Here is a 116,398-nt window from a genome sequence, read left to right on the forward strand (position 1 = left end):
AACCATTTTGAAAAGAAGGTCGACGACATCCGATCCTCGTTTGCTAAGTCAAACGACACCGCTGGTTCTGCTCACACTGCCCTACCCTGTGCTCTGACCTCTTTCTCCCCTCTCTCTCCAGATGAAATCTTGCGTCTTGTGACGGCCGGCCGCCCAACTCGATCCCTCCGATGTCAACAATTACAGACCAGTATCCCTTCTTTCTTTTCTCTCCAAAACTCTTGAACGTGCCGTCCTTGGCCAGCTCTCCCGCTATCTCTCTCTGAATGACCTTCTTGATCCAAATCAGTCAGGTTTCAAGACTAGTCATTCAACTGAGACTACTCTCCTCTGTATCACGGAGGCGCTCCGCACCGCTAAAGCTAACTCTCTCTCCTCTGCTCTCATCCTTCTAGATCTATCGGCTGCCTTCGATACTGTGAACCATCAGATCCTCCTCTCCACCCTCTCCGAGTTGGGCATCTCCGGCGCGGCCCACGCTTGGATTGCGTCCTACCTGACAGGTCGCTCCTACCAGGTGGCGTGGCGAGAATCTGTCTCCTCACCACGCGCTCTCACCACTGGTGTCCCCCAGGGCTCTGTTCTAGGCCCTCTCCTATTCTCGCTATACACCAAGTCACTTGGCACTGTCATAACCTCACATGGTCTCTCCTATCATTGCTATGCAGACGACACACAACTAATCTTCTCCTTTCCCCCTTCTGATGACCAGGTGGCGAATCGCATCTCTGCATGTCTGGCAGACATATCAGTGTGGATGACGGATCACCACCTCAAGCTGAACCTCGGCAAGACGGAGCTGCTCTTCCTCCCGGGAAGGACTGCCCGTTCCATGATCTCGCCATCACGGTTGACAACTCCATTGTGTCCTCCTCCCAGAGCGCTAAGAACCTTGGTGTGATCATGGACAACACCCTGTCGTTCTCAACCAACATCAAGGCGGTGACCCGTTCCTGTAGGTTCATGCTCTACAACATCCGCAGAGTACGACCCTGCCTCACACAGGAAGCGGCGCAGGTCCTAATCCAGGCACTTGTCATCTCCCGTCTGGACTACTGCAACTCGCTGTTGGCTGGGCTCCCTGCCTGTGACATTAAACCCCTTCAACTCATCCAGAACGCCGCAGCCCGTCTGGTGTTCAACCTTCCCAAGTTCTCTCACGTCACCCCGCTCCTCCGCTCTCTCCACTGGCTTCCAGTTGAAGCTCGCATCCGCTACAAGACCATGGTGCTTGCCTACGGAGCTGTGAGGGGAACGGCACCTCAGTACCTCCAGGCTCTGATCAGGCCCTACACCCAAACAAGGGCACTGCGTTCATCCACCTCTGGCCTGCTCGCCTCCCTACCACTGATGAAGTACAGCTCCCGCTCAGCCCAGTCAAAACTGTTCGCTGCTCTGGCCCCCCAATGGTGGAACAAACTCCCTCACGACGCCAGGACAGCGGAGTCAATCACCACCTTCCGGAGACACCTGAAACCCCACCTCTTTAAGGAATACCTAGGATAGGATAAGTATTCCCTCTCACCCCCCTTTAAGATTTAGATGCACTATTGTAAAGTGACTGTTCCACTGGATGTCATAAGGTGAATGCACCAATTTGTAAGTCGCTCTGGATAAGAGCGTCTGCTAAATGACTTAAATGTAAATGTAATGTACTGCTGCCACATGTCCAAATCCTTGGCACTTAGAGCATCGTAGTGGGTTCGGAACAAACACCATCACCGAATAGCTAATATACCCTAGCCTGACCTTATCAGGTAGAAAGTCCATATCAACGCTTAAAAAGACAGACTGCGTATTCTCTGTCTCACTATTTTCACCGGGTCTGTGTCTCACCAAACTACAAGCATCACAAACACCAGGAATATTATTTCTCATCTTACCACCTTTACACTCAATGCCACCCCACTGATCACTCCTTTGAGCGGTGCCCTGCTCCCTGAGATGCATGACGCGGAACACCTGCTGCCTCTGGCCGGAGGATGCAACAAAACATTTATACAAAAACTTTCACAGATGTAACCGTTCCCAGTTTGTCCTTTACCCAGTTTGAAACAATGTATGGGTCGGCCAAAAAGCAGGAATCCACATTTAAAAAAAAAATGTCACTCCTACCAGTCCAAATTCATCTCAGGCTCCTCAGGAAAAATATTGGAAGTCTCTACTTCACCCTGGTCAAGCTCACTTCAAAACTCCAACCCACTGGGCATAGATGTCAATTCAGAGTCTATTCCACATTGGTTCAATGTAATTTCCTAAAAATGATGTGGAAACAACGTTGATTCAAACAGTGTGTGCCCAGTGGGATGTCACTCTCTCCATGGTCACCTGTAACAGGAGACAGGAACTCACACTCAGTAGTTGTTTTGTACTCTTTAACACCATTAGGTATTTATTCAGAAGACAGGCTTGAGCCTGGAGCCTTTCTTCTGCCTCTGGTTTATGACTCGCACTCTCATTCACACCCTCAGCAATCTCTTCCCCGACGCAGACTTACTTACGTATTGCTGCCTTTTACAGGTCGGAGTGTGAATTGAATTTTTTTGTCCAAAACAAAATGGAAAAGGAGAAGAAAAGAAACGCCTACACATTACAGGAGGCTGCTGAGTGGAGGATGGCTCATAATAATGTCTGGCATGGAGTAAATGGAATGGTATCAAACACATGGAAACCATGTGTTTGTGTTCAATACTATTTCAGTAATTCCGTTCCAGCCATTACTAAGAGCCCATCCTCCCCAATTAAGGTACCATCGGCAGCCTGTGCTACACATATTCAGTACACCCCCCAAAAAAATATCCTACTCCAGGCCTGGAAGGATGGAACCACTCATCTCAAAACCCCCTGTAGATCTTCTGCACTAAAATCTCTTACACCCAATCAGTGCAGTACAGTTGGTAATCATAGCAATAAGCACAAGAAATCTAAAACTCATCCTATCTGGATTTCTCTCTTCGGGCCTACTCACTGAGGAACTCCCAGTCTAATAGCCTTGAAGGGTCAGTGTTTCTCAATTTCCTCTCTTAACCTGTGAGTATGTCACTTCACTTGATACAGATCTTTATCAGCTATCAGTTCCATTATTTCCTGTAGTATTCATGGTCTCTGAACTTGTGGCCTTTATTTGTCTTGCTGTAGCATAAATACTACAAGCAGAGAGCAGACTGTGACTCAAAGCGAACCAATTGGTTTTTCATCCAGAAGCTTACTCCAAGGCCACTGAGGACAACAACAGTGACTTGACCTACTTCCCAGCCTCCCATCTACAGAGTGCATCTTGGAAGATGGTGTAAATTGTCACCAGTGATTCTCAGAGTTGGAGCAAACCCTGCAGACTCCCCTGAGGGAGAGGGATCACCAGCATGGATGGCACTTGTCGACCTGATGATGTGGGTGGCGATATCTGTTCTGAAGGACCTTGATGGTACTCCAACCTGGACTCACGGGTAGACGAAACATAGTAAATGTAAATCCGGTCGGTATACCCAAATTAGTATGATATGTTAAGATTCGTATGCTATGTAGTTATTTTGTGGATGTCCATCATCCATTTTGTATGTTACAAATTCCAATTTGTAAGATATGTTACGAATTGCAAATCATACAATATGTTACAAATTTTAAAAATGATATTGTGGCTAACATTAGTTAGGTGGCTAATGCTAATGTTAGCTAGGTGGCTAACATTGGCTAGGCTATTGGTTAGGGTTATGAGTTAGGTTGAAGGGTTAAGGTTAGAGTTAGTTAACATGAAAAGTAGCTAAAAATTAGTAAGTAGTAGCAAAGTTACTAATTAGCTAAAATGCAACCTTCGGGTTGCTAGATGTTTGCGTTATACGCCCACCCCGACCAATCACTCAACTTTAGTTATGGCCCACTAATTTAAGTGTCCCGGATTCTATGTAACCATACCAAACTTAACATATCATACTAATATAAGTGTCCCAGATGTATGTTTACTATGTCATGTATAGTCTATGAGACCAGGGCTGGGTTTCCCAAAAGCATCGTAGCATTAAGGTAGTCTTAATTCCAATTAAATGGATATAAGATGATCTTAGTGCTAAGATGCTTTTGGGAAACCCAACCCAGGCTGGGTACTCTGCACAACACAGATGTTTTAAATGATACAAAGCAGATGCAGGTCCTATTCTTCAGGCCTGTGGGGTCAGGAATGTGCACAACATACTTGATTACCTGCTGAGTGGCTGCCCTGAAAAAAGCCCTGGCTGCCAGATATGGTGAGGCTTCTGGGACTGTTATGACAGCGGTCACTCGAAGTGTCCGTCAGCCGATCACATTTGACTGCAAGACTGGACCCTCCTCCAGTATAAACTTCTGCTTCTCTTGTCCATGGAGAACTTCTTGGGATTGGTTTTCCAACCATATACACCTTTGTGACCAAACTTCTGAACCTAATCTAATGTGGTGCACCAGAGGATTCCACACTCGTCCTTACTGGATGATCTGGAGAAGCACCTGTCTGACATCCTTGGAATGTCAGTGGCCAGTGGAGAAGAGGTCAACTTATACTTGAAACCAGAAGTTGAAAGAGATATCACCTGTCTGATTGTGAGAGCAATGATGAAGCACCATCCCAGTGGTTACTCTGGAAGATACCCTGTGAGACCTGGTGACTGTGGAGAGCACTGCAGAGAAGATGAGCAAAAAACTGGAACATAACTACTGGACCATAATGTGGAGCAGCGATCTAAGGCACTGCATATCAGTGCTAGAGGCATCACTACAGACCCTGGTTCGATTCCAGGCTATCACAACTGGCTGTGATTGGGAGTCCCATAGGGTTGCACACAATTGGTCCAGCATCGTCCGTGTTAGAGTTTGGCCGTCATTGTAAATAAGAATTTGTTCTTAACTGACTTGCCTAGTTAAAGGTTAATGATGACCTCTTTCTACACATTATTGACACACTTGTGTACATCTTTCCAATTGACCCTGCCATGCCAGTGCTGGGTGAAGATGTGTGGAAGCACTTCTGCTTGGCACAGCAGCTTTGTGTTGTTATCTAAGATGTGTTAGTCAAACCTCCAAAAAGCTAGTGATCATAAATCACCCAAGGAGAGAGATTTCCTCTGCCGTGTTTGGAGGGCAGTGAAGCGGGTTAACCTATGGCTGCTGTAGACGCATCAGGAGCTAGGACTGAAATACACAGTCATTGTTGGCCCAGTCTTACATTATTTGAAGCAGCCAAATCAAATATTTGTTATACTTTAATCTATATTTTGTCATTTAAAGCATTGTTTACATTAATACAATTTATAACAGTGTTAGAAAATATTATGCTAAGTGGAAAACCCCCATACAGTCAGCTACAGAAATGGGACAACATTTTTGCACGAGCAGTTTAATTCAAACACAGAAAAGTTTATTAAAGGGATAGGTATACATCAACCAACAGAAAGCAGAAACAGAAATAACAGCATCGGAGAGCATTCAAGTAAATCAATTTGAATTGAGACTCAGCCAGACTACACCAAATAATACACAGAAAATACATAGTACTGTATAATCTAACATTATGATTTCATTTGCAAAGCTCAAATAATCAGCTAAAACGTTAGTTTTGTCTAAACCAGAGATACATAAGCGATTCTCGCATCATGTACGTCTCAGTGATCCTTGCTTCAAATAATAAAGGGTCAACATTTCAGCTCCTCACGCATCACTTGGTTTTGAATACTGTTGTCAATAAGTGAAACTTGTCACTTGGTATATGGTATTTGAGATGAAATTATTAAAAATGGTTACAAATCAATCACATAAGCATAATAATTATATGTCACTAGAGTTCTTCACTATTTACGTCGGTTGAAGTGAAATTGCAGAGCACTGTTGCATACAACAGCCAAATGACCTTGGACTTGAGAGCTGGTGAGATAAGAACTCTCTCCTGTTAGACAATGTTTCATAAACTGACTATATTTGTCAGTTATTAGGACATCTGGCTAGTCCTTATCGTTATGACAGTATGAATGAATACAAAATATGGAAGATTCATTTAATTAAAACTGAACTTGATAGAGGCATTGTAATCAATGCAGTGCATGTAAAGGAATTCTGGGCGATCGAGTCTTTACTTTATGGCATGCTTTCGGTAGTGCTATACATACCATACCCAAGGGAAGAAATGGAAAAATTTACTGTACTTTCAAAAACAATGGTATGTACAAAACAAGTGAATTCAAACTACTTTGTTAACTCACAATGGAAGTAACTTTAAAATATTGACACATCAAGCAGTTTTGGTACCCCCCCCAATAAGTACAAATCTTTATAAGAGACCACTAGATTTGTGCACAGCGATTATATTGCAGAATCAGAACACTGTTGGACAGCTTCCAAAGAAGAAGAGAGCAGATGGACATAATCCTACAAGTGATGAATATGTACAGTAGCAGATGAGTCACAAGGCACTGTCACTTGACCAGTAACCAACGTTACGACGCCAATGTCCCGCCAACAATGTTCTTCTCACGCATAAGTCCTTGATTGTAATGCCCAACAGCTTTAAGTAGTGCAAAGATGAAAGTGCTTTATCTCACAGTTGCATCAGCGAACGTATACACAAACAAAACAGTATCTGTTTCACACAGCTAAAATATAAGGACAGAAAAGCCTGGAAACGTCAGCAAAAACTAAAATTGTATGCACAGATGTGGTCTGTATTCAATGGACTCGGTGTCCCATGTTAACAGACCAGGGTGACAGTGGTCTGTTAAATGCACAGGTAATACATACATATTATTTACCCTCTGTAATACTATCCGCGGGTGAAACAAAAAAAAACACCATAAAACATGCAGTTTGCAGTCTGATGATCATCATTACTCCACTGAAAAGCAACTCTCCCTTATGGAGAGTTGGTTGGCTGTGTAAGGTTATTCTTTCTGCTAAAAACTGACAATAGTGACCATGTGATGGTGACATGAAAACACGCAGGTATGGATGTAGAGAACAGAGAAGGACAACATGGTGATTAGGAACATTAAGAAAAAACAGGATTCACGACACAAAAAATGATACCAGTAACAAACTATCAGCCATCTACAATATTTCAAAAATATTTTCAATAAACGCATTTCCACATAATTAGGACCAGAGATGGAGAAATGTCAACTCCACTATTGTCATTTGAGTCTGATAAGAGTCCTTTAATGCAAAACATTTCAGTGTTATTACCCTATAACCATGTGAGAACCAATCAAAACCAGTGCCACATTGGATAATCGCTCTTCTGGTTACACATACCTTTCTGCATCTACATGTTGGTGAAGATAACTACATTTCTGTACTGTACATGCATGCATACATGTATGCCTTAGGAGATTCAGTCAGTAAAAGTAATCATATTTTCAATTCAATCACATTTCAGCTCTGTTTCAAAGGGAGAGAGGATAGAGCAGTAAAATTAACAGCTGGTAATAAACATCTATGTGGGTATCATGTTTCCAGTAGGAAACATGACAATGTGTTTAAGGCCCAGTGCAGTCAAACACTTAATTTCCTTTGTTTTATATATATATATTTCTAGACTGAGGTTGGAATAAGGCTGTGGAATTGTTAAAATTACAATAATGCCCTTTTAGAGTAAGAGCTGTTTGAAAGACTGCCTGAAGTTTCAGCCTGTTTTGGTGTGATGGAGTTTGGCCTGCCTGATGACATCACCAGACGGTAAATTAGTCAATAGACTAATAAGAGAGTTCCAAACCTTTCTGACAATAACAGCTAGTTTTCAGTTTTCCCCAACCCACGCAGACCACTCCCTGACAGTCCTAGCAAAATTCTTGCTTGAGAAATTGCTCTTTGCTAAGAAGCTGTTTTCAATTAAAATAGTTTAAAAAAAAGAAACAATCGCAGTAAGGTACTTAATTGTGACCCAGAAATGATTAGATATTAAGATACAAACGGCTGCATTGGACCTTTAAATGTGATTAGGACTTTCTAGTGTAGAGGCCATTTCTCCATGTTCCCCTGGCTGGAATGTAATTATTTGAGAAGCGTGTAGCGACATCAATGCAGAAAACAAATAAAATGTCAATCACAACGATCCCCTTCCCTACACAATCATTTGGCACAATAATATAAACATAAAACAAACTACTGATAAACCACCAAAACAAATGTCTATTCTAGTGGAGAGTGGGTATGAAATCAGACTTCTGTAGAAAAAAATACATCTCTAGCAGAGAGCAGAGTTTAAGTGCTGTACTTTCAATTAATTAGTCATTCATAGCCAGTGGGATCCTGCGTGCTGGTTTCTTAGAGGTGGTGTGTATTTACAGAACTGATGGTGAAACTAAACACACAAAACAGCAAATGAAACAGGGTAACATTTACTTATGATGACGGAATAGAGCTTGATTTGAAAACAGAAACAGTGTCTTTAAAAAATAAAATATAGAGTTCATTATCTTCTGGTCATCCAGGCCTTGTCCAAGTCAAGGAGTGCAGAGTTGTGGTCCAGTCATGCAAGCTAATACCTGTGAAACCCAAAAATTAACATAAACCTAGCAGTCAAATGTTTGTACTGTACAACATACAAACATTTACTTTACCTTAACTCGATTGGACCAATGAGAACATGTATGTTGTGGCTGTGGGGATCCATTGCAGATAAATCATACATACATCTGATATTTGGGTGTCATTTAAAGGGATCTTAGATGGATGATTGTACCTGTAGTAGTTGGGTTTGAATGGGCCATTCTTGTTGAGACCCAGGTACTTGGCCTGCTCATCTGAAAGCTCAGTCAGGTGGGCATCAAAGGTGGGCAGGTGCAGGCTGGCAACATACTCATCTGAGACAATCACAACACACATAGAATTATAGAAATGATAAACAATGTTTTATTTTATTCAATGTAACAATTTGTGTCAATGTAACGGAATGCCACATTCATGTCATCAGAGGAAATAAGTGGGGCCTCAGAAACCAGTGGACGTGGTTTGAACAGCTCTCGATTGTGTATCTGTGAAAGTTTGAGTGTTTTTGGTGACAAGACAATTTTCTTCAGCCTCCTGAGGTAGAAGAGGTGCTGCTGCGCCGCCTTCACCACGCTGTCTGTGTGGGTGGACCATTTCAGATTGTCTGTGATGTGTACCTCAAGGAACTTAAAACATTCCACCTTCTCCACTACAGTCTCGTCAATGTGGATAGGGGGCTGCTCCCTCTGCTGTTTCCTGAAGTCCACGATCATCTCCTTTGTTTTGTTGACATGGAGTGTGAGGTTGTTTTCCTGACACCACACTCCGAGGGCCCTCACCTCCTCCCTGTAGGCTGTCTCATCGTTGTTGGTAGTCTACCACTGTGTCTACCACTGTGGTGTCGCCTGCAAACTTGATGATTGAGCTGGAGGCGTGCATGGCCACGAAGTCATGGGTGAACAGGGAGTACGGGAGGGCTGAGAACGCACCTTTATGGGGCCCCAGTGTTGAGGATCAGCGGGGTGGAGAGGTTTCCTACCCTCACCACCTGGGGGCGGCCAGTCAAAGTCCAGGACCCAGTTGCACAGGGCGGGGTCGAGACCCAGGGTCTCAAGCTTAATGATGAGTTGAGGGTACTATGGTGTTAAATGCTGAGCTGTCGTCGATGAACAGCATTCTTACATCGGTATTCCTCTTGTCCAGGTGGGTTAGGGCAGTGTGATCACGATTGCGTTGTCTGTGGACCTATTGGGGCGGTAAGCAAATTGTAGTGGGTCTAGGGTGTCAGGTAGGGTGGAGGTGATATGATCCTTGACTTGTCTCTCAAAGCACTTCACGATGAAGGAAGTGAGTGCTACGGGGCAATGTTTAGCTCAGTTACCTTAGCTTTCTTGGAAACTGGAACAATGGTGGCCCTCTAGAAACATGTGGGAACAGCAGACTGGGATAAGGATTGATTGAATATGTCTGTAAACACACCAACCAGGTGGTCTGCGCATGCTCTGAGGACACGGCTAGGGTTGTCGTCTGGGTCGGCAGCCTTGCGAGGGTTAACACGTTTAAATGTTTTACGTTGGCTGCGGTGAAGGAGAGTCCGCAGGTTTTGGTAGCGGGCCATGTCGGTGGCACGGGCGGTTTTATTTTTGTAGTCCGTGATTGACTGTAGACCCTGCCACATACCTCTCGTGTCTGAGCCGCTATGACTCTACATGATCTCTATACTGATGCTTAGCTTGTTTGATTGCCTTGGAGGGAATAGCTACACTGTTTGTATTCGGTCATGTTTCCGGTTGCCTTGCCCTGATTAAAAGCAGTGGTTCGAGCTTTCAGTTTTGCGTGAATGCTGCCATCAATCCACGGTTTCTGGTTGGGGAAGGTTTTAACAGTCACTATGTGTACATCACCACCGATGCACTTGCTAATAAACTCGCTCACCGAATCAGCGTATACATCAATGTTGTTGTTCGACGCCATCCGAAACATATCCCAGTCCATGTGATCGAAGAAATTTTGAAGCGTGGAATTGAGTAGCTAGCTAGACCATAACATAATAATTATAACTACCACTACAACCACTATTTCTCTGTATTCTCATGTAACGCTCCAAACACATGAGGATATAATAAGGACTCACCCATCTTCTTGGGCAGCAAGTAGACATCCTGTTTGTAGCGGCCCTCTGGAGCATTGTACAGCTCAATAAGGGCCAGAGCCTGTTGGAGAAATTAAGCACCATACACAATCATCTGTCTACACACACAATCTCAGAAATAGACATATCAATAATCACATTATACAATGTACTCGTGTGAACACACAGAGCCCCGTTACTTTTAGTTCACCTTTATTTAACCAGGTAGGCTAGTTGAGAACAAGTTCTCATTTGCAACTGGGACCTGGCCAAGATAAAGCATAGCAATTCGACTTACATTCAAACACTTTATAAATACCCACACCGTTCCTGGAACCGTCGAATAACCCCTGAACCCTTTTAGAAATGCCATGACAGCAGTCTAAATATACAGCTGTGCATGTAAATATACTTTTCTTAATGTGCCAAATGAAAGGTGTTATTCGATGCACAAATTGTCACTGAATGAAATATGCACTAGGGGAGATGGCTACACTATGCCATTGCTTCCCCTGTCCTAGCTCTATCTAATCTACATGAGACATGCTCAGTTCAGATAAGCCCTCCTTAGCCATTCCCGGTATGTTTATTATTAGAGATGACACTGAGGTCAAGGCACACTCTTATCATCTACCACGGTGGCCTAATTATGGGAGGGAAATAGACCACATAATAACCCACAGACTCCTATCTGGTAGCCAGTGTTGGGTTGAAAGAGGCAGTGAGGTCTGTATTACCTGCTGCTATCTGCAGCACTACTTTTTTTAACCTTTATATAACCAGGAAGGGCTCATTGTTTCGCTCTGGATAAGAGCGTCTGCTAAATGACTTAAATGTAAATGTAAATGTAAAATCTGTTTTTCAAGAGCGTCCTGGCCAAGATAGGCAGCACCAAGTCATTACAAAAATTAGACAAACATGAAAAACTACAAGAAAAAAACCCATCATAGAATTCACAAGAGTATAATCAAAAATCAAAAACAGCAAATTAAAAACATTGATAGGTCAGGCAATCAGTCTCAAAATCATTCATCAGTGATTTAAAAATACCAATCTGGACAAGTTCTTCCAGTTTAAAAGTATTTTGTAAGACGTTCCAAGACGATGGTGCAGAGTACATAAAAGCCCTTTTACCAAATTCAGTTCGGACATTTGGAACAGTTAGCAGGATAAAGTCCAGCGAACAAAGAGTACCCACCACATTTCTGAACAATAAAAATGCCCAAATAAAAAGGAAGTAAATCCAAAATGGCTTTGTAAATAAAAGTATACCAGTGCCTGAGCCTACGAGTGACTAGAGAAGGCCAGCCAACCCTGGTATAAAGTGAAGTGGTGCGTAAGGGATTTGCAGTTTAAAATAAATCTCAAAGTGCCATGGTAAAGGGTGTAAATTATTCTCAAACACTAAGTGGAAGCATTCATATATAAAATATCCCCATAGTCTAGTAAAGGAATAAATGTAGCTGATACTAGCCTCCTTCTGGCTTCAAAAGAAAAACTGGCCTTATTCCTAAAATAAAATTCAAATTTCAGCTTTAATTTTTTTGTAAGTTGTTGAATATGCAATTTAAAAGAGAGGCCGTCATCAATTAAAATTCCAAGATATTTATATGAGGTTACAACCTCAATCTCCTTGCCCTGACAGGTAGTAAGGTGAAAGGTTCAGAGGTCTATTTCTTGCATTAGAAAACACCATTATTTTAGTTTTGTCAGTATTGAGGATAAGCTTCAATTGACACAAGGTATGTTGAACAGTATAAAAAGCGGTTTGCAAGTTCTGGAACGCTTTTGTAAGAGACGAGGCACAACAGTAAATAACAGTATTATCAGCATAAAAATGAAGTTGCGCATTTGACATTTTTGTCTAAATCATTTATATAAATAGTGAATAAGAGAGGACCAAGAGCCATTAAAGACAAGACAATTTGACATAAGCCCATCAAATTGAGTGCACTGAGTTCTATCAGACAGTTAGCAAACCATGCAACTGCATGCTCTGAAAGACCTACACTTGACAATCTCTGCCTTATTATAGCATGATCAACTGTATCAAAAGCCTTCGAGAGATCAATAAAAAGTGAGACAGTGCTGTTTTTTGTCAGGGCTTCAGTGATATCATTTAAAATCTTCATGGCTGCTGTAATTGTGCTATGCTGCTTCCTGAAACCCGATTGGTACATTGATAAAATAGAGTTAGTAAATAAAAACTATTTTAGCTGTTCACTCAAGGGTTTCAAGTATTTTCACCAGGGGTGACAGCTTTGAGATTGGCCTATAATTATTTAAAAGAGTTGGATCCCCCCCTTTTAAAAGTGGTAGGACAAATGCTGATTTCCAGATTTTCAGAATTTCATTACATTCCAGGGTTAGATTGAACAGAGGTGTAAGTGGTTCAGCTATGAAATCAGCTGCCAGATTTAAAAAGCAGGGATCCAAAAGATCAGGACCTGCAGCATTTCTTTTTTTTATCTAAGGATTTCAGGGCTTTATGTACCTCCTGCACTGAGAATGGCAAAAAGCTAAAGGTTTGACCAGCTCTCACTGGTTCATCCACACAGGGTTGTACAAAGACAGAGGACACTGAATCAAACAGCCTACCAGATGATACAAAGTGCTCATTGAAACAATTCAGCATTTCAGTTTTGTCATATACAGCAACAGAGTCCTTCAAAACACATGACGGTAATTCATTAACATTACATTAACATTACTGTTACCAGACATAGACTTAATAGCCTTCCAAAACTTTAGGGTCATTCAGGTTATCAGTGGTAACAGACATAACATATTCAGACTTGGCCTTCCTGAGAAGAAAAGAACACTTGTTTCGTAACTGCCTAAAAATAAGCCAATCAGCATCAGAACGTGATTTCCTTGCTTTAGCCCAGGCTAGATTACAGTTGTGAATAAAACAAGACGGCTCAGAAGAAAACCATGGATTATCCCGCCCTTTAACCCCGATCCTGCGGAATGGGGCATGTTTGTTTACTATTTGGAAAAAAACATAATGAAAGAATTTCCAGGCAGTTTCCACATCAGGGATAGGATCAATCTTACTCCAGTCAAAATAAAACAAATCATGAAAGAAAGAAAGCCTGCTCATTAAAACAATTCAAATTTCTCTTACGAATAAAACGTCGGGTTTGATACGAAAGCTTCTTTTAGTAAGAATACTTGTTTACGTTACATTTAACAACAATTGTTTTGGTACAGAGCAATGCAGGTAAGATGCTGTCGGAAAATCAGCTACAATTACTAGCACCTGCACATAATTGGCGCGTTATCACGCATTCCTCTCGCAAGGCATTCTGGGACTTGCAGTCAAAAAGCGTAATTCAACACAACCTAATACAATTACATATGCAAATAAATCTAAAGAAATATCTTTAGATACAGCTCAAAGAATAAACTTAAACATTAACTCAAACACATTAAAGTTACAAAATCCCCCCCCCCCCCCCCCGATGAATAATTGTGTTCATATAGATCTCTAGGCAGTATATCAGCTGAATAGGTCTCCTCCACAAAATCCCTGAAGCAGTACGAACTGAACACGATCTAACTAAGCCATCTCGGCCTGGAAACAGTTCTTCAATCACCTTCAGTGGGGTGGGCTGTGGTGTGTCACAGCGGTGTGCTGACTTTAGATCCAGCAAGTAGTCTCTTCGCCAACTGTTCCATAAACTGGTCACAAGTCTCTGCCTGTACTTCCATCTGCGTGTCATTTCCCGCTTGTGTAACGTTGGGTGCTGAGTGTCACTTGCTCCAGAATGCATCACCTTCTCATGGTGGTACTGTATCAGCATTTCTGAGTATCTGGACTTATTGGACAGAACCCATGGGTGCTGCTCTCTGAATGTGAAGTTGGACTGTTGCAGTCTTCCTCCTACACTGAGTAGTTCGTGTTTGTCCAGGAAAGGTTTCAGTTCTCTGATTTTACAGTCATTGTTTAGGCTTTTTCCTGCCTTCAGTAATTTTATCTCCTGTCCGAAACTCTGTTGTTGTGTTACCTTAATCCAGTACCTTTCTGCATCGAACAGTTCGTCAGCAGTCAGTTCACCTTGCATCTTTATGGTTGTACGAGCATTGGCAATCTCTTTATCCAGGCGGTGACTCTGAACACTCTTTTCAGTTTGCTGTACCTTTCAAGCTCCAACACAGGTTCAGTGCTGTCTGTGCTGTGAGTTGTATAGTAACCTGGCAACTGGACTTGAGTTCTATATTCACCTCATCCGGAACCTTGTTATCATCAGTCTCTTTGGACTGATTGGGTGATGTCAGAATTCTCGGTCCATTCCACCATAGCTCGCTCTGTGTCAAGTTTTGAACAGTTTGTCCTCTGGTAGGGAGGTCAGCTGGATTAGTTTTCCCTTAGATATGTGAACATGACTCTGGATTGGTCAAGGACTGGATCTCCGTCACTCTGTTCGCAACAAACTGTTTCAATTTCTGAGCTGAGCTGCAAATCCAATGCAGCACGATCATCGAGTCTGTCCACATTTTGATCTTGTTTTCTTCCATTTTCAGTGTGGTCATCAAGTTGTTTGCTAGTCTCGCTCCAATCACAGCTCCCATGAGCTCCAGGCGTGGCAGCGTCATTTTCTTAAGTGGGGCTACCCTGGACTTGGATGCGACTAGACTTGTTGTTTCCCTGTCTTGTGACTCACCTTGCAAGTAAGCTACTGCACTGTAAGCCCTCTCACTTGCATCACAGAACACGTGTAGTTTCAGGGTGTGGTTATTCTGTGGCTGCATGTCTGTTCTGTACCACCTTGGTATGGTGAGCTGGTGTAACTGGGGTAGTTCTGAACACCACTGTTGCCATTCTCGTGTCAGATCAGGTGGTAATTCTTCGTCCCAGCTAAGTCCCCTCTCCCACATTTCCTGGAACATGCACTTGATCCTGATGGTAAAAGGGAGTTAAGAAACCAAGAGGGTCAAAGATACGTGCAGACGACTGCAGAACACTTCTTTTTGTGTTTTCCTTTTGCCTTAGAATGCTCAGTAACGGCCTGAGGTTAAACACAAAGACATCCGTTTCCAGCCTCCATACTAAACCTAAAACCTTCAGCACTAATCCTTGTGTTTGTAACGTCTCATATGGGTGGTCAGTTGTCGTACTCTCCTCCCATTTTGTTTTCAATTCAGGAGAATTGGTCATCCATTTGCAGAGGTCCATGCCTGCAATCGACAGCATTCGCTTTGCAGTTGTTGTCACAAGGTAAGCCTCTTCAACATTGCGTGAACTTGCAATGAAGTCACCTACGTAGAGTGACTCTCTCAGTATTTCTCCAACTTCTGGTTGTTCTGTTTCATATTGTTTCAGGTGCTTCCTGATTGTAGCTGCCAGCAAAAATGGACTTGGGGAAGCTCCAAATACCACTCTTTTCATCCTCAGCACACGCAGCTCCTCTTCATTTTCTCCCCTTGGTGGGCCAGTGAGCCATAGAAATCTCACGGCGTCTCTGTATCTCTCTGCTAGGGATATCTGCAGGAAAGCTTTCTTAATGTCTGCTATGAATGCGATCTCATGTAGTCGGAACTTTATCAGAACACTGAGCAGATCCGGATTCAGGTTCGGTCCTGTGAGTAGACAGTCATTGAGAGATGGACAGCCATCTTCATGGGAAGAGGCATCAAACACCACTCCCAGTTTAGTTGTCACCTTATCTTCTCGTAGTACTGCATGGTGAGGCAAGTAGTATTTTACGTTGTCTGCACTTGATGCGTTGTCCTTGGGCACATCCTCTGCCATATCTTGTTGTAAGTAGTCTTCTACTACTTCATTGTATCTGCTGTACAACGTCACATCCTTCTTCAGTCTTTTCTTCAGACCTTCAAACTGTTTCTTGGCGATTCTATAGTTGTTTTGGAGTTCTGGCATTTCTCGTTTCCATGGCAACTCCACATGGTATCGCCCATCTTTGAAGGTGGCTGTTTCCTCAAACCTTTGTAGAGCCTCGTTTTCCTCTGAGTTATGCGTTTTCTCGCTTAGAATACCCAGAGACTCAAGCTCCCAGAATGCATGCAGTTGCTTGGAGACTAGTGTGTCTTCAAGTGGGATGAACATGCAGGTTGCCTCTGCGACACTTGACATGGACAGGGGTCCCTGCACCGACCATCCAAAGGTGCTCTCTAAAGCAACTAGCGTCTCCGTCAGTCGCTCCACTCTGCCTGATACTATCTGTCAGTAGTAGTCTGCTCCTATCAGGACAGAGAGTTCAGGATCATTGTCATCTCCTGGAAAGTCTGCGAGCTGCAGTCCCCTTTTACTGAGCTCATGCTGAATCCGTTCACCAGGAACCTTCATCACATCTGTGCACACTTGTGGGGTTTCAATTACCTCTATTCTCTGCTGTTTGTCCCAGACATTCTCCAAGATGACTTTCACTGTGTTGCGTTGGGACGTTGCTGGGGCAGAGGAGCCAAACGTGTGAAGAGTGAGTGCCTCTTGTCTGATTACTGGTAGCTTCAAGCCCTTCACAAGGTTTTCATGTATGAAGCTTCTCTGACTGCCTCCATCTAGTAAGCAACGAGCTATCTTCCTGCCCGATGGGCCTTCTACCCATGCCTTTGCCGTTTGTAGCAACACAGTGTTCTGTCCATCTGGTTTCATCTTCACTGAATGGGGAATAACTGAGGAAACAACAGCATCTACAGAAACAGTAGGGGGTTGCACCTCACTCCTCTTACTGGTACACACCGCAATGTGATGTCTGCTTCCACATGTTGCACATGACACATCTTTGACTTTACAGAATTTTGCTATGTGTCTCTGTCCTAAACATACAAAGCATCTTCCCATGTTCTTTAGTTTCTCTTTGCGTGTAGCAATATTGTAGTCAGGGCAGTTTTCTGATTTGTGGTCTGCACTGTCACAAAATAGACACGTTTGCTGTTCCTTCTGGCTGGCTGTATGCAGTGTTGCAGCAGAGGGCATGTTGGGTCTTTTTGGTTTCATTTCATTGGAGAAGCATGACTTGTTCCATGGTTTGCTCTCTTTCTGTTGGTTGTATGATCTTGTCATTTGTAGCGCTCTCTCCCTGCTCTGAACCTCTTTCTGTAAGAAACTGATAATCTCAGACACTTTCCATTCATCATCTACTCCCCTCTGACGACTATAGTCAAGAGCCATGCCCTCTGGAATCATCTGCAGTAAGATTGGGAATAGTAGGCTTCCATAGGATTCTGACACTACACCCAGTGATTCCAAGCTCCTAATCTGAATTTCACATTCATCATATAGCTGCCTCAATGCATTTAGATCAGAGGATTTCTTCACAGGTGTGAGATTCAGCAGCTTTGACATATGAGCACTAATCACAAGGTCTTTCCTTCCAAATCTGCTCTTGAGTATAGAGTGATTGCATTATCATAGTTACTGTCTGTTAACATCAGTCCTGCTACTGCCTTTGCAGCTGGTCCAGTGAGATATGTTTTCAGATAGATAAACCTCTCTTTTTTTACACAGTGAATCATTGTTGTGAATAGCAGTCTCATACTGGCTCCAAAACTCTAATCAACTTCGGTAGCCTTACTGAGTTAGCGTCACTCACCCGCGTTGGTAGTGGATTGACGTCCTGTTTCTTCGTTATCACTCTTTGTGCACGACTCTTCAGCATGATAATGCGTTCTTTATAATCCTCTGTGCATGCAATCTCTGCCTCCAATCCGTCCAATGGCGTTAATGCCCTCCTATGTTGAGACGTCATTTCCGGTCACAACTTGCAGGCTTGTTTTCAAATTGCTGTGCGTTTTGTTGCCAACCTATTTTGCTACCTGACAACTTTACGGGTTTCACTTTTTAATTACCGTTCATATATTTATTTTTTTCCTCGACTTTTTCACTCCGGACGCTTTATCTGGACACGATTCGTCAGGACCTCCAACAGCCGAAGCTAAGTAGTAACATTAACATGATGCCTTCTAATTGCAGCCGCTGTGCTCGCCTTACGGCGAGGATAGCTGTACTGCAAGCCCAGCTTCAGACGCAATCGTTAGGCAAGGGTAATTTCAGTGTAGGAAAGGATGAAACAGCGTCTGTGCCACCAGTAAGTACAGATAGTAGTATAAATCCCCTGGCACAGTCCCCGCAGCCGGACAACTTTCTCACGGTTTCTGGAAGGAAATGCTGTAGGAACGCTCAACCGGTGTCGCTCATTCAGCAGACAGAAACTTTCAACCGGTTCTCCCCATTAAGCAGCGGGTCGGTGTCAGAGGCCGAGTCTTCTCTGGTCTCTACTCCTCCCGTTACGGGGTCTGAGACGCCGAAGCTTCCCACCATTAGCTCTGACAAATTGAAAACTCTAGTCATTGGCGACTCCATTACCCGCAGTATTAGACTTAAAGCGAATCATCCAGCGATCATACACTGTTTACCCGGGGCAGGGCTACCGACGTTAAGGCTAATCTGAAGATGGTGCTGGCTAAAGCTAAAACTGGCGAGTGTAGAGAGTATAGAGATATTGTTATCCACGTCGGCACCAACGATGTTAGGATGAAACAGTCAGAGATCACCAAGCGCAACATAGCTTCTGCGTGCATATCAGCTAAAAAGATGTGTCGGCATCGAGTAATTGTCTCTGGCCCCCTCCCAGTTAGGGGGAGTGATGAGCTCTACAGCAGAGTCTCACAACTCAATCGCTGGTTGAAAACTGTTTTCTGCCCCTCCCAAAAGATAGAATTTGTAGATAATTGGCCCTCTTTCTGGGACTCGCCCACAAACAGGACCAAGCCTGACCTGCTGAGGAGTGACGGACTCCATCCTAGCTGGAGGGGTGCTCTCATCTTATCTGCCAACATAGACAGGGCTCTAACTCCTCTAGCTCCACAATGAAATAGGGTGCAGGCCAGGCAGCAGGCTATTAGCCAGCCTGCCAGCATAGTGGAGTCTGCCACTAGCATAGTTAGTGTAGTCAGCTCAGCTATCACCATTGAGACCGTGTCTGTGCCTCGACCTGGGTTGGGCAAAACTAAACATGGCGGTGTTCGCCTTAGCAATCTCACTAGGATAAAGACCACCTCCATTCCTGTCATTACTGAAAGAGATCATGATACCTCACATCTCAAAATAGGGCTACTTAATGTTAGATCCCTTACTTCAAAGGCAATTATAGTCAATGAACTAATCACTGATCATAATCTTGATGTGATTGGCCTGACTGAAACATGGCTTAAGCCTGATGAATTTACTGTGTTAAATGAGGCCTCACCTCCTGGCTACACTAGTGACCATATCCCCGTGCATCCCGCAAAGGCGGAGGTGTTGCTAACATTTACGATAGCAAATTTCAATTTACAAAAAAAAAATGACGTTTTCGTCTTTTGAGCTTCTAGTCATGAAATCTATGCAGCCTACTCAATCACTTTTTATAGCTACTGTTTACAGGCCTCCTGGGCCATATACAGCGTTTCTCACTGAGTTCCCTGAATTCCTATCAGACCTTGTAGTCATTGCAGATAATATTCTAATCTTTGGTGACTTTAATATTCACATGGAAAAGTCCACAGACCCACTCCAAAAGGCTTTTGGAGCCATCATCGACTCAGTGGGTTTTGTCCAACATGTCTCTGGACCCACTCACTCTCACAGTCATACGCTGGACCTAGTTTTGTCCCATGGAATAAATGTTGTGGATCTTAATGTTTTTCCTCATAATCCTGGACTATCAGACCACCATTTTATTACGTTTGCAATTGCAACAAATAATCTGCTCAGACCCCAACCAAGGAACATCAAAAGTCGTGCTATAAATTCACAGACAACACAAAGATTCCTTGATGCCCTTCCAGACTCCCTCTGCCTACCCAAGGACGCCAGAGGACAAAAATCCGTTAACCACCTAACTGAGGATCTCAATTTAACCTTGCGCAATACCCTAGATGCAGTTGCACCCCTAAAAACTAAAAAAATGTCTCATAAGAAACTAGCTCCATGGTACACAGAAAATACCCGAGCTCTGAAGCAAGCTTCCAGAAAATTGGAACGGAAATGGCGCCACACCAAACTGGAAGTCTTCCGACTAGCTTGGAAGGATGGTACCGTGCAGTACCGAAGAGCCCTTACTGCTGCTCGATCGTCCTATTTTTCTAACTTAATTGAGGAAAATAAGAACAATCCGAAATTCCTTTTTGATACTGTGGCAAAGCTAACTAAAAAGCAGCATTCCCCAAGAGAGGATGACTTGCACTTTAGCAGTGATAAATTCATGAACTTCTTTGAGGAAAAGATTATGATTATTAGAAAGCAAATTACGGACTCCTCTTTAAACCTGCGTATTCCTCCAAACCTCAGTTGTCCTGAGTCTGCACAACTCTGCCAGGACCTAGGATCAAGAGAGACGCTCAAGTGTTTTAGTACTATATCTCTTGACACAATGATGAAAATAATCATGGCCTCTAAACCTTCAAGCTGTATACTGGACCCTATTCCAACTAAACTACTGAAAGAGCTGCTTCCTGTGCTTGGCCCTCCTATGTTGAACATAATAAACGGCTCTCTATCCACTGGATGTGTACCAAACTCACTAAAAGTGGCAGTAATAAAGCCTCTCTTGAAAAAGCCAAACCTTGACCCAGAAAATATAAAAAACTATCGGCCTATATCGAATCTTCCATTCCTCTCAAAGATTTTAGAGAAGGCTGTTGCGCAGCAACTCACTGCCTTCCTGAAGACAAACAATGTATACGAAATGCTTCAGTCTGGTTTTAGACCCCATCATAGCACTGAGACGGCACTTGTGAAGGTGGTAAATGACATTTTGATGGCATCGGACCGAGGCTCTGCATCTGTCCTCGTGCTCCTAGACCTTAGTGCTGCTTTTGATACCATCGATCACCACATTCTTTTGGAGAGATTGGAAACCCAAATTGGTCTACACGGACATGTTCTGGCCTGGTTTAGGTCTTATCTGTCGGAAAGATATCAGTTTGTCTCTGTGAATGGTTTGTCCTCTGACAAATCAACTGTACATTTCGGTGTTCCTCAAGGTTCTGTTTTAGGACCACTATTGTTTTCACTATATATTTTACCTCTTGGGGATGTTATTCGAAAACATAATGTAAACTTTCACTGCTATGCGGATGACACACAGCTGTACATTTCAATGAAACATGGTGAAGCACCAAAATTGCCCTCGCTAGAAGCATGTGTTTCAGACATAAGGAAGTGGATGGCTGCAAACTTTCTACTATTAAACTCGGACAAAACAGAGATGCTTGTTCTAGGTCCCAAGAAACAAAGAGATCTTCTGTTGAATCTGACAATTAATCTTAATGGTTGTACAGTCGTCTCAAATAAAACTGTGAAGGACCTCGGCGTTACTCTGGACCCTGATCTCTCTTTTGAAGAACATATCAAGACCATTTCGAGGACAGCTTTTTTCCATCTACGTAACATTGCAAAAATCAGAAACTTTCTGTCCAAAAATGATGCAGAAAAATTAATCCATGCTTTTGTCACTTCTAGGTTAGACTACTGCAATGCTCTATTTTCCGGCTACCCGGATAAAGCACTAAATAAACTTCAGTTAGTGCTAAATACGGCTGCTAGAATCCTGACTAGAACCAAAAAATTTGATCATATTACTCCAGTGCTAGCCTCTCTACACTGGCTTCCTGTCAAAGCAAGGGCTGATTTCAAGGTTTTACTGCTAACCTACAAAGCATTACATGGGCTTGCTCCTACCTACCTCTCTGATTTGGTCCTGCCGTACATACCTATACGTACGCTACGGTCACAAGACGCAGGCCTCCTAATTGTCCCTAGAATTTCTAAGCAAACAGCTGGAGGCAGGGCTTTCTCCTATAGAGCTCCATTTTTATGGAACGGTCTGCCTACCCATGTCAGAGACGCAAACTCGGTCTCAACCTTTAAGTCTTTACTGAAGACTCATCTCTTCAGTGGGTCATATGATTGAGTGTAGTCTGGCCCAGGAGTGGGAAGGTGAACGGAAAGGCTCTGGAGCAACGAACCGCCCTTGCTGTCTCTGCCTGGCCGGTTCCCCTTTTTCCACTGGGATTCTCTGCCTCTAACCCTGTTACGGGGCTGAGTCACTGGCTTGCTGGGGCTCTCTCGTGCCGTCCCTGGGGGGATGCGTCACCTGGGTGGGTTGATTCACTGTTGTGGTCGGCCTGTCTGGGTTCCCCCCACCCCTTGGGTTGTACCGTGTCGGAGATCTTTGTGGGCTATACTCGGCCTTGTCTCAGGATGGTAAGTTGGTGGTTGAAGATTTCCCTCTAGTGGTGTGGGGGCTGTGCTTTGGCAAAGTGGGTGGGGTTATATCCTTCCTGTTTGGCCCTGTCCGGGGTGTCCTCGGATGGGGCCACAGTGTCTCCTGACCCCTCCTGTCTCAGCCTCCAGTATTTATGCTGCAGTAGTTTATGTGTCGGGGGGCTAGGGTCAGTTTGTTTATCTGGAGTACTTCTCCTGTCCTATTCGGTGTCCTGTGTAAATCTAAGTGTGCGTTCTCTAATTCTCTCCTTCTCTCTTTCTTTCTCTCTCTCGGAGGACCTGAGCCCTAGAACCATGCCCCAGGACTACCTGACATGATGACTCCTTGCTGTCCCCAGTCCACCTGGCCATGCTGCTGCTCCAGTTTCAACTGGCCTGGGCCCTAGGACCATGTCCCAGGACTACCTGACATGAGGACTCCTTGCTGTCCCCAGTCCACCTGGCCATGCTCCTGCTCCAGTTTCAACTGTTCTGCCTTACTATTATTCAACCATGCTGGTCATTTATGAACATTTGAACATCTTGGCCACGTTCTGTTATAATCTCCACCTGGCACAGCCAGAAGAGGACTGGCCACCCCACATATGCTCTCTCTAATTCTCTCTTTCTTTCTCTCTCTCGGAGGACCTGAGCCCTAGGACCGTGCCCCAGGACTACCTGACATGATGGCTCCTTGCTGTCCCCAGTCCATCTGACTGTGCTGCTGCTCCAGTTTCAACTGTTCTGCCTTATTATTATTTGACCATGCTGGTCATTTATGAACATTTGAACATCTTGGTCATGTTCTGTTATAATCTCTACCCGGCACAGCCAGAAGAGGACTGGCCACCCCACATAGCCCGGTTCCTCTCTAGGTTTCTTCCTAGGTTTTGGCCTTTCTAGGGAGTTTTTCCTAGCCACCGTGCTTTTACACCTGCATTGTTTGCTGTTTGGGGTTTTAGGCTGGGTTTCTGTACAGCACTTTGAGATATCAGCTGATGTACGAAGGGCTATATAAATAAATTTGATTTGATTTGATTTGATTTAACTGTTCAATTCCACGATTGAGTTCAAACAAACTGTCCTCCTTAGCTGATAACAATTCCAACAATGTACTCAAGTGATCTGTATCCGGATTTGACTGGGATATTTCCATATTTACACCTGATTCAAAATCTGCGTTGTTGCGCCTCGAATGGTACCCCGCTTTCGTCTCATTCTTTCTGCTTCATGCCGACGTTCCTCCTCAGCCATTTCAGCCACTTCTTTGTCGTAGCTCATAGCCCGGGTTTCGGCACCAAATTTTAGATTAACTAACTTCAATTAACGACTCGGGACGTCGGGTTTGATACGAAAGCTTCATTTAGTAAGAATACTTGTTTACGTTACATTTAACAACAATTGTTTTGGTACAGAGCAATGCAGGTAAGATGCTGTCGGAAAATCAGCTATCACCTGCACATAATTGGCGCGTTATCACTCATTCCTCTCGCAAGGCATTCTGGGACTTGCAGTCAAAAAGCGTAATTCAACACAACCTAATACAATTACATATGCAAATAAATCTAAATAAATATCTTTAGATACAGCTCAAAGAATAAACTTAAACATAAACTCAAACACATTATAGTTACAAAAACAGACTTGCTGAGCCAGGTTTCAGAAAACACAATTACATCAGCATCAGTTGATTTAGCCCAAATCCAGGCTGCGTACATTTAAATGAAAAATACCAAAACCAGATCTTGATTTAAAATCAAGACTACTCTGTCTGGTTGTTAGCTACTGTGGGGAGTGTCTTTTACCTGGGTCGTGGCTGTGATTGACAGGACGAAGGTGGGAACTGTGGAGCAGCTGAGGTTCAGAAGACGACCCTGAGGGAGACACACAAACGTGTAATTTGCTATGTGGGAGTATATGTGCATGTGTGTGTGTGTGTGTGTAACTTCCCACCTCGGCCAGCAGGATGACCCTCTTGCCGTCAGGCCAGATAACGTGGTCCACCTGAGAGCGCACTCTCTCCCAGGTCAGTTCTGGGGTCCGCAGGCTTGCCTGGTTAGCAGGTCACACACACAAGGGTCATGAAAATACACTACGCACTCTCACTCACACTCTAAAAGTCTAAATATGCAAATCATTTGAAATCATCATCATGAACTTCATATTCCTAGGAAAACTTCAAATATTCCCTCCCTTGATTTTTACGTTTTACTGTAGCAACAAATTGGTTTATCAAAGTTCCTCACCACGTCAATCTCAGTGTTGGAGTGTCCCATGTTGCACACGATGGAGCCGTTCTTCATGCGGTCCAGCTGGTCCCTAGTCACCACGTTCTTATTCCCTAGGAGACCAGAGAAAACCCCCAGTCTAAAACTTATCTCCGTATAGGGCTTAACACAAACCCTCAGGGTGATTAGGTGATGCAAAGGGACATGAAGAGTGTGTATATAAAAATAAAATAAATAAAAAAATGATATATATATAAACATAAATAAATAAAATATAAATAAATTGTCTACTTATTTATTTATTTTATTTGTGTATATATATATATATATATATATATATATATTTATTTTATTTATTGATATATTTATTTTCTACATTATATATTATATATATATATATATAAATATATAAAATATTTCAATACATAAAATATATATAAATAAATAAAATATAAATAAATCTTATTTATATATTTTATTTGTGTGCGCGCGCGTGTGTGTGTGCGTGCGTGCGCGCGCGTGTGCGCGTGTGTGTGTGTGTGCGCGTGCGTGTGTATTTATATATATAATAATAAAATATATAAAATAACAAAATACACATTTTTATTTTTTACAAATCATATATAATTGTCCAAAATAATATCACTATTGATTACATAAACACAGTAGTTTGATGTTGTTTACCAGTGCATGTGATGATGACGTCCACCTGGCGGATGACCTCGTTCAGCTTGACCACCCTGAAGCCGTCCATGCTGTTAAGACACACATGGGGAAAGAGCGGTTAATCAGAACCAAGGGGGAGAGACAAGTGCTCTGTTTCCTACTTGCTGTCCCTCACCAGGCCTGCAGGGCGCAGATGGGATCAATCTCTGTGACGTAGACGATAGATCCCATGGCTTTCAGTGCAGCAGTGCAACCTTTCCCAACCTGCAGGGACAGCACATTGCATTAGCATTACATAATATGACCACACCACATTGACCTTGATAAACAGAAAAGGCTACAAATTACCCCCTCCAGAACATGCATACTGGTAAACCTTGACGTCCACAGACTCTTTAGAGGCGGATTACATTAGACTAAATACACAATGACTTAGCATGAGATGACATTGAACTCTTCAGTATATTGATGTACTAACATGTACTGTACATGTGATAATCATTACACTGAGTGCACATATTCTCATTATAGCAGGTTTAGCACAGCCGGAACAGACTGACTATTTAAACAGAACTACATGTACAGTATGAAACCGCCTTACCTCTCCATAACCACATACAACAACCTGCTTTCCTCCAAACATCACATCTGTGGTCCTCTTCAGGCTGCAGACAGAAACAAGGGAAACAATAGGATTCAGGAAGTCAGCCTTTCTGTGGTGTGTTAAAACCACAGGTTGAGTTAAATGGGCAGTAGTCGTCTATAAAAGCAATTTCCCAGGCCACACAGGCCATGTTGTTAGCCTGATTTATTGGCTTACACAGGCCCGAGATGCTTTGGCTGGGACACAGAAAATGCATCATATTTTGCCTTGGAGAAAAATTCAGCAGAACAGGACAGAACAGCAGAATACAACAGGTATCAGTGATTTATTGCTACTTGTCAAAACAGCATTTTTGGTGCTGGTGCAGTTTATAAGGTGCTTGTTTTAAACCTCATCGTGAAATGCTTACTTTACAAGCCCTTAACCAACAATAGATCAAGAAATAGAGTTAAGAAAATATTACTAAATCCAACATTTACTAAAGTAAAAAAACATAATAAAAAGTAACAATACAATTACATAATAACGAGGCTATATACAAGGGGTACCGGTACAGAGTCAATGTGTGGGGGTACAGGTTAGTCAAGGTAATTTGTACATGTATGTAATGGTAAAGTGACTATGCATAGATAATAAACTGCAAGTAGCAGCAGTGTAGAAACCCCAAAAAAGGGGGGGGGGGGGTCGTCAATGTAAATTGTCCGGGTGGCCATTTCAGCAGTCTTATAGCTTGGGCGTAGAAGCTGTTATGGAGTCTTTTGGACCTAGGCTTGATGCTCCGGTACCACTTGCCAGGCGGTAGCAGAGAAAACAGTCTATGACTAGGGTGGCTAGAATCTTTGACAATTGATGGGGGCTTCCTCTGACACCGCCTAGTATATAGGTCCTGGATTGAAGGAAGCTTGGCCTCTGATGTATTGGGGCGTACGCACTACCCTTTGTAGCGCCCTATGGTCGGATGCCGAGCAGTTGCCATACCAGGCGGTGATGCAACCGGTCAGGATGCTCTCAATGGTGCAGCTGTAGAACATTGAGGAAAAGGTGTTGTCGTGCCCTCGTCACAACTGTCTTGGTGTGTTTTGACCATGATGGTCCCCACATTACCAATGAACTAAGGTACATGAAACTCGACCCGCTCCACCGCAACCCCGTTGATGTTAAATGTTCGGCCCTCCTTTTTCTGTAGTCCACAATCATCTCCTTTGTCTTGCTCATACCTCCTCTCTGTAGGCCGTCTCATTGTTGTCGGTGATCAGGCCTACCACTGTTGTGTCATCAGCAAACTTAATGATGGTGTTGGAGTCGTGCTTGGCCACGCAGTCGTGGGTGAACAGGGAGTACCGGAGGGGACTAAGCACGAACCCATGAGGGGCCCCTTACAGCCTGGAGGCGGCCCATCAGGAAGTCCAGGATCCAATTACAGAGAGATGTATTTAGTCCCAGAGTCCTTAGCTTAGTGATGAGCTTTGTGGGCACTATGGTGTTGAACGCTGAGCTGTAATCAATGAACAGCATTCTCACATTGGTGTTCCTTTTTTCCAGGTGGGTGAAGGCAATGTGGAGTGTGATTGAGATTGCGTCATCTGAGGATTTGTTTATGCGAATTGCGAGTGGGTCTAGGGTTTCCGGGAGGATGGTGTTGATGTGAGCCATGACCTGCCTTTCAAAGCACTTCATGGCTACTGACACGAGTAGTAGTGGTAGTCATTTAAGCAGGTTACCTTTGCATTCTTGGGCACAAGGGACTATTGTTGTCTGTTTGAAACATGTAGGTATTACAGACTTGGAAAGGGAGAGGATGAAAATGTCAGTGAAGACACTTGCCAGTTGGTCTGCACATGCGCCGAGTACATGCCCTGGTAATCAGTCTGGCCCGCGACATTGTGAATGTTGACCTTTTTAAAGGTCTTGCTCACATCGGCTATGGAGCGTGTGATCACAAAGTCCTTCCAGAGTGCTCTCATGCAAGCTTCAGTGTTGCTTGCCTCAAAGCGAGCATAAAAAAGGCATGTTGCTCGTCTGGTAGGCTCGAGTCATTGGACAGCTCGCGGCTAGGTTTTCCTTTGTAGTCCGTAATAGTTTGCCAGCCCTGCCACATCTGACAAGCGTCAGAGCCCGTGTATTAGGATTCAAACTTAGTCCTGTATTGACGCATTGCCTGTTTGATGGTTCGTCTGAGGGCACTGCGAGATTTCCTCCGGATTAGTGTCCCGCTCCTTGAAAGCAGCAGCTTTAGCCTTTAGCTCGATGCGGATGTTGCCTGTAATCCATGGCTTCTGGTTGGGATATGTATGTACGGTCACTGTGGGGACGACGTCGTCGATGCACTTACTGATGAAGCCGGTGACTGAGGTGGTATACTTCTCAATGCCATTAGATGAATCACAGAATATATTCCAGTCTATGCTAGCAAAACAGTCCTGTAGCGTAGCATCCGTGTTATCTTACCACTTCAGTATTGAGCGAGTCACTGGTACTTCCTGCTTAAGTTTTTGCTTGTAAACAGCAATCAGGAGGATAGAATTATGGTCAGATTTGCCAAATGGAGAGTGAGGGAGTTCTGTGTATGCGTTTCTGTGTGTGGAGTAAAGGTGGTCTAGAATTTTTTCTCCTTTGGTTGCAGATGTGACATGCTGGTAGAAATGAGGTAAAACTGATTTAATTTTGCCAGCATTAAAGTCCCCGGCCACTAGGGGTGTCGCTTCTGGATGAGCATTTTCTTGGTTGCTTATGGCCTTATACAGCTCGTTGAGTGTGTTTTTAGTGCCTATGGCCTTATACAGCTCGTTGAGTGTGTTTTTAGTGCCAGCATCGATTTGTGGTGGTAAATTGATGGCTACGAATAATATAGATAACTCTCTTGGTAGATAGTTTGGTCTACAGCAATACCTCGAGACGACTTTAAGATTAGACATCGCGCACCAGGTGTTACTGAAAAACAGACACACCACCGCCCCTCGTCTTATCAGACGTAACTTTTCTGTCCTGCCAATGAATGGAAAACCCAGCCAGCTCATTATTATCCGTGTCGTCGTTCAGCCACGACTCAGTGAAACATAAAATATTATCGATTTTGATGTCCCGTTGGTAGGGTAGTCGACCGTAGATCATCAAGTTTGTTTTCCAGTGATTACAAGTTGGCCAATAGAACTGATGGTAGTGACGATTTACTCACTCGTCTCTGAATCCACACAAGGCACCCCGACATTCTCCATCTGTATCTCCGCCTTCTCTTTAGGTGAATGACGGGGATATGGGCCTGCTCTCCAGAAAGCTGTATATCCTTCGCAACAGACTCAATAAACTTCTAGTCGGACTCATGAACCTCGTCCAGTTCGTGAGAAATCGCTGTTCTGATGTCCAGAAGCTCTTTTCGGTCATAAGCCATCCCCTCCGGCGCTATTATATTGTCTAGTGTATATGATTTTATGTATGTACAGTATATCAAATTAATTTGATTTGTCACATACACATGGTTAGCAGATGTTAATGCGAGTGTAGCGAAATGCTTGTGCTTCTAGTTCCGACCACGCAGTAATATCTAACAATATCTAACAGTGTAAAGGAATTAATAAGAATATGTAACTAAAAATATGAATAAGCGATGGCCGAACAGCATAGGCAAGATGCAGTAGATGGTATAGAGTACAGTATATACATATATGAAGAGTAATGTAGGGTTTGTAAACATTATATAAAGTGGCATTGTTTAAAGTGGCTAGTGATATACATTTATTACATACATTTTTTATTATTAAATTGGGATAGAAGCTGTTTTTCAGGTCTCTCGGTCCCCACTTTGATGCATCTGTACTGACCTCGCCTTCTGGATGATAGCGGGGTGAACAGGCAGTGGCTCGGGTGGTTGTTGTCCTTGATGATCTTTTTGGCCTTCCTGTGACATCGGGTGGTGTAGGTGTCTTGGAGGGCAGGTAGTTTGCCCCCGATGATGCGTTGTGCAGACCTCACTACCCTCTGGAGAGTCTTGCGGTTGTGGGCGGAGCAGTTGCCGTACCAGCCCGACAGGATGCTCTCGATTGTGCATCTGTGAAAGTTTGCGAGTGTTTTGGTGACAAGACACATATCTTCAGCCTCCTGAGGCCCTCTTCACCACGCTGTCTGTGAAGGTGGACCATTTCAGTTTGTCCGTGATGTGTACGCCAAGGAACTTACAACTTTTCACCTTCTCCACTACTGTCTCGTCGATAGGGGGCTGCTCCCTCTGCTGTTTCCTGAAGTCCACGATCATCTCCTTTGTTTTGTTGACGTTGAGTGAGAGTTTATTTTCCTGACATCACACTCCGAGGGCCCTCACCTCCTCCCTGTAGGCAGTCTCGTCGTTGTTGGTAATCAAGCCTACCACTGTAGTGTCATCTACAAACTTGATGATTGAGTTGGAGGCGTGCATGGCCACACAGTCATGGGTGAACAGGGAGTAAAGGAGAGGGCTGAGAACGCACCCTTGTGGGGCCCCAGTGTTGAGAATCAGCGGGGTGGAGATGCTTCCTACCCTCACCACCTGGGGGTGGCCCATCAGGAAGTCCAGGACCCAGTTGCACAGGGCGGGGTCGAGACCCAGGATCTCAAGCTTAATGACGGCAGCCTTGCGAAGGTTAACATGTTTAAATGTTGTACTCCCGTTGGCTGCAGTGAAGGAGAGCCTGCAGGTTTTGGTAGCGGGCCATGTCCGTGGCACTGTGTTGTCCTCAAAGCGAGCAAAGAAGTTGTTTCGTTTGTCTGGGAGCAAGACATCGTGGTCCGCGACGGGGCTGGTTAACTTTTTGTAGTTCGTGATTGAATTTAGACCCTGCCACATACCTCTTGTGTCTGAGCTGTTGAATTGCGACTCTACTTTATCTCTATACTGACGCTTAGCTTGTTTGATTGCCTTGCGGAGGGAATAGCTACACTGTTTGGTCATGTTTCCGGTCACCCGCCTTGTGCCTTGCCCTGATTATGTACAGTATATCTACAGTATGTACAGTATCTACAAAATAAATCGAATCATTGTTATGTAGTGCAAAGAACACTGTTGTAGTGAAGCTTAGCTTAACTTCTTAAGGTATAGGGGACAGCATTTTCACTTTTGGATAAATAGCGTGCCCAATTTCAACTTCCTGCTACTCATGCCAAGAATATAAGATATGCATATTATTAGTAGATTTGGATAGAAAACACTGTTTGAATCATGTCTGAGTATAACAGAACTTACGTAGCAGGCAAAACCCAGAAGACTAACTGTTCAGAATTGTTATTTTTTGAAGTCTCTGTCTGTTCAGTGACATCTCATTGGGAAACGATATTTCTTAGGAACTTGTTTTCAGTTCCTACCGCTTCCACTGGATGTCACCAGTCTTTGGAATTTGGTTGAGGTTATTCCTTTGTGCAATGAAGAAATCTGGCCATCTAGGAACTGCGTAACACTGTTGAGAGTTGCACAAGACTTGAAAGGTAGCTTGGTTTGTTGTCTTGTATTGAACACAGATAGACCAGTCTTCAATTTGATCGATTATTAACGTTTAAAAATACCAAAAGTTGTATTACAAAAGTAGTTTGAAATGTTTCTGTAAAGTTTACAGGCAACTTTTGAAATATTTTGTAGTGACGTTGCGCAATTTGGAAGCTGTTTTTTCCTGGATCAAATGCGCCAAATAAATTGACATTTCGGATATATATGGACGGAATTAATCGAACAAAAGGACCAATTGTGATGTTTATGGTACATATTGGAGTGCCAACAAAAGAAGCTCGTCAAACGTAAGGCATGTTTTATATTTTATTTCTGCGTTTTGTGTAGCGCCCGCAGGGTTGAAATATGCTACCCTATTTGTTTACTGTTGTGCTATCATCAGATGATAGCTTCTTATGCTTTTGCCGAAAAGCCTTTTAAAAATCTGACATTTTGGCTGGATTCATAACGAGTATAGCTTTAATTTAGTAACTTACATGTGTGATTTAATGAAAGTTTGATTTTTACATCATTTGATTTCAATTTGCCGCGCTGCATTTTCCCTGGCTTTTGGCCAAGTGGGACGCAAGCGTCCCCTATACCATAAGAAGTTAAAAGTTAATTTAACACCTACCCATCCAGGATAGACTCTCTGCAGCAGTAGAGGTTGTCAAACTTCTGCTTTGTCACAGAGTCATTCACGTTCATGGCTGGCACACACAGTTTGCCTGCTTTGGACAACTGGTACAACCTGAAAGACAAAGAGATGACTAAGTAACTTAGCTCAGAGTTGCCCGCTGGTCTTGCGTGTGTGACTGTACTCTAATCAGAAATAAAATTACCTGTGGACCCCAGTCACACTCTCCTCCACAATGCCCCTGATCTTCTTGAAGACGTTGGGGTATTTCTTATACACCCAGTGGGTCAAGTCCCCTCCATCATCAAGGATCTACCACAGACACAGCAAGAAGGGACAACATTCTCAAACAGTGACAACAGACACATGTCAGTAACACAAAATGGTCTACAAGGAAATATTCATTGTTGTTAAAGGAGGATAAATTATAGACTTATATGGGTACCATGTTAGGCTGCCAGCCTTCCATGTTGACGCACTTGTCGATACACCACCAGAAGTCATCCTCCGATTCCCCCTTCCAGGCAAAAACCGCCACACCTGCACAAATCACAAGGTAGATGGGAGAATAGAGGGGTTTAGAAATTACTATATTTCTCCAGATCAGACAGATATTACAAAACAGAGACAAATCAAAATCCCTTTTTAAACAACCGCACAGGGTCCTGAACCTTTAATATAAGCAAAAGCATTGGTTTGTGACCCAAAGACCCTTCATTCCAGAGAGAGCAGAACTGATCTCGTTTGAACGCATGGTGCTCGACGTCCGTATAATCTGCTCTAAAGCCATATTAATAATGGCCATAATGGCCTGCAGCTTAACTCCAGATATCTGGACCTGCACAACAATCCAACCACAACACCACAGAGCCTAGAACAGCGCTGTAGGCTCCTCCAGCAGGCAGTACACTTACACAACCTTACACAACAACATAATCATTCAGGAAACATGTATCAATAGCAGCCGTAACAGTATTGACATCAGTACTGAACAATCATGTAGAATCGCTACAGTAGCTTATTAGGCTTAGTTACACAGTAGTCCTATACTGTTATGTGTCTTCATGACCAATTGTTGTGAACTGACCTAACATTTTACGTCCTTTCTGACATGCTAATAACATCATAATTCAGGCTTCATAACACAGAGGGTTTGAGTAAAACCCTCCGTATGTCTGTTCTCTAAACCAAGAGGGGATAATAAGATGGGTCTCGTGTCTCAAAAGCTGTTATCCTGTCATTTCTAGAAGAGGACCAAACATCAGGTGAAAGCTGCAGCAGGACAGAAAGCCTCCTGGTCATTTCCACCCCAGAGAGAGCAGAGCAGAGCAGGCAGGAACAGAAGCTGCCAGAGGACACAGCCCTTTCATCTGTTAGCCGGGAGATTTCTCTCCATAAAAGACCTGGACCAACTGTTTATTAGAAAGAGATACTCTGACAGATGGAGCTTTACACAACTATGTGGGAAAGGGAGAGCTTATGTAAAAAAAAAAATTAAAAAAAGAGTGGTACACTAAAACACAATTCTGATTCCTGCTATTGGACTTGAGGGGTAGGTAGACTTTGAAGGCTCTATGGTTCCTCTGCTACGCTACTCGTCCTGTATGACCATACAGCTAGAAACACGCTATACAGCACCTGGGCTTAGGATCTCTATCCCACTGACTTTTTCTTAGTTAACCTCATATCTAGTCCTCCAACCTCATTCCTGTCTCTGTGTCTGTAAGTATACACCTATGTACTACCATCTACTCCTTTCATCTGGTCAAGTCTCCATCTCAGTAGGTTTCTGGCAGGCTTGCTGTATGGTATGAAGATTGCTGGCATAACTCACTCGTAGAAAATGTCAACACTGCTGAGTGGGTTGTAAACAGTCAGAGGATACTGTGTGCGTAGGACAAGTTAATCAGCCCACAGCCTGTGTGCCAGTTCCTCTCCCAGCTTGAGCTGTGTGACTACTTTAATGCAGTCTGACTCTAGTGAACCTCTCCGTCTAACAGGCCATGAACAAAGAGACCCCACTACGGAAACACATATACTTAACAATCACCCAGCAACCCAAGAGATATGCATGTCTTGGTTCTGTAGTTCAATAACTAGAGGGCAAGCCTGATGTTCTCTAGTCTCTGTGTTTTCTAAGACTTTATTGAGAACATATCGAAAAACGTCTCCTTGGTTTCAAAGGGCACAGGGAAGCAAATCACTCAACTCTTAGCACCCTTACAAGAAACACCCATTTAACAATCATGTAATTCATTACATATTAATACAAGTTAAAGTATGCATAGTATGCAGAAATAGTACTAATTCATATGAATGTGATGAACCACAACTTTCAAAACATCTTATGAAGTACAATCAGCCTCTCATTCTTTTCCATATAGAAGCTCATACTGTAACAAAGCAGTAAAGTATTGATGTTGAAAGCTTTTATTTACCGATCTCTGAGAGGGCAGCTGCCACCTCGTTCTGTGTTGAGTAGATGTTACAGGCTGTCCAGCGACACTGGGCCCCCAGGGCCACCAGAGTCTCAATCAACACCTGAAGGCAAGAGAGAGGAGGGGGTTGAATGAGATGGGAACAAGAAAAGAAAAAACATATTACTTTTACATCTCTGTATCATAAATAGCCTTAGCTTTACAGTACACAAAAGAAAGCAGTAAAACTCAATATATTTAGTCTTCAGCAAATATTCACACTGAGCTCTTGTTTCACAAAGTGGGATTAAAATTGATTTAATTGTACTTTTTGGTCAATGATGTACACACAATACTCTAATTTCAAAGTGGAAGAAAAATTAAACAATATTTTATTCATTCGTTTTAGGTTATTGTCCTGCTGAAAGGAGGATTTGTCTCTCTGTGTCTGTTGGAAAGCAGACAAACAGGATTTCCTCTAAGATTTTGCCTGTGCTTCGCTTGATTACATTTTTTTTGTCCTAAATAACTCCCTAGTCCTTGCCGAAGACAAGCATACCTAGAACACGATGCAGTTACCACCATGCTTGAAAATATGAAGAGTGGTACTCAGTGATTTGTTGTGCTGGATTTGACCCAAACTTAATGTTTTGTATTCAGGACAAAAAGTGTTTTTTTTGCCATATTTTTTGCACTATTACTTAAGTAGCGGCAGGTAGCCTAGTGGTTAGAGAGTTGAACTTGTAACCGAAAGGTTGCAAGTTCAAATCCTCGAGCTGGCAAGGTAAAAATCTGTAATTTGCCCCTGAACAAGGCAGTTAACCCACTGTTCCTAGGCCGTCATTGAAAATAAGAATTTATTTTTAACTGAATTGCCTAGTTAAATAAAAATAAAAATGTTTTGGAATACTTACTTTCTGTACAGGCTTCCTTCTTTTCACTGTCATTTAGGTTAGCATTGTGGAGTAACTACATCCTCAGTGTTCTATCACAGTTATTAAACTCCAACGCTTTTAATCACAATTGGCCTCATAGTGTAATACCACGTGGTTTCCTTCCTCTCCGGCAACTGAGTTATAAAGGACACTGGTATCTTTGTAGTGACTGGGTATATTGACACACTATCCAAAGCGTAATTGAGAACTTCAACATGCTCAAAGGGATATTCAGTGTCTTTTTTAATATATTTTTTTATCTACCAACAGGTGCCCTTCTTTGCGAGGCATTGGAAAACCTCCCTGTGCTTAAATTGCACTTTTCGACTAAGGGACCTTATAGAAAATAATGTTATCATTCAAAAATCATGCATCTTATTTTGTGACCTAGTAAGCAAATGTTTACACCTGATTATTTAGGTTTGAATACTTACCGATTTCAGACATTTCAGCTTATCCTAGTATATTAATAATAAAATGTGTATAATGTGTGTAGTTCGGCGACGCAAAATCTCAAGTTAATCAATTTTAAATTCAGGCTGTAAGAGGTGTGAATACTTTCTAAAGGCACTATATATATATATATATATATATATATATATATATATATATATATATATATATATATATATATATATATATGTATATATATGTATGTATATATATGTATATATATGTATATATGTATATGTATATATGTATATATATGTATATATATGTATATATATATATATATATATATATATATATATATGTATATATATGTATATGTATATGTATATATATATATATGTATATATATGTATATATATGTATATATATAAAAGCTTATTCACAGCATCAATATACTCGATGTGCTTGTTAAATCGTAGATGCAAATGGGGTATACAGACACTGAACATTATTTACGGGCTGTCATGAGATGAGCCAGCTACCATGATTAGCCACAGAGCCGAATGCTGCAGTTAGAGCAGTGGTGGTTGGGTTCTGCGGTAGGCTTGGGCGGTATATCATATACCGTTTTTGGAAATAGCCACAGGATGGTTTTTCAATACCTTTATTTTTTAAGTTTATCTATCCATTCAAATTTATAGTAACTTTTTAAGTAAATACCTGCAGTCAACTTGTGCAATATGTTAGAAGATAAAGCAGATTGTGTTCATTTCACCGGTCACATTATTTACATAATGAAGTTCTCTGTAGTTCCCCAGAACAGTTGAGCCAGTCACGTTATTTTGTAAATGGCACAGCTGGAGAAATTGGAAGCAGATGAGTCCAGCTGTGCATTGACAGCGGTTGTGTTTTATATGGAAAGTCAGTGTTTCTTTGCTTCAATAGAGTGATCAGGGACATGCAACTATAGTTGTCCTTCACAGAAAATACATTAGTGAAACACATTCGGCAAAATACCTTCATTTTCATCAGACGACAACAGAAGTGAAAAGCTATTTGAATGGCAGCCACACACAAGTAGGCTAAATGGGCTTACGATGAAAAAGCAAGGTATTTTCTTATCTTAGAAATAATGTAGCCAGGTACATTTCTTAATGTTTTTCCTTAAGGTTCATCTGGCATTTTACCAGAGAAAAGGAGTGTGTCTACGCTGAGAAAAGTACCTGAGAAAAGTCAGTCACAGCGCTGTCTGCTGATAGAACGCCAGTTTGTGAATTCTCATCCAAGATTTGTCTGATGTAAAGCAGAAATTACAATAAGAAGCATTTTACATTTGTGCTTACAAAATGCAGCAATATATTTCGTTTGAATTTTTAATTTTTTTTTCTGTGTAGAAAACTAAGAATTTGGCCTCCCGGGTGGCGCAGTGGTCTAAGGCACTGCATCGCAGTGCTAGCTGTGCCACCAGAGACTCTGGGTTCGAGCCCAGGCTCTGTCGCAGCCGGCCGCGACCGGGAGGTCCATGGGGTGACGCAAAATTGTCCTAGCGTCGCCAGGGTTAGGGAGGTTTTGGCCGGTAGGGATATCCTTGTCTCATCGCGAACTAGCGACTCCTGTGGCGAGCCGGGCGCAGTACACGCTGACCAGGTCGCTAGGTGTACGCTGTTTCCTCCGACACATTGGTGCTGCTGGCTTCCGGGTTGGATGCGCGGTGTGTTAAGAAGCAGTGCAACTTGGTTGGGTTGTGTTTCGGAGGACGCATGTCTCTCAACCTTAGTCTCTCCCAAGCCCGTACGGGAGTTGTAGCGTTGAGACAAGACAGTAACTACTAATAATTGGGGATAACACGAAATTGGGGAGAAAATGGGGGTAAAAAAAAAGAAAAAAACTAAGAATTCTGCATTAACACGACCCTTAAGTTTAAATTGCTAGCTATCTAATAAGTAAGTGGCTGAATTAATAAGGTGATGGTGATGGGGCATCATTGTGTTGGCTTTCTGCCGTGTTTGAGAAGTCAAAGCTCTTCCAACAAATCATTCTGATTTCCATGCGTTTTCTCTCCTCTCCATTCTCTGCCTGTCTGCTTCTACCACAACTGCTCCTTGCCAATCTTCTCAGAGCATTGCCTTTAGCGACTCCAGACTCCACACAGACAGTGTGTACACATTCTGCTCTAGTGCCAGTACTGTTCATTTGCACAATGTCTCTTTCAAATTCTCTTATAAAATGTCAAAACACACCAAAAATGACATTCGGTAGCTCCTACCTATACATGTATAATTTTAGGAGCTGGATTGCCTGTCTTTGCAATTCATTTCTCTCTCAATTGCGCTCGTTTGCTCATTTAGAATTTTTCCGCCCTTGTGTACTAAGCTAATAATACCGTAAATCCCGGGATGAGAGAAGAACGGTATGAAGATAAGAAAATCTGTATACCGCACAACCTTATTCTGTAGTAGCGATACTGTGGGGAAGTCTTCACACTGATATTTGGGTATGTCAGAGGGAGACGTGTCTCATTGCAGCAAAGCTTGGGTATTGGAGACAGTGTAAGTTAGTGTAAACAACAGGGCCAACTTGGTTACTGCAAAAGTCTCTGTGTACGCTGTGACCTTCAAATCCTACTTTATACGGAGGAAAATGTCCTCCTGTAGCCTTGGCAGAGATATTAGGATAGGTAAGAAGACAGAGTTTTCTTACTGCAGTCTGGGCAGTGATGTGAGTGCAGCCAACAATTTTTGCCCCAGCAAGTGGCTTCTCTCCCTGGGCTCTCTTCCTGAGGGAGATTAATGCTGACATATCTGTGGAGAAAGAGAGAAGTGGGTGATAAAGAGAGTGAAGGAGATTGAGAAAAAGAGATTCCAAACATATTAGCTACATTCAGAGAGTAGATAAACAGAAAAGTGGTCTAAATATAAAGCCCTTCCAACTCTCCCATCTTCCACACAAATCTCTCTCAAAATTAAAGGACTCAAAGAATTTCCTACACCAAAACCTTCTGAGCGTCATAAAATTCAAATAATCTCAAATAAGCTATGACTTTGCAACCTGCCAATGCATATTGGACAATGATGATCACTCCATATCAAGCTCTGGAGTTGTGCTGACAGTGTTAGGGGTGTAGATTCAGCTGCCATGCTGCACATAAAAAAACATTTAGGCCAAGGACAACACATCAAATCTAAATTATTTGGGGAGTAATGTCTGAAATCAAACGCAATGATAAAATGAGAACTTTAGACAAAGAATTGGCTACAAAAACTGAAGGTCAGCTTCATCAAAGGTGTCAACTAGTGGTTAGGCCAAGGGCTGTTACGGTACCGTATTACCACCACACAGGCGGTCAGGAGTCATAACCTCAGTCAAATTCTACATGACTGTTTAGTCACGGTAACTAGGATTCTCCGAGCTCTGATGCTGCTGGTCATTAGTAGCCTACCAAGCTTGCTAACTGCATGGTACTCAGCACTCCATTGTCCCTCTAATCACTCTGACAACACAAACGTAATCGAAAATCCAACACTTCATGAAAGCCCATAAGCTTATGGTGCACAACATTTCTATAGGCTATGCAATTGCGTGAGAAGACAGAGTTTTGATGGCCTCCATTAAAAATAGGCGGATCCAATTAGCTTTCTATAGGCTAGGCCTACTATATTTATTTTTAACTTTCCTAATATTAAGCACATTGCTTTACCACAGGAGTACAGCCTACCTGGCTGGCATGAAAATGAATCATGGGAAAAGCGTCCTCCATTCGATATTTAAGTGCATGAATAACATTTGTTGTTTTTCCCCTGCCCCTGTTCCGAGACAGGTGCATGATAATGGTCCATTCTATATCAAAACTAATTTCCCACCTATACACAAAAGTATGTGGACACCCCTTCAAATGAAGGGATTTGGTTATTTCAGCCACACCTGAAATCTATTATAACTTATGAATGATGCCTAGCGTGCGCAGTAAGGCAAAAAAAATAATTAAAATACGTATTCAAATCATAGTCACACTTCTCATGTAGCCTAGCCCATAGGCCTATATTTGTTGATAAGATTTGTATCACAAATAAAAATGGGCAAATAACCTAATAGTTTATGAACATTTTAAGCTAAATGTTCTGAATTGTTGCATCAGCCTCATTGCTTTAAAAAGAAAAAATGATCCGAATGGTTGTATGAATTTGGGATCTATCGCATCAAACAGAGTATATTTGGAATATTTATTTCTCTCACAGAAGGAATAGAATAGGTCAACTTTTGTACTATGGGGGATAGTAGATTGACATAGGCTAGTGCTTTTGCTGTTCGTTAGGCCTACTCATCTTGTTGGCTGTCAAAGTAAATATGGACAGTTCTTCTAACATCTTCAATAGGCACCGCGGAATTCAATAAGAGGGACGCGCACAGTTGCGTCCCTGATGTGTCTGTCTTCACTTCAAGCCTACTTCAGTGCTGAGATGGCTGTGAGAAGGACCCGATCAAATGACGGGCATTGGCTTATAAGAACTGAGATATCTGAGAGAGCCATGTGAGTGAGAGGTGGCTGCCGGGAGAAGGGAATGATAATTATTATATTCAGCCCAAGGGCACATCGGCCACTTTGGCCGCAAAACGCATGGATTCTTTTAGGGAGCATTACTGCCACACAAGGAGGATGCCGCTGGAATTGCGAGGCCTGGGGAGCATATTATCAAGCGCTTCTCAAATTGTGAATGAGAGACTGATGAAGTGTGTGCATCCTTCAAAATCAACAAAGCAGAGCCCATGCCTTCCATGACTTTTTTCAAGTCATCATTAGAGTCGCATCATGCAGCATTAGAATGTATTAAAAATCAAAACACATAGCCCAACGTTTTTTCATCACAACAACATTTGCATAATTAACTAAATTAAGCATGTAGGATGACCTGTTTCTTTGTTAACCGCTCAACACAGACTAGCCGCATGTGCGCACTCCCTCGGAAATAGCTTGAAGAAAATATCCTTTCTATTTTATTCAGCTATGTTCAATTGGATTCTTTATACTATAAAATAATGCCACAGAATTTTAAGCAAATGTTGTTTGCTAAATGAACTAGTGTAGCCCACAGCTATGGCATAACCAGATCTGGGCCTAACATAAGGACAATTCAAAGTTTGCTATTCTGTTCTTCTGAAATTGACTAAATTTTCCTCATATCATGTTTCTTTAGACCAAAGGTCTGCTTCAGTGACTTGCAGGCTATGCGTGGAAGCCAAGAGATGCTAAACGTGTTAATTGTAATTAAAAGGTCAATTACCGTGAGACCGGAAGTTATTTGCTTGACAATCACCAGCTGACAACATTTCATGACCGCCACAACCATAGTTAGAACCAGTGAATCTTAGATTTTTCTGTATAATATTTTTCTCTCTCTGATGTGACTTGTGTGAGTTACACTTCAAATGACTGATCAGCAAAACCAAAGAAAAGCCTAATTACACGACACAGCAGTCATCTATTAAGCCCTTAAGAGCAAAAGCCATATCTGCAGACAGATTGGTCGAGGTCAATCTGACTAAAGATAACAAGCTTAATATAGATAACTAGCTAGACTCTAGCTGCTAGGGGATGTCAGTCATTCACAGAATTGAGAGAAGCTGTTATTTTCTTATCCCAGATTCTCCCCTTCAATCAGTGTATTGGTTAATCTGACATGGCCAATCCTGGTCTTGGAGGGTGGAACTCTAGTACATTTCTGAGCAACAGGCCCAAAGTCCTGGTAAGAGCAATATTTAGATATACTTTACTGTTGGTTGTTCACAGAAATGTTTTTGTTGCTCTTTTCATCCTGATTGATGCCAGTAGTGGTTTTTATTAACATGTCCTAATATTACCTATGATCAAAGACTGTCAACCATTGATTAGTCTAAATGATTCATGCCATAAAACAGCAAAATTCAAGAACATGCTTTAAATAACCAACAACCGGTACCTTACACCTGGAGCCCCCTAGGAACGTTTTTAGGTTTATCACTTCTTATCATCTTGTGTTGTTCTGTATGTGAGAGGTGAAGGTGACAGGTTACTGAGTCATGTTACTGTACCTTGTTCTGCAATCTCAATCTCGCGACGACCAAATTCGGCCTGTTTGATGTTCTTCACACAGAAGTCACTGGTGCCCTTCGAGTTGAGCTGTGTTTTGTCCCGTGGTGAAGTCTCATCGTCAGAGCTGTCTGTGTAGGACGCAGCTGGGAAAGCAGACAGAGAAGGGAAAGTCAGCAAGAAAGGGTCAAGCAATCCATACATAGCTATGTATGTATGTGTGTTTGTTTGTGTAGTACCGGAACTGTAGCTGTCCGTGGATGACTGAGAGATGGATCGAGACAGCGAGCGTCGGCCAGCTTTGGTAGGGAACCTGCTGAACTCCTGCTTGTCTTCCACAAACTGGATTTGCTGAAGGTGCAAAAGAGGGTACAATTTAGAATAGGGCCGACCCCATTTAATCTACTGGTCGATTATTGGTTGACCGAGATATCATTAGTCGAGCAGTAGCAAAATAATTCAAATAATTATAATTCATGGTGTACAAGACTCCAGTCTGATTCATGCCTGTCTAAGTAGACTATTCCATTGTGGAGGAAGTGGGGATGGCACGCACTACAGCAATTCATTTGCTATATGACGTAAGAACTATAGTGCAACACTAATACAAATATTATTTTATAACATGCGTTTTCTCCCGCGTTGGATAGTCGTCGCTGTCCATGGTTCTGAAACACATCAGCGTGCTGTTGAATTGGCGCCTTTTCCTAGACCATGTTGCTATGTGCATAATAACAAAGGTAAAACAGCATATTGGTGTTGAGAACAACGCGGCGGAGGCAGCAGAATAAGGAGACGAGAAACAGCCCTTGCCTTATTGCCTAAGAAAAGTGAGGTAACACCAACTTAATTAGGTCTAGAATCAATAGCCGAACTGTTAAATGTGCCTGGCTTTATAAATAATCCATATACACTACCTGTCAAAAGTTTTAGAACACCTACTCATTCAAGGGTTTTTCTATATTTTTCACTATTTTATACATTGTAGAATGTTATTGAAGTTATTGAAATAACACATATGTAATCATTTAGTAACCAAAAAAGTCAAACGAAATCAAAATATATTTTAGATTCTTCAAATAGCCACCCTTTGCCTTGATGACAGCTTTGCACACTCTTGGGATTCTCTCAACCAGCTTCATGGAGGTAGTTACCTGAAATGCATTTTCAATTAACAGGTGTGCATTCTTAAAGTTCATTTAAGAAACACGAGCCAGCTGAAGAGTTCCATCAGCCACTCCTGGGCTACAATCAACTATCCGGACACGTTTTACTGCCAACACGGAGCCCCACCGGGCCTTCACGACTGGACAACCGACGTTAATCTGCCCGGGGGAGTTATCCAACTGGCCCCTATGTCGTGACGTTACCTGAACGCCCATCTGCGGCCCGCTAATCGTTAGCAGTCTTATAGGCTGCTATCTGGGTCACTACAACTATATCTATTTTGCCAATTGGATTGGTCCCCTCTACTACAGGGAACCCCACTAATCCAGGCCCTGCAGTGTCTAGCTCCACTCCTATTCCCCAGGCGCTCTCTTTTGATGACTTCTGTAACCGTAATAGACTTGGTTTCTCACCGTTGCCACCTGCCATAGACCACCCTCTGCCCCCAGCTGTGCTCTGGACACTATATGTGAACTGATTGCCCCCATCTATCTTCAGAGCTCGTGCTGCTAGGTGACTTAAACTGGAACATGCTTAACACCCCAGCCATCCTACAATCTAAGCTTGATGCCCTCAATCTTACACAAATTATCAATGAACCTACCAGGTACCACCCCAAAGCAGTAAACACGGGCAGCCTCATAGATATCATCCTAACCAACTTGCCCTTTAAATACACCTCTGCATTTTCAACCAAGATCTCAGTGATCACTGCCTCATTAACTGCAACCGTAATGAGTCAGCAGTCAAGCGACCTTCACTCATCACTGTAAAACGTTCCCTGAAACACTTGGAAGGATCCTGGAAGGAATTTGACCTCCTCCCGTCAGTAGAGGATGCCTGGTTATTTCTTTTAAATGCCTTCCTCACCATCTTAAATAAGCATGTCCCATTCAAGAAATTTTGAACCAGGAACAGATAAAGCCCTTGGTTCTCTCCAGACCAGACTGCCCTTAACCAACACAAAAACATCCTATGGCATTCTGCTTTAGCATCGAACAGCCCCCATGATATGCAACTTTTCAGGGAAGTTAAAAACCAATATACACAGGCAGTTAGAAAAGCCAAGGCTAGCTTTTTCAAGCAGAAATTTGCTTCCTGCAATACAAACTCAAAAAGGTTCTGGGACACTGTAAAGTCCATGGAGGATAAGAACATCTCCTCCCAGCTGCCCACTGCACCGAGGACAGGAAACTCAGTCACCACCGATAAATCCATTATAATTGAGAATTTTAATAAGCATTTTTCTACGGCTGGCCATGCTTTCCACCAGGCTACTCCTACCCCGGTCAACAGCACTGCACCCCACACAGCAACTCGCCCAAGCCTTCCACATTTCTCCTTCTCCCAAATCCAGTCAGCTGATGTTCTGAAACAGATGCAAAATCTGGACCCCTACAAATCAGCCGGGCTAGCCAATCTGGAACCTTTCTTTCTAAAACTATCTGCCGAAATTGTTGCAACCCCTATTACTTGCCTGTTCAACCTCTTTCGTGTCGTCTGAGATTACCAAAAACTGGAAAGCAGCTGCGGTCAACCCCTTTTCAAAGCAGGGGACACTCATGACCCAAACTGCTACAAACATATATCCATCCTACCCTGTCTTTCTAAAGGTCTTCGAAAGCCAAGTCAACAAACAGATTACCAACCATTTCGAATCGCACCGCACCTTCTCCGTTTCAGAGCTGGTCATGGGTGCCCCTCAGCCCCACTCAAGGTCTTAAACGATATCTTAACCTCCATCGATATGAAACAATACTGCGCAGCCGTATTCATTGACCTGGCCAAGGCTTTCGACTCTGTCAATCACCACATCCTCATCGGCAGAGTCGATAGCCTTGGTTTCTCAAATGATTGCCTCGCCTGGTTCACCAACTACTTCTCTGATACAGTTCAGTGTGTCAAATCGGAGGGCCTGTTGTCCGGGTCTCTGGCAGTCTATGGGGGTGCCACAGGGTTCAAATCTTGGGCCGACTCTCTTCTCTGTATACGTCAATGATGTCGCCCTTGCTGCTGGTGAGTCCCTGATCCACCTACGCAGACGACACCATTCTGTATACTTCTGGCCCTTCGTTGGACACTGTTAACAACCCTCCAGGCGAGCTTCAACGCCATACAACTCTCCTTCCGTGGCCTCCAACTGCTCTTAAATACAAGTAAAACTAAATGCATGCTCTTCAACCGATCGCAGCCTGCACCTGCCCGCCCGCCCGTCCAGCATCAAATCAAAATCAAATCAAATTTATTTATATAGCCCTTCATACATCAGCTGATATCTCAAAGTGCTGTACAGAAACCCAGCCTAAAACCCCAAACAGCATCACTACTCTGGACAGTTCTGACAGAATATGTGGACAACTACAAATACCTAGGCGTCTGGTTAGACTAAACTCTCCTTCCAGACTAAAATTGAACGTCTCCAATCCAAAGATAAATCTAGAATTGGCTTCCTATTTTGCAACAAAGCATCCTTCACTCATGCTGCCAAACATACCCTCGTAAAACTGACCATCCTATCGATCCTCGACGATGTCATTTACAAAATAGTCTCCAATACCCTACTCAATAAATTGGATGCAGGGTTTTTTTTAGGTGTTCTAAAACCTTTGACAGGTAGTGTATATCTACAGAGATAAGACAGATTGTGTTTATATTGCCTGTTTTGAGTGTTTGTTTAATTGCCTTCTGATTCTGTGAGCACCACGCCTCACGCAACCACAACATGTTGGATAAACAATTTCACAAATTCGGCTGTTTTTAAATCTTTGCTTTGCTGTAATAAAGGCTTTACACTTTTTTCCCGTTAGAACAGCCACTCTGGTATTTACACTGTTCCAAATTCCCAGAAAAATTATATTTATAATACATTTTCTTGATATCATTTTTATTATTATTATGATCATCATTATAATTGTCACGAGTCCGACCGAGGGTGTTTCCCCTTCCCGGGCGGGTGGAGCTCGGCGGTCGTCGTCACCGGCCTATTAGCTGCCACTGATTGTTTTTCCTCCCCCTCCTTGTATGTTTAGTGGTAGCACCTGTTTATGTTAATTAGTTTATTAGACAGCCAGCCCGCCTGGTTGTTATGCGGGATTATTTCATTGTAACCTTCAGCTCTGTTGTAAAGGTACGTGTTAGTGCCTGGTCGTGAATTTTTCTATTGTATTTTTTGATTCCCTGTGTTTTGGGAACGTAACTTTTGTGAGCACCCTGTGGTGCGTTGGTGCTATTAAAAGACGCACAGCATTGAACTCTGTCTCCTGCATTTGACTCCACACCCACGACACCCGGAGCATTACAGAATCCCGCACCAACAAATCGAATGGAGTCAGCAGGAGCAGCAGCCAACCCTCTCCCATCGATGGAGGAACGGGTTCTCCACCACACCACCGTCCTCCATCGGATCGGATCCGCGATGGATCAAGTGATGGAGAGAATGGACAAATGGGAGAGGAGTGGTCTCCTCTCTCCACCTTCGGCACCCACGGTTCCGGACTCCCCATCTCCCGACTCCAGCACCCTCTGTCTGATGCTACCGAGGGCTTATGATGGAGCGGCGGCGGGTTGCCAGGGGTTTTTGCTTCAGCTGGAGCTATACCTGGCCACCATCAGACCCACTCCCTCAGGAGCAGAGAGGGTGAGTGTCCTCATCTCCTGCCTCACGGGTCGTGCTCTGGAGTGGGCGAACGCAGTCTGGAATAGCCCAGACTCAGCGCGGGAGCACTACACAGAGTTTTCCTGCCGCTTCCGTGCCGTGTTTGATCACCCTCTAGACGGCCGAGCGGTGGGAGAACGACTATTTCATCTCAGGCAGGAGAGGAGGAGCGCCCAGGATTACGCGCTGGAGTTCCGGACCTTGGCAGCCGGATCTGGGTGGAACGACAGGGCCCTTATGGACCACTACAGGTGTAGTCTCCGAGAGGACATCCGCCGGGAGCTAGCGTGTCGGGACACCACTCCGTCACTGGATCAGCTGATTGACATGTCCATTCGACTGGATAATCTGCTGGCTGCCCGCGGGCGTTCAGAGAGGGTTCTGTGCGTTCCACCACCCAGCCCCTCCGCTCCCATTCCAATGGAGTTGGGAGGGGCTGCACCGAGGGGTACCGGAGGAGGAGGCCTTCCCTGCACCAACTGTGGTCGGAGAGGACACACGTCTGATCGGTGCTGGGGGGGTCCATCTGGGAGTAGAGATGGCAGGCGGAACGCTTCTCGGTCACCCCAGGTGAGTCAGCATCAAACTCACCCAGAACCCCTTGTTGGCCACATGCTTGTCTTAACATTTTTCCTTCACTTTTTCCCCTCTTCCCAGCATAGGGCGCTAGTCGATTCAGGCGCAGCTGGGAACTTTATGGATCGCGGACTCGCCCTTAAGTTAGGGGTTCCGCTGGTGCCGATAGATTCTCCTTTCCCCGTGCACTCCCTAGATAGCCAGCCATTGGGGTCAGGGATGGTCAGGGAGACCACGGTCCCACTGGACATGGTGACGCAGGGGAATCATAGGGAGCGTATCAGTTTCTTTATTATTGATTCGCATGCATGGCCAGTGGTGCTGGGGACTCCCTGGCTGGCCCGGCACAATCCTAAAATTTTGTGGTCAGAGGAGTGTTCTGGAAGGTGTTTGGGAGTTTCCATCGGTGCCACGTCGGTGGAGAGTCCAGACCAGGGTTCCTCGGTGTGCATTCCCCCCGAGTATGCCGATTTGGCAATCGCTTTCAGTAAAGTGAAAGCGACTAAATTACCACCTTATCGACCGGGAAGGGATTGTAAGATAGATCTCCAGGTAGACGCTGCGCTTCCCAAGAGTCGCGTGTACCCGCTGTCCCAGGAGGAGACGTTGGCAATGGAGACATATGACACGGAGTCGCTGGGACAGGGGTACATTCGGCCCTCCAATTCACCAGTCTCCTCGAGTTTCTTTTTTGTGAGGAAAAAGGAGGTTTGTGTCTGTGTATCGATTATAGAGGTCTAAACGCCAACACAGTGGGGTATAGTTACCCTCTACCTCTCATCGCTATGGCGGTGGAATCGTTGCACGGAGTGCAGTTCTTCACAAAACTGGATCTCAGGAGCGCGTATAGTCTGTGCGTATTCGGAAGGGAGACGAGTGGAAAACCGCATTTAGTACTACATCCGGCCAATATGAGTACCTTGTCATGCCGTGTGGGTTAAAAAAATGCTCCAGCCGTTTTTCAGTCTTTTGTAGACGAGATTCTCAGGGACCTGTGCGGGCAGGGAGTGGTTGTTTATATCGATGACATTCTGATCTACTCGGCCACTCACACCGCACATGTGTCTTTGGTGCGCAAGGTGCTTGGTAGACTGCTGGAGCATGACCTATACGTCAAGGCTGAGAAATGAGTGTTCTATAAATGAGCCGTCTCTTTTCTGGGATATTGCATTTCCACCTCGGGGGTAGTGATGCAGGGTGACCGCATTAGGGCCGTGCGTAATTGGCCGACTCCGACCACGATAAAGGAGGTGCAGCGGTTTTTGGGTTTTGCCAACTACTACCGGAGGTTTATCCGGGGTTTTGGCCAGATAGTGGCTCCCATTACCTCACTGCTGAAGGGGGGGCCGGTGCGGTTGCAGTGGTCAGCAGAGGCGGGCGGAGCATTCAACAAGTTGAAGGCGCTGTTCACTGATGCGCCCGTGTTGGCGCATCCGGACCCCTCTCTAGCATTCATAGTGGAGGTGGACGCGTCCGAGGCTGGGGTGGGTGCCGTGCTATCACAGCGCTCGGGTACGCCACCAAAACTCCGCCCCTGCGCTTTCTTCTCAAGGAAGCTCAGCCCAGCGGAGCGTAACTGATGTGGGGGACCGGGAGTTGCTAGCGGTGGTTAGAGCTCTGAAGGTGTGGAGACACTGGCTTGAGGGGGCTAAGCACCCTTTTCTCATCTGGACTGACCACCAGAATCTGGAGTATATTCGGGCAGCTAGGAGACTTAACCCACGTCAGGCAAGGTGGGCCACGTTCTTCACCCGTTACCGGTTTACTTTGTCTTATAGACCGGGCTCCCAGAATGTAAAGGCTGCCGCACTGTCCCGCCTTTACGACACGGAGGATGGGTCCACCAAACCTACTCCCATCCTTCCCGCCTCAAAGCTGGTAGCCCCAGTGGTATGGGAGGTGGACTCGGACATCGAGCGGGCGTTACGGGCTGAACCCGCGCCTCCTCAGTGTCCAGCGGGGCGAACGTACGTGCCGCTTGGTGTTCAGGACAAACTGATTCGGTGGGATCATGTCCTACCCTCCTCGGGTCACCCTGGGGTGACGAGGACAGTGGGGAGCCTTCAGGGGAGGTATTGGTGGCCTACGTTGGCTAAGGACGTTAAGGGTTATGTCTCCTCCTGTTCAGTGTGCGCTCAGAGTAAGGCTCCTAGGCACCTTCCTAGAGGGAAGCTACAACCCCTCCCCGTTCCACAGTGGCCATGGTCACATCTGTCCATAGATTTCCTGACCGATCTTCCGCCGTCTCAGGGGAACACCATGGTTCTAGTGATTGTGGATCGGTTCTCTAAGTCCTGCAGTCTCCTCCCGTTGCCCGGTATCCCTACAGTCCTACAGACTGCGGAGGCATTATTCACCCATGTCTTTCGGCACTACGGGGTGTCGGAGGACATCGTTTCTGATCGGGGCCCCCAATTCATGTCTCGGGTATGGAGAGCGTTCATGGAACGCTTGGGGGTCTCTGTCAGCCTGACCTCCGGTTATCACCCCGAGAGTAATGGGCAGGTGGAGAGAATGAACCAGGAGGTGGGTAGGTTTCTGCGGTCGTATTGCCAGGATCGGCCAGGGGAGTGGGCACGATACATTCCCTGGGCTGAAATGGCTCAGAACTCACTACGCCACTCCTCTACTAACGTGTCCCCTTTTCAGTGTGTGTTGGGGTACCAGCCGGTCCTGGCACCATGGCATCAGAGCCAGACCGAGGCTCCTGCGGTGGAGGAATGGGTACAGCGCTCCAAGGAGACCTGGAGGGCCGTCCAGGAATCTCTACGACAAGCGAGTGGACGGCAGAAGAGGAGTGCTGACCGCCACCGCAGTGAGGCCCCCGTGTTTGTACCGGGGGACAGGGTCTGGCTCTCGACCCGAAACCTACCTCTCCGCTTGCCCTGCCGGAAGCTGGGTCCGCAGTGTGTAGGGCCCTTTAAAGCCCCGAGGAGAATAAACGAGGTGTGTTATCGATTACAACTCCCTTCCTATTATCGTATTAACCCCTCGTTTCATGTGTCTCTCCTCAGGCCGGTGGTAGCTGGTCCCCTGCAGGACAGTGAGGTGCCGGAGGTCCCTCCCCCCCCTCTGGACATCGAGGGGTCCCCGGCGTACACGATCCGGGCCATTCTGGACTCGAGACGCCGGGTGAGGGGCCTGCAGTACCTCGTGGACTGGGAGGGGTACGGTCCGGAGGAGAGGTGCTGGGTACCGGTGAGGGACATCTTGGATCCATCCATGTTGAGGGATTTCCATCGCCTCCATCCGGATCGCCCTGCACCTCGTCCTCCAGGGCGACCTTAGTGCCTGGTCGTGAATTTTTCTATTGTATTTTTTGATTCCCTGTGTTTTGGGAACGTAACTTTTGTGAGCACCCTGTGGTGCGTTGGTGCTATTAAAAGACGCACAGCATTGAACTCTGTCTCCTGCATTTGACTCCACACCCACGACACCCGGAGCATTACAATAATAATAATAATTGATGTCATTATCATTTGTAGGCTTAGTATAGCAGCCTTGTATAACCACTACTGAGCTGTAGGCCTAAGAGCACATCCTGTTTAGTCTTAATACCACAACTTAGGCCTGTATTTCAATACTTATATAGGCTACTGTATCAATCAATAATTTGTTCATGTCATCACACAGCATATGAGTCATTAGCTGAAGCTGGAGACTCATATCTCCCTCACTAACTTTAAGCATCAGCTGTCAGAGTAGCGTACAGATCATTGCAGCTGTACACAGCCCATCTGTAAAATTTTCATAATAATAATAAATCACCATTTTTGAACACCGATCATGGCCGATTACATTGCACTCCACGAGGAGACTGCGTGGCAGGCTGACTACTTGTTATGCCAGTGCTGCAAGGAGCCATGGTAAGGTGCAAGCTAGCATTAAACGTATCTTATAAAAAACAATCAAACATAATCACTAGTTAACTACACATGGTTGATGATATTACTAGTTTATCTAGAGTGTCCTGCGTTGCATATAATCAATACGGTGCCTGTTAATTTATCATTGAATTATAGCCTACTTCGCCAAACGGGTGATTCAACAAGCGAATTCGCGAAAAAAAGCACTGTCGTTGCACCAATGTGTACCTAACCATGAACATCAATGCCTTTCTTAAAATCAATACACAAGTATATATTTTTAAACCTGCATATTTAGTTAATATTGGCTGCTAACATTGTGTCACTTCTCTTGTTCTGTGCAACAGAGTCAGGGTATATGCATCAGTTTGGGCCGCCTGGCTCGTTGCCAACTCTGAAGACTTTCTTCCTAACAAAGACATCCAACTTCTCCAAACAAGGGATGTTTTAACAAAAGCACATTTGAGAAAAAAAAGCCCAATCGTTGCACGAATGTACCTAACCATAAACATCAATGCCTTTCTTAAAATCAATACACAGGAGTATATATTTTTTAAAACCTGCATATTTAGTTAAAAGAAATCCAGGTTAGCAGGCAATATTAAACTAGGGAAATTGTGTCACTTCTTGCGTTCATTGCACGCAGAGTCAGGGTATATACAACAGTTTGGGCCGCCTGGCTCGTTGCGAACTAATTTGCCAGAATTTTACGTAATTATAACATAACATTTAAGGTTGTGCAATATGACAGGAATATTTAGACTTATGGATGCCACCCGTTAGATAAAATAAGGAACAGTTCCATATTTCACTGAAAGAATAAATGTTTTGTTTTCGAAAAAATTGTTTCCGGATTTGACCATATTAATGACTTAAGGCTCGTATTTCTGTGTGTTATTATGTTATAATTAAGTCTATGGTTTGATATTTGATAGAGCAGTCTGACTGAGCGGTGGTAGGCAGCAGGCTCGTAAGCATTCATTCAAACAGCACTTTTGTGCGTTTGCCAGCAGCTCTTCGCTGTGCTTCAAGCATTGAGCTGTTTATGACTTCAAGCCTATCAACTCCCGAGATTAGGCTGGCAATACTAAAGTACCTATTTGAACATCCAATAGTCAAAGGTATATGAAATACAAATGGTATAGAGAGAAATATTCCTATAATAACTACAACTTCTTACCTGGGAATATTGAAGACTCATGTTTATAAAAGGAACCACCAGCTTTCATGTGTTCTGAGCAAGGAACTGAAACGTTAGCTTTCTTACATGGTACACATTGCACTTTTACTTTCTTCTCCAACACTTTGTTTATGCATTATTTAAACCAACTTGAACATGTCATTATTTATTTGAGGCTAAATTGATTTTATTGATGTATTATATTAAGTTAAAATAAGTGTTCATTCAGTATTGTTCTAATTGTCATAATTACATATGTAGGTTCATGCTCTACAACATCCGCAGAGTACGACCCTGCCTCACACAGGAAGCGGCACAGGTCCTAATCCAGGCACTTGTCATCTCCCGTCTGGATTACTGCAACTCGCTGTTGGCTGGGCTCCCTGCCTGTGCCATTAAACCCCTACAACTCATCCAGAACGCCGCAGCCCGTCTGGTGTTCAACCTTCCCAAGTTCTCTCACGTCACTCCGCTCTCTCCACTGGCTTCCAGTTGAAGCTCGCATCCGCTACAAGACCATGGTGCTTGCCTACGGAGCTGTGAGGGGAACGGCACCTCAGTACCTCCAGGCTCTGATCAGGCCCTACACCCAAACAAGGGCACTGCGTTCATCCACCTCTGGCCTGCTCGCCTCCCTACCACTGAGGAAGTACAGTTCCCGCTCAGCCCAGTCAAAACTGTTCGCTGCTCTGGCCCCCCAATGGTGGAACAAACTCCCTCACGACGCCAGGACAGCGGACTCAATCACCACCTTCCGGAGACACCTGAAACCCCACCTCTTTAAGGAATACCTAGGATAGGATAAAGTAATCCTTCTCACCCCCCCCTTTAAGATTTAGATGCACTATTGTAAAGTGACTGTTCCACTGGATGTCATAAGGTGAATGCACCAATTTGTAAGTCGCTCTGGATAAGAGCGTCTGCTAAATGACTTAAATGTAATGTAAATAACACATAAAATAAATACATCTTTTTTAAAAACATTTTTAAAATTGGCCGATTAATTAGGTAATGGCTTTTTTTGGTCCTCCAATAAATCGGTATTGGCGTTGAAAAATCATAATCGGTCGACCTCAAGTAAATAACCCACCCAACTACCTCATCCCCATATTGTTATTTATTTTTGATCCTTTGCACCCCAGTATCTCTACTTGCACATTAATCTTCTGCACATCTATCACTCCAGTGTTTATTTGCGAAATTGTAATTATTTCACCACTATTGTTATGCAGGTGAATGAGGACCCAAAAGCGACTTGGCGAAAACAGAGTCTTTAATCCAGTAAAGTAAATCTACAATCATAAAGCATAATTCCACTCGTAATGACGAGAACAGACTGGAGACTCGATCATGAACTGCAGGTTGCCTCGGGAAGGCACTTGAACGTAGCAGACTCAGACACCTGCTCACCACGCAGCATCTGAGGGAAACACGACACGACAGGGCGATACACAGACACAGCACGGTGAACAATAGACAATGATCCGACAGGACAGGAACGGAAAACAAGGGAAGAAATAGGGACTCTAATCAGGGGAAAAGATAGGGAACAGGTGTGGGAAGACTAAATGATTGATTAGGGGAATAGGAACAGCTGGGAGCAGGAACGGAACGATAGAGAGAAGAGAGAGAGGAAGGGAGAGAGAAAAAGGGGAACGAACCTAAAAAGACCAGCAGGGGGAAAACGAACAGCAGGAAAAGCAAAATGACAAGACAATATAAGACAAAACATGACAACTATGGCGTATTTATTGCCTTACCTCCCTAATCTTACCTCATTTGCACACACTGTAAATATACTTTTCTATTGTGCTATAGACTGTATGTTTGTTTATTCCATGTGTAACTGTGGTTGTGTCGCACTGCTTTGATTTATCTTGGTCAGGTCGCAGTTGTAAATGAGAATTTGTTCTCAACTGGCCTACCTGGTTAAATATAGGTGAAAAAAAAAATCATGATTTGAAGTGCAATCAAGCATTTCAGTTTTATAATAAAATAAAGCAAGAATAATTAGCCAAAACAATAATTAACCATTCCATTTCGGAAATTGCATAGACTTTTTCGTCTTTGCTGTAATAAAGGCTTTAAAAAAACAAACTCTGATACGTTTATAATTTATTTTGTGTTGTTTACATTGTTCCAAATGGTCAGAAAATGACATTGGAATCTAACAGCACCTGTTTGGCACACAAAATATGCACGCAGCGCTTGCTCCTTCATTTTTTTTTCTTGACCTCCAGTATTTTCCACAACTAGTCTAATTTTTTCCACACATCTGACTACCTCTTTACCTCCTGTGCGAAACATTGTATTGCAACTTGAGAGAATTGGTTTTGGTATATTACTTTTCATGTAAAAGTAGTCTAAATTCATAAATTGTGAATGGATATGTATGCAAGGGGATATATTGACATTAAGCTTTGTGATATCATAAGGACTCTGTTCACTTCTAAGAGAGCACTTGAATTTTGAATGCCTTCTCAGAAAAACCACTGTGTTGTGGTGTTGGAGTTGAATCAGGTATGTGATTGTGGCCTGGAGAGTGTGTAGTATAGCCTAAATGCATTTATACACATCAGGATAATACTATCCTGACATGTTGAGCTTTATTTTTAATGCAGAATCCAAAATATACGTTTTAGGTGTGTTAGCCAACAGACGTCAGTTCACTGAGATGTGTCAGTTCATTGAGAAGTGTCGTCACCCGAGGTCAAAAGCCATCTTTAGTGAAGTGACGACTCACTTTTGCTGAGGCTTGAAATACTGAGCTGTGGACTAGAGGTCGATCGATTATGATTTTTCAACGCCGATACCGATAATTGGAGGACCAAAAAGCTGATACCGATTGATCGGCCGATTTAAAAAAAATGTATTTGTAATAATGACAATTACAACAATACTGAATGAACACTTATTTTAACTTAATATAATACATCAATAAAATCAATTTAGCCTCAAGTAAAATAATGAAACATGTTCAATTTGGTCTAAATAATGCAAAAACCAAGTGTTGGAGAATAAAGTAAAAGTGCAATATGTGCTATGTAAGAAAGCTAACGTTTCAGTTCCTTGCTCAGAACATGAGAACATATGAAAGCTGGTGGTTCCTTTTAACACGAGTCTTCAATATTCCCAGATAAGACGTTTTAGGTTGTAGTTATTATAGGACTATTTCCCTCTATAACATTTGTATTTCATTAACCTTTGACTAAGTCCTTCTGTTCACCTGACTTAGAATTCCTCACAATCAAATGTCATCCGCTTTATCTACCAAGGGAATTCTCTTCGATTATAATCACAGCCGTAAATATCCCCCCCCAAGCAGACACGTCGATGGACCTGAACGAACATTATTTTACTTATTTTACTCTTTGCAAACTGGAAACCACATATCCTGAGGCTGCATTCATTGTAGCTGGGGATTTTAACAAGGCTAATCTGAAAACAAGACTCCCTAAATTGTATCAGCATATCGATTGCGCAACCAGGGCTGGTAAAACCTTGGATCATTGCTATTCTAACTTCCACGACACATAAGGCCCTCCTCCGCCCTCCTTTCGGAAAAGCTGACCACGACTCCATTTTGTTGCTCCCTGCCTACAGACAAACTAAAACAAGAAGCTCCCGCGCTCAGGTCTGTTCAACGCTGGTCCGGCCAATCTGATTCCACGCTTCAAGATCGCTTCGGTCACGTGGACTGGGATATGCTCCGCATTGCGTCAAACAACAACATTGACTAATACGCTGATTCGGTGAGCAAGTTCATTAGAAAGTGCATTGATGATGTCGTTTCCATAGCAACGATTAAAACATTCCCAAACCAGAAACCGTGCATGGATGGCAGCATTCGCGTGAAACTGAAAGCGCGAACCACTGCTTTTAACCAGGGAAAGGTGACCGGAAACATGACTGAATACAAACAGTGTAGCTATTCCCTCCGCAAGGCAATCCAACAAGCTAAGAGTCAGTAGAGAGACAAAGTAGAGTCACAATTCAACAGCTCAGACACAAGAGGTATGTGGCAGGGTCTACAGTCAATCACGGATTACAAAAAGAAAACCAGCCCTGTCACGGACCAGGATGTCTTGCTCCCAGGCAGACTAAATAACGTTTGCCCGCTTTGAGGACAATACAGCTGTGAATGTGCCATGAATGAGCCTAAGCTCTCTGCCGTTCGTCCAAGATGTCTGCAGCACTGTGACGTATTTGTAGGCATATCATTGGAAGATTGACCATAAGAGACTACATTTGCCAGGGGTCCGCCCTGTGTCCTTTGTCTAAATTGTTGCGTAATCTTCAGCTGCAGGCATTTTGCCATGGGATTCTGAGGGGAAAGCACACTTCCACGAACTATATATCATCAAAGAGATATGTGAAAAACACCTTGAGGATTGGTTCTAAACAAGGTTTGCCATGTTTCAGTCGATCGATATTATGGAGTTAATGTGGAAAAAAGTTTGGTGTTTTGATAACTGAATTCACGTTTTTTTTTGGTAGCCAAACGTGACGCACCAAACGGACCGATTTCTCCAGCACAAATAATCTTTCAGGAAAAACGGAACATTTGCTATCTAACTGAGAGTCTCCTCATTGAAAACATCCGAAGTTCTTCAAAGGTAAATTATTTTATTTGAATGGTTTTCTGGTTTTTGTGAAAATGTTGCCTGCTGAATGCTAACGCTAAATGCTAAATGCTAACTCTAAATGCTAAATGCTAGTTTTGCTATGGTTGAGAAGCATATTTTTGAAAATCTGAGATGACAGTGTTGTTAACAAAAGGCTAAGCTTGAGAGCTAGCATATTGATTTCATTTCATTTGTGATTTTCATGAATAGTTAACGTTGTATTATGCTAATGAGCTTGCGGATATATTTACACAATCCTGGATACAGTTTTTTTTAGTAGCTAAACGTGATGCACAAAATGGAGCGATTTCTCCTAAACAAATAATCTTTCAGGAAAAACTGGACATTTGCTATCTAACTGAGAGTCTCCTCATTGAAAACATCCGAAGTTCTTCAAAGGTAAATTATTTTATTTGAATGGTTCTGGTTTTTGTGAAAATGTTGCCTGCTGAATGCTAACGCTATAAATGCTAATGCTAGCTATCAATACTGTTACACAAATGCTAGTTTTGCTATGGTTGAGAAGCATATTTTTGAAAATCTGAGATGACAGTGTTGTTAACAAAAGGCTAAGCTTGAGAGCTAGCATATTGATTTCATTTCATTTGCGATTTTCACAAATAGTTAACGTTGCGTTATGGTAATGAGCTTGAGGCTGTATTCACGATCCCGGATCCGGGATGGCTCGTCGCAAGAAGTTAAACGTGTTAACCCTCGCAAGGCTGCAGACCCAGACGACATCCCCAGCTGCGTCCTCAGAGCATGCGCAGACCAGCTGGCTGGTGTGTTTACGGACATATTCAATCAATCCTTATCCGTGTCTGCTGTTCCCACATGCTTCAAGAGGGCCACCATTGTCCCTGTTCCCAAGAAAGCTAAGGTAACTGAGCTAAACGACTACAGCCCCGTAGCACTCACTTCCGTCATCATGAAGTGCTTTGAGAGACTAGTCAAGGACCATATCACCTCCACCCTACCGGACACCCTCGACCCACTCCAATTTGCTTACCGCCCAAATAGGTCCACAGACGATGCGATCTCAACCACACTGCCCTAACCCATCTGGACAAGAGGAATACCTGTGAGAATGCTGTTCATCGACTACAGCTCAGCATTTAACACCATAGTACCCTCCAAGCTCGTCATCAAGCTCGAGACCCTGGGTCTCGACCCCACCCTGTGCAACTGGGTACTGGACTTCCTGACGGCCCACCCCCAGGTAGTGAGGGTAGGTAACAACATCTCCACCCTGCTGATCCTCAACACTGGGGCCCCAAGGGTGTGTTCTGAGTCCTCTCCTGTACTCCCTGTTCACCCACGACTGCGTGGCCATGCACGCCTTCAACTCAATCATCAAGTTTGCGGACAACACTACAGTGGTAGGCTTGATTACCAACAATGACTAGACGGCCTACAGAAAGGAGGTGAGGGCCCTCGGGCTGTGGTGTCAGGAAAATAACCTCACACTCAATGTCAAGAAAACAAAGGAGAAGATTGTGGACTTCAGGAAACAGCAGAGGGAGCACCCCCTATCCACATCGACGGAACAGTAGTGGAGAGGGTAGTAAGTTTTAACGTTCCTCGGCGTACACATCACGGACAAACTGAATTGGTCCACCCACACAGACAGCGTCGTGAAGAAGGCGCAGCAGCCCCTCTTCAACCTCAGGAGCCAGAAGAAATTCGGATTGTCACCAAAAGCACTCAAACTTCTACAGATGCACAATCGAGAGCATCCTGTCGGGCTGTATCACCGCCTGGTACGGCATCTGCTCCGCCCACAACCGTAAGGCTCTCCAGAGAGTAGTGAGGTCTGCACAACGCATCACCGGGGGCAAACTACCTGCCCTGCAGGACACCTACACCACAGGAAGGCCATAAAGATCATCAAGGACAACAACCACCCGAGCCACTGCCTGTTCACCCCGCTATCATCCAGAAGGCGAGGTCAGTACAGGTGCATTTACATTTACATTTAAGTCATTTAGCAGACGCTCTTATCCAGAGCGACTTACAAATTGGTGCATTCACCTTATGACATCCAGTGGAACAGTCACTTTACAATAGTGCATCTAAATCTTAAAGGGGGGGGTGAGAGGGAATACTTATCCTATCCTAGATATTCCTTGAAGAGGTGGGGTTTCAGGTGTCTCCGGAAGGTGGTGATTGACTCCGCTGTCCTGGCGTCGTGAGGGAGTTTGTTCCACCATTGGGGGGCCAGAGCAGCGAACAGTTTTGACTGGGCTGAGCGGGAGCTGTACTTCCTCAGTGGTAGGGAGGCGAGCAGGCCAGAGGTGGATGAACGCAGTGCCCTTGTTTGGGTGTAGGGCCTGATCAGAGCCTGGAGGTACTGAGGTGCCGTTCCCCTCACAGCTCCGTAGGCAAGCACCATGGTCTTGTAGCGGATGCGAGCTTCAACTGGAAGCCAGTGGAGAGAACGGAGGAGCGGGGTGACGTGAGAGAACTTGGGAAGGTTGAACACCAGACGGGCTGCGGCGTTCTGGATGAGTTGAAGGGGTTTAATGGCACAGGCAGGGAGCCCAGCCAACAGCGAGTTGCAGTAATCCAGACGGGAGATGACAAGTGCCTGGATTAGGACCTGCGCCGCTTCCTGTGTGAGGCAGGGTCGTACTCTGCGGATGTTGTAGAGCATGAACCTACAGGAACGGGCCACCGCCTTGATGTTGGTTGAGAACGACAGGGTGTTGTCCAGGATCACGCCAAGGTTCTTAGCGCTCTGGGAGGAGGACACAATGGAGTTGTCAACCGTGATGGCGAGATCATGGAACGGGCAGTCCTTCCCCGGGAGGAAGAGCAGCTCCGTCTTGCCGAGGTTTAGCTTGAGGTGGTGATCCGTCATCCACACTGATATGTCTGCCAGACATGCAGAGATGCGATTCGCCACCTGGTCATTAGAAGGGGGAAAGGAGAAGATTAGTTGTGTGTCATCTGCATAGCAATGATAGGAGAGACCATGTGAGGTTATGACAGAGCCAAGTGACTTGGTGTATAGCGAGAATAGGAGAGGGCCTAGAACAGAGCCCTGGGGGACACCAGTGGTGAGAGCGCGTGGTGAGGAGACAGATTCTCGCCACGCCACCTGGTAGGAGCGACCTGTCAGGTAGGACGCAATCCAAGCGTGGGCCGCGCCGGAGATGCCCAACTCGGAGAGGGTGGAGAGGAGGATCTGATGGTTCACAGTATCGAAGGCAGCCGATAGATCTAGAAGGATGAGAGCAGAGGAGAGAGAGTTAGCTTTAGCGGTGCGGAGCGCCTCCGTGATACAGAGGAGAGCAGTCTCAGTTGAATGACTAGTCTTGAAACCTGACTGATTTGGATCAAGAAGGTCATTCAGAGAGAGATAGCGGGAGAGCTGGCCAAGGACGGCACGTTCAAGAGTTTTGGAGAGAAAAGAAAGAAGGGATACTGGTCTGTAATTGTTGACATCGGAGGGATCGAGTGTAGGTTTTTTCAGAAGGGGTGCAACTCTCGCTCTCTTGAAGACGGAAGGGACGTAGCCAGCGGTCAGGGATGAGTTGATGAGCGAGGTGAGGTAAGGGAGAAGGTCTCCGGAAATGGTCTGGAGAAGAGAGGAGGGGATAGGGTCAAGCGGGCAGGTTGTTGGGCGGCCGGCCGTCACAAGACGCGAGATTTCATCTGGAGAGAGTAGCGGGGGAGAGAGAGCGAAGGTTGGGACGGCGCGATACCATCCGAGTAGGGGCAGTGTGGGAGGTGTTGGATGAGAGCGAGAGGGAAAAGGATACAAGGTAGTGGTCGGAGACTTGGAGGGGAGTTGCAATGAGGTTAGTGGAAGAACAGCATCTAGTAAAGATGAGGTCGAGCGTATTGCCTGCCTTGTGAGTAGGGGGGAAGGTGAGAGGGTGAGGTCAAAAGAGGAGAGGAGTGGAAAGAAGGAGGCAGAGAGGAATGAGTCAAAGGTAGACGTGGGGAGGTTAAAGTCGCCCAGAACTGTGAGAGGTGAGCCGTCCTCAGGAAAGGAGCTTATCAAGGCATCAAGCTCATTGATGAACTCTCCGAGGGAACCTGGAGGGCGATAAATGATAAGGATGTTAAGCTTGAAAGGGCTGGTAACTGTGACAGCATGGAATTCAAAGGAGGCGATAGACAGATGGGTAAGGGGAGAAAGAGAGAATGACCACTTGGGAGAGATGAGGATCCCGGTGCCACCACCCCGCTGACCAGAAGCTCTCGGGGTGTGCGAGAACACGTGGGCGGACGAAGAAAGAGCAGAAGGAGTAGCAGTGTTGTCTGTGGTGATCCATGTTTCCGTTAGTGCCAAGAAGTCGAGGGACTGGAGGGAGGCATAGGCTGAGATGAACTCTGCCTTGTTGACCGCAGATCGGCAGTTCCAGAGGCTACCGGAGACCTGGAACTCCACGTGGGTCGTGCGTGCTGGGACCACCAGATTAGGGTGGCCGCGGCCACGCGGTGTGGAGCGTTTGTATGGTCTGTGCAGAGAGGAGAGAACAGGGATAAACAGACACATAGTTGACAGGCTACAGAAGAGGATACGCTAATGCAAAGGAGATTGGAATGACAAGTGGACTACACGTCTCGAATGTTCAGAAAGTTAAGCTACGTAGCAAGAATCTTATTGACTAAAATGATTAAAATGATACAGTACTGCTGAAGTAGGCTAGCTGGCAGTGGGTGCGTTGTTGACACTACACTAATCAAGTCGTTCCGTTGAGTGTAATAGTTTCTGCAGTGCTGCTATTCGGGGGCTAGCTGGCTAGCTAGTAGTGTTGATTACGTTACGTTGCGTTAAAAGAACGACAATAGCTGGCTAGCTAACCTAGAAAATCGCTCTAGACTACACAATTATCTTTGATACAAAGACGGCTATGTAGCTAGCTATGTAGCTAGCTACGATCAAACAAATCAAACCGTTGTACTGTAATGAAATGAAAATGTGCATCAAAGCAGAGACCGAGAGACTGAAAAACAGCTATCTCAAGGCCATCAGACTGTTAAACAGCCACCACTAACATTGAGTGGCTGCTGCCAACATACTGACACTGACCCAACTCCAGCCACTTTAATAATGGGAATTGAAGGAAATTTATGTAAAATATATCACTAGCCACTTTAAACAATATTACTTAATAATGTTTACATACCCTACATTACTCATCTCATATGTATATGTTATTCTGTACCCTATATCATCTACTGCATCTTTATGTAATACATGTATATCTAGCCACTTTAAACTATGCCACTTTGTTTACATACCCTACATTACTGATCTCATATGTATATACTGTACACGATACCATCTACTGCATCTTGCCTATGCCGTTCTGTACCATCACTCATTCATATATCTTTATGTACATATTCTTTATCCCTTTACACTTGTGTGTATAAGATAGTAGTTTTGGAATAGTTAGGTTAGATTACTCGTTGGTTATTACTGCATTGTCGGAACTAGAAACACAAGCATTTCGCTACACTCGCATTAACATCTGCTAACCATGTGTATGTGACAAATACATTTGATTTGACTATTGGATGTTCTTATAGGCACTTTAGTATTGCCAGTGTAACAGTATAGCTTCCGTCCCTCTCCTCGCTCCTCCCTGGGCATGAACCAGCAACACAACGACAATTAGCGCACGCTAACTAGCTAGCCATTTCACTTCGGTTACACGAGCCTCATCTCGGGAGTTGATAAGCTTGAAGTCATAAACAGCGCAAAGCTTGACGCACAACGAAGAGGTGCTGTCAAAGCGCACAAAGGTGTGGTTTGAATTCATGTTTACGTGCCTGCTTCTGCCTATCACCGCTTAGTCAGATACAAGTATCAAAGTATGCTTGTATGCTCAGTCAGATTATATGCAACGCAGGACACGCTAGATAATATCTAGTAATATCATCAACCATGTGTAGTTAACTAGTGATTATGATTGATTGTTTTTTATAAGATAAGTTTAATGCTAGCTAGCAACTTACCTTGGCTTACTGCATTCGCGTAACAGGCAGAGTGCAATGAGAGAGGCAGGTCGTTATAGCGTTGGACTAGTTAACTGTAAAGTTGCAAGATTGGATCCCCCGACCTGACAAGGTGAAAATCTGTTCTGCCCCTGAAAAAGGCAGTTAATCCACCGTTCCTAGGCCGTCATTGAAAATAAGAATGTGTTCTTAATTGACTTGCCTCGTTAAATAAAGGTATAACCATTTTTATTTTATAAAAAAAAAATATATATATATAAAAAATATATAAAAAAATGGGCGCTCAATCTTACCGATTTCTGATTGTTATAAAAACTTGAAATCGGCAATTCTGATTAATCAGTCGACCTCTAGTGTGGACAGCATAGAATTAAGAGTTCCACTGAACTAGCAAGGCTATTCCAAGTGCAATTCCCAGTCGGACAGTATTATGGTTAGAGGAACATGATATTGTCCATGAAATGTAGACTACTGTACAAATGGCTATGGTCTTAATTTGCGATGTCACAATGTTTTTGTGTTGCAATAGAGCCCAGTTTAAAAACAACAAATCACCTCTCCAATGTACAGAGAACCACATCTGAAGTCCAGGCCTATTTACAGCTCTCAGAACTAGCTCCCTAAAGGGAAATATGTCAAAACTACTTCCTGGTCATGTCCACATTCTTACAGATTCACCTTCTGATGTGTTTGAGAGGTTTCATACAAATACAGGTAGTGTCATGAAGTCACGCAACACAACAATGCTAAGACAGGCTTGAGATAAAACACCTCTTTCAAACCAAGGTGCTTTAAAAGAATTATACGATCCTATACAATGACATTATGAACAGGGTTTCTTCTCTTAGCAAGAAGGTCCTACAGCTTCTTCGTTCTTTGGTAACTACCAACATTTTGAAAACTACAAGTGGAATATTTGTATCTCTCATTAGCAGTCTGTAGTAAGCAGATAAGGTCTATGACGGTATTACACAACTATAACCCCTTGCATAGCCAATGCATGCTTTGCTAACCCACTATGTCCTGCGTGTGGTTACTGGGGAGGTCTAAACAGAGCCAGAGGTGAATGTGGGATAATCGCCCCAGTATTCAAAGAATCCAGTGAGAACATAAGCATATTAAACCGGGGCTGGAAGACAGAGGGGAACACCAGATATGGTGTTAGCATGCCAGTGGGTCTTTACACAGATTGAGGGCAGTGGGACCATAAATTAACCAACTTCACATTTTGCACCAGAACATTGCCCAAACAATTGAGTCTGTATAAAGGATAAAGCACCAATAGCAAAATGACAAAACACAATCATGTGAATCCAATCAATAAAGCTCTATTCAAGGTTAACACTGAGTTGACAATGGTGGAAACTAATTTAAAATGCAGCCTATTTCATAGGTCCCTTTTCTCAGATCATTGTAGACTCCAGAGACTGAACCACAAGGCATGCACAGAGTCCCAGACACACGTACACATATGCCTACACAGATTCAGATCATCCTCATGATTGCAGCCCACAGATTACTCAGTGTGTCTGACACAAACAGTATAATAGTGAGTATTAATATCTTAGGTTTTGTTTTTGCTGTCTAGTCGAGGCAGGACAAATGCCAAGTTGGCAGAGTCCCAGAGATTCCCGGGGTAGCAACCTATCCCTGGAGGTTGAGTCGGGGTCACACAGTCCTGGTTGAATGTGCATGCCTCCACATGCAGGTGCGGACCTGGTTGGGTAGTGACAGGATACGGAGAATCACCAATGGACATGTTTATGTTTGGATTGTATCTACCACTGTCAGCACATTTTGTGCTTGTATCACATTGTATGCCTGCAGGACACTGGTTCCCAAACAAACAGCCTTTAAAAAATATATATTATTATTTTTTAGAAAGAGCCAGTGATCTCTGCATGCTTTAAATCCACCAAACCTGAGATTTGAGATGAATACCTTGTACATCAGCAGCTGTAACTCTATCCTCCTCCCTAAGTTGAGGCAGGGAGGGATGGATTGGGATGCAATTCTTTTCATTCTCGCAAAGTTCACAAGCCCAATCCTTTCTTAAATTCAGCCAGAACAGAGACAGAACAGACTCCATGTTAAAAAGAACAAGGGCTCAAAGTCCAGAGGCACTCTGCCAAAGCACGAGTAGTACAAAGAGATTAAGATTGTTTTCTTGGTTCATGTGTTGTTGTAAAGGTATACAGTATGTGTAAGAGCATTTTATTGTGTGGGATGCAGTAAGTATGTGTCTCTTCTACTACTTGGCATACACAGGATATGCTCCCTTCATTCCCTATATTTTATTTAACTGGGGCTCAATTTGAGTCCATGGCAAGACTCTTAACACACATTTTTTCACTGTTTCTCTAGATTCTTCAGTTGGCTTATTCTATTCCCCTTTATGCTATGAATAAGAATGAGGGTTTCCATTCCAGACTACAGGCAAGAGGGACTCAGCCTTACTACGTTCTATTGCATTCAGTCAATTATCCACTGCATTTGTGTAAAGAACTGGGACAGCACAACAGAAGAATTCAGTACACACCCATAATCCTCTTTCAGAAAGCTGACCTCTATCAACTGCAAACAAACAAGAACATTTGACAGCATATGCTTAGGAGAGATTGTCGCTCTCTACCTTAACCACCATAATTGAGAAAGTCCTCATTAAATGGCTGGCTGCATTGTAACTTTTCTACAATAAGACTTATATCACTTTAAGGGTGTTGAAAGCTCCCAATCTCTCCCAACAAACTAAGAAGAACAAAAAAAGGCTAAAAAAATTACACTAAATTCAAATAATCTTCCTTAGCAAGGTCAGGCTGCAGAGCAGTCATAGGGGGTTTCTATGGAGCGGTTCTCAACCATCCTCTCACCCTCTGGCCAATCTCACTCACCCTGTGTTTGTGTGCCTGTGCCATGGCTCCCGCTTGCAGCTCCATGCCTCCCACTTGCCGTACAGGTTCCATGTTCATCCCTTACAGTGCTCAAGCTCTTCTCCTGGTTGTTACGTACAGCGCCTGTTATCATGGAAATCTCCACACCAGGAGGGCAAAAGAGGGCCGTGCCATAGCCCCCACCAGCAGCCAACTGACAAATTATCTTCCCTCTTTTTTTCTGTGCTTTACTTGAGTTGTTTTCTGCTGTTTGCAGTATCGTCTCTGTCTTTCCCTCTCACCGTCTCTCTGCTAATGTTCTATTCCATGGATTTTTCTGCCATTGTAATCCTTGGGCTGGCAGCCTAAGCATTTGTTTTTGGGTCACCTAAGTCCAAACAGTCTAAAAATATGTATACTTATATTTTTTGCAATACATTTTCGGGAATGGAATGACTCTTTCAATGTAAACGTAAATGGCTCAAATCAGATATAAAGTATGTAAAAACGATAATGGAACTATATATATATTTTTTATAACCAAAGAGAATTAAATTCCCCCCAAAATCTATTTAGCTATATTGATTTTATTATGTTTGAGCAAAAGAACACAGCATTAGCCATAGCAAAATGCATAGACTTGCAGGAAACTAGCTTTAAAACTGCATTATTCTCTCTCAGCTCCATGGCAGAATATGTATAATTGAAGGACATTAGCTTTAAAACTGCACAAATCTATCTTAGGTCCAAGGAGAAAAAAAGTAGGATTGAGGGAAATTGGCTTAAAAATGTAAAAAAAGTCTACACTGCCTCTAAAATGTAGACGCGCCCCTTGCCACACCCATAACCAAAACACTAATTTGGGGAGCATTGTGACCCTTTCCATCCAATGTAATCCTAGCAGTGGCTGCTTGCTAATAGATAGCTTGAGGTTGATGGCTAATAAAAATGATGGAAAGGGAATTAACCACTTGCTCCTACCTGGCACGCAGGCGTCCCATCTAGAGCTCTGGAAATGCAAATGCGCTACGCTAAATGCTAATAGTATTAGTTAAAACTCAAACGTTCATTAAAATACACATGCAGGGTATTGAATTAAAGCCACACTCGTTGTGAATCCAGGCAACAAGTCAGATTTTTAAAATGCTTTTCGGCGAAAGCATGAGAAGCTATTATCTGATAGCATGTAACACCACAAAAGACCCGCAGGGGACGTAAACAAAATAATTAGCATATTCGGCGCTACACAAACCGCACAATAAAATATAAAACATTCATTACCTTTGACCATCTTCTTTGTTGGCACTCCTAGATGTCCCATAATCACTATTGAGTCTTTTTTTCGATTAAATCGGTCCATATATAGCCTAGATATTGTTCTATGTAGACTGTATGATAAACGAAAAAAAAGAGCGTTTCATAACGTAACGTCATTTTTTTTTATTCAAAAAGTCGACGATAAACTTTCACAAAACACTTCAAAATACTTTTGTAATGCAACTTTAGGTATTAGTACAGATTAATAAGCGATAAAATTCATCAGGAGGAGAGGTAACTTCTGTAGGTGTCGTCTGAAAAAACATGGCCGAGAGAGCTCGACCAAAACATCCGGTCGGAGAACGGAGGGAAGGAGTTCCCTTGAACCGGTTAGACCAAGAATCAATTGCGAATCAAATGACAAGACTCTAGACAACGTGTGGTAGCTGTAGGCGCTGAAACCTCGGTCTCATGTAATTCGGTTCACTTTGAACAATTCCTGGAAGTAAGCGCAAGGATATTTATTTCCATTTTCAGTGATCAGGTTTTCCTGCGCTATTCGATGAAACTCACGCTCTGTTAAAGTCACAGCCGTGATTTAACCAGTTTTAGAAACGTCAGAGTGTTTGCTATCCACACATACTAATAATATGCATATACTATATTCCTGGCATGAGTAGCAGGGCGCTGAAATGTTGCGCGATTTTTAACAGAATGTTCGAAAAAGTAGAGGGTCGACTTAACAGGTTAAAGCCTGTTTCCATAAGCCTAAAATCACTCCAGCAGATCTGACCAGGCCCACAGATCTGGTCCAGCCTAAAAAAAATAATACTATTCTGACCTATCTTACCTTATTCACACACACACACACACACACACACACACACACACACACACACACACACACACACACACACACACACACACACACACACACACACACACACACTAAAATGGGGTGTAGGATGTAGTGGTACACACCAGAGTATGGGTTTTAGAATGAGCAGTCAGTCATTAGACATTTAATTCCCCACGGCTAATACTAATACTCGCCAAGCCAATGACCAATAAGTCAGCATGCTCCTCTATGCTACGATGAGGATCAGTAGTGACCTCATTACATTATAATCCATACTAAAACGCACTGCTGCAGCAAAGGGAACTTTTATTTAAGCACGCTTCACGCTTCCCTGGGTAATATCCATCAATTAGGTTTTTGAAGACAAGTATCAAAATGCCAAAAGTACTAGGTCGTGAGTATTTCACCACAAAGTTTGATCAATACCACTCGGATATGATGATTCTGAAAGAAAGCTTCTAAGAACAGGCTTCTGAGAACAAGCTTCTAGGTAAGCTAGATAAGGGGAATTAGCATCTGTCAGTGATGAGCTGTATTTAACCCTGGTCAGTCAGGGGACTTCACTGTGGATGAGCCAAGGTCATCCTCTAGGGTTGCCTTCTGGATTTAGCTCACACTACGTCCTGTCACATTTGATGGACAGGTGTTCCTTTCCACCGAGTAGTGAGGTCACGCTGCCGGCTCCATGATAGATTCCATGACGCCTGCCGGAATTAATCTCCAGACAATTCGTCTGCAGAGTGTTCTGGGTAAAAAGCTGATGCTGCACTCACGACTGACGATGTATGTGAACAACACCGATACACAAAACCCTCCCCCAAAAGCAAGTAACACGGCTCAGTTGGTATACTGCGCACACCTGTAACTGGATAACACTGACCAGCGTTCCAAGAGGCAGAAACAAAAGAGAGCTCAAGACCAAAACTTCTGGTTCTTGAAGGAAATCCCAAATTAACAGAAGAAGTTGTCAGTATCAACTCCGGCAAGGATGAGTAATAATGTTTCTATGTCGCCAACAAGTCACCAGAGGGTGAGTGTCGAGAAGCTAAAGAAGTCACTGGATCAAGAAGAATGTTGAAATAGTGACTTCACCTGTGCACATAAAGTAAAAGAAATCCCAGTTGCTTATAATCTCTCCATTGTTAGTCAATTTAGGCATCCTATCCAAATGGTACACCACATGACTAAGTATGTGGACACGTGCTCATCAAACATCTCATTCCAAAATCATGGTCATTAATATAGAGTTGCCCCCCCCCTCTGCTGCTATAACAGCCTCAACTCTTCTGGGAAGGTTTTCCACAAGATGTTGGAGCACTGCTGCAGGGATTTGCTTCCATTCAGCCACAAGAACATTAGTGAGGTTGGGAACTGATGTTTGGCGATTAGGACTGGCTTGCAGTCGAAGTTCCAATTAATCCCAATGGTGTTCGATGGGGTTGAGGTAAGGGCTCTGTGCAGGCCAGTCAAGTTCTTCCACAACGATCTCAACAAACCATTTCTGTATGGACCTAGACTTTGTGCACAGGGGCATTGTCATGCTGAAACAGGAAAGGTCCTTCCCCAAACTGTTGCCACGAAGTTGGAAGCACAGAATCATCTAGAATGTCATTATATGCTGTAGCATTAAGATTTCTTTATTGGAACTAAGGAGCCTAGTCCGAACCATGAAAAACAGCCCCAGACCATTATTCCTCCTCACAAAAATTTTACAGTTGGCACTATGCATTCGGGCACAGATTTGTCCGTAGGATTGCCAGATGGTGAAGCATAATTTATCACTACAGAGAAAGCGTTTCCACTGTTACAGAGTCCAATGGCGGTAAGCTTAACACCACTCCAGCCGACACTTGGAATTGTGCATGGTGATCTTATGGTTGTGTGTGGCTGCTCGGCCATGGAAACCCATTTCATGAAGCTCCCGACCAACATTTATTGTGCTGACGTTAATCCAGAGGTAGTTTGGAACTCGGTAGTGAGTGTTGCAAACAAGGACAGACCATTTTTACGTGCTACGCGCATTAGCACTTGTCGGTGGTTGTTTGAGCTTGTGTGTCCCACCACTTCCCGGCTGAGCCGTTGTTGGTCATAGGTGTTTTCACTTCACAATAAAAGCACTTTATTGACCGGGGCAGCTCTAGTAGGGCAGAAATTTGAAGAACTGACTTGTTGGAAAGGTGTCATTCTAAACTCAGCAAAAGAAGTAACATCTCACTGTCAACTGCATTTATTTTCAGCAAACTTAACGTGTGTAAATATTTGTATGAACATAATAAGATTCAACAACAGACAAACTGAACAAGTTCCACAGACATGTGACTAACAGAAATTGAATGTGTCCCTGAACAAAAGGAGGGGGGTCAAAATCAAAATTAACAGTATCTGGTGTGGCCACCAGCTGCATTAAGTACTGCAGTGCATCTCCTCCTCATGCACTGCACCAGATTTCCCAGATCTTGCTGTGAGGTAACCCCACTCTTCCACGAAGGCACCTGCATTTCTGGGGGAATTGGCCCTAGCCCTCACCCTCCGATCCAACAGGTCCCAGACGTGGCCATGGCAGAAAACTGACATTCCTGCCTTGCAGGCAATCAGCCATACTGCTCGTTCTGTGCGTGGTGGCATTGTCATGCTGGAGGGTCATGTCAGGATGAGCCTGCAGGAAGGGTACCACATAAGGGAAGAGGATGTCTTCCCTGTAACACACAGCGTTGAGATCGCCTGCAACGACAACAAGCTCAGTCTGATGATGCTGTGACACACCACCCTAGACCATGACAGACCCTCCACAACCAAATCAATCCCGCTCCAGAGTACAGGCCTCGGTGTAACGCTAATTCCTTCGACGATAAACGCGAATCCAATCATACCCCCTGGTGAGACAAAAATGTGAGTTGTTAAAGAACACTTTTTGCCAGTCCTGTCCAGCGGCGATGGGTTTGTGCCCATAGGCAACATAGTTGCCTACAAGCCCTCAGTCCAGCCTCTCTCAGCCTACTGCGGACAGTCTGAGCACTGTTGGAGGGATTGTGCGGTTCTGGTGTAGGTCGGGCAGTGGTTGTTGCCACCCTGTACCTGTCCCGCAGGTGTGATGTTCAGATGTTCCGATCCTGTGCAGGTGTTGTTACATGTGGTCTGCCACTGTGAGGACTATCAGCTGTCCATCCCATCTTTCTTTTGCTGTTTTCAGAGTCAGTAGAAAGGCATTTAGTGTACTGTTTTCATAACTGTGATCTTAATTGCCTACCGTCTGTAAGCTGTTAGTGTCTTAACGGCCGTTCCACAGGTGCATGTTCATTAATTGTTTATGGTTAATTGAACAAGCATGGAAAACCGTGTTTAAACCCTTTACAATGAAGATCTGAAGTTATTTGGATTTTTACCAATTATTTTTTGTAAGACGGTGCTGAAAAAGGGACATCTCTTTTTCTGAATTTTATGACGGTGCCACGTTGAAAATCACTGAGCTCTTCAGTGAGGCTATTCTACTGCCAATGTTTGGTCTTTGGAGATTGCAATGGCTGTGTGCTCCATTTTATACACCTGTCTGGTACTGCTTGCAGCTGAGCAGTACCAGAGAGAAATTGGAGCGAGAGAAGGCAGAGGCTAACATTTTTAAATCCCCTCCTCGCTCCACTCTGTTTTCATCCTCTGGTCAGCGAGGCTGAATTTAAAAGAACATTTTAGAGGCTCCCCCACTTGGCGATGTGTAGAAATCTTTGCATTTTTTAAGCCAATTTCCTGAAATTAAAACACCTTTCTTCATGGAGCTGAGAGAAAATGTTGCAGTTTTAAAGCTAACTTCCTGCAATTCAATGCATTGCCATGGCTTAAGCCGTGTTCTTTTGCTCAAACAAAAACAAAATCAATACTGCTAAATTAATTGTTTATGGAATTTTCAATTCACTCAGACTGTCTAGCTTTTATTTGTGATTGAGATTTAACAATGGTTATGATTTTAAAATACACTGCTCAAAAAAATAAAGGGAACACTTAAACAACACAATGTAACTCCAAGTCAATCTGTGACGACCCTCCCACTCTGTCTGCCGTATTCGGTCTTTGTTCTTGTTTCCTTATTAGGATGCCGGTGGGCGGAGTTGAGAGGGTCGTCAGCTACATGGGAAACACCTGGGCCAGGTGTCTCCCAGGATAAATAGACCTCTTCCACATTCATGGAGGAGACTCTCTCCATGCAGACACCCGTTGTAGATTGTGTTGTGGTTCTTGGTGGCCTTTTGTTTGTTTGCTTTGGCACCTTTCATCACCCTGCATTATCACATTCATGCATGCAAAACACTCACTTACACTACTGATTACTGATTACACACACCATTGTATATTATACTTAGTTACTTATTTAATAAATATAGATTTTGCTACTCCTTATCTCCACGTTGTCTCCCTTTGTTACGGGCTTTGAGCCGGTTCGTGACACTTCTTTGAAATCAAACTGTCCACTTAGGAAGCAACACAGATTGATAATAAATGTCACATGCTGTTGTGCAAATGGAATAGACAACAGGTGGAAATTATAGGCAATTTAGCAAGACACCCCCAATAAAGGAGTGGTTCTGCAGGTGGGGACCACAGACCACTTCTCAGTTCCTATGCTTCCTGGCTGATGTTTTGGTCACTTTTAAATGCTGGTGGTGCTTTCACTCTAGTGGTAGCATGAGACGGAGTCTACAACCCACACAAGTGGCTCAGGTAGTGCAGCTCATCCAGATCGTCACATCAATGTGAGCTGTGGCAAGAAGGTTTGCTGTGTCTGTCAGCGTAGTGTCCAGAGCATGGAGGTGCTACCAGAAGACAGGCCAGTACATCAGATGTGGAGGAGGCCGTAGGAGGGCAACAACCCAGCAGCAGGACCGCTACCTCCGCCTTTGTGCAAGGAGGAGCACTGCCAGAGCCCTGCAAAATGACCTCCAGCAGGCCACAAATGTGCATGCGTCTGCTCAAACGGTCAGAAACAGACTCCATGAGGGTGGTATGAGGGCCCGACATCCACAGGTGGGGGTTGTGCTTACAGCCCAACACCATGCAGGACGTTTGGCATTTGCCAGAGAACACCAAGATTGGCAAATTCGCCACTGGTGCCCTGTGCTCTTCACAGATGAAAGCATGTTCACACTGAGCACGTGACAGAGTCTGGAGACGCCGTGGAGAAAGTTCTGCTGCCTGCAACATCCTCCAGCATGACCGGTTTGGCGGTGGGTTAGTCATGGTGTGGAGTGGCATTTCTTTGGGGGGCCGCACAGCCCTCCATGTGTTCGCCAGAGGTAGCCTGACTGCCATTAGGTACCGAGATGAGATCCTCAGACCCCTTGTGAGACCATATGCTGGTGCGGTTGGCCCTGGGTTCCTCCAAATGCAAGACAATGCTAGACCTCAAGTGGCTGGAGTGCGTCAGCAGTTCCTGCAAGAGGAAGGCATTGATGCTATGGACTGGCCCGCCCGTTCCCCAGACCTGAATCCAATTGAGCGCATCTGGGACATCATATCTCACTCCATCCACCAACACCACGTTGCACCACAGACTGTCCAGGAGTTGGCCTCATCAGGAGCATGCCCAGGCGTTGTAGGGAGGTCATACAGGCACGTGGAGGCCACACACACTACAGAGCCTCATTTTGACTTGTTTTAAGGACATTACATCAAAGTTGGATCAGCCTGTAGTGTGGTTTTCCACTTTAATTTTGAGTGTGACTCCATATCCAGACCTCCATGGGTTGATAAATTTGATTTCCATTGATAATTTGTGTGATTTTGTTGTCAGCACATTCAACTATGTAAAGAAAAAAGTATTTAATAAGAATATTTCATTCATTCAGATCTAGGATGTGTTATTTTAGTGTTCCCTTTATTTTTTTGAGCAGTGTATATATGTCCATGATCTTTTCTACATACAGTTTTTTTCCCCCAAAAAAGTTACTGTTTGGATTTAGGCATCCTGAAAAACGCTTAAGCGGCCTGCCTTAACGATTTCAATGTCCGAAAAATCCCTGATAGAGGAATGAAAAAAGATACAGGTAGGTGGCATGATGAGGTCTAACAAATACAAAAATGTATTTTCCCCAACCGTACGACAGAATGGAGAATCAGCAGCTGTAAGCTTTCATAGTGGATAAGACCACAGACTAGCCATATTTAGGTGGGAGGAAATGGTTTTCGGGGGGGGGGAAATCAGTGACATTTGGTGCGGTAGAGCAGGGAGGGGAACAGACGGGCTGACGGGAGTAGTGCGTGGCTTTTAAGAGTAATGTGTGGCTGTATTCTCTTTTCTCTTTAAACAAATGCAACATTGGCTCAGTTGTGTTGTATTACTTCCAACTGAACACCCACACACAGCTAAGGTCAAGGCTCAGCATCACTGGTCACCCACAGTTCCTGGTCTGTTTTTCTTTCAGTTCCCTAAAAATGAATAATATATACACTTCACTGGAATGATCAATTCAAGTAGGCCAATACATGTAAACGTAACAAAAACTCTCACATTATGTCAGCTGCCCACTCAAACTGTATGTCGATTTCTATTACGCCCGCTCTCTGAAGAGCCCAGAAGGCTTCATTTCCTGCTGGCCCAGCATTGCATAACGCCCACAAAATGTGTGTGTGTCTGCATGTTTTTTTGTGAGTGTGCGTATGTGTGTACACATGCATTTGAGTGTAACACTACACCTCCGGCTTGCGTAATATGACAGGATGCTCCTGGGAGCTAACGCAGGAGAGAGCTCCAAGCTAATGTCTATTCAGAGGCAGAGAAAATTCTCTCTAATGAGATCCAAGCTAATTATTACTGTTTTCGGGAAGATTATTTCTATGATATCCATGCAAAATGAAAGAGAGACCTACACACTTGAAAAAGAGAAAAAAAAATTGAAAACTGAGTCAATGCAAAAATATTAAAAAGGTTTAAAAAATTATTTATGCACTATGAACTTTGCATTTAATCCTTGCATCTGAAACCAACAATATTTTTGTAATAAGGACTTTTAAAAAGCCTTGATGGCCTCCAATAATTTCTATGATATCCGTGCATAAACAAACCTATAAGCCAAGAGGTTTTAGTAGCTACTAGGGCACTTTTTGTTAAGTCACTGGTGACACAGGATGTGTCACCTGCTTCTTGGCAGAGCCAGTGAGGTTTATAGAGCTGCACAGGGATGTTGCGCAGGTGTTACTAATGTATCAGAGGGCATGAGTTGGAGAACCCAAAAACAATCCTATTAGTTCCTGACCAGTGAGAGGGAGTACCATTTCCAGTTTCTCAGCTCGTCTCCCCCACAGTACATAGGATAGACTCAACCCTCTCAGACAACGGAGTCGTGAATTACAACCCCTAAGATTTATTGCAGGGATCGTGAAGGCTCTCTTAAGAATTGGGATTAATTGCAGTGCATGTAGTTCCCTTTTTGATAGACTTGCAGACACAGTTTGCTTATAGGCAAACCGAACGAGTGTGCTCACATACTCACTTAAAAGACCTTCGCTTGAAAAACAAGAAAATCACGCCCCTTCGACTCCCAAACTTTGGCTGGCCCAGGGGGAAAAAAATGGAGTGTGCCCGAACAGCCGAAAAAACCCTTACAGAAGGGACAAAATGTCATAATAATATATGCACAAACTCTAACCAACTGTTTCAAGAAGGAAGCAGACTGGAATTTTGAAAATCAAAGGCCAACATCCTCCTTCCTTGATGGTTTGAGAGACAATGAACATTGAGAAAACTCGATCTTGTCATCAGCCATCGACAGCCATGGCCCCCTTTTGGCTGCAATCCATGCCTGATGGCCAAAGTGTCTGTTGTGCCCTTGGGCTGAATATAGTCATCATAATTCCCTTCTCCCGGCTGCCAATCGCCCTGCACCGAAGCACCGCTCACTCACATTGCTCTCTCAGATCTCTATTCTTAATAGACAATGCCTGTCATGCAATCGGGTCCTTCTCATAGGCCTCACAGCGCCGAAGTAGGCTACTAGGGAAGACGGGGAGATGTTAGAAGAACTGTCCACATTTACTTTGTCAGCTAACGAGATGAGTAATGAACAGAAAAAGCACTAGCCTATGTCAATCTACTATCCCCCGTAGTACAGAAGTTGACCTATTCGATTGGTCAGCTTGTCGTTCTGCCCGAGAAACAAATATTTCAGAATGTTGTGGGATGATAGATCCCAAATTATTACAACCACTGAACATCAAAAAAAATACACAAAAAAAGCAGTGAGGCGTTTAACATTTTAAGCTAAACTATTAGAGTATTTCTTCACATTATAAGCACAGCAATGCGCACACGGCAGCAGGCTATAAGCGCAAATGTCCCAAAATGAAATTAGCAGGAAAACACTGTTCTCCAAAGCACACAAAAAATTAGAGCGCTTTCATGACAGATATTAAAATATGCTTTTGAAATTTAGAAAGAGGGACGATCTAAAGCAACAACTAGCACGGGTTGTTAACACTTTAGACCCCAATAGAATTCTAGAAAGCTGCTGGAGATTACTGAAAATTCAAGATAAAGCTCATTTTCTCACACATGACAATTACAAGTTAACTTAGGTTTTAAAGAGCACAACATTTTCTATAATGACACCTCATTCAGGTCAACAGGAATAACACTCCTTTATTCTTCCATTGTGTAGACACTATCAAAAAACCATCAACACTTAACACATTTTTTACCTCACAATGAAAAAGTAAAAACAGATGAAGAAATGTTTGCAAATGTATATGATTTTTTTTTAATTATCACATTTACATAAGTATTCAGACCCTTTACTCAGTCCTTTGTGGAATCACCTTTGGCAGTGATTACAGCCTCCAGTCTTCTTAGGTATGATGCTACAAGCTTGGCACACCTGTATTTGGGGAGTATCTCCCATTCTTCTCTGCAGATTCTCTCAAGCTGTCAGGTCGCTGCACAGCTATTTTCAGGTCTCTCCAGAGATGTTCAATCGGGTTCAAGTTCGAGCCACTCAAGGACATTGAGACTTGTCCCGAAACCACTCCTGCGTTGTCTTGGCTATGTGCTTAGGGTCGTTGTCATGTTGGAAGGTGAACCTTCGCCCCAGCCTGATGACATGAGCACTCAAGAGCAGGTTTTCATCAAGGATCTCTCTGTACTTTGCTCTGTTCATCTTTCCCACAACCCTGACTCGTCTCCCAGGCCCTGCCACTGAAAAACGTCCCCAGAGCATGATGGTGCCACCACCATGATTCCCTGAACCGATAGTGCAAGGTTTCCTCCAGACATGACGCTTGGCATTCAGACCAAAGAGTTTAATCTGGTTTTCATCAGACCAGAGAATCTTGTTTCTCATGGTCGGAGAGGCCTTTAGGTACCTTTTGGCAAACCCCAAGAGGGCTGTTATGTGCCTTTATTGAGGAGTGGCTTATGTCTGGTCACTCTACCATAAAGGCCTGATTGGTGGAGTGCTGCAGAGATGGTTGTCCTTCTGGAAGGTTCTCCCATCTCCACAGAGGAACACTGGAGCTCGGTCAGTGACCATTCGCCGGATCACCTCCCTGACCTAGGCCCTTCTCCCCCCAATTGATCAGTTTGGCCGGGCGGCCAGCTCTAGGAAGAGTCTTGCTGGTTCCGAACTTCTTCAATATAAGAAATGGAGGCCACAAACGTTTTCTGTAAGTCTTCACAAGGTTTTCACACACTGTTGCTGGTATTTTGGCCCATTCCCCCATGCAGATCTCTAGAGCAGTGATGTTCTGGGGCTGTTGCATGGTCAACACGGACTTTCAACTCCCTCCAAAGATTGTCTATGGGGTTGAGATCTGGAGACTGGCTAGGCCACTCCAGGACCTTGAAATGCTTCTTACAGCCACTCCTTCGTAGCCTAGTTTTTACCAAAAAGTAAAGGACCATGTGAAGATTCTGGAGGAAACGGGTACAAACGTATCTATATCCACAGTAAAACGAGTCCGATATTGAGTCTGCTCAGCAAGAAAGAAGCCACTTCTCCAAAACCTCCATAAAAAAGCCAGACTACTTTTTGGATAAATGTTCTCTGGTCTGATGAAACAAAAATAGAACTGTTTGCCCATAATGACCATCCCTATGTTTGGAGGAAAAAGGAGGAGACTTGCAAGCCGAAAAACACCATCCCAACCGTGAAGCACCCCCACAACAGCATCATGTTGTGGGGCTGCTTTCCTGCAGGAGGGACTGGTGCACATCACAATAAAGATGGTGGATGATGTGGATATATTGAAGCAACATCTCAAGACATCAGTCAGGAAGTTAAAGCTTGGTCGCAAATGGGTCCTCCAAATGGACTATGACCCCAAGCATCAAATCAAATTTTATTTGTCACATACACATGGTCAGCAGATGTTAATGCGAGTGTAGCAAAATTCAAAAGGCACTCCCACATCTTAGCAATCTTTTTTGCATGGTAACAGTTGAACAAGATGAAGGAAAAAGGAAACCGCACACTGCTCTTGATATTATCACTGATATTTAATAAGCTTACGTATCGGCCTCACTGCCTTCGTCAGAGCTTTTGTGAATTGAAAAAAAAATGTGCACCCTTATGTTGACCTAGCCCCACCCACATCCGTTCCACACATCGAAAGGGGTTGGAGGCAAAGGAAAAACAAGTGCTGCCAAATACAGTATAACAATATGCATTTCATAAATATTACAAAAGTGTATAAATAAGTGTATAAATAAGACTGTAAAACCACAATGAGGACATAGCAAGTTTTCATTAATCATTGGGTACATCGTACGAAAAACAGAGTAATCTTAAATAGGCACATAATTCATGTTCAAATTCACAACATAACATAAATAAGCATTTCATCAACCTCTTGAAACTAGGGGGCACTCTTTTCATTTTTGGAAAAATAACGTTCCCAAAGTAAACCGCCTATTTCTCAGGACCAGATGATTGAATATGCATATAATTGACAGTTTATGATAGAAAACACTAAAAAGTTCCCAAAACTGTCAAAATATTGTCTGTGAGTATAACAGAACTGATATTGCAGGCGAAACCCTGAGGAAAATCCAATCAGGAAGTGCCTCTTATTTTGAAACCGTTGTGTTCCTATGCACCCCTGTTGGCCATTGAAAGGGATATCAACCAGATTCCTATTTCTACGTATTCCCTAAGGTGTCTACAGCATTTTGACGTAGTTTCACGCCTTTATGTTGAAGAATGAGCGTAAACAACTACATTGCGTAAGTGGCCAGCTGAGGGCTCTCAGAGTGATTCTTGCGTAAAAGACAGAGGTAGTCATTTTTCCTCTCTCTCCTACTGAAAAGCCAATTGTCCCGGTTGATATATTATCGAATATATATTTGAAAAACACCTTGAGGATTGATTATTTAAAAAAATTGCCATGTTTGTCGATATTATGGATATAATTTGGATTTTTTTCCCGCCGTTGTCGTGACCGCTATTTCCGGTGGATTTCTCAACATAACAAACAAACGGAGGTATTTGGGGTATAAAAATAATCTTTATGGAACAAAAGGAACATTTGCTGTCTAACTGGGAGTCTCATCAGTGAAAACATCCGAAGATCATCAAAGGTAACCGGTTAATTTGATTGCTTTTCTGATTTTCGTGACCAAGCTTCCTGCTGCTAGCTGGACATAATGCTGCTAGGCTATCGATAAACTTACACAAACGCTTGTCTTGCTTTGGCTGTAAAGCATAACTTCAAAATCTGAGATGACAGGGTGATTAACAAAAGGCTAAGCTGTGTTTCACTATATTTCACTTGTGATTTCATGAATATTAATATTTTCTAGTAATATTTTTTGACCGTTGCGCTATGCTAATTAGTGTAGTTGATGACAATTCTCCCGGATCCGGGATGGGTAGTTCCAGGAGGTTAAGTCCTATAGGAAATAATGTCTGGAGGGTGAAAATCCAAAAACATTCTCTTTTACTCAAGAATTTTATTAATATCACCTCCCCTGTCTGTTATCTTAACTTTCTCTGTGCCACAAAATCTTTTTAAAAAGTTAGAAATGTTATACTTTAGGTCATTAAAATGTACTGCGACTGGATAATCCCTGTCGTTTCTTTCTTTTATGTTCACTAATTCTCTGAGAGAGCGGGAGGTTTTACTGACAGAGCCCACATGGACATTTAATAATGTATATAACATGGGTAGTGGAACACGTAATAATGTAATTTATTTGGAACCATTTTCCTGTATGTGGGTGGCAGAAATATTCACACTTCATCATATTGTTGCACTGTGCACATCCTCTGCATTTACAGCTACCATTTGGCAGAGGGCGTAAAAGAGCCTGATTGATTTTCTTTTGCGGCTGGAAGATGGCATGAACCAATTTATCGCGTAAATTGCGACCTCTCCTATACACAATAAGTGGTGGATTTTTAAATCCAGCCGGCAAAGCTGGGTCCGATGATAAAATATGCCAGTGTTTGACGACACCTCCCACTTTTTGCGAATTTAAAGTATATGTGGTTGTGAACATTACGGAGTGTTCTTTAGCTTTAGCGGGTCTTTTTTGTAACAGTTCATCTCATGTTTTTCCCAAAAGCCAAATTAAGAGCTTCATCAACACATTGTATTCATAAAGTGGCTAGAGATGAGTCAGTATGTTGGCAGCAGCCTCTCAATGTTAGTGATGGCTGTTTAACAGTCTGTTGGCCTTGAGATAGAAGCTGTTTTTCAGTCTCTCGGTCCCCGCTTTGATGCACCTGTACAAGAGGTCGACCGATTAATTAGGGCCGATTTGAAGTTTTCATAACAAATCGGAAGTCAGTGTTTTTTTACAATTATTTAGATAGGCAAGTCAGTTAAGAACACATTCTTATTTTCAATAACGGCCTAGGAGCGGTGGGTTAACTGCCTTGTTCATGGGCAGAACGACAGATTTTCACCTTGTCAGCTCAGAGATTCAATCTTGCAACCTTACAGTTAACTAGTCCAACGCGCTAACCACCTGCCTCTCATTGCACTCCACGAGGAGCCTGCCTGTTACGTGAATGCAGTGGAAGCCAAGGTAAGTTGCTAGCTAGCATTAAACTTATAACAAACAATCAATCATAATCACTAGTTAAACTAGTAATATCATCAACCATGTGTAGTTATCTAGCGTGTCCTGCGTTGCATATAATCAATGTGGTGCGTATCGTTGCTCCAATGTGTACCTAACCATAAACATCAATGCCTTTCTTAAAATCAATACACAGAAGTATATATTTTTAAACCTGCATATTTAGCTAAAAGAAATCCAGGTAGCAGGCAATATTAACCAGGTGAAATTGTGTCACTTCCTTTGTGTTCATTACACGCAGAGTCAGTGTATATTCAACAGTTTGGGCCACCTAATTTGCCAGAATTTTAATTGATTATGACATAACATTGAAGGTTGTGAAATGTAACATGAATATTTACTTATGGATGCCACCCGTTAGATAATATACGGAACGGTTCCATATTTCAGTGAAAGAATAAACGTCTTGTTTTCGAGATTATAGTTTCCGGATTCGACCATATTAATGACCTAAGGCACGTATTTCTGTGTGTTATTATGTTATAATTAAGTCTATGGCTGTTGTCGATGTGTTCCTGGTTCGAACCCAAGGAGCGAGGAGAGGGACGGAAGATATACTGTTACACTGGCAATACTAAAGTGCCTGTAAGAACATCCAATAGTCAAAGGTTAATGAAATACAAATGGTATAGAGAAATAGTCCTATAATAACTACAACCTAAAACTTCTTACCTGGGAATATTGAAGACTCGTGTTAAAAGGAACCACCAGCTTTCATATGTTCTCATGTCATGAGCAAGGAACTTAAACGTTAGCTTTCTTACATGGCACATATTGCACTTTTACGTTCTTCTCCAACACTTTGTTTTTGCAGTATTTAAACCAAATTGAACATGTTTCATTATTTATTTGAGACTAAATTGATTTTATTGATGTATTATATTAAGTTAAAACAAGTGTTAATTCAGTATTGTTGTAATTGTCATTATTAAACACTTTTTTTTTTATGGCCGATTAATTGGTATTAGCTTTTTTTGGTCCTACAATAATCGGTATCGAATTTGAAAAATCATAATCGGTGGACATCTACTAACTACCAATTGAATATCACAAAATTGTAGAGAAAAAGGGGTAAAAAGTACCCCAAAAAACAACAAAATACAACAAATACAACAAAATTACTTTGAATATAAATGTACATCATTTTCAAAACCATATAATAAAATGTACATTTAGATCTTGCATAATGAAATGTATTACTGATTTTATAACATATTGATGTTTCAAATGACAACATTAAGTTCAACAGTAATTAATGGTGTCTTGCAATGCTCCTGGGTAGGGTCAAATTGTCTTAAATAGGCCAACTTTGATTCATTATTTATCAATAGGCTTTAAAATATAAAATGTCAAATATATGTCAATACGCATTCCTCCAAAGGACCATTTTATGAATTACATTTTGTGACAATCCCAAAAAAGTCACGTTCCTTTTTTGCTCTACATTCTTGAGGAATCGCCCCCAGACTGCTAATAAGCACTGCCTTCTCAATGGGATCTTGAAGTTGAATTAAGTGTGCAGATGTGTTTGTTTGAAGTTTCCTCACTTTAAATGCATACTAGGCCTAACTGTAGCTGACAACCTGTGACCAACAAATCTAATTAATCTAACACTGTGCCCTACTCTGGGTATATGGGGGTGGATGACGTACTGCACCAACAGCGTTCACATACAATAAATAGTAAATGCATTGAAAATTAATGGTTGGACTTCAGAAGCTGCTAACGAAGTGAACATATGTGAATTACGTTAGGCTTAGAAGGGACATCCTGAAATGGGACATGATGTGATAACCACCCAGACAATAAAAGAAACCAAATCAACTCATAAGTAGCAAGTTGTTCACTAGCTAGCTACGTAATGAATGTGTCTTACCTTTTTAACGGGTTTGTGAATAGGGACCGCACTGAACGCAGCAGACGATACTGACAGTTCACCCATGGTAATTTCGCTGTTCTTGCTCACGGTCATGGCTGAGTATTTTTCAGCCACATTCTCGCTCTCCTTTACTTCTTTGCTGGCTTGTTTCAGCTCCAACTTTCCGTCCCCAGGAGTGTCCGACATTTCGATAAATAATTAAAACGTACAACAAATTAGTTAGCCCGTGGTATAGCTAACGTTAGTTAAGTTAGCTACAGGATTCGAGTTTCTCCCCACTGTTCGGTATATTGCGGAAGAGGGATTGTTTTGTGCAGCTGAAGACTGCAATTCACACGATTTAGAAACAATTAATTAACACCCGTTTGGTGTATCAGTTGGTAATTCTATATTTACAAACTACAGTGTAGTAATTGCTGTCATAAAACGGTTTGTTGCCTGCGCAGGTCCTTGGAGTGCAGCAAGTTGTGAACGGCCTGTTTTGCCTAGCTGTCACCTGAAATTGTGGGCGGGGGATGCGAGCCTCCTCTGCCTTCGTTTGCTCAAGCATCTCGTTGTTGAGGTTGCTCTAAAAACATTGATTGAGAATCAGCTTCCCAGCCTACTCCCCAGTGGCGGATTTAGGTATAGGCGACATGGGCATTTGGTCAAATCATGCAGTGTACATACAGTATGTGTACAGTACAGTTCTGGCAATATTAATTCCAAAACAAAATATGTTGGAAGTCGGAAAATGTATTCATTGTATTTTCAGAGGCATTCTAAACACATACAGAACATTTGATAATGTTTCCTTTTATTTATGCAATAAAATAATTGCTAAAACGCTTTAAAAAAGTATCTACACTCTTACAAGACTGTTACAACACAATATAAAAAACTGATGCAGGTAATTAGGCATTTGATTATTGCTCCTTTCAAATAGAATAACCAGGAAATCATTTTTTTAAAGTCTGAAAGCCTAAAAATAAATGATGATAGTTACATATTATCATGAACCAGAGGACACAACTTATCTTTACAAAATAAAAACTATTTCATATTTCTGAAGAGCATCAGGAAAGGAAGAGGGCTATCATAACCACTTTGGACTTGTGGCCTATAGGATGGTGTGTTTATTGATCAAGTTCTTGTGGCACATCCAGAGATAAAAGTAACTGACATGAAACAAGTCAAGGTTGCTTTGGAAGAAACTTTCTTGTAGAACTTGTGCTGTTTCTTAAAAGACATTCCCTCCAGAAGGCCCAATTGTTCTCCAGTGTTACCATGGTTACAGTATATCTGTATGTGCAGTACCTCTGTGTGCTAGCAATCTCTTCACCCAGTCTGTCCTGCTCTCTACCAGACAGGGGACTTGGGACTGGTTGGAAAGCACTGGTTGATTGGTGTGGGACATCTGATCTCAACTCCTCCGCAACCATTCTCACAGAGACAAACACATGAGCACACACACACCTCACAGGTCTTCTAGAGGTTATGACACACAGATCACCTGCCCGACTGCCTCTTCTCTAGCATGTGGTTGGGCCGCCTGTACCTGGAGGAAGAGGAGCGGTTGGTCAGCCTGTGTAATGACCATGCTACGACATGAATCTCTCCCAGGTATAAGCAGCTAAAGTGTCAAAGTATAATCCAGTCTGGGGGTTAGATTTCAATCAGACTATACCTTAATCTAAATGCTCACTAATGTTTTTGTTAGGATTTGGTCTGGGAGGTGATACTATGTTATTGGTCAAAATGCATTTTTCCATCTACACAGCTGAATGTATTAGATAGGGATTCATTTATGTGCCATTACAAGAAACTGGTAAATATTTTATTGATTTATCAAATCCATCATTTTCAAACTTCTTAATTGTTTTGAATAGTATTTTTAGTTTAGTGGACACAGATTTTTCATCATGTAAAAAAAAAATTAGAAAAGCTTGAAAGCCAAGTCTTTATTCATATTAAAAACAATACCAACAGAAAGAGCCATATTTATTTGTATACACACACGTCACAAATGTGAATGATGGGCAATGAGACAGGTGGCAGTCGCAGAAAAATGTCAGCAATAATAAAAACTAATAGAAAACAGAAATCATACACAAACATTATACACAGAAAACACACACAGCCTCATTCTTAATCTGTTACATGTGGTTTGCCATTACCAACTTCTCAATAAACCTTGAGTGGGCATATATAAAACTGCTGCAAATTCAAGCTTAATGTGTGTATAATTACTGTATGTTCAGCATTGGTGTTTATTGCTCGTTCTCCAAGGATGGTTGGATGTATAGCACCATGTTTAATATTTAAAATGAGGATAAATCAACCTACATTGAGGGGTGGGTCTGACCCAAGACATTCATAATATGAAGCAGCATTGACAAAGGTTAGGAAAGTAAATATTTGTTTTATAGTGATCTTGTGTTAAATTCATACAGTACCTTTACACCACTCCCATCCTAGCCCTGCAGCTGTTAAATGAACACAGGTGTTAGCAGAGATGTTTACACTACAACATGGTACAAGTTTAACAAGGAAACACAACAGCAAGGAAGCAACATTAACATTCCAACATTCTTCAGCTTACAACAAGAGCTCAAACGAAGCCAAGACACATTTCAAACGACATTGGAGAACATTTTACTGAGTCAGTATCAAAGGAGGTTGGTGGCATCTTAAATGGGGAGGATGGGCTCGTGATAATGACCGGAGCAGAATAATTGGAATGGTAACAAATACATCAAAACACATGGTTTCCAGGTGTTTGATGCCATTCCATCTGCTCAGTTTCTGTTCTGGACATTATTATGAGGTGTTCTCCCCTCAGTCACCTCCTGTGGTCAGTATGTACAGCTCTATGTGAAAGAATGAGCTTTTGAACTCAGTGTGGTTTGCCAGAGACATGGTTAGGGATCAAGTGGCTGGAATACATCAAAAGAACAACAGAAGGTACGCAAAAAAATATGCCCGCATCTAAAAGCACCCCTGTCTATATACTCAAAAAACAAGCAAGTACAAAAAAAAACAGAACTTGTAAAAAACTATACTATTCTTTGATACAAAACTACAAGGTAACCAATATAATAAAAACATACAAAGATAGCAATGATGACCATTTTAAGAGTGCAGGGGAAATGAGTGGCTGCGGTGGACATGTGACAGAGTGAGGGGTGGAAATGGCTGCTACTTGTTGGTTAGCTGAGGGAGGCAACAGAAGTAGGTTGCCAATTAGAGTTGAGTTCAACACCTCCAAACACGTCCTCTTGTTTGAGGGCACCCTGAGCCCTCCTCACCTGCATGGCCAGAGCCATCTCCTCCCTCTCCTTCGGCGAGAAAAAGCGTCCGCCATCACCCCTCTTCCTCGCCATGGCGTGCTTGTGACGAGACTCGTGCAGGTATTTCTGAGGGACAAGTAAAACCACATTCACAGACAAGCACATAAACACATCCTTTACTGCCCACACCATTTCCTCATCCTAAAACTGTCATCCTGGAATATTCCCCCTCTCAAACTCACATAGAATCTTATAGACAAATATTGTGTATAAACACACTCCCAGCAGTTCTCTGTCTTCATAAAAACAACAACCACACATATATACATCTGCTCATGTCACAGACACTCACCCTCCTCTCCTTGGGGATCTTTCCCTCTGCCTCCAGCTTGGCGCGGGCCTGCCGTCTCTTCAGGATGCGGTGGTACTGCTTAGCGTTGACATACAAAGGCTCCTCCTCCAGCATCTCCGCCCCCGGCAGGGGGATACGCTGCATGGTGGGAACACTGCCACCGCCACCCGGAACCATCTAACACATACACACACTGGTCAAACTGATGCATAGCATACACACATGCCAACAAGTCTGTATTAATGTCATTAGGGACCTTACCATGACCATGCCACCTGCGTTGACCATGTTGCCAGGCAGTGTGACGGTCACTGTACCCTGACTACTGTTTGTTGTGTTGGTGCTGTTGCCTGCCTGAACGATCTGAGCACCAGCCAGACTAGAGGCAGGGATGGTAATCATACCTGGGGGAACCGCAAAAGGGTTAAGTTAATATCAGCTATCATTGATTAGTGATCCAGAAGTGTGGAGTGTGAACCACTTTGCATACAGCCACTGATTCAGTTCTAAATCAGCTGATAATCAAAAGAAGGGGACAATAGCCAGCACACTAAGCATCCATCAACACACAGTAGGGATCCCAGGTATGAGTGTGAACATGTTACCTTGCTGTAGAATGGACCCATCAGCATTGACTGGCTGGTACACAATGGTCTGGCCGTCTGCAGTCTGAGCCACTTGCTGCCCCGGCTGTAATGTAATCTGCTGCTGGCCCTGAGGAACAAACATCAACAATCATTACCACCCAGTTATACACTACACAATGTGGTGGGTTTCTATGGTGTCCATAATATGTTTTATGCATTACAGCTATTTACATAAAAATGTACAAGTGGGCCTCTTCTGAACAATGGAAACTACGAGTATGTGTTCTATTACAGACCAAAATATTGTATAAAGAGTGTGTGAGTGTCTATACCTGGTTTTGTCCTGCGGTCACAGCAGTTTGGGGCTGCTGAATGATGAACTGCTGGGTCTGGCCTTGCTGACCCTGTACCTGTAGAGTCTGTCCCCCCTGGAGCTGGATCTGACCTGGCTGCACCAGCTGGATCTACAGCAGAGAGCAGGACAATCTTAATCAGCCAGTCTGCTTTATCATATCTCGTTCAGTAATATCTTGTTAGAGAGACATGTTTGCTAGGTTTCAGATAGATGTGGTGTACAGTTGAACAACAGTTCAGTCACCTGTTGGAGCCCCTGAGCTCCAGACATGGGCACCTGCATGATGGTCTGCCCCTGCCCTCCCTGCCCCCCCATGACCATAATGGGCTGGCCCGACGAGGTGATGAGCTGACCACCGCTGACCTGCACCATCAGAGGCTGCCCCTGCACCTAGGAGAGAGAGGGGAAGGAAGGAGTGAAAGAGATAGAAAAAAGGTGGGAGATTGTAAAAGAGACATGGAAAGGAAAGGAGAGTGAGGTTAATTCAAGATATCTCTAATGGAACTGCAACCATGCATAACAACCATTCTACATCACAGCAGAGCTTCCATGCAGCACATGTTTACCACAGACAGACAAAACAGAACAAAACAGGCCAGAGGGCGGCAAACAGATAAACATGGTGCTGTGATTGTCAATGCACCTTTTCTTGGAGTTAGTTTGAACTCCACAAGATGCTGAATGAGCGCACACGAAAACACAAATGACAAGAAGGGAATCATAATAGGGTCCGAGTGTACTGTAATTTCAGTGTATGCTATATTCACCGGGATATTTTCTTGAGATTTGAAAAGGCAATGTAGGAGTCTGGTCAATCTTAAACTCAGCAAGGAGAGCATTTTATGCCACTCAGAATATTGTTGTAGGTTACAAAATACACATACATCTATAGATTCATGACTTGATTGTGGTATAACTGTACCACCGGTTGGACAATGTGAGAATAACACAATTGACAATCTCAGACTGAAGACAATACAGATAGCAAGATTGATATTGGAGAGGGACATGCATGTAGTTTTTCAGCCTGGCTGACAGCAACACTACGATCACATGCGGCTGTAGTGTCAGAAATGTTGACATGCATCTGTACACAACAGTGTAGCAGTGAGGCCCAGAGGATATGATGAGGCGACATGTAGGGAGCAGTGTTACGCGGTTCATTCACCCACACTCACTCTCGCATTTGGCGAATAACCAATTCGCCCAACTATATGTGATAAGGTGAAAACCTGCAGTTCGCACCAGACCTTAACTCACAAATAAAGAAAATGCTCTTTACAATTGCTTGCTTCAGTTCCGCAGATACAGAAATGTCTCCGATTCCAGATACATCTTCGATCTTACTTACACAGTCGTCCAGCGAGTGAAAGTTTGCGAAGTTATCGTTCTCTGTTCGTCAATTCCATAACGGTAGCTTTTTTTGAAAAGCCTTCAGGTTTTCCTCCGCTTCGATGATGTTGACTCCACCGCCCTGCATCTTTTGATTGAGATGATTGAGAGCTTCGAAGATATCAGCCATGTACGCTAAAATGAGAATTAACTCATTTTTGTAGCAATCTGCATGACAATGTTGGTGCTTTTGCAAAAACAGGGCTAATTCCACACGCACGGCAAAAACACGATTCAGCACCTGTCCCCGGGACACCACCGAACGTTAGAATGGTACAGAAGTCCCTCGAATTCAGAGCCCATTTCTTTACACAGCTCACTGAAGATGCGGTGCCTCAGAGCACTAGTTGGCACATAGTTCACACATTCCACTACAATATTTTGGTTTTATGAGTGTTTCACCAATGGTGTGTGGTTTGCCCTGCTTTGAGATCAGGTAAGCAACTTCGTACGATGCTGTGGGGAACAGGCAGAGTAGCTTTTACATCAAATCTGGCTCTCTTCACCTTGAATTCAGCGAGCGCTGTGTTCTTGTATTTTCCATCTCCATGCAGCTTAAGGAAGTGTTCTTAGTTTTGCCGGTGCTAGACTAGAATTACTCAACTTGGCATTGCAAATCATGCAGTTAGGACGCTGACTTCCATCACGTTCCGTTATACATGTGAATCCATATTGTACATATTCGTCCGACCACTTTCATTTTTTGCTCGACATAGTAAGTATGAAAGGATTCAAATATTAAGAAAGAAATCACAAGACATACCATCACGACAGTCACAAGTAGACTACTGGGCACACCAAATTCCCTGCAGCACAGATTGGCCAAGCGTTGTAGCGTGATCACCTGCAGCCAATGATGGCCAAGCAGGGCGTGTCATCACGAATCATATGAGTCGGATGTGTGTCTTGACCTCCGCCGAACCCCTGAGACTGACTCACCGAACCCCTGGGGTTCGATCGAACCCAGGTTAAGAACCACTGCCCTAAACCCACTCGTCTTGCGGATATAACCGCGGGGACTGTGGATTATGAATCAAAGCATCGCCAGCAGGGAGACAAACTGGGTAAATGGGGTAGAGACATGGTAGGACCTTGGCGGTCCCAACACTAATAGGAGTGTCTGAACATGTTGGCCTCAGCCGGTGGCTGCCTGGGGCCCAGCTTGCAACTGAACCGCAGTCACTGTGCCAGAGATCGGTGTTCTCCGTATGGTTTTCAGCAGTTAGCTTCGCCCACGGTTGTCTGCGTGTGAACAACAATTCTGACACCGTTTAAAAATGTCAATAATCATAGCTTGGGAAACGGTTTTCGAAACTTTATGATGTGCCCATTATCTTTCATATCAGCAATAAATATTCTTTGAAATAAAAAATATACACTTACTGTAACAGTTTTACACAGATTCATATGCTGTGTGTGCCTCAAATTGACGAACCGCTTACACACAGGTGTTCGGAGCACGCTCGATAGCTAATACGAACAGGTCTCCTGCCTTCTGTCTGTATTCCGTAAACAAGAGCTGTAACATGGAGATATGGCCACGTGGGAACACTAAACCTATAAAAAGGTGTGTACTAATTTAACCATTTTTTTCTTCTTGCTGATATGGAAGAAACGTTCCTTATGTTTCCAAAACCATACTGCAAGCGATGCGTTTTAACATTCAGAACGAACGTCGTCGGAGCTCTTAACAAAACTCCCCTGGCCAGAAGATTACAATCTTCAATAAATAAAATGAAATGTTATTTGTCACATACACATGGTTAGCAAATGTTAATGCGAGTGTAGCGAAATGCTTGTGCTTCTGTTCCGACAATGCAGTAGTAACCAACGAGTAATTTAACCTAACAATTCCACAACTGCTACCTTATACAAACACACAAGTGTAAAGGGAAAAAGAATATGTACATAAAGGTATATGAATGAATGATGGTACAGAACGGCATAGGCAAGATGCAGTACATGGTATCGAGTACAGTATATAAATATGAGATGAGTAATGTAGGGCATGTAAACATTATATTAAGTGCCATTGTTTAAAGTGGCTAGTGATACATTTTTTTACATCAATTTCCATTATTAAAGTGGCTGGAGTTGAGTCAGTATGTTGGCAGCAGCCACTCAATGTTAGTGGTGGCTGTTTAACAGTCTGATGGCCTTGAGATAGAAGCTGTTTTTCAGTCTCTCGGTCCCAGCTTTGATGCACCTGTACTGACCTCGCCTTCTGGATGATAGTGGGGTGAACAAGCAGTGGCTCGGGTGGTTCTTGCCCTTGATGATCTTTATGGCCTTCCTTTGACATCGGGTGGTGTGGGTGTCCTGGAGGGCAGGTAGTTTGTCCCCGATGATGCATTGTGCAGACCTCACTACCCTCTGGAGAGCCTTATGGTTGTGGGCGGAGCAGTTGCCGTACCAGGCGTTGATACAGCCCGACAGGATGCTCTCGATTGTGCATCTGTAAAAGTTTGTGAGTGCTTTTGGTGACAAGCAGAATTTCTTCTGCGCCTTCTTCACAATGCTGTCTGTGTGGGTGGACCAATGCAGTTTGTCCGTGATGTGTACGCCGAGGAACTTAAAACTTACTACCCTCTCCACTACTGTCCCGTCGATGTGGATAGGGGGGGTGCTCCCTCTGCTGTTTCTTGAAGTCCACAATCATCTCCTTTGTTTTGTTGACATTGATACAATAGGCGCTAAAGGTAGTTAGCTTCTATGAATGGGTTAACACACAGCTACTGTGGCCAATGCCCAGGAACTTTCACCACACAATGAGTAAAGCCACAACCTAGCCCAAACTCATGGCATTAACATTCTTCCCGTAGGTACATTTCTCCTAAACCCCTTCCAATACACAAACACACCATGCATAACAGATATGAACAAACTCTTCCTTCTTACCTGTTGTTGGATCTGCCCAGCGGCAGTCTGAACCACTATCTGTTCCCCAGTAGATGTGGTGGCGGTAGTGTACTGCTCCATGGTCAATGAATTCTGAAAGTCCTCAATTCAGTCTACTGCTACAGATGTGAGGGGCACATAACTGCATGAGATGACTATCCTCGATTAGATAGTAAGATAATTTCACCTTCTTAAGTAAGAATGTATGAGGCATTTCAGCAACAGGTTAACACATTTACAGTATGGTGGTGGAACAAATGGAACAGGACGTCATATCTTGTTATCAAATTATTATTATCATTTGTAAGGGCATATTCGCTAAGGCTCATAATAATCGTGCCAATAAATACTACAATCACATGTAAGTACCATGATGAATATGACTGCCTTCACAAATGACTCTCTTGGACTCATTTTCAATTGTCAAAAAATCTGTCCTCTCCTTCCCTTGATCTGGAAATACTTGTTGACAGGAAAAACATCTCATCATTAGACAGGCTTTCACCTGGTCAGCTCTTTCAGATCAGTGCAGATCAGTTGGACAGAGCCCAGGGACATGGTTTGTTTGGTGGTCAAGAAATAGGCTACTCTTCTTGCCACTTTAAGACAAATTACGAATATATATGCCAAATTACAATGTTGTCCTAGACAACTGGTATGTCAACTTTGATCACAGGCTACTAGTGTAGTGACTGACGGTTTTAGTCAATTTTTTCAACTGAGTATGCAGCAGCCCAATAGTCAGTAGACCAGTTAAGTAACGTTAGCTAGCTCACGAGTCACGCACCTCCTCGAATATTGTTTTATGTTTTCATGTGGCATTCTAGCTAGCTATATTATGAGACATTGGTCATTGTTGTCTCTCACCCAACCAGGCATTTGTCACTGTGCCACCACACATAAATAGTTAACGTTAGTTATCTTACAGAGCTAGCTAGCCAGGCAGCTAACAATGAGCCATTGTGATTAGTGAGTTAAGGTTTAGTTATATTTTAGCTAACTAGCTAGCTTTTAATTCTTGCATTTAACAAGTGGAGTTAGTAATTTGGTTGGTCAATGACACACCAATCCCCTGCTACCGGATCACATTCCTCCTCAGCCGTGCAACCTCTCACCGTTTGTCCGCCGCCCGGTTTCTCTGATTGGCTCCAATACCCACACACAAAATCCAATCACGGCGCTCTCGACATGTAGACAAAATGGCACTTGTATGAAAAACTACCACCAACAACAAGCGTCTTCTTCTCCAACCCACGATATATGCACATGCGCGTTGTGTAGTATAAAGCGAAAGGGAGGTGAAGCTGAAAGTTTTGGCAAAGGTTTCGGGAACTGATGGCTTTATGGAGTAGCCTACATCACCACAGTTGTCGCATCCGGACACTGGTGATTTTTCATAAGGGAGGGACAACTGTACATTTTTAGTGATGGGATGATTGATATTGAAGCTCGGATGCAGTATTCAAAGCACTATGTAACATTATCACGTGTTCAATGACGTCCGAAGAACAAGTTTCTAAACCCGGAGGCGCAACATCGCCATGAATCATTATAATAAGATATTTTCAGAGTGAATATAATTGCACTTAAATTGTTTCTTTTTTGTATTTTATTTATATTTTTTGCATGTTTGAGCATTGTAAATACCTGTGTTTGGTTTGCAAGACATGTTTGATGTAGCAATGTAAATTTATTTTTGTATTATGAATAATAAAAAATAATAAAAAGGCGTAACATCGCGAGATTTCCGGGAACGCGCGCGACAAACCAGGCCAGGGTTTTGGGGTTGAGAAGTGAACCATTTAAAACATTCTTCCTGAGTTTTTTATTTTCTCGAAAGATAAAAAAAGGCTTCAATTCGAAACGATTTCTTAAGTTGTTGAACATGTTATTACTTTGATTTGACGGCGTGCGCATTTCGGCGCAAGACGACCCTTACACCTGATGACGTGTCTCTGCGCATGAGTTTAGCGAACCAACGTCGCCATGACATCGCCTACAAGCGTGATCAGGGATTTATATTGGAGAAGCAGTTTTAGCCTATCTTCATGTCTTTGGTAATACTATTGGCGCGAGTCAATTGCCGCGTTTGTCTACCAGTCGGAACTAGGCAACTCCGAAATGTCCGACTTGATAATTGGTTGTAGTTATACACGTGCCGTGTTCAACTAGTTAGCCTTTCGGAAATTTGTTTCCTAGTTCCGACTAGTATGTGAACGCAGCACAAAGCCTTTTATAAGGTTAGAACATGTGATGTTTTGTTTGTAAATTTACTTTTGTGAATACGAAATTTGGCCAAAAGAATAATTAAATCAATTACATAAAAATGTTTCAGCTTATCGTAGGTAAAGAATCCAAGCAGTACATCTCCACAATAGGGTAAGATCTTCATAAATGTGTTCAATTATAAATCTACTGATGTTTTGACACAGTTTTCTTACATCAATACAATGCCAAACAAGATACAACACTGTTTCTGGGTGGACCTTACAAAAGGAACAATTTGAGTTGATGTTTTCTTTAAACTTCTTCATATAGTGGTTGGCAGGATAATATTTATGAATAATTTTAAAGGAAACTTCCTTCATTTTGTTAACAAGTAGGTATGTGTGTGGCAACATCCAAACTTTTCCAACTGATATTATCAATAAATACACCCCAATAAGAAATGACATAAGGTATATATAGATACAACATCCTGCTGAAACAAGATTTGTATCGCTCTGTTGTTGAATGGACCAAAAGTGAAACAAATCTTTCCAACTGATGAGTCAACAGTGTCAATGGGAGGTAAGTTCTGAGGGTCAGGTCTTGACACGTTCCTGAATAATAAAGCAACACCTGAGGTAATGGCATCTTAAACAATTGCAAAATCTTTAGGTGTTACAGGGACCTTGTAAAGTGATAAGAATTCCTTATAACTAAGTAAAAGACCCTCTGCATTTACCAGTTGGCTCACCAATAGGATATTATTTCGGAACCAATATTCTAAAAACAAAGAAGTATTTTTATACAATATATCCCAATTATTCCATATACAATATCTGTGTGGAGAAAATTTTTGCTTATAAATTAAGGTCCATGACAAGAAAACCTGCCGATGAAAAGCAGAAAGTGTCACTGGAACTTTGTCAATATTATAATTGCAAACCAACATGAAGTTAAGGCCACCAAAAGTAGAGAAGACATGAGGAATAGAATTCCACATAGAAGTGGGTCTTCTTAGGAATTATTTTATTCAATTGATCTTTAAAAGTATTATTTAAGGTAGTAAAGTCCAGAAGATTCAGCCCACCATTCTCATAAGTGTTCATTGCAACAGTCTTCCTAATGTAATGGATACGGTTTCTCCATAGAAAGTTGAAAAGCATCTGGTCTATCTCCTTATTTTACCGTCACGATATAAAGATAGAGCGCCATATGTTAGTCTAGAGATACCTTCAGCCTTGGTTATTAGGACTCTACCTTTTAAAGATAAGTCCCTCTGTAGCCATTGATTTAGCTTCTTCTGGGTTTTTTTAATAAGAGGGTTCAAATTTAGTAAGCCTCTAGACTTCTGATCCTTTGTAATGGTTATGCCTAAATATGTACGTTCTTCTTTTACTGGAATATCATAATATGAAGGTGTCACAAAATATTTGACAGCCATGAGTTCAAATTTATTAATGTTAAGATATAGACCAGATGCTTTGGAAAAGGAATGTATCACATTGATCGATATGGGAATTTGGTTAGCGTCTTTCAGAAAAAGTGCCAGCCAGCTGGCTAATAATAATTTCTTCACCAGCTTTGGAAATACCTTGTACAGGACTATTATTTAAAGAATTTGTAAGAAGTTGGGTGATTACTAAAAACAGGTATGGAGAGATAGGACATCCTTGCCTAATTCCTCTCTTTAACTCAAATCTTGGTGAGGTGCCATATGTCAATTTGATAGAGCTGTTACCATTTGTATAGAGAGTCTTAAAACGTCTTTGGGCTGCAATCCCGTTAACGGGATGATATGACAACAGCCAGTGAAAGTGCAGGGCGCCAAATTCAAAACAACAGAAATCTCATAATTAAAATTCCTCAAACATTCATGTATCTTATACTGTTTTAAAGGTAATCTTGTTGTTAATCCCACCACAGTGTCCGATTTCAAATAGGATTTACGGCGAAAGCACCACAAACGATTATGTTAGGTCACCACCAAGCCACAGAAAAACACAGCCATTATCCCAGCCAAAGAGAGGAGTCACAAAAAGCTTAATAGCCTTACAGAAATAATCCCCAAAGCCATGTTTCTCAAGGGAGTGGAAGAGGAATGGATGCTCTACTGTGTCAAATGCTTTATAAAAATCTAAAAATAATATGAAGCTATCCTCGGTTATTAGATCTGAGTAGTCAAGCATGTCTAATACTAGTCTGATATTGTTAGAAATATGTCTGTTCCTCATAAAGCCTGACTGTGTTTCATCAATGATTGCATCCAGGACTTCTTTAATTATTTTTGCAAGTAGTAAGTAGTAATTTCCTAGTAATATCTTATAGTCATTATTAAGAAGACAAATTGGACGCTGGTTATCGATGAGCAGCACTTATTTTTTAGGCTTAGGTATCAGTGTTATTAACCCCTGACTCATTGTTGGAGGGAGAACATTGTTTTTAATACTCTCTAAAAAATACTTCAAATAGGAAGGGAGCTACTTGTTCAGAAAATAATTTGTACAACTCTGATGTAATTCCATCAACAACTGGTGATTTATTGTTCTTTAGATGTTTGACAGACTATAATCTTTTCAACTTTGATGGGTTCATCTCACTGTTTAGATTAGTGAGTGAACTTTATTCAGTGAGTCAAAAAACATATCTGTGGATTCCTGACATTACTTAGAGCTATACAACTTTCTGTAAAAAATTGCTACAGTATGTAGCAATACATTTTTGGTCATCTGTAATAACACCAATGTTTAACTTATGGATAGTGTTATTTGTAGAGTGAAATTTCTCAAATCTAAAGAAATAGGATGAATTCTGTTCTCCCTCCTCAATCCAGGGTAGTGGGTTCGATCCCCGGGACCACCCATACGTAGAATGTATGCACACATGACTGTAAGTCGCTTTGGATAAAAGCGTCTGCTAAATGGCATATATTATTATTATTATTATATCAATCCATTTTTTCCTAGATCTAATAGCGGCTCCTTCTGCTTTTAATCGCAGCACAAAGCCTCCCTCCTCTCGTCTCTCTGTACATACGTCACAAACTCCTGAAGGATTTCCGGTCCATAGTGTGGCGTGTGGGAGTTGTTCAGTTATGAAAAGACAGGTGGAAGATCATATCAGCTCCACCTCACCTGACACCCGAGACACACTTCAATTTGCATACCACCCCAATAGATCCACAGACCATGCAATCGCCATCACACTGCCCTATCCCATCTGGACAAGAGGAATACCTACGTAAGAATGCTGTTCATTGATTATAGCTCAGCTTTCAACATCATAGTACCCCCCAAGCTCATCATTAAGCTCGGGGCCCTGGGTCTAATCCCGCCCTGTGCAACTGGGTCCTGGACCTTCTGATGGGCCGCCACCAGCTGGTGAATGTAGGAAGCAACACCTCCACTACGCTGATCCGCAACACAGGGTCCCACAGGACACTTACAGCACTAGATGTCACAGTAAGGCAAAAAAGATCAAGGACATCAACCACCCGAGCCATGGACTGTTCAGCCCGCTATCATCCATAAAGCATGGTCAGAACAGGTGCATATAAGCTGGGACCAAGAGACTGAAAAACAGCTTTTATCTCAAGGCCATCAGACTGTTAAATAGCCATCACTAGCTGGCTACCACCCAGTTACTCAATCCTGCACCTCAGAGGCTTCTGCCCTATGAACATAGACATGGAATCACTGGTCACTTTAATAATGTTTACATACTGCTTTGCTAATTCATATGTAAATACTGTATTTTAGTCAATGCCACTCCGACATTGCCCATCCTAATATTTATATATTTCTTAATTCTGTTCTTTTACTTTTATATTTGTGTGTATTGTTGTGAATTGTTTGATTCTACTGCACGATTGGAGCTAGGAAAACCAAGCAATAACATCTGCTAAATATGTGTATATGACCAATAAAATTTGATTTGATTATGACCTAGAATTCCCGGGCAGATTGGGATGCAGGTTGAGGGTGATGTATGGAGCAGAATGGGGGAGAGCACAAGAATGTTAGTAGACATGATATAGGTTGTTACATGTGTGACAGCAGCAATCAGTTTCACAGAAGAATTACAATCAAAGACTAGGAAGATACAGATCATAGTGGAGCGAGCAGTGAGGTGTCTTGGGATCACAGGACTGATATGGGTAAATATACAGGATGACCTCAATAAGATTGAGAATCAGTCCAGCCAGGAATCATGTATTGGTTAATTTTCATAATGGTGTTAATCCTTCAATGGAATGCCAGAAGTTTGATAGCTAATGGACAAGAGTTCAAACAGTTTATTGAGGAGTTACCAGCCAAACCTGATGTGATATGTCTCCAGGAGACATGGCTTAAACCTACTCTAGATGTTGTATTACAAGGTTATGTTGCAGTCTGTAGTAATAGGGTGGCAGGGGGAGGAGGAGGTTGTGCTACCTTTATAAAGAGGGTGATACATATAGGTGTGTGGGAGAGGGAGTTGAACAGGAGTATGTAGTGGTAGATGTGTGGTTGGGAGGGGGGTTAACGTATTAGTGAACTATTACAACCTGTGTAAGAGACGAGTTGGGAATGTAAAAGAGATTACCCTTGGGAATGTAGGAGGTCAAGATAGGAAACTGGTCATGTGTGGGAATTTTTATGCACATAGTATGCTCTGGGGAAGGTTATAGACTGATGTAAATGAACAAGTGTTGGAGTAACTACTGGATGAGAAAGGGCTTGTGGGTCTTAATGATGGCCGGGAAACCAGGACTGACCCAGTAACTGGAAATGAATCTGTTCTGGATTGTTACGGATACAGTTATCCTGTGGGTGTGTGTATCCTGTGTGTGTTTCTTTTATCTCCTTCTCCCCTCACAGGTGAAAACCATCACTCCCCAATCAGTCAACAATCAATCATCAATCAGAAGACACACCTCCTCCTACTTCTTATCCTATCACAGTTCCTTCCCCATGGTTTAAACACCCCATCATTTGTTTGTTCTCGAGCTCAATCTCGAGCTCAATCTCTCTGTAAATGCCATGTCTGTAGGTCTCTGTGTTTCACTCTCGCTTTGTGTTTTAACCTCTCTTTTGTTTAAGCACCTCCATAGCACTTTGTCATCACCTGTGAGTATTGTTTTTGGTTATGGTGTTTGTTTGTTGCTGGTGGGAAAAGGGGGAAACCAAGACCAGTCGCCCATGGGCATACACTACCCGTAGGTGAACTTTGTTAAATACACTAGTTAGAACTGGGCGGACCACCCACTGTATTTTTGGTTAGTTAGTTAGCTGTTGTTAAAGTAGGCTAGTCTAGCTTAGGGGTGTGTTATTGTATATTTATTGTTTCTTTCCTTGGGTCCAGCTCAGCCCCTTTTCCTGCTCCCCCCATTACCGTGTGTTTATAAATAAACCTAGAGTTTGACGGTAGATTTCTGTTGTCGTGGTTATTTCGTGCACACTTTTACTTTGTCACAATAATAATTTGCATGAGTTATGTTACAGATGCCATCCCCCCTAGAATGTCGGGCCAAAAGGGATTCGTAACATGGATCTTACTTAGATCTCAAGTTCAGTGGCAGGCAGATGAAGTTGGGAGGTTTTGGAGAAATCTACAAGGGGTAGCTATCACTATTCTATCATGTGTACTGTAGGATTGAGAGCATATGGGGTCCTGGATCAGAGCGAGATGGTGGGGATACATGTAATGCCCCTTTCATGTTGGCTGAGATGAAGAGCGCATTAGCTAATGTAACCAAAGTGAAATGGCTAGCTAGTTAGCGGGGTGCGCGCTAATAGCGTTTCAATCGGTGACGTCAATCGGTGACGTCACTTGCTCTAAGACCTTTAAGTAGTTGTAGTTGTTCCCCTTGCTCTGCTTTTGTGGTGTGATCGGTAACAATGCTTTGTGGGAAGCAGTTGTTGATGTATGCAGAGGGTCCCTGGTTCGAGCCCAGGCAGGGGCGAGGAGAGGGACAGAAGCTATACTGTTACACAAACGTTGGAGTAACATCTCCTGGGAATGATGAGATGTGTTACATCATGATGGCTCATTTTAGTGAAACTGCAATGGGGAAAGTATTGGGTCTTTACAATAAGGTGTGGCAGGAAGGGAAACTGCCTGGAAGTTGGAAGCAGGCTGTAGTGGCTCTGATACGGGAACCTGGGATAGACCCTACATGTCCTTCAAGCGATAGGCCGATAGCGTTGACATCTCATGTATGGAAAGGATGATAACGGAAAGGCTGACTTACTTTCTGGAGAGAAGAGGACTAATGTCACCAGATCAAAGTGGGTTCAGCAAAGGCAGGGGAACAATGGATCCTGTATTTTTCCTTGAGTCAGTCATACGGAAGTCACAGGCAGATAAGGAGGTGGTGGTGGTAGCCGCTTTTCTTTGATGTAGAAAGGCTTATGATGTGGAAGGAAGGTCTACTTATCAAGCTGGATAACATGGGGGTTAGAGGGAAGGTGTTAACTGGATAAAGGATTTTATTTTTGGGCAATCAATAAGTGAGGGTGGGGAGCTCTGTTTTTCTCCATTATGATTGACAATGTATTCTCCCTGGGAGGTCATTGTTTGCAGATGATGGGGTACTGTGGAAGAGGGAGAAATATTACCCATACAGCCAGAAGAGTTCAAGAAGCGATTAGTGAAGTTGAGCGATGGTCCCTCAGGTAGGGCTTCAAGTTTTCAGTTGATAAAACACAGGCTGTTTTTTTTGAGAAGGAAGGTTGGTGAGGAAATATACTTGAAGTTGTTTGGAAGGAATCTTGAAAGGGTAGGAGGGTTTAGGTTCCTGGGGGTCTGGTATGGTTTAAATGAAGGTTAAATAAAATATAAAATAAAAGTATGGTTTGACACTCAAATTACATTGGCGGTGCATATTAACAGAGTAGTTGTCAAAAAAATAATATATTGAACGTGATGCATTGCTTGTCAGGAATGACTTGCCTAGTTAAATAAAGGTAAAATTAAAAACATAGAAATCAAATTTTAACAGAGTGGGTGGCAGATAGCATTTTCAATGCCATTCTATATCTAACGCTGTTAAGGTCATCATTGGATTATAGAATTGTAGCATATAGATCAGCTGCTCAGACATGTAGTCCAGTCCCAAGCCCGAAAAATATGTTGTGGAGTACTCAGGACCTCCCTGGTGGCAGGATGCAGGTAGAGTCGGGAGAAATGCCGTTAACGTTAAGAAGACAACAGCTAACCATGACATATTGAGTAAATAGACACTGTGTTAACAAACCTCCAAACGAGCTTCAATGTCATACAACACTACTTCCGTGGCCTCCAACTGCTCTTAAATGCTAGTAAAACTAAATGCATGCTCTTCAACCGATCACTGCCTGCACTTGCCCGCCCGTCCAGCATCACTACTCTGGACGGTTCTGACTTAGAATATGTGGACAACTACAAATACCTAGGTGTCTGGCTAGACTGTAAACTCTCCTTCCAGACTCACATCAAACATCTCCAATCCAAAGTTAAATCGAGAATTGGCTTCCTATTTTGCAACAAAGCATCCTTCACTCATGCTGCCAAACATAGCCTTGTAAAACTGACTATCCTACCGATGCTCAACTTCGGCGATGTTATCTACAAAATAGCTTCCAATACTCTACTCAGCAAACTGGATGCAGTCTATCACAGTGCCATCCATTTTGTTATCCTTATACCACCCACCACTGCGACCTGTATGCTCTAGTCAGCTGGCCCTCGCTACATATTCGTCGCCAGACCCACTGGCTCCAGGTTATCTATAAGTCTATGCTATGTTAAGCTCCGCCTCAGTTCACTGGTCACGATAACAACACCCACCCATAGCACGCGCTCCAGCGGGTACAGTATATCTCACTGGTCATCCCCAAAGCCAACACCTACTTTGGCCGCCTTTCCTTGACTGGAACAAATTGCAAAAATTGCTGAAGCTGGAGACTTATATTTCCCTCACTAACTTTAAACATCAGCTATCTGAGTAGCTTACCGATCGCTGAAGCTGTACATAGTCCATCTGTAAATAGCCCTCCCAATCTACCTACCTCATCCCCATATTGTTTTTATTTACTTTTCTGCCCTTTTGCACACCTGTATTTTATTATTTTCTTATTTATTTCACCTTTATTTAACCAGGTAGGCAAGTTGAGAACAAGTTCTCATTTACAATTGCGACCTATAGAATGGTGTCGTTTGCGTAGAGGTGGATCAGAGAATCAACAGCAGCAAGAGCGACATCATAGATATATACAGAGAAAATAGTCGGCCCGAGAATTTAACCCTGTGGTACCCCCACAGAGACCGCCAGATGTCCGGACAACAGGCCCTCCGATTTGACATACTGAACTCTATCTGAGAAGTAGTTGGTGAACCAGGCGAGGCAGTAATTTGAGAAAACAAGGCTATTGAGTCTGCCAATAAGAATACGGTGATTGACAGAGTCGAAAGCCTTGGCCAGGTCGATGAAGACGGCTGCACAGTACTGTCTTTTATCGATGGCGGTTATGATACTGTTTGTACCTTGAGCGTAGCTGAGGTGCACCCGTGACCAGCTTGGACATGTTCTATTTTAGTGCCAGAAATATGGGAGGAAAGGGAGTGATTGTTATTAGATTTGAGGAGCAGTGGGGTTGAACAGCCAGGATTAAATGAACTGCTGGGGAAATCTTCAGGGGATGTAGTATTTAATTATGTATTTCGTTTCCTTAGGGAGAGGAGAATGTTGGGTAAGATTTCGACTTTCACTGTCTCTGGTCCACACTCCAGTCCAGTTGGTGGCGGTAATGCAGCTTAAAGTTGGTTGCCAACCGCCATATAAAGCCCACAGAAGAAGATATCCGGTCTCCATTTTATTATAGCTAGCAGCTCATGTCGCAGCTACAAACAGGCGGTTCGACGGAAGACTGCAAACGGATCGAATATTAGTGTTGGTTTTACAATACGGTAAATAACACATACCTAAATAATGCAAAGTGTGATATGTATTTCATTTTTCAATTCATGTTTATTTTATGTTTACTGACTCTTTCATTTATACTATCTAGCTAACGTTAGTTAGCCCACCGAAGAGCTAGCTAGTAACGTTATCCATTTTCAGTATTTTCGCAGTTAGTTAGTGAAGTTAACTGAAATGGTTAAACCAACGGTACTACATCATGTAATTGTATTGACTAATGTTTAAGTGAATTTGCAGCTATACTCTGGCCTCACACGTAGCCCATGGCACGTAAACAAAAAAAGTGAACTAGGAGGGAGCAAGCCAAGCAAATGTCGTGAGGGTTCTATCTCGCCAAGGCCCCAGCCTGGGCCTCTGCCATTTTGCATAACTACATACGGGCAGGTAGCCCCGATGCAAAGGGGCTGTATGCGATTTTGACCAACGTTGGATCAGAAAACAAGCTTGTTCTAACAAACGTATTACTTACTTTGTAGCTGTAATCGCAGAACCTGTTAATCTTTCACGGCAATTATATATTAGAAGAATTACCGCAATGCATTTCCATGTGCTATGCATTTCCACACCACTTGCTTTATGCTCTGTATTAATTTCTGGCACTTTGTTGCCTACCTCAAATTCAGCCAGAACGACGCAAAACATCTGATTGCGTGTTATAAACACACTTGGCTGTTTGAATGTGGCTTTGTAAATTGTATGTGTAGGGAAATTTGTAAATCTGCGTGTTATGAACATAGACTATAGTACAGTCCTACTTGAATATAAATTGTGTGGAAAATGTGTACTACGTGAAAATCTAAATGGACAATTCTTCTTTCAGTTTCTCATTCACGTTTGCGGAGTATCAATTTTTGTTTTGAAAATTGAGACCTGTTGAAATGGCAGGTAATTACAAAAGTTTTCGTTTCTTGCATGCCAGTGTACACTTGACAGATTGACTGTTTGACACAAGAATTTCAAATAATTAGAGTTGTGTGTGTGTGTTCCAGAACTGCTTGATGTAGCTTTTCTGGTTCATATATATATATATATATATATATATATATATATATATATATATATATTAGTTCTGATGCCTTTTGAAGCATGATTCCTAGAAAGCAAAACTAGTCAGGTACTGTGAACCATCAACTCTAATACCAAAGAGTGAGTGGAACCTGATGAATTCTATTCATTTTGCTTAATATTTTTACAGATCCAGCCATGCACAGAGATTGCCCTCTTGACTGCAAGGTCTATGTAGGAAACCTGGGAAATAATGGCAACAAGACAGAGCTGGAGAGGTCCTTTGGCTATTATGGGCCACTTCGCAGTGTCTGGGTAGCAAGGAACCCCCCAGGCTTTGCTTTTGTGGAATTTGAAGATCCAAGGGACGCAACAGACGCAGTGAGGGAGCTTGATGGAAGGTAAAGCCTAAGAACAAGTTTCTGGTATAAAAAAAATAACTGAATGATAGAATCAGGAAATTGAGGACTGTTGAAATGAGAGGCAATCACTAAAGTTTTCGTTCCTTGCATGCCAATATACTTTACAGATTTACTGTTTGACCAAAGAAATTAGAGGCATTCCAGTTTGAAGTAGCATTTCTGTTTTTGCTATATGAACGCACATTTTCTCCGTGTGCTTTTCACTTCATAAGATAACTATATGACAGTGCCTAGTTTACTTGGAGATCCTTGTTTCCAAGCAATGCACTTACTCTAATATTTGGAAGGACTACATATTCATTTCAGTTGCCTCCATTTAACTACCCGACAGGTGGCGAAACAAGTCTATGTGTAACATTATGTTTTGGTGACCGTTAAACAGTATACCCATGGTAACATCCTTATTGATCTGCACAGGACACTAAGTGGTTCTCGTGTGCGAGTGGAGCTGTCCAATGGTGAGAAACGCACCCGCAACCGGGGTCCTCCTCCCTCATGGAGCAGACGTCCTCGAGATGACCATCGCGGGCGTCGTGGTAGCCCGCCCGCCAGGCGCAGGTAACCCGTCCTCCCGTACAGGGCTTTATGATAGCAATGCCCAACAGACTACAAATCCCTTTCTTCCCCTTTTCCTATTTAAACTTTTTTTGTTTGTTCCTGTGTCTTTCCAAAATGCGTCTCCTGTTTCTCTGCACCATGTTGATAGTTCAGCTCTGACTGTTTGATAACCTTTGCTTCCATGGTAGTCTACAGTGGTTACTGTGATGTGGTGCTGAAAACGTGCTGTTTTCATCTTCATTATCATTGATCAATTTAACAAGTTCCAGGGAACTTTAGATCCAGGGGGTGCTACAGTGTGAAATGAAGTGTGCTGCTTTTTATGCCAAGTTAGGTACATTTGCATTTACTGCTGTCACATTTTCTCTAAATTTGGATTGCAAGCTTTTCACTGTTGCCTAAAGCACTGAAAGTGTTTTGGAACTGTTCTATACCGTATGCGTGCACATGCAAGATTATTTTAAGATTTGACAAAGTGTAAAAATTGCAGCTAGCTTTTTGAGTAGGTGACTCGTATTACAAAGCAGTACTTATCTATGATCCCGGTGGGGTGGGAGGGAAGCCTAATGATGCTAGATTGGTTGTTTTTGTTACAAATTGAGGTTGCCTTTTTATTTACCATTTATATTAATAAAAATGAACCCCCGTTACAGAGTCATCACCATGCCTCTTCTCACCACCCTCTGAGTCAGTCAACTAGTCCTCTTTCAGCAGCATGTGACCTCTGACCAGCGTGCACCAATCAGCTTGGCTGGTGTCGTGTCACATGACCCAGGCATGGCCAGTCGTCAGGTTGCACCAGCCCATTGGTTCCTGCGCATGCAGTTCTCAGCCTCCTCCTCCAACCTTAACCAAATCGGCAGCGGCCCACCTCACATTCCCGACCAATCAGCGTTTTACGTCCCCAAATGTCTACACTACTACAACCTACCAGCAACAGCCTTCGGCTAACCAATAAAAGCAGGAAAAATCCACAGCCAGCCCCCATCCGCCAGCCAACTAATCACCTCGCAGCATCTGGCCAGTCCTTTTCAGCCAAATCTGCCTACCCGGCCGACAGTCTGCCTCCCCTTCGTCATTTCTAGCTTGTTGAAAACCAAAAGACTAGTAAGTTTTTCCTGCTTCATACAGTACACTGCTGATTACAAATTTAAAAGTGAAGAGAAAGCTGCTTTTAAAAAAAGGTTCTCCTTTTTTGAATCAAATAGCGTTGGTATTTCTCACTCATTACTGTAATCCGTTGGGGCATGGCTCTGCTTCCAGTGAGTCTAGGACCCTGACATTTTGAGATGTGAATTATTAAATTGTGACTTTCTAAATGTTCAAAGGAGCTATTCTGATCAGTGCTTCCCCTTCCAAAGTGTAGGTCCCTCCATGGTTTAGGTCACAGTGGCCCTATCTTGTGTGTACTTTGTGGTTGTGCATAATATGTAACCTTGATTTTACTGCAGCTTTAAGAGGCCAATGTTAAAACCCAATGTTTTACCATTAGTTATGTTACAGCCCTTCATTTTCTTACCCCTCCCCATTTGGCATAAATGCATTCTCTCAGCTGGCAGTATTAACTAACCATGAACTTTTAGGGGAGGTGATGACTGAATTTCGGATTACAAATGCCTTATCAGAGGTCACCCATTCTCATCCCTTAGGAGGGGTGTAGCCTATAACTTTGTGCCCACTGAGGGTCAGGTTTCAGTGGGAACCGTAGGGTTTACTTCAAGGGAGTACAGGTAATTTGTGGGTCGGATGGGTTTGGTATCAATGGGTCACCAATGTATTGTGCTCTGCTTTTGACACCCTGTCACCCCCCACCACCACCAGATCTCCACGAAGGAGGAGCTTCAGCCGCAGCCGAAGCAGGTATGTTGACAACGATAAGCGATATTGTAAAATTGAACAGCTATACTGTGGGCAACTGAGATCAAAACAGATTATTGGTCATGGAAGCATGGACTTAAGGACTCAATTTTGAAACATATAATATATATGTATTATTATTTTAACTCAGCTTCCAAGAGGGTAACTAACAAACTTGTCAATGACGACATCCTCTTGTCAAGAGGCCTCAGTAAGATGCAGGTTGCTTTGGTTAATTCTGTGGTTCCTTCTGTATGCAGGTCTCTCTCCAGAGACAGGAAGAGGGAGAGATCTCTGTCCCGGGACAGAAACCATAAACCCTCAAGATCATTCTCTCGATCAAGGAGGTAAGCAGGAGAGGTTTTATGAGACAGCAAGGATCTAATATCTCGTCAATGAATGAAACCTAACAATGAAACCTCTTGTGTTAGTATGTAACTCTTAACAGACCATGGCTGTATCATTGTTCTGAGAGTGCATGAATGCTCCGGGTAAAGTTTTAATTAACGTTCTTGCTTAACTGTTTTTCCCCTTCTCACAGCCGCTCCAGATCTACTGAGAGAAAGTAAGAAGATTGACGGCAATCGATGGATGAACAAATACAGCCATCCCTCTAGCGAGTTGTTTCATGTGATGGACTTTAAATGACCTCTGGTCATTTTTGTCATTTTTATTTTATTTTTAACAATCAAATGTTTAGTATTTGCTTCTTTGTGACTTTCAAGGTATCTATTTCCTCTGTACTTTGTAAATAAGTGGGTATGCAGGTGTAATACGTTACTGAAAGGGCTGAACTTGAGAACCAACTTCTCATTCAAAATAGCATATAAGACATTGATGTTAGTCAAACATTTATTCCAGTGCCCAAAATTGACAATAAAAATGCAAGTAGGTACATATAAAGTCTGTATCGTCCAAAACAGACTTGTGAGATTTGTGTACAAGATTTAGGCATGACTTGAGTGTTTGAGTCTCTGTATGTCTAAAAGTACCAGGTCAAGGAAAGGCCCTGTTTTAAATAGTCTAGTGCTCACATCATGTTTCCATGTCAGCAAGATTTGTCTGGAGGTGGTAAAAGGCTATGGTCATCTATTCTATGTTGATTAATATATGTATCTTGTTGTCTAGTTGATCAATAGGATTTTTGCTGTTCTTCCATTTCCTGTTGGTAAATATTTGTCAATGGGAATAATGGCAGCCTTATTCGGGATGTTGGAATCGATTTGAGAAAAAAAGATGCAAAGTACTGAATACAATTATCTCAATTTTGGCTCTACAATATTCCATTTTCTTTTCCTTTGTACTATTTGTAATGTTCTCTGAATTAAACTGGTTGTAGAAAAGTCTTCTGTTACCATTTTGTGGGGAGATATAACATTAAATTGTCTACAGACCTCCGATGTTCTTGCTTTGTATGTAGAATCATCGATATGGAACTAGAAACGATAAATCAACAGGGAAGTGCTGGGCTTCATGATGACAAACAATGCATATATTTCAGTTTTCTTTGGTATTGAGGCACACAGCAGATTTCCAACAAGAGGTTGGAAAATGTATTGCTTTGATTTGAGCTAACACTTTTAATAGGTCAGAACTAATGTTTGCTCTTTATTCTTCAAATTGGTGCACTCGATACTGTTTTGTTTGTCTTCAGATTCACAAGATGTAGCTAATTAAATGGCATGATCATTACACAGATGCACCTGGTACTGGGGACAAAATGCCACGAAGTTTTGAGGGAGTGTGCAATTGGCATGCTGACTGCAGGAATGTCCATCAGAGCTGTTGCCAGATAATTTAATGGTCATTCCTTTACCATAAGCTGCCTCCAATGTCATTTTAGAGTGGGACTGTTGCTGAGGAGTATTTCTGTCTGTATTGAAGTACTTTTGTCGGGGAAAACTCATTCTGATTGGCTGGGCCAGACTCCCAAGTGGGTGGGTCTAGGCCCACCCATGGCTGCACCCTGCCCAGTCATGTGAAACCCATATATTAAGGCCTAATTCATTCATTTAAATTGACTGATTCCTTCATATGAACTGTCAGTAAAATCAATAAATTGTTGCATGTTAAGTTGATATTTTTGTTCAGTATATTTACACAACCATTGATTACAAACAATTGGCACTGTGATTGGCTGGGCCTGGCTCCCAAGTGGGTGGGCCTATGCCCTCCAAGACCAACCCATGGCTGCACCCCTGCCCGTGTGAAGTCCATAGATTAAGGCCTACTTTATTTAAATTGACTGATTTCCTTATATGAACTGTAACAGAAAAGTTTTTGTAATTGTTGCATGTTGTGTTTATATTTTTGTTCAGTATCATTGTCCTTCAATTCGTAAGAGGCTGAATGTATCTCACCGAAGAAAGCATCCAAACGAGCGAAACAGCGCCCCTGTGTATTTGTAGGCCATCTATCTGATTCTGTCTGGTCATAAAGAGTATGACATTGTTGCCTCCCATAGCATTGAATGCAAGGGAAGCCAGCGAGCAATTGGCCTCAATGAGCATTGAACTAAACTGAGTGAGCTGAACTGTGAATTGCCCTGGAGCACCAAAAAAAGCTTGTTTGGATTTGGCTTCATTCCTATTACCTCAAGAGAAATACATCATTGACAGAAACAACTTCAATTGTTGCATTTCATTGTGCTGTTGCCCTCTTGTGGCTGGATAGCTAGCTAAAATAGTCCCTTTCCTAAATTAGCCATGGATGGAGATGGACTTGTGGTTTTACTTTATTCTCTGTACTGCCAATGATTATAACGGCGATTCTGATCCAACCATACATTTATACATTGGACTCAAGAGGATGGAAGTTCAACATGTAGCTAGATGTAGAAGAATAATGTTAACTAGCTAACGTTGCCTATAAAAGGAAGTTAGACTAGCAAGCAATAATTTTAGCCAGATTAAAATAAAAGATTGTACTGTATGACAGCCATAGACTGTTTTGTCATCATGAAAGAAAGGGGGATGGCATTGGCATCTCTCTACAAGTAGGGTGAGTCAATATGTTTTTTTATACTTGCACGCACACACACACAAATCAGAACCACAGACAGCCACATATTTACCTTACGTTGATTGTTTTTGGTATCTTTTAGTCGATGTTGAAATGGTGCTGGAATAGTGGAGTCAGCTCCTGTTTTCTTTGCAACTTGCAATATGCTTTTTGGACTTCACTGGACAGAGGTTGTTCTCCAGTTTAGTAATGAAACAAAGGTGTGGTGGAATTTATTCTGCCACTACAGCTTATTGTCTCGACCTTAGGCGTATATATCACGGTGTCAAGGTATATGAACTAACAGGTTATAGAGCAAACAATGCAATTATCACAACACATAAGTTGTAATATGTACATTTTTTTCTGGCTTCCCCAGGGATTTTACTCACCGCTACTGTAAGTTAGTTCTGCCATTAGGTTCCAAAAAGGGGAGACGAGGTCAGTTATATACATTAGCTGCTATGATCCACATCTAATATCCCTTCAGTCTGTGACTGAATGACAATTTAGTTTCAATAATATCACAAAACAAACTTTTCTGTCAAAATAGGCTTCATATTCATAAACTCATCTCCTATGATCATATGAATGGCCTCCATCTGAATGCCCTCAGCTCATAATAGGGTAAGCTACTTTGGATAAATATGTGTTACATTTATAAAATGTATGGCATCTCATAGGTGTAAATGTACCAATGACAATGGTTTTAAAAAGTCAAACCTGGACATCACAATTCTAAAATAGTAAACAAAATCCTATAATTGACTACAACTGGTGGATAAGAGGGGAGGTTGACCAATTCGTAAATTAGTGATTGAAAATAAGTTTTGTTTAACTAGGTAAGTTACAATGACGGCCTCCCCCGGCAAGTCAGTTAAGAACAAATTCTTATTTTCAATGATGGCCTAGAAACAGTGCCTGTTCAGGGGCAAAATGACAGATTTGTAACTTGTCAGCTCGGGGATTTGAACTTGCAACCTTTTGGTTACGAGTCCAACGCTCTAACCACTAGGCTACACTGCCTCCCTAATGCAGTGCCTTAGACCGCTGCACCACTCGGGAGCCCCTCGTCCTCATGAAAGTACTATAAAAAGTTCAATTTAATTGTAATGTCACAAGACAACTTTACATAACTTACATTTTAAAAGGGTGGTGACTGTCAAAGTTCCCTGTTGAATTCCCTCCATTATTACAAAAGTATATTCCAGTCTTTCTGGGTGTCTGTGAAAGCTCTGCGTCTGCAACTGGATCCTGGACATCCTGACATAGACCGACAACACCATCACTCTTGTCAAGAGGGTGCAACAGCGTTTCTACTTTCTAAGGCGGCTGAAGAAATTCAGCATGTCACCCCGGTCCTCTCCAAATACTACTGCTGCACCACCGAGAGCATCCTGACCAGTTGCATCATGGCCTGGTAAAGGAATTGACCTCGTTGAAAATCTGTTTGAATTGAAGAGGCCAATCCGTAAGCGCAGAGGCAGGATACCAAGGACCTGGGAAGATTCTGTATGGAGGAATGGTCTAAGATTCCTCCCAATGTGTACTCTAATCTCATAAAACATTTTAGAGGAAGGCTCAGTGTCATTATCCTTGCAAGGGGAGACTGCTGGAGTATTAATCATTTTTTTTAGATGTTTGTTTAAATGACTTGTTTGACTAAACCTCTATCTCTGAGCAATTGTATTAGTATAAAATAATATAATTTTCCCATTTTTGTGAGAATACAATTTAGTTCAGTATGTGCATTTGTTTTATACAGTCTTTTTTGCTTATCTTTGTCAGGGGAGCCACTAATTTGGGACCTGACTGTAATACCCTCAAATAAAAGGTGACACTGTACTGTCTTCTCATATAAAACATTTAATCTCAAATCCAAAATAGTGGAGTATAGAGGCAAATTTAGATTGCAGATTCACTGTCCAAATTTATCTGGAGGGGAGTGTACCTTCTCGTTTAAAATGTCATAACTTGCAAAGGAACCAAGAGCCTTTGTTAACCTCCTGCATTGCTAAACAAATGGGTTACTGTCCCACGAGGCTGAGTTTCTGGTCATTAAACACTCTTTCATGAGAGTAGGTCAACTGTCAGGGGTCTTTTATTTGCGGCTGCAGTGGGAAGAAACCGGGCAGGATGCCAGCAGGAATGAGGTTGGCTGGGGCGATCTGTGGAATAGAATGGAGTGTGGCAAGCCTGATGTTTTGGCTGACACAAGCAAGCCTGACTTCGAGAACAGGTAGATCAGTTGGAGCTAGCTCAAATTTCGGCACAAGATTGATCCACACCATGTGGAGTTGTGGGTCCTTAAAAGGGTCCATCTGTAGTTGCTACATCCATTTTTTGACAAATAAATTAATGCTATATTCTTAAAAGAATCAATGGGTATATAATGTATAAATGCCTCATAAGCTTAGTTCAACTGTCAAACCCCCAAAACACTGTACAGCCTCAAAACATTCTTAAAACTAAATGTAATATCTTGGATGGTCAGTTTGTCATTGCATAGCACAGTCTATACATTTCAGAGTGGTTGCATTTTATACACACATTGGCTGTAAGTCGCTTTGGATAAAAGCATCAGGTAAAGGTCATAAAAATGAAAAGAACTCAGGCCCATCCCTCAGCTTTTTTACCAAAACTGAAGCAGGACTTTGTTATTGTTTCAACTAAGGATTGCCCCTTTAAATACACTACAGTAGACATAGGCCTTTGACCTGCGGCCCTGAACATGTGCTTCTGGTATTCTATTGTTTGGTATTCTGTCATTCTTTTGTTTTTACACCAGAGCGACTCAAGTGCCTCTGCAACTCACTTCATGACATATATAGGCCTACACAAACTTTAATTCAAGGTCCAGGGAAGTCACTAATACAAACAACTATTACAGTATTGTACATATGGTATTTAGGCCTATGTGAGTAAAAGAAATAGCATAATCCAGAGACATATTACAATGTAGGCATGTAGCCCAAAATAGAAAGGGCACAACTGTGTGAACTGTGGGTGGGAGAAGTCTACTCTCTGGAATGTCACTCGAATAATCAGGCCAACCTACAAGAAGTCTAAGCCAAGTGAAGAAATTGTTTTGGACTGGAATTTACTCATACTGGAAAAACTTGGGGAGAGTTTGAATGTGTGTACACATGGTTGTTTACTGGACGAAATACACATGCTTAACTCAGCCTTTGCACCAGAGAAAATTCATCATGCCCCCCAGAGTTTATGGAAGTCGGCTTCTGCTTAACCACCACTCTGCCAGAACAGTACACTTTGAGAAAGTATCAAGCAAAGAGAAGACATCAGTGAGAGCTTGAGTTACTTTAGTTGTGCCTCAGGTAATTTAGTAAAGCATAGTTTTTAGAAAACTGATATTCAAAGCAAAAGTTTACTTAAAGTAAACCGTAAATTCATTCATTTTATTTTCAAAGAGTAACCCGAAACCGAGAAAGGGAACTTTTCCTGATGTTTGGATTGCAGTTTCAATGTATGTAAAATCTTCAAATATCTATGCATGCTACTTTTTATGTCAATTGAAATAACGGTAACTCAGAAAAGCCTTGTCAGGCTATAGGCTTATGGAAATGTGTTATTTCATACAACTGAACAAAGGAAAGGTTGAATCATTATCAAATCAAAGTTTGTCACGTGTGCCGAATACAACAGGTGTAGACCTTACAGTGAAATGCTTACTTACAGGCCCTAACCAACAGTGCAATTTCTAAGTAGAAAAATAGGTATTAGGTGAACAATAGATAAAGTAAGGAAATAAAAAACAACAGTAAAGAAAACTATGAATAACAGTAGAGAGGCTATATACAGTAGTGAGGCTATATACAGTAGAGAGGATATAACAGTAGAGAGGATATATACAGTAGTGAGGATATATACAGTAGAGAGGCTATATACAGTAGAGAGGCTATATACAGTAGAGAGGCTATATACAGTAGAGAGGCTATATACAGTAGTGAGGATATAACAGTAGAGAGGCTATATACAGTAGTGAGGATATAACAGTAGAGAGGCTATATACAGTAGTGAGGATATAACAGTAGAGGCTATATACAGTAGTGAGGCTATATACAGTAGAGAGGATATAACAGTAGAGAGGATATATACAGTAGTGAGGATATATACAGTAGAGAGGCTATATACAGTAGAGAGGCTATATACAGTAGTGAGGATATAACAGTAGAGAGGCTATATACAGTAGTGAGGATATAACAGTAGAGGCTATATACAGTAGTGAGGATATAACAGTAGAGAGGCTATATACAGTAGTGAGGATATAAACAGTAGAGAGGCTATATACAGTAGTGAGGATATATACAGTAGTGAGGCTATATACAGTAGTGAGGATATAACAGTAGCGAGGCTTTAATAGTAGTGAGGATATAACAGTAGAGAGGCTATATACAGTAGTGAGGATATAACACTAGCGAGGCTATATACAGTAGTGAGGATATAACAGTAGATAGGCTATATACAGTAGAGAGGCTATATACAGTAGTGAGGCTATATACAGTAGTGAGGCTATAACAGTAGTGAGGCTATAACAGTAGTGAGGCTATATACAGTAGTGAGGCTATATACAGTAGTGAGGCTATAACAGTAGCGAGGATATAACAGTAGCGAGGATATAACAGTAGCGAGGCTATATACAGTAGTGAGGATATAACAGTAGTGAGGATATAACAGTAGCGAGGCTATATACAGTAGTGAGGATATAACAGTAGCGAGGCTATATACAGTAGTGAGGCTATATACAGTAGTGAGGCTATATACAGGCACCGGTTAGTCGGGCTGATTGAGGTAGTTGGTACATGTAGATATGGTTAAAGTGACTATGCATATATGATAAACAGAGAGTAGCAGTAGTGTAAAAGAGGGGTTGGCGGGAGGCGGGACACAATGCAGATAGTCCAGGTAGCCAATGTGCGGGGGCACCGGTTAGTTGGGCTAATTGAGGTAGTTGGTACATGAATGTATAGTTAAAGTGACTGCATATATGATAAACAGAGAGTAGCAGCAGCGTAAAAGAGGGATTGAGGAGAGGCACACACACACAATGCAAATAGATAACAGCTTTTACCCCCAGACTCCTGAACAGGTGAGAAGCCTTTTGGTCCTAGACTTGGTGCTCCGGTACCACTTGCCATGCGGTAGTAGAGAGAACAGTCTAAGATTGGGGTGGGTGGAGTCTTTGACAATTTGTAGGGCCTTCATCTGATACCACCTGGTGTAGAGGTCCTGGATGGCAGGCAGCTTTGCCCCAGTGATGTACTGGGCCGTTTGCACTACCCTCTGTCGTGCCTTGCGGTGGGAGGCCAAGCAGTTACCATACCAGGCAGTGATGCAACCAGTCATGCTCTCGATGATGCAGCTGTAGAACCTTTTGAGGATCTCAGGACCCATGTCAAATCTTTTTAGTTTCCTTAAGGGGAATAGGCTTTGTCGTGCTCTATTTATGACTGTCTTGGTGTGTTTGGACCATTCTAGTTTGTTGGTGATGTGGACACCAAGGAACTTGAAGCTCTCAACCTGCTCCACTACAGCCCTGTCGATGAGAATGGGGGCGTGCTCGGTCCTCCTTTTCCTGTAGTCCACAATCATCTCCCTAGTCTTGGTTACGTTGAGGGATAGGTTGTATTTCTAGAACCACCCGGCCAGGTCTCTGACCTCCTCCCTATAGGCTGTCTCGTTGTTGTTGGTGATCAGGCCTACCACTGTTGTGTCGTCTGCAAACTTAATGATGGTGTTGGAGTCGTACCTGGTCACACAGTTGTGGGTAAACAGGGAGTACAGGAGGGGACTGAGCACCCCCGAGGGGCTCCATTGTTGAGGATCAGTGTGGCAGATTTGTTGCTACCTACTCTCACCACCTGGGGGCGGCCCATCAGGAAGTCCAGGATCCAGTTGCTGAGGGATGTGTTTAGTCCCAGGGTCCTTAGCGTAGTGAGGAGCTTTGAGGGCACTGTGGTGTTGAACGCTGAGCTGTAGTCAATGAACAGCATTCTCACGTAGGTTGGAGTGGGTCTAGGGTCTAGGGTTTCTGGGATGACAGTGTTGATACGAGGCATGATGTCATGGTTCCTCCTGGCGGCAGAAACCACCCTAGAGACTTTTATTGGACTCAGGTGTGTCTTATTAGTTCATGATTGTGTCACTGTTGAAAAAGGTACGTTTTCTGTGGTCCTTTGTAGAAGCTTGACTTGTTTACCGTGTGCGTTCGTTTCCTGAGTGAGTTTGAGGCTTAGTATTTGTTATTTTTCTAGTGTACTGTGATCCTGCTTCTACCGCTTCTCAGTAAAGTATTAATGTTTATCCTTATCCACTAATTCCTCATCTGTTCTGTTCTCTGCACCTGGGTCCAACCTCTCTACGCCATACATGACCAGCTACAGACG

At 42.9% G+C, this 116,398-nt stretch overlaps 3 protein-coding genes across 10 annotated transcripts; 1 reads left to right on the forward strand and 2 right to left on the reverse strand.

Annotated features, from left to right (window-relative positions):
* Positions 1–5,364: 5,364 nt before the first annotated feature.
* On the reverse strand, positions 5,365–83,668 carry LOC124031314 (S-adenosylhomocysteine hydrolase-like protein 1). Of its 2 annotated transcripts, none has more exons than XM_046342396.1 (17): positions 83,148–83,668; positions 42,420–42,531; positions 42,183–42,326; positions 38,817–38,917; positions 34,810–34,912; positions 32,817–32,911; positions 32,577–32,683; positions 32,369–32,485; positions 26,283–26,346; positions 25,857–25,945; positions 25,700–25,770; positions 25,034–25,128; positions 24,741–24,839; positions 24,593–24,661; positions 10,580–10,658; positions 8,699–8,819; positions 5,365–8,501 (listed from the first exon to the last, which is right to left on the reverse strand). In XM_046342396.1, exons 1-17 carry the CDS (start codon positions 83,334–83,336, stop codon positions 8,495–8,497), a joined length of 1,662 nt encoding a protein of 553 aa, XP_046198352.1. In that variant the 5' UTR covers positions 83,337–83,668; the 3' UTR covers positions 5,365–8,494. The 2 variants fall into 2 exon arrangements, with proteins under 2 accessions (XP_046198352.1, XP_046198353.1); XM_046342397.1 differs by lacking the exon at positions 83,148–83,668 and adding an exon at positions 66,117–66,391.
* Positions 83,669–83,935: 267 nt separating this feature from the next.
* Positions 83,936–93,369, reverse strand: LOC124031315 (nuclear transcription factor Y subunit alpha-like). 6 transcript variants are annotated; one of them, XM_046342403.1, is made up of 10 exons: positions 93,119–93,369; positions 92,004–92,122; positions 87,957–88,103; positions 87,691–87,822; positions 87,377–87,485; positions 87,033–87,175; positions 86,772–86,948; positions 86,438–86,545; positions 85,586–85,615; positions 83,936–84,687 (listed from the first exon to the last, which is right to left on the reverse strand). In XM_046342403.1, exons 2-9 carry the CDS (start codon positions 92,082–92,084, stop codon positions 85,604–85,606), a joined length of 909 nt encoding a protein of 302 aa, XP_046198359.1. In that variant the 5' UTR covers positions 92,085–92,122; positions 93,119–93,369; the 3' UTR covers positions 83,936–84,687; positions 85,586–85,603. The 6 variants fall into 6 exon arrangements, 5 of the variants coding, with proteins under 5 accessions (XP_046198359.1, XP_046198358.1, XP_046198356.1 ...); XR_006838105.1 differs by having other exon boundaries at positions 83,938–84,687; positions 85,586–86,545; positions 93,119–93,365; XM_046342402.1 differs by lacking the exon at positions 83,936–84,687 and having other exon boundaries at positions 85,076–85,615.
* Positions 93,370–102,991: 9,622 nt separating this feature from the next.
* Positions 102,992–108,385, forward strand: LOC124031316 (serine/arginine-rich splicing factor 3). Of its 2 annotated transcripts, XM_046342404.1 has the most exons (7): positions 102,996–103,136; positions 103,970–104,034; positions 104,345–104,555; positions 104,994–105,134; positions 106,956–106,994; positions 107,252–107,338; positions 107,533–108,385. In XM_046342404.1, the coding sequence occupies exons 2-7, from the start codon at positions 104,028–104,030 to the stop codon at positions 107,558–107,560; spliced, it is 513 nt and encodes a 170-aa protein (XP_046198360.1). In that variant the 5' UTR covers positions 102,996–103,136; positions 103,970–104,027; the 3' UTR covers positions 107,561–108,385. The 2 variants fall into 2 exon arrangements, with proteins under 2 accessions (XP_046198361.1, XP_046198360.1); XM_046342405.1 differs by lacking the exon at positions 103,970–104,034 and having other exon boundaries at positions 102,992–103,136.
* The last annotated feature ends 8,013 nt before the right edge of the window (positions 108,386–116,398 follow it).

Source organism: Oncorhynchus gorbuscha, linkage group LG03, assembly GCF_021184085.1.
Source record: "Oncorhynchus gorbuscha isolate QuinsamMale2020 ecotype Even-year linkage group LG03, OgorEven_v1.0, whole genome shotgun sequence".
NCBI lineage: Eukaryota > Metazoa > Chordata > Actinopteri > Salmoniformes > Salmonidae > Oncorhynchus > Oncorhynchus gorbuscha.

What these genes read in the sequence shown, in the direction of transcription:
- LOC124031315 (XM_046342400.1), bottom strand. Translation starts at nt 92,084, where the DNA reads ATGGAGCAGTACACTACCGCCACCACATCTACTGGGGAACAGATAGTG. An exon ending in TGACCGCAGGACAAAACCAG is followed by an intron (nt 87,486 to 87,690) that starts GTATAGACACTC and finishes TTTGTTCCTCAG; the next exon opens with GGCCAGCAGCAGATTACATT. An exon ending in TGGGTCCATTCTACAGCAAG is followed by an intron (nt 87,176 to 87,376) that starts GTAACATGTTCA and finishes CGGTTCCCCCAG; the next exon opens with GTATGATTACCATCCCTGCC.
- LOC124031314 (XM_046342396.1), bottom strand. Translation starts at nt 83,336, where the DNA reads ATGTCGGACACTCCTGGGGACGGAAAGTTGGAGCTGAAACAAGCCAGC. An exon ending in TTCACAAACCCGTTAAAAAG is followed by an intron (nt 42,532 to 83,147) that starts GTAAGACACATT and finishes TTGCACCTTCAG; the next exon opens with CAAATCCAGTTTGTGGAAGA. An exon ending in TTGTATGTGGTTATGGAGAG is followed by an intron (nt 25,946 to 26,282) that starts GTAAGGCGGTTT and finishes CTGTCCCTGCAG; the next exon opens with GTTGGGAAAGGTTGCACTGC.
- LOC124031316 (XM_046342404.1), top strand. An exon ending in GTGAGGGAGCTTGATGGAAG is followed by an intron (nt 104,556 to 104,993) that starts GTAAAGCCTAAG and finishes TGATCTGCACAG; the next exon opens with GACACTAAGTGGTTCTCGTG. An exon ending in AGCCCGCCCGCCAGGCGCAG is followed by an intron (nt 105,135 to 106,955) that starts GTAACCCGTCCT and finishes CACCACCACCAG; the next exon opens with ATCTCCACGAAGGAGGAGCT.